The sequence below is a fragment of the Akebia trifoliata genome, chromosome 13, assembly GCF_017979445.1.
Source record: "Akebia trifoliata isolate Shusen 1 chromosome 13, ASM1797944v1, whole genome shotgun sequence".
NCBI classification, from domain to species: domain Eukaryota; kingdom Viridiplantae; phylum Streptophyta; class Magnoliopsida; order Ranunculales; family Lardizabalaceae; genus Akebia; species Akebia trifoliata.
This window is the reverse complement of record NC_141387.1, coordinates 32,426,920-32,540,712: the sequence shown is the minus strand read 5'-3', so window position 1 is coordinate 32,540,712 and position 113,793 is coordinate 32,426,920. Positions and strand designations below refer to the sequence as shown.

Here is a 113,793-nt window from a genome sequence, read left to right as displayed (position 1 = left end):
TTACGTACGGCCCACCAAAGAAAAAAAAACTATTGATTCCATATCCAAAAGTCTTTTTTTTTTTTAAAGGTCAACAGGGTTAAGGCAGACCCAAACCAGCTACAACCAAAAAAATAAGATACCACAGGCATCTTGATAAATAACAGATATAAGGTTGCTAGAGAGCAACTCACACTCTAATTCAGTACAAACTAGGCTATTCTGATAAGAAGCTAGCATATCGGCAACCTTGTTGGCCTCTCTAAAGATGTGGGAGAAGAAAACTTCGTTGAATCTGTGAAGCAAGTTCCTTATATCAAGGACCATGTGAAGAACACTCCACGGGGGGTTCCACCTACCCTTAAGGACTTGAATAGCTTGCAGGGAATCAGATTGGATCTGAATCTTTAAGCATCCTTTGGAGGTTGCTAACTTGATCCCATGGAGAATGCCCTGGAGCTCATAAGAAATTATAGAAATCGGGGCTTCACATCTTGCAATAGCCACCAAAACTTCTCCTTCACTGTTCCTAATGATTGTGCCAAACCCTCCTCTACTTGTGGAGAAGGAACCATCTGAGTTAATGGCCCATATAGCTCTATCTGGTTTAGGCAAAGCACAATACCTTCTCAGCTTGTGGATAAAGCTAACTTGAAGGCCCCAAGCATGAGTAAAGGCACGATTCAAATCAGAGTCTTCAATATCTTCTAGTAATCCCTCGAAGTTGATCATAATATCTTCAACAATCATGCGAATAATCGAATTCAGATCAAGGCATTTATTTTTATACATTCTATTGCAACGCTCCCTCCAAATGTGGTAAATAAAGGCACATACAGCCACTTGCTTCACCCTTTGAATAATCGACTTCCCTTTAAAATTTTCAACAACCCATTCAACCTCTTCAACCCAAGTACCAGAAGCTCTCTGCATGAGACATTTCATGAGAATACCGTTCCATATCCACCTTGAAAAATGGCAGCCCCCAAAGATATGGTTTGAATCGTCATCTTGCATTCTACACAAGTTGCACTTAGCTTCATTGATGAGACCCCACTCCTTAAGCTTGATCAAGGTCTTAAGTCTCCCTTTGAATGCTAACCACGCAATGAAGCTATGCCTAGGAATCTTGTTCTTGCTCCAAACTAGGTGAACCCAACTATGAGGAGTAGCAGGAGTAGGAGCAAGCATGGATCTAACCGCTGATAAAGAATGTGACACTAAAGTAGATGATAAAGAATGTTGCAAACTCGAGGCACGTATTGTCCATGCTGAACTAAAGGAAAATAATGTCTTGCTCCCGTGTTATTTGGTTGATTGTAATCCCTCCCCTCCCCCTCCCCCTCCCCCCTACCCCACGAAGATTCAATAAGTAATCTCTACTATTAGCACAATACTATAAATCTATAACTCTTAAAGCACTCCAAATATGTAAAGAAAATAGATATAAACACCCCATTTTTGCCTAAGCCGAGCCCAAGAGCACTAAGAACCTTCTGAAAAGAGGTTTGACCCAATGAATTTCATACAAGGGATTTCAGGCCCATCATTTGATTAAGCCAAGGTCCCCAAAGGTCATTTTACATTGGAATTTTAGTCTGGCCATGGGTGACCTAAGATCTAGGTCATTTTTGGCCCAATCCTTGCCTCATTCACGAATTTGTGCATATTTTTCTAGTATAGGGCTCACCCACGACATAGGGCATTTTTGTTCAGTCCACTGCTCAGCCAAGGACCATTTTGTTAGGAAGTTACAAGCCCATGTGTGCATGAGTTTTTCTTAGGAAAATGATCCTCTAAGCCCCTTCTAATTGATTTTTTTCCTCAAGAAAATCCTTCCCTTCTACTTTTATACCCTTGCATTAACCTTCTAATAATTCTTACACCAAGGTCTTATAGTAATTGATCGATGCTTTGGTGAGTAAAATTTATTCCACAGGGACAATCGTGATTCAATGTTTCCTTCGATTTGAAATTAAAACAGAATTTGAAAACAAATTTGAAAATTTGTAGTTAAGTGTAGAATATAACTGAAATAGAAATTAAAATTAAAATTAAAGCAATATAAAAGAGTAGAGAGATTAATTTAACATTTGCAAGCCAATTTGATAATCTAAATAATCCTAATTCAATCTCAATCCACTCAACAAATCATTATTCGTGGATCAGAATATAAATCGGTTAATATTCTTGAAAATAAATCTAATGGTAGAAGTGATTAGTAAATAAAGATGATATTCTCAGATTCATATCTCAAATGTCATTGAGCATGATCAAACTTGATCATATCTAAGCATGGATCATCAAAATGAGTACAATTGATATAAATCAAATAATTCGAACTTAATAACTTCTCACTAGCATAATTAAAATAATTAGAAGGAATTGTTTAAACAAATCAAGATAAACTCACTCTGGCATCATCGACCTCTCTATGGAGAGTCTATCCAATCAGCGTGAGAACAAAATTACAACAAAAGTAAAATGTAGAAAACATGGTGGAGAAGAGAATGAGGTAAGTCTTTGTTGCAATTCGATTCCTTCTTGATGATCCTCCAATGGAGTTACAAAGAAATTTAAAGAATAAAGAAAAAAGAAAAATACTCTTTAGAATTTACTTCTACAAGAATTTTTTCTCTCAAAGGAAAACTTGAAAATTACAAAGAAATTGGAAAAAGAAGAGGGACAAGAGAGACCATTTCTCTAAAGATTAAGGCTCTATTTATAGAGAAAAAAGTGTGTAGAAGAGTTTAAAAGTAGCCTCCACTTTTCTTTGCATAAGATGACAAAATGGGAGAACATGAGTTAAGGATTAGGGCATTCCAAAGTGGGCCAAAATGCTTTTGCCTTGAAATTTGGACTCCAAAATACTAATTTTAGCTCGAATCTTGTGGCATGATTCCTCGAGAAAGTCGAGGCGCGGTAGGGTGTTGCCGTGGTGTGGTGAGGTGGCAGATTTTGCTACTCAGCTTTGGCTAGTTACTCCTTTTTTACTCGCATGTTGTAACATAAATTGTTGTCTTTCAAATATACTCTTTTTACCTGCAAATAGTAAGGAATCTCTGTTAGTTTCATTAAGTCGGTAGTTTAATATAATTCACTATTATTTAAAAGGAACTAACACTTAAACGTTGATAATCTTTGTGGAATTATGGTCCCAAAATTGGTTTATTGGGACCTTATCAATAATTTACCATTTTCTTCTAATCTTGATTCCAAATCCTTTTTGACCCCATTTGAGTTGAATTATCTCCTTAACCTCACCTTGTTAGAACTACTTTAAGGTGATTTACTTTTTTGTCCATCAACCTTATCTTCAATGCAAGAGAGTTCCATGTAATTGGATCATATTCAAGAGGTCATAACCCTTTTACCCTACTAATGGTCTGTTTGGAAAAGCTGTATGTAAAGTTGCTGATGCTGAATTAAGTTGCTGAAGCTGAGAGAAAGTTGTTGTTGCTGTTGCTGAAACAACTTGCTGAATTGAGTATATTGTTTGGTAACATGCTATCTAATTGTACTGTGAAGATGTTGAACTGTTTGGTAACTTGCTGTTTAGAAATTGCTGAATGAAATTAAAAATAATATTTAAAAAAAAGATTATTTATCTGATATAAGTATTAATATATTAACAATAAGTATAAACTTAGGATTTAAAATTAAAATTCAATTTCATTTTTTCTGTACTAACGCTTAATGTCTATCAAATATTATAGCATTCATTCAAATAATTTCAATAATTTTTACAATCATAAAAAAAGTTCATATAAATTCTTAAACTTAAAACAAAAGAATCTAAGAAAAAATAAATGAGAGTTTCTATTGGCACCCCAACTTTTACTTATTCTCAAATACTTATTTTCTTTATTTATTACTAAAATTTGCATCTAATTACAATCTCAACATAGTAAAATATTATAGCACTCATTCAAATAATTTCAATAGTTTTTTACAATTAAAATAAGGTTCATATAAAATCTTAAACATAAAATAAAATAATCTAAGGAAAAAAAATGAGAGTTTCTATTGGCACCCCAACTTTTACTTATTTTTAACTATTCACTTATTTTCTTTATTTATTAGTAATGTTTGCCTCTAATTACAATCTCAGCAGAATAAAATATTATAGTACTCATTCAAACAATTCAGTAGTTTTTTTAAAATTAAAAATAAGATTAATATAAAAAATAAAAGAATCTAAGCAAAATAAAAGAAAAAGAAATGAGAGAGTTTCTATTGGCATCTCAACTTTTACTTATTCTCAACCATTCACCTATTTTTTTTTTTTATTACTAAGGTTTGCCTCTAATTACAATCTCAACAGAATAAAATATTATAGTTCTCATTCAAACAATTTCAATAGTTTTTTACAATTAAAAATAAAGTTCATATAAAAAACAAAAGAATCTAAGCAAAAGAAAAAAAATGAGAGAGTTTCTACTGGCACCTCAACTTTTACTTATTCTCACCATTCAATTGTCTTCTTTATTTTTATCTGGAGTGTTTCAATTTTAAGTTTAGGAGTTATTTGAAAGTTCGGTAGCCATCATTTTTTAAAACTTGAATCAAGCTAAAAAAAAATTTGTTTCTTGAATTTTATTCTTTTGATCTGAGCTTTCGACGAAACTTAGAGGGCTGTGGTAATATTGGACTGGTGATGTGGTTATCCATATGAGTAAAATGACCATTAGTAAGGATTAAAATCTTACTACATTAGTAAGACTAGTGTTTTGCTATTTCAATTGAAAATAGCAGTCCGCTCTTACAACCAACAAAGCTCAAAAGCCTAACAAATAAGAAGAAAAAAAAAACCAACAAAGGGAGAGATGGGCATGCAAGATAACTTTGAAATCTCTCCCATTTCAACAAAGCAAAGCTATTAGTTTTTCAATTGAGAAAAACCAGTAGAAGTTTGTCCATCTATGCAATTGTCTACTGGAAATTTAAAAAGGAACATTAAAAAAATAGAGGAACAATCCTCAAAAACAAAAAAATTATATGTATATTGCTACCAGCAATACACATCTTAGAATTTTTTATCTTTTTTATGTTGCTGCCACTACATACATTCCAAAAAAAAAAAAAAAATTTAAATATATATGTTGCTGTCATCTACTTACAACTCAAAAAAGTTTTCTTTATACACATTGCTGCCAACAATACAAAACGTACTACTTTCAACTCATCTTTCTCTTTTTTTTTTTTAATTTTTTTTACAAAAACACAAACCCATGTAACACCAGTAAAAATTGGTGTGGCCATAGCGACTCTCAAACAACACAGAAAATCATTCTTTCTGCAGTAGAGAGGGCTACCAAAACGTTTTCTCAACCTGTAAATCTTTCCTTGACTTTATGTGCTTCTCAAAAAAATGAATCAAAATGACTAAAAGATCAACCCAATGGTGAAACCCCCTTATCAAACTCTCAGATGAAACCTTTTAGAGGTTCTTCTATATTCTCAAGCGAAACAGCGACAATGCCATTGATAACATATCTGATTTTTGGAGGCACTTCCAAAACTCTCTTCTTCTTTAACTTCCTCTTGAATTAACAGATGAGAGCATTGCAAAATGGGAAACAAGAGTTGAGAGAGAGAGAGAGAGATGGCGCCAACTTTACTACCTTGTTTTTGCGAAACCTTTTTACTGAGCCTCGTTGAAGTGTTGGTAGTCGACGGATTCGGCTAATTTTTATGAATGAATCGGCAGCTAACAAGACTCGTTAACAATGCCAAACACTGAAATTACGACAAAGAGGCGTGTTTCGGATGAATTTGGCCGTCACACAGCGCTTCCAAACGCAGCATAAGAGAATGCTCTAGAATTTGTATGCAAATACACTCATCTCCTTAAGTTATTAGAAGCCTAGCTAGGTGAAATCGCCTCGACCCTCTTTCACTAAATAGTGGATAAGGGTCTGATTTATTAAATGGGGGACTTTTGAGAAATGGGAGTCGCCACCTAGTTTAGGTCTAGGAACCAAAATTAACTCCAAACGGATATGGATCGATCCACGGATCAAAGAGATGGGTAAGGGATCAGATTACGGGTTTTTGAAGGTGTTAGGCACCGAAACCACCCGATCAAGATAATCGATCTCTACTATAATTCAAAATCATCTTATGGTCAACATACAAAGACTACGGTCAGGGTCACAGTCCAATCATCATCATCAATTTATGTTGGGTTTGCCAAACAAATCATATGGCTAAAATTGTCCCAATTATTACATGATCATTCTTTGAATTCCATAAAATATGAAAGGGTTTGAAAAAGCCCTAATTAGCTCCATGATCTGAAATCAATTAAGAAATTCCATATGCAAGCATTTCCCAAACTGTCCCCAAATAGAAATTGCTAAATTGAAACTCTTGAAGTTTCCAAATTGAGAATCTGAAATTTTCCAAATTAGAAATTTAAAAATGTGCGCTGAACTCCCAAATTAGAAATTTCAAAAGATACATTTTCCAAAATAGAAAGTTTCAAAAACGTAAGTTTCTAAATTTGAAACTCTCAAATTTTCATGAACATGAACTTTAAAAATATACGAATGCAAAATCTTTTGAATTGGAAAATTAATGAAATATGAAATTTCTAAATTAGAAATCTATGAACGTACATTCTCCCAAAATAGAAAAAAATATGCAATCTCATATTAGAAAGTTTCCAAATATGAGTCTTCCAACGATTCATCAATAATTTTCTAAAAGAAGAATTATATGAAAGTGAAGTCCCAAATTAGAAGATTATGGATTCGTCGGGAATCAACAAATTGAAAATTAACGAATATCATTGCATAAAATTTTTAAATTAGAAAGAAAATCCACAAGAAAGATTTCATATTCATCAAATACTTATAATAACCAAACGAGCATGCACACATGATTTTCGATTTTGTCAAAATAGCTATCATTCAATAACATGCATATCTGTCAAGTCAAGGGTACATTGATCACATGGAAAAAATCTCTAAATAATCTGAAGAGCCTAAATATAATCACAAATCATGAAAATCCAATTCGAGCATAGTGATCATAATATATAAAAAAATTCTGATACTATTAACATGCAAAGATAAAAATGAACAAAAAAGAAGCATAAAACCTAAATATTCTCCTATTCCTATCAATGTGCAAAACTAAATATAAAGAAACCCCTAACCCTATCTATATACAAAAATGAATAAAGCCTAAAAAAAACATAAAAATATATATGTATTGTCCTCATCAATCTATCAAGACAAATAATAAAAAAATTATAAACAAGTATATAAAAAATATATTCTCTTAACCTTATTGAGATACAAAACAAATAAAAACATAGAGAAATATTATTAAAAAAAAAACTCTTCTAATCCTACCAAGATGCAAAAATAATAAATAAAAAATGCGTAAAACAAATATTCCCCTAACCCTATCGATTTAAAAACATAGAAAACAAACTACATAAACTAAAAAACATCCTCCAAATCCTATCAATAAGCAAAAAAAGATAAAAATAAATAACAAAATGCATAAAAAAACATTCTACTAATCCTATTGGTATAAAAATAAAAGTACAAATAGGAAAAAATTAAATAAATAAGCTTACCTATTAGGATTCGATTCCTTCAACTACTATCTCCAAAACTTGTGAGTATCTGCGTGTTGCGAAGGGAATTATGGCTGAAGGAGATGACTGCTAGGAGGGTGTTCGGTCTACGACGTGAGTGCAGTGGGGAGAGGTTGTGTTGTAGGGACGTGAAGTGATAGGGTGCAACAGAGAGAGGTTGTGAGTGCAGAGATAGGGTTGTAGGATAGAACGTAAGAGAGAAAGGAGGGCTGAGAGTGAGATAGGAGGTTAGTGCAGGTAGGGGCTGTGTTGAAGACGTGGAGAGGAGAGGAAGGCTGTGTTGAAGACGTGGAGAAGAGAGGAGGGCAGTAATGGGGCGCTAAGGTTCAGCCAAAACGTGATTGTATTGGGGTGTTGTGCTGTGCACAGAGAGGAACATAGATGTATGCAGCAAAGCTAGGATGTATTGAAAATGAAGGAAAAGAGCAGGGACGTGGTTATGCTGTTGGAGAAGTTGTTGAAGATGAACTGAAGACAGAGAGAAGGCTGGGGAGGTGTAGAGGGCGTGATAAGGGTTGTTACAGTAGCTATGTTGAGAGTTGTTGCAGTGGTGAAGAGTGTAGCCACGTTGGAGAAGAGAGCAGCCACCTTGGAGAAGAAGAAGAGACGAGGACAAAGCTTAGCCTCAATAAGAGAGAATTGAAGGAGAAGAGGAAGGAGGAGACGTCATGAGCCAGCCCCTGTTTGAGAAGAGGCATGGAGAGAAGATGAGCAGGGAAAGACGTTTGTTTTCCTTTCGTTCCAAAAAAGACCCTCTTATTGAAATAAAGTTTCAATATGAGAATAGTGATCCCATGCTCCTCACTTTGTTGATAATCTCTTATTAGCGAGTTGTGATTGGTCGATTCTAACTAAGTTTTGATTAATTATTTTCGTTTTGGATATTTATGGATTGATTAATTTTGTTTTGAATTTTGTTGGTTTAAATTTAATTTTAAATTTAATTTTAATTTTTAGCTTGAGCTTTAGTCGGTCATTTGATTTATATTTTATTTGGTTGATCGATTGAATTTGATTTTTAAATTTGTTGATTAGGTTTCGGAAGAATTTTAGTTTAATTTTACTGGTTGATTAATTAAAATTTTTTATTTTGGTTGATCAATTAAAATTTTTTTTTAATTGGATTTAATTTGTTGATCGCGTTTTAATTTTAATTTAATCGATTGTTTAATTGTTTAATTTTAATTGTTGCTTGATTTTAATTTTAATTATTTAATTGTTTGAATTTGAATTGTTTAATTTTTAATTTGAATTTTATTTTTAGTAAGATTGGATTTTTAACTAGATTTCGATTTTTATTACATTTTTCTAAGGATCGGGGTCTCTAAGTTGAATTTGAAGGTTGAGGGGCATTTCGGTCATTTTATGATTTTTCTAAATTTATCTGTTTTCGTCGATTTGGATCCCGTTAGACTCGAAATCATGTTCTGAGTGCATTGGAGGTATTTTCGAGGTCTTTCGGAGGTCTAAAATTTATGAAGGGTATTTTCGTCATTTTATCAATTTTTATAGATTTTTACGAATTTTAACGTGAGGTTTCTTTCAATTTCGACGTGATTATTTCTAAGTTTCAAGGTCATATTTTCCTAGTATAGCGAAGTTTCTAGGTTATCGAACTGTGTAGCGAACCTAAGCGTACGTGCTTGCTAAATCGAGTGTAAGGTGTAGCGATCCTAAGCGTGCGTAAATTTCTATGTCGAGTCGTAACGAGTAGAGAAAATGAAAATATTGGAAATGAAAGGAATCAGAGATAATACTCACAAGCCTTCGAGTTCTTTGCGATCATTATTAGGAATTCACGATAACCATGTGAACAAGTTGTTGAATTAGACAAATGCAAAAATGGGGTATCTACACTAGGTAGAATGTTTAGAAAGTCCAAAAATCAAGTACCAATTTACATGCCATTTGGCCAATTTCTCTAAAGCTTGATCGAAAGTTCTAATCCTTTCTAAGAAATCTTTAGAACCTTCTTGTCTTTTACAATCCAATCATCTGATCATCATGACTGTTAAGACTCATAGGAATGCAAAAGACAATCAAGGACAATGTGATGGAGGATAATTAATGTCATTCTTTCAGATTTTGTTAAGAACATTGGGAACTCTGAGCTCCAAGATCCTAAACTATATCCATTTTACTTCTCAAAGCTCTCTAGCATCTCAAAATTCTATCCAACCCTTGTGTCATCCATCTAAGAAGTCAAAATCAAGAGAAGAAAAAGAGTCGAAGATGGGGTGTAGGATTTCATTCCCCTCCAAATCCCCTTTCCTACACTCCCTATTCCTTTACTTTCAAGTACTTTTACCTTTAAGCAATGTAGAACTTTAGCTTCTCTACTTGAATGGCTTGGGTGGTAAAAAGTAAACCTTTTATGTGAAATAGTAAGTAAACCTTTTATCTGAGGTAGTCTCTTCCTATAAGTCTATAATAAGCTACATAGAGAGCATTTAATTTTCAAATAGTATTATTTTAGTTTATTTCATTTCTATGCACTTCGATTCTTAGTTGCTCTTTCATTTCCAAGGCTTAAGAGCTAGAAAATAATCCCTTTATGTGGTAATCTTCTCTTTATAGGTCCATTATAATAAGTTTCATTATGAACAATCATGCATACGTACTTGCACACACCAAATTCTTTATATTTTAAATAGTTATGAGCCAAGGTAGGGATCTTCCTAGATCTGCACCTAACTCTCTAAGCCCACAAAATAGTCTCTAAGTGGATAAAATTCTCGTGCATAAACTCCCTAGTTCTATTTTGGTAATGTCCAATCCATGGATGTTTCCTAAAGACTAAATCAACAAAAAGAGACTTTCAAGTGAGCACATAAGTCTCTAAAAAAATTTAGGGACCCAAGATAGTGAAATCCATGCGAATTTACACTTAAGTCCCAAGCTCACAAAAAAAAATCCAGCAAATACCCACTTCTAGTTTAGCTTGCCCACCATCTTTACTTTTCCATTTTTCAAAATAAAATTATTGTCGATTTTCCTTAATCTTTCTATAATCCCTTCTATCTTCAAAACCTCAAAAAACTTCTTTTCCACTTCATGTATGGCCAATTTATGGTAACCATCATTCAATGGCTGGGATAAGGTGTCTAACACTTTTTTTGTCCCTCAATCGAACCTCCATACCTAATTCTTTAGGTAGACTTTCCATTATCCTTTAGATATGTGAATTACCATAAGCTAAAAAATAGAATTTCAAAACTCTTTTGTGGTGTCCATTCACACTCAAACTCTTTGAATAATGGTGACTCCTAAACCCACATAGATGATGACTCAATCCAATTTTTGGAGAGACCCTCACGTATCTACAATATATAATTAAAAAGAATAGTAAGTTAAAGAGAGTAGAAGACATTGATGTGTTCTGTGTTCTTCGTTGAACTATAAGAACTTTATTTATAGAGGAGTCCCACTAGTAGATCACACTCAAAGGACTCTTTCAAGAGACGAGGAAAAGAGACACATGTAGAGCATGTTAGAAAAATCCCTAAAGACTTGCACTTAATTAGTTAGATAACAAATCGATAAACGTTCTCTTTAAACATATCAACAAGGGTAAAAAAGGAGAAGATCAATAAACTTTTATATAAAAGGAAATGTTGAAAACCCACAGTCCTAGACTCAAAGAGTCCAATTGGCCCTGTGCTTGTGCCCGACCTGACTTTGACTTAGCATGGTGTGCATGCGCGGGCATATGAAAATTTGGGGATACCTTTAAGTGCTTCTAACTAAGTTAGATCACATGAGTGTTTATTAGGAGGTTCCCAACTTTAGTTTTATCTGATGTGGGACTAAATATTTTTAATGCAAGGTCAAAAAGTGAAAAGACAAAATTGAGAAAAGACAAAAAGAAGGTTCAAGAATCAAATCTTCACAAAACTTTAAAATAAATTTCCACTCAGAAAATAAATTTCATTCACACACAATAACAATTCCCCACATGAGTGAAATAAAGAAATACTACATTTGGAGTAAAATGGAAATGTTGTGAAATGGCAACGGTGTTTTTTTAGACCATCCATCAGGTTTACTAGTTGTCCAGTAAAATTATGTCTTGGGTTGTTCAATTGTATACTATAAACTGAGATAATGAACTATACACACAACTATTTTAAGCATCATAGATTTCTTCGATTGTGCTCATTTTGATAGTGAGCAATCTCAGGTTTTCATAAATACTCTAAAGAATTAGCCAAAAATTCTCATAAAAAATAATCCCACATCCACACTTATATAGGTACTTCTATTTGGAGTGTCATGTATCTAACCACTCCATTGGACATCCAGTTATAGAAAGCAGTAAGAGTTTAAAACTCATCCTCTCATCGATACATGTGTATTATTGTATCATAGGGATGGGCATGTAATACCACCATAAATCACCCAACAACTTATTTTCCTCCATTGAACCTAGTTCTTGGGATTTCCAATCACTTAGGTTGGATTTCTGTTGTTGATGATTTAATTTTCAATAGACTTTAGTCCCATCCCTCTCGACATTTTGTAAACTAACTCTTTAGCTAGTCCTTTTGTTAAGGGATATGTTAAATTTTCTTTCGACCTAAATAGTTGTAATCCCACTCTAAACAATTGTCGCACAATATTATGTCAAAAATGAATGTGTCGTGATTTTCCATTGTAAGAGTTATTCTGTGCTCATAGTATAGTTGTTTGGCTATCACAATATATAAAAATTATAGTAACAGGCTTTGGCTACAATGATATATCCATTAGGAAATGTCTTAGTGAAAGCGCCCTTGATCCGCGGGGTGCGCGGATCCACTTTTGACCCTTGAGGTTTGGGAGTCGCCACCTAGTTATTACGGTCTAGGAACCAAATTGACCCTACAATAGATAAAAAGAACTAATCTACTATAGAAATCTGAATCCGGGAATCATGTTACGGGGTTGGAAGGTGTTAGGCACCAACCCCGCCCGGCCAATGCCGGTCTCTACTTATCCCAAATAAATCTACATTGCTAATGATAAACCTAGATTAAAAAAATAAAAAAAAATTTACCTTTGATCTGCAAAAGTCTTATTCCCTCAGATCTGGTTAGAATGGCTCCTTGTACCGTATTCCTTACTTCGTTCTATCTCCGGATCTGATTCCTAATCTCCGAGGTAAGGTATCTCCTTCTTGGATCTGAGTGCTTCAAATTTGTTGTGGATTTTTGGGATGTTTTTGAGAGGTTTTTGGGTGTTTTTTAGGCTAAAATCGGAGTATGGGTGTTAGGGAAGGAGTTGGGGCTCCAAAATTAGGGTTTTGGGGAGGCTATGGAGGCTTTTTTACCTACTTTTCTTAGGGTTTTTTCTTTGATACGAAAATAGGGTGTGGAGGCTCCTATTTATAAGTTTTTTAGGAGAATTAGGGTTTCTTTTAGGGTTTCAATTAGGGTTTCAATTAGGGTTTAGACTTTGGTCTCATGAGATGGACTTAATCTTTAGGGTTTTAATTTAGGGTTTTGACTTTTAGTCTTATGAAATTGACTTGGTTAGTTTAGATTAGGATTTTGATTTAGGGTTTTGACTTTTAGTCTTATGAGATTGACTTGATTAGTGTTTTGATTTAGGGTTTTGACTTTAGTCTTATGATATTGACTTTAATACTTTGACTTTAGTCTTTCTTGGTTGACTTTAATGTTTTGACTTTAGCCTTACTTGACTTTAGTCTTACTTGATTGACCTTAATGTTTCTTTTTACATTTTTTAATGATTTATTTATTAATTTCAAAAATTTTAATTATTCAAGTTGTAAAATTACCGTTTTGCCCTCGGAGAGGATTTTTTACGTTTTAAGTCGTTTTTCAATGTTTCAAGATGTTTTGGAATCGGTTTTTCGTAAGAAATTCAATGGGAATGTTGGTTTTTGTCATTTATGAAATTTTTTGTGTGAAATGATCGTGAATTTTATGAGGGGTATTTTCGTAATTTTGTCAAATTTTGTGAAAATTGGTGAAATGATTTATTTGATTTCGATTTGTTATTTTATGTGTTTGAATGGGTTTTCCTAAGCGTAATGTAGGCTCTAGGGTTGTTTTGATGTTAGGGGCATTTTGGTAATTTGGTCATTTTTAGTGATTTTTATCGTGAAGCTTCTTTTTGATCTACAAGATGATGATTTCTATGTTTCTGGGGTCGTATTTTCCTAGCGTAGCGTGGTTTCTAAGTTTTGTCAGTTCGAGATACCTCATCCGAATTTCTGAAACATATCTGGTAACAAAATAAAGCATTGGAATAGACATCCATCATTGGGAACTTTTGCGATCGGGTTGACGAGTTGATTAATCAGGCGGATGCAAAAATGGGGTGTCTACAGATGCCCCTCTTTGGCAGAGGGTTGAAGCAAACTAGATAGCAAATCTATTTTGGTAGAAAGTGCGATATCCAAATACCAAAGCTAGTGACAGTTCATTTTGCAGCCTGATTTAGCAATTCGTCGGGGTGTTCGGATCCTTGAGCGTAAAACTCTCCCCGAACTAAAAGGTTGTCAGGTCCTCGAGCGAGAGCTCTCACTGATGGCGTCAGATCCTTGAATTTTAAAGAATTCTCCTTGACTAAAAGAACAAGTGTGCAAGTGTGTGCACTGTGTGAAACTGAGTAAAATCTTAGCATAAACTAAGCATAACTGAGCATAAATTGAGCATAAAAAAATTGAATGTCTTACTTTACCTACCCTGGGTGAAAGAGTAATAAACAATTCTTTTTGGAAAGTTTTACTCTACCTACTCGGGGTGAAAGAGTAATGAACTATTTTTTCTAGGAGTCCTACTCTACCTACTAGGGGTAAAAGAGTAATGAATTCTTTTTCGGGAGTTCTACTCTACCTACTCGGGGTGAAAGAGTAATGAACTATTTTTTCTGGGAGTTTTACTCTACATACTCGGGGTGAAAGAGTAATGGACTTATTTTCTGGGAGTTCTATTCTACCTACTCAGGGTGAAAGAGTAATGAACTATTTTTTCTGGGAGTCCTACTCTACATACTCAAGGTGAAAGAGTAAAGGACTTATTTTCTGGGAGTTTTACTCTACCTACTCGGGGTGAAAGAGTAATGAACTATTTTCGGGAGTTCTACTCTACCTACTCGGGGTGAAAGAGTAATGAACTATTTTCGGGAGTTCTACTCTACCTACTCGGGGTGAAAGAGTAATGAACTATTTTCGGGAGTTCTACTCTACCTACTCAGGGTGAAAAAGTAATGAACTATTTTTTCTGGGTGTTCTATTCTACATACTCGGGGTGAAAGAGTAATGGACTTATTTTCTGAGAGTTCTACTCTACCTACTCAGGGTGAAAAAGTAATGAACTATTTTTTCTAGGAGTCCTACTCTACATTCTCGAGGTAAAAGAGTAATAGACTTATTTTCTGGGAGTTCTAGTCTACCTACTCAGGGTAAGTAATGAACTATTTTTTCTAGGAGTCCTACTCTACATACTTGGGGTGAAAGAGTAATGGACTTATTTTCTGGGAGTTCTACTCTACCTACTCGGGGTGAAAGAGTAATGAACTAATTTTCTGGAGTTGTACTCTACATACTCGGGGTGAAAGAGTAATGAACTATTTTTTTTTGGAGTTCTACTATAAATGCTCGAGGTGAAAGAGTAATGAACTATCTAAGTATAATCTGAGAAAACCCTCGATGACATCTGGCTGAGCATAGTTCGAGCAAACCCTCGGCGGCATCTGAACATAGTTCCGAGAAACCCCTCGGCGGCATCTGAGCATAATTCCGAGAAACCCCTCGGCGACATCTGAGCATAATTCCGAGAAAGCCCTCGGCGGCAACTGAGCATAATTCCAAGAAAACCCTTGGCGGCACTGAGCATAATTCCGAGAAAACCCTCGGCGGCATCTTAGCATAATTCCAAGAAAACCCTTGGCGGTATCTGAGCATAATTCCGAGAAAGCCCTTGGTGGCAACTGAGCATAATCCAAGATAACCCTTGGAGGCAACTGAGCAAAATCCAAGATAACCCTTGGCGGAGACTGAGCAAAATCCAAGATAACCCTTGATGGCAACTGAGCAAAATCCAAGATAACCCTTGGCGGAAACTGAGCAAAATCCAAGATAACCCTTGGCGGCAACTGAGCAAAATCCAAGATAACCCTTGGTGGCAACTGAGCAAAATCCAAGATAACCTTTGGCGGCAACTGAGCAAAATCGAAGATAACCCTTGGCGGAGACTGAGCAAAATCCAAGATAACCCTTGGCGGCAACTGAGCAAAATCGAAGATAACCCTTGGCGGAGACTGAGCAAAATCCAAGATAACCCTTGGCGGCAACTGAGCAAAATCCAAGATAACCCTTGGCAGCAACTGAGCAGAATCCAAGTTAACCCTTGGCGGCAACTAAGTAAAATTGGCGAAGGAATGAAGGACTTTTGGGAAAGAATGAATGAATTTGGAAAAGACTGATCAGAGTGAATTGGATAAATCTGGAAGATACTAAATCTGGAAGATAAATGATTGATTCCAAGAATGATTGATTCTGAAAAAGAATCTGGAGAACGAAAGAATGCCATATCTCCTATGTGAGATCCAAAATGCTTTTATTTGAACCTCAAGGATTTATCAAAAAGTTTTATGAATTTAAAACCTGAGTTTTTATTTCTTTTGAACCTCGGGAGTTTTTTGAAAAACTGTTATCAAGAGAGTAACCTTAAGTTTGGAGTTCTCTTCATCTTTTAGGATTAACATTTCTCAAAAATAAAATGCCCCTAGTTTAACAATGTACATAGCATTGAACACATCATTAAAAAAATGCCCCTAGTATAAGGGAGGAACTTACATATTTAGAGGAAAAAGAAAAATGCCCCTTGTATGAAGGTTTGAAATATTTGATTACCACAAGCGCAATAAAGATCCAACTTTTAATTTTGATTAACTTTATTGAAGATTTTGAGTCAGACTCAAGAAAACAAAATATTTTCTTTTGAGACTCATCATAGAATTCACCCTTCTCTATATTGGTTCACTTCGGGAAGTAAGAATTTTCAGATCGATCGTAGACAAGATACTTGTGACTTCTGAATCTATGTCTGGTTTAAGCTGAGTATTGAATTTGATTATTTAGACTTCTGATGTTTCAGCTCGAACCGCTCTCAGCTTGGGATTTTCTTCTGTTTTTCTTTGTTGCTCTAGCTTTTGCCTAGATCGCCTTTTCAGGTTTTCAATCTAGCGAGCTTGCTCTAATTTTTGCCTAGATCACCTTTTCAGGTTTTCGATCTAACGAGCTTTTTCTTTTTTTCTTGGCTCTGATTGTTGCCAAAGTTGTCCTTTCAGATTTTCAACCTTGCGAGCTTGCCTTAATTTTTGCCTAAGTCGCCCTTTTCGAGTTTTCAACTTAGCAGGCTTTATCAAATTTTTTTTTATCTCCTCTGAACTTCTAGAATTACTATCTGATCATGCTCTGCTACCCCTCCTTGACCTTTTCACACGGTACTTATGAGGACTTTTATAGGTAGGCTTGGGACTAGGCATAAAATGAAAGGGATTTTGAGGCTCAAAAATCCAAATGCCCCTTGTGTGGCATTTCATTTAAAAATTTTCTTGAATTTTCTTTCCCATTTTGGATGATATTTTTTTGTATTTTTTTTTTAGATTTTTTCTTCATTAGGGAATCTATTTTTTATTTTGATGTGGTCGGGCCTGAAGTAACTTCTCAGGTTGCCTACGTACCCCAAATTTTTGGGATCAGACCAAAACGTAGTTCAGATCTTCCCTCCCCTAGGTTAGGTGATCAGGCTAAGAAATAAAAGGCACAATTTTTTTTTTGAAAAGACTGCAAAGGGCTGAGAAAGGAGATAATGAACTGGGTAGCAGGAAAATTGATTCGGCTAAAGATGGCCTCCTTAAATGTAGTACCATTTGATCCGGTCAAGATTAGTTGACTCTGATAGTTCACTTCCATCATGATCTTGAAGTCTGACGACTTTTCCAGACAATATTTCCTTAATGAATGAATTTCTCCAATTGGGTTCAAACTTTCTCCTATAATCGATGAGGAGTGTTCAATTTTCTTTGAAATCTGATAGTTAAATCCTTGACCTGTAAATGATGAGCTTTGACCTTTTTGTCAAATGCACGGGTGACTCTTCTTAGATAAGCTTGCACATGGTACAGGGCTTTAACTCGTTTTCTTTGATCAAGTTTAATTCTTCATACTGCTAACGAACCCAATCTGTTTCTAGCAAATGATTTTCCAACAAGACCCTAAGAGACGAAATTTCCATTTCAACTGGCAAGATTACTTCCATGCCATACACTAAAGAGTAGGGAGTAGCTCTAGTAGAGGATGGAATTGAAGCTCGATATGTCCATAGCGTGAATGATAATTTTTCTGACCAATCTCGATGTGATTGACACAATTTTCCTGATGATAGTCTTGAGACTCTTACTAACTGCTTCAATCGTTCCATTGATCTGAGGACGGTAGGGGGATGATTTGTACTTCCGGATCTTCAACTTTAAACATAGAGTAATGATTTATGCTTTTGAAGTACGACCCATTATCAGAGATCAGTTCAAAAGGTACCCCTATATTGACTGATAATATGTGATTTGAAACTCAAGATGTAGTAAGGATAGTGCTGATACATTTTATAACATCTTCTTTGATTTCATCGATATAGACGAGTATCTATTCCGTGTTGAACAACACCCAAGCTTGTACCTAACATACCCTCATATGATCACACGAACAAGTCTTTTGAAATTTCTGAGTAAATTCATTATCTCCTCGTGTTCCTTTAGGGATAAGATGGTTTCTATTTGAATCTCTTTAGGAATTATTTTTTGTTTCGAGGTCAAAAACCTTTCCTTTCTCGATTAAAGATTGAGCCCGACTCTTATCTTCTTGTTCAGAAACGAAATCTATCAAATTATTAGTTAATTCGTTAATGCGCTCGAGGTATTCAAAAATTTCTTTTATCCGATCAATTTCAGATGGGGCAACAGACACCTCTATAGACTCGATGAACTAACTTGACTCAATAGGAAAGAGTAGCTCAATTTAAGGAAGACATGACCTTGTTGAAAAAAAGGACTCAAGCTAACCCAAATGACTCACAAAAACTCAAGACAAGTACCCACACGAGTTTGATTAGGACTGAGGACTGAGATATTGCTTACAACCGGTAGGATTGAAGCACTATAATCTTCAAAGAACAACTGGACGATGTTGAGAAATTTTGAGGTCATTTCTAACTGTTGACTTGATATTGACGTTTACTCTAACTGACTGGATTTACAACCCTAGCTAGACAATGGACGATTGAGCTTAGATACAATGATAACCCTTAAACCTCTTTGAAGGTGAATTTAACCAATTTCAGTGTCACCCCCTTGATAACATTTTAAATGAACCCTGAGATTTTATTGAATTTTGTGCACCAATCCATTAAAAAATTCATCCATTCAATGATTATTCAGAAGAAAAATAATTATGTTGCACTCTTGAAAAATATTTGAAAATAATGTTTTTATTTCACAAATCTGATTATTTTTTGCAACATTTTTTGGTAGTTTTCTAAGGTCCATAAAAACTTTTCATGCAAAAATAGATCTTTTGCAAATTATTTTTCATTCTTTTTCTTTTCTTTTGGAAAACATTTTCTTTTGGAAAATATTTTTTCTCTGAAAAATAGTTTTTTCTTTGGAAAGTATCTTCTCTTGGAAAATCTTGTTTTTATGAAAAATATTTTTTGGAAAACGTTTTTTCTTATAAAATATTTTTTTTAGAGAATAACACTTTTTTGGAAAACACTTCTTTTGGAAAATATTTTCTTCTAGAAAATACTTTCCCTTTGTAAACTATTTTTCTTCTTTGAAAATTTGATTTCTATTTCGATTTAAATGGCCTGGTCCATCAGGATTGTTGGATCGAGTTGGGCTGGGTCATTTGCAAGAGATGGATTTTTATTGGGTCGGTGCACCCATTTTGATTTTCAAAAACAACATTTTTTTATCCTTGAGAACAATCATATACTCTGATCTCATCATTCACATACATTAGGAAAATCCATTAGGAAAATCCGAATGACCCTGTAGACACCCCAATTTGCACGAATCCATTAGGAAAATCTGAATTTTCTCTAATTGATTCCGATTTAGAACTTAAGATTTTCGACGGGCCCGTATTGTCACTTGGCATCATTATTCATGCATACATGCATACTTATTGCATCTCATATTATTGCATACCCATACCTTGTCCCTAATCCACTTTAAATTCATATCCTAAGCCCAAACCTAAGTCCATATTCTAAGCCCAAACCCAAGTCCATATTCTAAGCCCAAACCCATTCTCTCACACCCCTTCACAAGATGACACATGTTGATCTCTCATAAGCCCCCAATACCCAATGCATCATCTAATTGGAGAGTCAACTCCCCTTTGTGAAAATTCAATAATGCCCTTCCTAAAAAGATTAGTCAAACTAAAAAGATACTTTGATCTTTGGTAATAATTTATAAAGGTGAGAGAACTTCCCATTATGCCATCAAAATGTGGGAATCTTCAAGTACATACATGGAGTCCATTTCAAAATTATACTTCCACCCTTGCTTTATTTGTTATTTACAAATGAACCAAGATCTACTTTTCACCTACCACTTTATCTTTACACATGTCATTCTCTTATTCACCCTCCCAAAAGTACTTTTATTCTCCCATTAGCCCATTTCAAAATTATACTTCCACCCTTGCTTTATTTGTTATTTACAAATAAACCAAGATTTACCTTTCACCTACCACTTCACCTTTACACATGTCATTCTCCTATTCACCCTCCCAAAAGTACTTTTGTTCTCCCATTGGCCCATTTCAAAATTATACTTCCACCCTTGTTTTATTTGTTATTTACAAATGAATCAAGATCTACTTTTTACCTACCACTCCACCTTTAAACATGTCACTCCTTTATTTACCTTCCCAAAAGTACTTTTGTTCTCTCACTTCTATTTACCAAAAAATCAAAGATCAAAGAATGCTTTTAGGGTTTCTTCACAAATGTCATCTTTACCCTCATATAAATGAAAAATCCAAAAAGAAACAACCTAAACCTCATGTCCATTTTCTTTATTTTTAGGGTTGGACCACTTTATCCCCAAAAGTCCTCCAAAAACTCTATAAATACCCTCATTTTTTAAGAACAACTCATGCTCTCAAGTCCCCATCTCTCAACCTAAAACTCTACCAAAATCTATACTCATTCTCTCATCTTCTAAACTTCAACTCAATCCTCAACCATCTCATTCAATTCTCAAGTCTACTCTTCAAGGTTTAAGTTCACTAAGGGACAAGGTGGGGTCAAGAATTAGTTTATTTATTTTAAAGCTTGCACTTCTTCTTCTAACCCTCTACTTTAATTTCTTTTTAGACATCCCTTAGGATGTAATGAATACGCTCTCCCATCCCCGGTAGATTGGACTAAGGTTCGATCGAAAGGATGGGAGTTGAAGCCCTTTTAACCTTAGTTTCATGTATCATATTGTACACAATGCACACACTCATTCATGCATGACAATGATGAAGAAATGTGTCACCCTCTTGATGGGGTGAAATACTAAGTTTCTAGCCATGCATACATGCATCAAGGTTGTAGCTTCAAGGGAATTTCATTATGGAGTCTCTCTAAAAGTTCAAACCAACATTCATTTCATAAATTTAATGTGACTACATGGGTCATTCTCTTCCATAGAATGCCCTTAATGTCACTTTGAAATCAAAACCTTTTAAAAAGGGGACATTTTACTCTAATGCACACACCACCCTCATCATGCATTCTCATACATTTTAATATTTGTTTTCCTAAGTTTTTATAAAATAAAATGGCCAAGCAAGGTAACCACCTTTGGTGGAGAGGAGGGGTGCCTAACACCTTCCCCATTCTCTAACCGGACCTCCTTACCTAGATCTTAGGTAGACCTTGCCCTTTCCAATACATGAGAGTCACTACAATGCCATGGAAAAATGGTTTTCAAAAAAATCAATTCGAGTGCCCATTCACACCCATTTCCAAAAAAGAATGGTGGCGACTCCAAACAATGTAGCATTGAGGTTCATTGTGAACATTTCATGTCTACAGACCCTTTAACCATTAGTTTGTTGGAAACCCTTCTCAAGAAAATTGATCAAATTATTCAAAAACTAACCACATAATTGTATGTCATTTGGTCTAAATCTTTTCAATTTGACTCAAAGTCAAGGTTTTAGGACCATTCTAGCCTCCCTCAAGAATTTTCTAGAATTTGTTGACTTTTACCATCTTTCCCATTGATAATCATGATTGGCAAGATCCAATAAGGTGTAAAAGACCATCAAAGCCAAGGAGAAGAGAAATAATTGAGGTCTTTCATTGAAGTTTTAATGAGAATATTGAAAATTTGGAGATTTAAGACAAAATTAACCCTAAGGGTCTCCCGAAATCTTATAAATAGGAGACCCATTCAAAGCAAAGAGGATGAGCTTAATTGGTGATCCAAAATTCTGTCTGAATCTCTTCCAAGTTTCTTTAGCCTTCTATTCTCCCAAAATCCATAAAAAAAAATTTCAAGAAGAAGAAGACTAAGGTGGGACAAAGAATTATCTCTTTTAACCACACCTCTTACTTTTAACTTTCCGCTTTTTTACTTTTCAAATAATTTCTTTATTTGGATAGCTTATTTTCTAGTTCAATAATGTAGTTTTATTAACTCTTAGATTCAAGGCTAGGAGAGATTTTAGCTCTTAGACTCAAGGCTAAGAGAGAGAGAGAGTAATGCTTTTATAAGGTAATCTCCCCTTATAAATCCTTAATAAACTCTCTAAGAGCCTTAGAATAGTTGTTTTACATTCTTACTTTATGCAAACTTTAATTTCCTAGTATAAATGTTCTTTACATTCTTTGTACTTTAAATACTTAGATTAGCTTTTCTTTCTTGTTTCTTTGATGGCAATAGAGCTAAAAAGTAAACCCTCATTGGAGGTAATTTTTTCTTGCTAAGTCTATCACATGCATACACTTTGCATGCACTCACGTCTAAATGACTACAAGCAAATGGGCCTATACTTAACCTTTAGAGCCAATAAAAAGATGATCTTCATATGGATAACAACTCACCCCTTCATAGTCTTGTTCAATTCATGAACATTTTTTAAGGGTCAAACCAATAAATAAAGCTTCCCAAGGGAACACATAAACTAGTTTTTAAGTTTTGAGACCCCAAATGATGAAGTCCATGTGGATTTTCATCAAAGTCTCAAGCTCACAAACAAAATCCAACAAGCACCTACTTATAGTAATGACTTGCTCATTATCTCATTTTTCTCATCTTCCAAAATAAAATTATAGACAATTTTCTCTTTAACTTCTATCATGTCCTCTACTATCAAAAATCCAAAAAATTAGTTTTAAAGATTTTGTTTATGGTCATATTGGTAAGCATCTGAAGATGGGAGGGACAAGGTGCTTAACACCTGTCTTATCCCTCAACTGAACTCTCTTACTTAGAATCTCTAAGTAGACTTAACCCCTTATCCATTTAGACATAAGAATCACTACAAGCTAAGAAAAATAAATTTTAAACACATTTTTATGGTGCCCATTCACACCTTAATTGAATGGTGGCGACTCCAAAATTCAAGTAGATGAGCTCAAACCTTCAAAGGTTTCGAAGCTCACGTATCTACAGTCTTAATTTGATTTTCCTTTATTTTATCCTTAAGAGGAAAAAAGTTTTCAAAAAAATTTGCATCTCTTGATCCAAATATTGTGTTTTTCTCAACTAGGGTATTTTCAGATTTAATTACCAATAATCTATAGGTACTACTATTTTGAACATAGTCTATGAGCACACAAGCTAATAATTTAGGGCTTAATTTAGTCTTTTTTTGTGCAAGTATTGATACCTTAGCTAAGCATTCCCACACTTTTAGGTATTTATAAGAGGGTATTCTCCTTTTCCATCATTCAGAAAGTGTTTTATTTAAATTTTTTAAAGGTATTTTGTTTAGGATATAACACGTTGAAAGCAATTAATACCTCCCCCCAGAAACTCATGGGAAGTTTGGAACTTATTAATAAGGAAGGCATTAATCATATTTTTTTAAGGTCTTATTGTTTTTACTTTCTTCTATACCATTAGATTGAGACGAATACGAAGCTATTTCTTGATGAATGATTCCATTTTCTGAGCAAAAATTTTCAAATGGTTCACAATCTTATTTTTCACTTCTATTAGATCTTAAATTCTTGATTTTCTTATTTAATTGGTTTTCTGATTCTTGTTTGTAAATTATGGATTTTCTAAGGCCTCGCCTTTGCTTTTTAAAAAATAAGCTGAGCAATACCAAGAAAAATCATCTATAAATGGCACAGAGTATTTGTTACCACTTCTAGTCTCAAATCCTTTTAAATTTCCTAAATCATCGTGGATTAGTCTTAGAAGTTTAAAACACCTATCCACTTTTTTGAACAGTTTTTTTAAATATTTCGATTCTGCACAAACCACACATTTTTCATTTGTTAGTTTGCTTGTTCTAGAAATTAATCCTAAGTTTATCAGTTTATTTATAAAATATTTTTAAATATAATCTAATATACCATGCCAAATATTAAAAGAATCAACAATATAAGCAGAAGAAGTAAAAGTTTTATTAAAATGTTCAACCATTACACTTAGCTTTAATATTAAAAGAAGAGTCATGCTGGGGTGACACAAAGCATTTACTGTAATTCTCACAATTCTGACATGGACATGCATACATAACCCTAAATGGTTTTTACTTGTATTGCGAAGAAACACATTTATGGTTATGTGCACATCCCACGTCAGACTTGTGAGAATCGCAATAAATGCTCTGTGTCATATCAGCATTTTGCTTAAAAGAATCAACAAAGGACCCATCATTGGACAACACAAACTTATTTGTCTCAAAAACCAATTTGAGCCCTTTCTTACTAAAGAAAGATCTTGAGACCGGGTTCTTTCGAATATTCAGAACGTGCATAATGTCCTTAAGCATGAGGTCTCATATATGAACTTCAATACCACATTTTTTTTTCCCGTCACTATAGAAGCTGACGAGTTGTCCATGAACAACTATGCACCTTCCCCTACAAGAATGTAAGAGGTAAATGTATTTTTGTTTTCATAACTATGATTGGTAGCTCTAGTATCTATCCACTAATCCTTCATGCCACTACAAAATTCACCTCAAAACAATAGAAAAATTGTCATCCTCAGCCACATTTTCTTGGGGTTGTTTACCCATTGTTTTGTCTTGCTCTTTCCTCTACGAAAAAATCGAACAAGATGCCCAACTTTCTCACAGACAAAACAATTTCCTTTTGATTTTTTGAAGGTTACCTTTAAATTTTTTTGTTTTTATCAATTAACTTCTTTTTGAGATTAGACTTAGGTTTCTAAAAAATTTTAGACTTTCCTTCAATAAGATTGGCCTTGGATCTATATTCAAAGATCTTTTATTTTAATTCATTGACTCTATTGTCTACTTCTGTGCAAAATCGAACAATCAGATCTTCTAAGGTCATTTCCTTTTTCCTATGTTTTCGGCTTGTTTTGAAGTTTTTCAATGCATGTGGTAGTTTCTCTATAATAAAATCAACTTGAAACCCTTCACAAATTTTGTACCATTCTACTTAGATCTCATGGATTATCAGTTGTTGCTCATCAACGTGGACCACAACTAATTTTTCATCCTTCATTTTAATTTAAAAAAATCTCCATATAACAAATTTCTTTGATCCAACATCTTCTATAATGTATTTGTTTTCTAGCATCTCCCATAATTCTTTAACAATTTTGCAATGAACATACACATCAATTCAAGATGTAATTTTGACAAAGATAATTGCAATGATTCCTCCTATTTTTTTACTTCTATGCTAGCAGGTTTATGCTTCAAATCATTATTGGGAACAAGTTCAAATAATAGAGAATTATTAGCACAGTTGCGAGATATTGAAATCTCAAACCATTGTAGATATGTAAAGAAAATGGAGAATTAAAAAGAAAAATAAGTTAAAGAGAGCAAAAAACATTGTGTTGTGTGTTTTTCGTTGAACCACAAGAACTCTATTTATAGAGGAGTCCCACTTGTAGATTCCATTCAACGACTCTTTCAAAAGGTGGGGAAAAGAGACGTTTAGAGTACAATAGAAAAATCATAAAGACTTACACTCAATTAGTTAGATAACAAGTCACTAAATGTTTTCTTTAAACGGATCAACAAAGATAAAAAAGGAAAAAAGATCAATAATTTTTGTATAAAAAGAAAACTTGAGAAGTCAAAAATCTTAGGCATGAAGAGCCCAATTGGGCCCACGGCCTGCGCCCTACCCGATATAGCGTGCATGTGGCAATTTGAGAATACCTTTGAGTGCTCCTAACTAAGCTAGAGCAAATGAATGTTTATTAAGACCTTACTTTTATTTGATGTATGTAGGACTAAATAAAGGAATGCACATTTACCTCATTCTTAAAGCAAGGTGAAAAAGTAAAAAGTAAAAAATAAAGAACAAACCTTCACAATAACACTTTAAAAGGAATTTCCACTCAAAAAAGGAATTTCATTCACACAAAATTGATCTTTATATCCCGTTAATCATTCACTACATTGAAAGATCATTTGGAGGGGGAGGGTGACTTTTTTTTTCCCCCTTTTTTTCTTTTCTTTGTTGTGGTTTGTGGAGCCTAATAGTATTGGTCAACAAATATGACATTGTAAATCAAGCCATGCCTTCATGCTGGGCAAGCCTGATAGTATTGGTCCCAAGGGTATTTTCATAATTTCACTAATATTATGTAAAACCCTAATTAAGTTTCTTGGGATATTTATATTTCTCATTTTGGTGAAAGGGTGTAATCTGTAACTACGAGTTTTTTCTCTTCATAGTGGAATCATTGTGATTCGTGAACGTACCTCTATTTAGAGGAAACCATGTGAAATCTCTGTGTTTCTTTGTGCGATTGCATCTTCTGTTTGTTTTTTCGATTTGTTTTCTTGTTTCGATTGCATCTATTTTTTTTAGCATTCTTTATTAGTTGAATGAAAATTTTCATTAGAGTTGAATGATATCTTTTGTTGGGTGAATCATTCCCCCTGACTTTTATAGTTGAGTGTTTCTCCAAATAGATCTTTGTATCCCATTTTGTAATTTGATGCTCTTAATTATCAACAAAGATCTTTAGTTTGGTTAAATTATGTTTCCTCATTTTTTTCTTCTTTCTTCTTCCTTCTTTTGATGAAATACACTCTAAAGGTTTTTTTTATGAGCGATTTATTTAGCAACATCAACTCAAGTTTTTTCTACTATAAAGAAATCAAATTTATTTTGGGATGTTCTTTTTTATTTTTATTATTGTTGTAGGATTAAGAAAGTTATTCGAGAAGATTCTAAAATGTCTTCGTAGGTAAGTGGTATTTGTCTTTTGAAGAAAAATATATTTGTTGGACCCATCAAAGTAAGAATAAATAACAAAAGCTGGTAGAGGTGGTTGTGAAAAGGGTTTTAAAAACTCCACGGTTTTTTTTCTTTTTTGCTAAACAAAGATGTATATTAAATAGAAATAAACGTGATTACAAATCTTTAAGGGAATAACCCTATAAAAACAAAAGGATTTCATAAACAAAATAATTTAAAACAAGCACTAGAATAAGAGGAGCATAGCAAAAGAGAAATTGGACTAGTGGAACTGCCCTTAAACCCCAAAAACTCTTCAATAGTAAGAAATTGATTAGACTCCCTCAATAGCAACCATATTATCTTCTTGGTCTAGATTTTCAATGGCTTCTACGACGGGCACAACCTCACCTTAAAGCCAACCTTAGTGAAGGGTATCCTACCAAAGGAGGTTTAATTCTATCTTTGGCACCCCTTGTTATTAGGGAATTTGTAGTACCTCTGTTAGCATTTGATCATATCTCATGCCACTCATTTAGCCGATATAAAACACTCATTGATCACTTGACGAATTCCCCGAAATCATTTGTATCATCCAAATTTTATTATTATTGCATGTGTTTACACTGAATTGTTGGAGATCTAGTACATCTAGATTCAATAGGTGTGATTATTGTTTTGAGATTTCTTAGAGAATATGATTACCTCGCCATAAGTTTGAATTGAAATTCTTTCATGAGTCTCGGTAGTTCTCTTAATTTGGGGGAGTTCCAAAAGTTGAGAGTCAAAATGGAAAGTGCCACAATGGAAGTAGTCAAGGTTGTCTCGTGGAAACAATGCATCACAACAACATGCAATGACAATGAGAAGTATGCAAAAGTTTTGCATCGTATAGAAAGAATTAATGAGAGCAGAAAAAATAGTTTTTGAGTGTAGGATTCGTCTAGTCACTTGTAACGTGTAGACTTTAAAATACAGTCGTGATTTTTTGACTAGAAAATTTTCACTTGATCTGTATGCAACTGACGTGGCAAAGACACAAAACTATAGATCTTTTTCTTTGGGATACACAAGGAAAACGATTGACGGTTTTGTGTTTTTGCCACGCTAGTCGAGTACAGATCGTGTGACAATTTTCGAGTAAGAAAATCATTAGTGCTTAAAATATTATATGTAAGGATGAAAATGATGGAGAATGATATTTTCCATAAATTATAGATTCATGATTAAAGTAGAGGTGTGCTTTATATGTATAATATAAGCCAATCAAATTGAAAAGAAAAATATATGGGTATGGTAAAATCATTAATACTTTTATAGAGTTAAATATTTAACACAAGCAACATATTAATATATTAAACACAAAAGAGATAAGGATGTGGAGATGGATGAACAAAAATGTAACAAACATAAAATTGAAATTGAAGAGAAATTTGAAAAATATAGTAATTTCATACAAAGTGATAAATATTTGCCCAATAAGCCTATAAGTTTTCAAAATTTTAGAAAATCTTGATTTTATCATTTAAAAAAAGTAAAAAAAGAAAATTGGCAAAAAATTCCCTGATTTTCTAAAGAGAGATGTTTTTGCCACATCAATTCTTTTTGAATTGCACACAATTGGTGTGGTATTAGTAAAAGTTGGTGTGGTAATAGTAATTATCTTTTCAAAATTTCCTCAAGGCTCTATAGCAAATAATGGTTAGAAAGATGATTGATGTGCCATTTCATATGAATTCGTCAAAATTCCCGGCGTTTTAAGTTGAGAATAATTGCATCTATCACACTTTATTTGTGTCAACGTGGCAATTCAATAACCCTATGAATACTTGGCTGTAAACCAATCAAAATTGTTGTCTTTCGAGCCAAATGGCCCCAACCAAACCTTATTAAGATTAAAAAGAAATAGTTAGTCTTTTTCTTTCTGTTTTTTTTTTTTTTTTTTTCTACCACCTTGAGAAGGAATTGTGACACAAATTTAAAAAAATAAATATAATAAAAAAAATGAGAGCTGCTACTGGCACCCCAACTTTTACTTGTTACATCTAAATTAAAATAAAAATAAAGAATTGTTATTGCCATCCCAACTTTTACTTATTACACTCCAAATTTATAAATTATTTATCACACTCCAATTAAATATTAAAACACACTGTTCAAACATTACAAAATTTTTGATCAAATTATTATCTCAACATTAAAAAAATATTATAACACTCATTCAAACAATTTCAGTAGTTGTTTACAACTATGATTTAGGGTCATATAAAATCTATACCAAAATCTAGAAATGTAGCCAAAAATAAAAAATAAAAAATAAAAAATCATCTTGTTGGTACCTCAACTTTTACTTGTTCTCAACTATTTACTCATTTTATCAATAAAAAATCATCTACTTATTTTCTTTATTTTTAATTGGGGTGTAATAAGTAAAATTTAGGGTGCCATTGTGCCAATAGAATCTCTTTCTCTCGTGTTTTTTTTTTTTTTGTTGTGCTTTTGTAATGTTGAGGTAATAACTTAAACCAATTTTTTTGTAATTTCGAATGGTGTGTTTTAATCTTTAATTAGGGGGTAATAAATAATTTAAGAAATTGCAGTGTAATAAGTTAAAATTAGGATGTCAACAGCAGTTCTCTAAAAAATTGAAGTGAAATTTCTTTCTTTACTTTAACTAAATAGACTATAATATCGTGATGAAAAGCATCTATAGTTATGACATACATCCACATCAGAAATGTCTCCCACAATGTTACTCCAGCACGGCTCATAAATTTAATATGCTTTATTTGACAAGTCCAAGTTGATTGGCGAGATCTTGACTTAACTTGATTAAATGGGCACTTCAATCGTATATTAAAACTATCATATATATATATATATATCTTATAGAGCTCTCCATTGCAACCATATCATTGAGCACAATCCAATCAAGAAGAGCACACGCTTTATCATTAATTCCATGCAAAAAGACTTTTTTTGGGGGGGGGGGGGGGGGGGGGGAATGTGAAAAAATAATTATTTATTCGCAAAGTTGGAAATATAGTGCAGTTATACGTAAGATATTAAGAAGGGCAAAGCTAGTAAGGACATAGTGGGGGCGATTGCCCCCACAAAACTTTGGGACACTAACTTTGAGATACCCGTGTATTTTCAACTAAGTACATGCGACTCCCTCACCTCGCTCCACTTTTTGCAAACCACCCCCCTGCCCTCTCTTAATTTTTGGAAGAGGACATTGCCCTTTGATTGGGCCTTTTCTCATAGATTAATTGAAAATTACCTAAATATCATTTTCTTCAATTTCCAATCAAAAACCTTTAATTTTCTTTCCAAAATCATTCATCTTCAAACTCTTTAACTGCAACATCAACTATAGTTTACCTCCACTACAAGAAAATCCCGACTCTTCCCATGGATATTAGTATGAGCGGCATCTTGACTACTAGTTTTCAATACCTTCTATAATGCGAACAACCTCACCTTGAAGCCAACCTTAGTCAAGAGATTCACCTGTGCATCTTTCCATCTAGCTAGTAAATGTTGTTTTAGAGGTTATAATACTAATCTATTCATATCTCTAAACAAATCGCGATAAATTGTTAGGGGTATCCTACCAAAGGAGGTTTAATTCTATCTTTCACGAGTTTATAGGACCACCCATGCCTCTCTTTCAGCCTATATAAAACACTTGATTGATAAACCTACTTTTATGGTAATAAGTTCTAGCCTAATTGATCACTTGACGAATTCCCCGAACTCATTTGTGTCAATCAGTTTTTATTATTATTGCATGTTTTTATATTGAATCATTCGAGATCTAGCACATCTAGCTAGATTCAATAGGCCTAATGTTTTGGAATTTCTTAGAGAATGTGATTACCCCGTCATTAATTTGAATTGAAAGTCTTTCATCAATCTCGGTACTTCTTTCTGGAGAATTCCAAAAGCCGAGAATCAAGATGGTAATAGTCAAGGTTATTTACGATGAGAAGTATGCAAAAGTTTTGTATCGTATTGAAATAATGAGAACAAAAAAGTTAGCTTATGAGTGTAGAATTCATTTGGCCACTTAGAATGTGTGGACTTTACAATATTATATGTAAGGATGAAAATGATGGAGCCAGGCTGATATTTTCTATAAATTATAGCTTTATGTTAAAGTATCGGTGTGTTTTCGGGGAGTTGATTGCCTAACACAAGAGCAACGTACTAATATATTCAACACAAAAGAGATAAGGATGTTGAGATGGACAAAAAAAATGTAAGAAATATAATCCTAGAAATGAACGTAAGAAGCTTGAAATATAATAATTTCTCAATAAGGGATGAATGTTACACCGCCCAAAAAGCCTCCACGTTTTCAAAGTTTTAGAAAGCTTTGATTTTATCATTAAAGGAAAGTCAATAGATTAAGGATTCACATACATTGGAAACTAACCAAAAGGATTTTGCATATTGTTTTAGTGGAAGTGGATCCTCTGTAGCACACTTTCAATTGATAAAAGAGAGTCATACTAAAAAAAATTAACACCTCAACCTGAAAAAAATCATTTTTTTTTCTCCAGATCCATGTTTTTAACAAATGAACAACTACTAAACTCCCAATATTTTAAGTTTGGGATTTAATTGTATCATTGATGTGGCATTCTTTCAATTGTTGAACGTAGAGGATCCGCTTCCTATTTTAGTAATAGACCTTGATTGTTAAGGAAACTTGCTATTGGAGATTATTTAGGTCTTCTCATCTCATCTATAATTGTTAGGGATGATTTTCCTGATTCATAACATTTTTTATTTTTTTAGATTATGAAAAGTACTCCATCGATTACAAAAATTCTTGGCCATTCTATTCATGGTAAATAGAGAGAAGGTAGTGAATCTAGAATACCGATTCCCTGGGGGGATTGTTTCTACTAGTCGTTTGATTTATTATTGCATCGTTAATGGAAAAAAGGTATCATTTACCATTATCACTATATATGATTGATTGATCTCTTGAGATGTAATTGGATTCAAAGATCTTTTGTGATTCATGAAAAATTCTGCATTATATTTTGTTTAGAATGACTCGAATGTTTAAGGACTTCTTAGAGTTTGAAAGGTTTAACAATAAATTGTGAGAAAGTCATTTAAGATGCTTAATTTGATCACGTGTAAACAAGTGAATATTTAGGAAAAATATGCAAGATGAAGGTTCTACGAAAAAAAAAAAAAGACTTTGGATAAAATTGAATGGAAGACTATATGTAATTTAATTGACCCCAATTTGTTGACATATGTGTTCGATGATGATGATGATAGTCGTGATGGTAACATGATCAAATGATCCTAAATAATAACATGAATGGGGTAGGCTTCAAGACCCAATAAATATTGTTAAAAAATAAAGATGGGAGGGAAATATTTCTCAAGAAAAGGGATACTCTCCATTTTTTTCCTTTGTTTGGTGGAACAGTTACGATTAAAAATCAAATGGGAAATGGATCTTCCCATTTTTAATGGAACAATGAAAACGACTTCCTTCCTTTAAAAAAAAAAAAGGGAAAATTACTTAAAAGAACTTGGCGGGGGGATTTTTTTTTCTAAATAGTCCTTAAATTTTGGGCAATCTTTTAGTAGTCCATGTAGTAAAATTTTCTTTTCTTAATAGTCTTTGGACCTCATTCCACGTATATAATGTCTTTAAAATACTCAAACTATCATTTTCTCATCTTCTTCACACAATTAGGTCTTTCAATGGCGATTGCAATCATTTTCGATGATTTGTGATCATTTTTGTCGATCTTTGATCACGAATGATGAATGGAGATGATATTCTCTTAATTTTGAATATCTAGACATATTTCGATGATTTATAAATAAAAAAATGAAGAACGAAGTTAAGATATTAAAATGTTTGATGATTATGTAGTAATTTTTTATTTGCAACTTTGATTTATGCATATTGGATATTTTGAGGAGATTTACCTAGCATTGAACTAAAAAAGAAAAAGAAACGAAAAAATCTGATTCACATTTATAGTGTCAAGTTCACCACTTTTTATTGTCTATTTCAATATTTGTATTGTTGAACTCACCACTTAGTTTTGAGTTCATCAGTTTTTGTTGTCTAATTCAACATTTAATTACTCTCGAGTTTGATAAAAAAAAATTAATGAAAATATTGTCGAACTTAACAGTAATTAAATGTTGAACTACACAATAAAAAGTGATAAATAATTAAATGTTGAATCAAATAAAAAGTGGTGACCTTAATATTGAGTGGTGAGTTCAACAATAAAGTTGTTAAACTAGACAATAAAAAGTGGTGAACTTGGCACTGTAATTTTTCATTTATTTATTTTTTTTCATTTTTTCGACTTCGATACCTGGTAAATCTCATTGAAATGTCCAAAATGCATATATCATAGTTGCAAATCGAAAGTTATGTAAGTATCAAAATTTAGAATCTCAACTTCATTTTTCATTATTTTAATTAAATATTGAAAATATTACATTTAAATATTTGAAATTAAGAGATTATCATTCGTCATTTAGGATTAAAGATCGTTGAAAATAATCACAATCACCATAGGAAAATCAAACTATGTGAAGCAGATAAGAAAATGATAATTCGGGTATTTTAAAGACATTATAAATGTGAGATGAAGTTTAGGGATTAAGAAATGAAAAATTTACTAAATGAATTATTAGGAGAGTTCAAAACATAGGGATTATTTAGTGAAATATCCTACCACAGGGTCCTTAATTAATTTTCTCTAAAAAAAAGACATGGAAGTCAACTTGCATTCGTTCCCCATGATTCCATTTCCATACATCTACCCACGTCATCAGTGACGTCATGTCATCATATCTTCAAGACTTTCACATTCATTATGACTCCAAAAATGTAGATGGAATATTATTTTCAGGCAATGTACCCCCATAATGACATCCTCTAAATTTCTTCTTTATATACAACAAATTCATCAAGAATGTTTCATCAAGACATCCCTAATCATTCCATTTCTATTTTTTAAAGATATTTCTCTTAAATTATTTTTCCATTTTATTTCAAATTAGAAAGAAAAAGAAAAAAAAAACATTTTCAATTCAAAATGGCGGAAAGGTCACGAAGAAATGCTCGGTTTAGTGTTTATATCATAACAAAATTAAAAATCTTTCTCAATTCAAAGTGGTTAAAATGAAAAAAAAAAAAAAAATACATATTTCTTAATTAAGTCGTATTGGAGTGACCTCAAAATTGTACCTCATATCACACATCCTGGTGTGAAAGTGTGTAAGAACCATAGATATTTTTGAGTTGTATCTCATTGAAAAGCATCTATGATACTTGCACACTTTCATGAGTCAAAAATATATATGATTTTTACACATTTTCACGTCAGGATGTGTTATATGAGGTACAATCTTGAACGAAAGCCTAATAATTCTTTATCAAATGATAAGAATAAGGTTGATTCTACTCCTTTCTAAAAGAAATGACTTATATCTTCATAAGACACTTATCTTTTTCAATTCATAAAAATTAAAATATTAATGTTGAAATATTAATGAAAATTAAAATTGAAAAATCTTAAGTATATTCTCAAGATAAGTGATTTTAGCATTTTTTTTTTTTTTTTGGACTTCTAATCTTCAAACAAATCATTGGAGCTCTCATTTACTATCAAATTGTTTCGTGTTTGATTATTAATGAATGTTTATTGTGGTACATATATTTTGTCTCTCTCCTAGAATCTTGTCTTAAAAATAAAACTTAAAATATTGTGTTATAAATTGGTCAATGGTTGAACCATCAAACTAGAACTTGTTTTATATGCCATTAACAAGTAATGCTTGTCCGCTAAATGGCATTGGGGATTGACTCTCTTTTTTTAATAAAAAAAATCCTTTTAATTGATTTTTATCTTTAACTGACGCATGTCCAATGGATTTTTAATTATAATTTTGTTTTTATATTTTTGAAGATTATTCAAAATTCTATGTGTATGCCTTTATATATCTTTTGTCACTTTCTAACCCTCTCACCCCCAATTATTGTTTTGGGCGGTGGAGTCCAAAAATAATATCTCTAACTCACAATCAATCTCTCACCATTATTTGGGTCTAGACATTTTCGATATAAAAAAAAGTACCCTCACTTGATTACCCATTCTTTTTGGAAGGAAAAATTCAGAAAATTATGTTGAAAAAAAGTTAATAGTGGAGTCCAAAAATAGTGTCTCCAACCCACGACCAATCCCTCACCATTTTTTGGGTCTAGACATTTTCGATATAAAAAAAAGGTACCCCACTCGATTACCCATCCTTTTTGAAAGGAAAAATTCATATAATTATGTTAAAAAAAAGTTAATTTCAAAAAATTATCAATCTGAATAACTTTAAAATATTATTAGATAATTTAAGGGTAGCATGGTTGGAGTGCATATCACATGGATACCCATAATTGCTACCCACAATACCTAACAAACTCATTTATCGATATGGATAGAGGATGTTGCATTAGAGATGATTTTATATAGTGAAGATATTGCACTAGAACACGGAACAATTGACACACGGATGCACGACATTACTAGAGTTCACATATGCCTACGGTAGGGGCATCATCTTTCGGGTTAAGGGGGCAAAAGCAAAACAAATGAAGTTGGAGTAGGTGGCGGCAATTTTAACACGACCCATGAACACAACTCAAATACGACATGAAATTGTAAATTATATCCCTGTGAAAGCGCCCTCGATCCACGGGGTGCGCGGATCCGCTTTTGACTCTTGAGGTTTGGGAGTCGCCACCTAATTATTGTGGTCTAGGAACCAAACTGACTCTAACATGGATAAAAAGAACTAATCTACCACAAAAAATCTGAATTCGGGGATCATGTTACGGGGTTGGAAGGTATTAGGCACCAACCCCTCCTGGCCAAAGCCGGTCTTTACTAACTTCCCAAATATATCACATGCTAAAAACCTAGATAAAAATAAAAAAATTACATACCTTTCCGATAGGAAGGATTTTGTTCCCTCAAATCTGACAAAAAGAGCTCCTTGTACTGTACTCCCTTGCTTCGTTCTGTTTCCGGATTTGACTTCGGATCTCCTAGATCAATGTATCTCCTTGTTTTTGGATCTGAACTCTTCAAGTTTGTTGCGGATTTGGGGGTATTTTTGGAGGGACTTTAGGTGTTTTCTAGACTAAAATTGAATGAGGGATATTAGGTAAGGAGTTGGGGCTCCAAAACTAGGCTTTATGGGGGGCTAGGGGAGCTTCTAGACCTACTTCTCTTAGGATTTTTGATTTGATACGAAAATAGGGTGTGAGCACCTCTATTTATAGAATTTTTTAAGGTTGATTTGGATAGAGTTAGTGTTTAATTAGAGATCTTTTAATTAGAGTTGTGTTTTAGTTAAAATTATTTTAGGTAGAATTGTGTTTTAATTAGAATTGTTTTAGGTAGAATTGTTTTTAAGTTAGAACTCTATTAGATAGAGTTATTATTTAATTAGAATTCTATTATGACTTTTGGTCTTATTTGATTGACTTTTAATGTTTTGACTTTAGTCTTAATTGATTGACTTTTAATATTTTGACTTCAATCTTGCTTAATTGACTTTAATTTTGACCTTAGTCTCACTTGATTGACTTTAATACTTTGTCTACAGTTTTGCTTGATTGACTTTAAATTTTGGAGAACCCCCTTCCATTATTTCTTTAATTCTTTGGACCTCCAAATGGAGGGGTCCTTAAAGAAATATCCCACGAACCCTCAACAATTTTACCCGAAAGTCCGATTGATCGATTTTTTAGGTTCAAAATTTTAAATTAATTTCATCAATGTTTCACTTTAATTATTTAATATTTTATTTATTAATTTCGAATTTTTTAATTATGAAAATTGTGAAATTACCGTTTTGCCCCTAGAGAGGATTTTTCACGTTTCAAGTCGGTTTTTAATGTTCTAGGATGTTTTAGAATCGGTTTTTTGTAAGGAATTCAATGAGAATGTTGGTTTGTGTCATTTATGAAAATTTTTATGTGAAATGATTATGAACTTTATGAGAGGCATTTTCGTAATTTTGTCAAACTCTGTTAAAATTGGTGAAATGATTTATTTGATTCCAATTTATTATTTTATGTGTTCGAGAGAGTTTTCCTAAGCGTAACGTAGGCTCTAGGGTTGTTTTGAGGTTAGGGGTATTTTGGTAATTTGATAATTTTTTAGTGATTTTTATCGTGAAGTTTCTTTTTGATCTGCAAGATGATGATTTTTCTATGTTTCTAGGGTCGTATTTTCCTAGCGTAGCGTGGTTTCTAAGGTTTTGTCAGTTCGAGATACCTCATCCGGATTTCTGAAACTTATCTGGTAACAAAATAAAGTAATGGAATACACATCCATCATTGGGAATCATTGCAATCGGATTAACGAGTTGATTAATCAGGCGAGTGCAAAAATGGGGTGTCTACACCCTGAAAGTCCTGAGGTTTTGTTTCTTCCTTCTTTATTGTTTCTCTTAATTGAAATAGGTATCCTTTTTTGTAGTTCTGGGTCTTGTATTTTATCTATATAGTCAAATAATACTCTTTGTTCTCTAGTCAAGGTGTTTATTGATTTACATTTGCAAGTTTTATTACAAAATTGAAGATAATCTTTTGCTTCTTCTGAGTCACTTGAATTTGATGTTTCTTCAATTATATTATCTTCTTGTTCACTACTGATGTAATCGGAATTTATCATTAAGTTTTCTAATTATTCTTTTAAATCTTTTTCTATTTCTAGTTCATTTATTTTTTGTTTGACTTTGCATTGGTTTTTATAATGTCCTATTTTTCCACACTTGAAGCATGTAGGTATTTTCCTTTTTTGATTTGTTTGTTTTAAATGTTCAAAAGGTTTTTTCTTCAGTTGCTTAGAAACTGTTTTGTTGTAGGATTGTTTTGGCCTAGACTATTAGGATCATTTTTGTCTGGAGTATGGGTAATGAGAGCGGAATCTGAGTCTACGAGAATGAACTCATAGAATTTTTGAGTATTGGTATGAACTGAGGAGATAAAATGATTTGGTTTGACAAAGATTGACTGAGCAATTGTTTTTTGATAGGACTTTTCAAATTTAGGTTCTATTGTCATGATTGGAGTAAGGTTAGACTTATAAATGTATTGTGGTCTTAAGGAAAAGGGAGATATGGATTCTTGTTCTTGACTTGAGGAGGATGTGGCAATTTGGGAATAAGATTTTATTAGACTTGTGGTGCCTAGAACTTGGAACTTGTTGGACAGGTTACTTGGAGAGCCAAATTGAAGAGGGTTGACTGGAGTTATTTTAGCTGGTGTGGCTGTTGCCATGGCATAAGAACTCTTGGATTTGGGTTTTATGGGGTTTTCACTCATCTTGTTTACCTTGTAAAAATTCTCTGGTAAGTTGTGTCTAACTCAGTTGTGTTTTATTATTATTCTTATTATTATTATTATTATTATTATTATATATAGGGAAATGTTCAACACCCTACACTTTTACCCTACGCTTTACCAAACGTGTTTTGTCTTACATGGGTTAGAAGTTTTGGAATGGACTGATTTTTGATGAGGATGATCTCTACGATTAGAAAATCATCCTCAAAAAAATTCAGCCCATTCCGAAATTTCTAACCCCATGTTTATAAGTTGAAAAATTGTGGACCGTCCATTTTTTGTAAACCATTTTTTATAGGGTTAGAAATTTTGGAATGGGCTGATTTTTGGTGAGGATGATCTCCTCACCATAGAGATCATCCTCACAAAAAAATCAGCCTATTCCAAAACTTCTAACCCATGTAGGACAAAACACGTTTGGTACAGCGTATGGTAAAGTATAGGGTGGCGAACGGAACCCATATATATATATGGGTGGTGTTCGGAGGCCCTAAAGAGAGCCAAACATTTTTTCAATGTATGGGTTAGATGTTTTGAAATGGGCTGATTTTTTATGAGGATGATCTCTATGACAAGGAGATCATCCTCACAAAAAATCAATCCATTTCGAAACTTCTAACTTCATCAAAAGTGATTTATAAAAAATGGACAGTCCATAATTTTTTAACTTGTAAACTATGGTTAAAAGTTTTAGAATGAGCTGATATTTGGTGAGGATGATCTCTTCACCATAGAGATCATACTCACAAAAAATCAGCCCACTTTGAAAAATGTTTAGCACAATGTTTGGCTGTCTTTAGGGCTTCAAAATGCTTCTGTGTGTGTGTGTGTGTGTGTGTGTGAAGTTATATGGATCACGTGTCAAAGTGGCACCCAAATACATCATCAAGTGTCTAATATATGTTGAGCATAAAATTTTATGAACTCTAAAAAAAAAAGATTTGAAAAAAAAGATTTTTTTACCATTGGATTTAAAATTTAAATCTAGGAGTTCAATAACTGTCCATTTTTAAACTCAAGATTATATATATATATATATATATAGATATATATATATATATATATATATATATATATATATATATATATATATATATATATATATATAACACAATTGAGTTGATATAGTTTTTTATTTTTTGAGGTGAAGATTAACTATAGCTTTGTGGTATGACAAATGTCCTATTGACCTACACCACATTTTTTTGTCTTTCATCTTCATTCCTTCTAACATTATTATATCTTTTCTTTAACCAACTTTTTTTTTTTTTTTCATTTTTTACCCTTTTAATTTCAAAAAAAATAAAATTAATAATATCCCTTCAACTTTATATTTACATTTTTATTTTTACCTCCCTTAACCCCCAAAGAAGATGTTAGTGCTTACAATACGGGTAAACTTTAATATATAATAAAACACAACTGAGGTGCTACAATTTTGCATTTTTTGAGTTAGAGATAAATGTCCCGTCAATTACAGTTTTATGGTTGGACAAATGTTCCATCAACCTACACCAGTCATATATTTTTTTTATATCTCCTCTTCACTTTAACTTTATTATATCTCTTTAACCCATTTTATTATTTTTTTACCTCTTAAATTCAAAAAATAAATAAATAATAACAATGGTAGAGCCCACTTTATATAGTATTTATTCTTCATCACCTCTAAATTTTCCTTTTTACACCTTTAATCTATTTTATTTTTTTTCATCTTTTGCACCTTTTTTATTTTAATTTTTTTTAATAATACCCCTCTAACTTTAGTTTTTTTTTTTTCTTCGCTTTTATCTCTTTAACCCGACTTTATGGCTCAATGCTACATTTTTATGCATATGTGTGAGGATAAACCTCCAATCAAATTATAATTTTACGGTGCCTACTTTATTTCATTTACTATTTACTCTTTCTATCTTTACTTTATTTTCGCTCTCACCATTTTTAACCCACTTTATTATTTTTCATCTTTTACCTCTTTAACCTCAAAATTCTTTAATAATATCATTCTAACTTGATTTTTTTTTTTACTTTTACACTTTAAACCCTCCCATCAATCTATAGTTTTGTGAGATTTACTTTATTTTCTTTACACTTCACTCCCTATAATTTTTTATATTTTCTCTTTTACCCTTTTAATTCACTTTAGTGTTTTCCGTTTTTTATCCTTTTAGCCTTAAATTTTTGTCATAATACCCCTCTAAATTTATTTTTTACGCTTTTACCCTTTAACCTGAGAGCGGATGTTCATGATGTAGGCATGGGCGAAGTCTATTATATATATATATATCCAGTTCAACAACCAAATTCTTAGCCAAAGTTTTATTTTATATGGGCTAAAAGTTTTGAAATGAACTGATTTTTTGTGAGGATAATCTCTATGGTGAGGAGATCACACTCATAAAAAAATCAACTTATTCCAAAACTTCTAACCCTATCAAAAGTAGTTTATAAATTAACGACAAAAATTGACGGTCCACAATTTTTCAACTTATAAACTGGGGTTAGACTTGGAAGTTTCAAATTTGGCTGATTTTTTGTGAGAATGATCTATATGATCTCCTCACAAAAAATCATCTAATTCCGAAACTTTTAGCCCATATAGGACAAAACACTTTGGCAATCGAACACTACAAGTTTTTATATATGCGGGGGTTAAAATCATGTGATTAGTACATTATTCAAGATATAAACCCATGAACAGAAGCAAATGACATAGTTGATCAGAAATGCTCCACCAAATGGCATGTCCATCTATTGTGGAGAAGGGCATAGGTTTGACTCACCAATTTATAAGTCTAAACTAATTTACAAATTGTGGGCACTTCCTTTGATTAGGCCTGTCAACGGATATGTATCCGATCGGATACTACTATATCCGAATTCGAATCCGAAAAAAAACAATACTATCCGAATTCGAATTTGAATCCAATCGGATATCCTTAACAAACATTCGAATTCGAATCCGAAAAATATATCGGATATCCGATAATATCCGATCCGAAAAAAAATCCTGCAAAATACCATCGTCTTCGATCTGTCGGAGTTCGCACAGTCGAAACCCCCGAAAAATCACTCCGATCGGATATCCCTAATAAACATTCGAATTTGAATCCGAAACATATATCGGATATCCGATAAAAAAATCCTACAAATCGAACAGTCGGAGTTCGCACAGTCGAAAGACTCGAAACCCACATATTTCCTCGGACTGGTTCGGAGAGAGAGAGAGAGAGAGAGAGAGAGAGAGAGATATATACCTGCATGCTCGCCGACCGGAGAATACGTATCGGAGTTCGTATAGTCGACATTCGAAACCCACACATTTCCTCCGAAAAATCACTCCAACTGATTCGAACTTCGAAGAGAGAGAGAGAATATATATTTGACGCTTGCCGACCGCAGAAGACGGTGGTTACGGGAGTTCGATCGAAATCAACCGTCGACTGGTTCTTCGTTTTAGCCATTGGTTATTCGTTTTAGCCATTAAAGTGGTTGAGAGACAGAGAAGGTAAGTTTAAAAAATAAAGTTTTGTTATATAACACGAATACACAATAACATATATAACATATATAAAAGTTTTGTTGTAAAACATAAATACATTATACATATATTATATTGGAGCGAATATTATCGAATCGGATATCACGATATCCGAATTCGTATCCGAAACTCATTCGAATTTTAAAATGACATCCGAATCCGAATCTGATATCCGAAAATTTCGGATAATATCCAATTTTTCGAATTCGGATTTCGACTATCCATTGACACCCCTACCTTTGATGCTATATAAACCAAAGTTTCAGAATGATGGTGGCTTGTGACTTTTTCATATTTGTAATCTTTTTTTTCATTCAAAATTTCTTTAGGCGTAGGAAGGTCTGTCTATGGGTTGAATGTCGTAAAATTCATAGTTTTATTCATATATTTTGTTGAACTCAAGATTTTTTGAGTGTTATTTATAAAGTGTAGAGATTTTCTTAATCGGTAGAATTTAAGTTAAAAGAGTTTTTTTCCCTTTGTATTTAAGTTGAAAGTCAAATATTTGAACTCAAGACTTCTTGAGTGTTATTTGTAAAATGTAGAGATTTCCTTAATTAGTGGAATATAAGTTAAAATAATTTTTTTCCTTTTGTATTTAAGTTAAAAGTAAAAAATTCTCTTAATTTTCTTGTTTGTGAGAGATGTAGAAAATTCTCTTAACTTTCTTATTTGTGAGAGATGTAGAAACAACTCTTCAAATCTTTAATCTGAATAAATAGAAGAATAGTTTCCACTAATAAAGGATCCCTCTCTGTCTCTTGCTTGGATGTGAGTAAAGAAGAGATTGGCCTTCACACACACATGAGAGCCCAAGACACCATGAGACTATAGTTTATTGTGTTTAGGGTCAATTCGTTAAAAAACTTTAGTGTGTGTACGAGGAGTGCAAGTATTAGATTTAAGTCTTACGTGGGTGTGCGTGAAAAGACCCGCTTTTACTAACAATTTGAATCTTCCAACATTTACAAACAAGTCAATTAAGATCCAAACATTGACCTGTTTTTAAATTGATAGTTTGTCCTTTGACTTTGGTCTTCTTTTATAAACTTTTTATAAACTAATAGGACAGTAAACTCAATGCCCTCATTACCACTAGCATCATTATTACCATCACCATCGCTTATTTAATCATTGTCCTCACTATTAGTATCACTATCATATTATCAAAAATTTGAAACTTATAAAGCATATGTTTCATTTATCAAAATTTTGATCGAATATTTGCAATCCAAACTCGAATTTTTGCCATATTCGGAATTATTGACCAGATTCAAACCACCATATCTTCCATTGTATTTTCCTTTAGGCTGTATGTAACGCATGACGTGAGAAAGGAAGCGCGTCATCGATGATGACTAATGGACACATGAACCAAATGCGTGTATATATTGGATACCATTAATTCTATTCTTGGCAGTATTTAATCAATTAATCCGACATTGGCTTTTCTTTAAGATGATCCAACAGCCAAGAATGCAAAAGCTCTAACGCTGCTCATGAAGAATCCAAAGTCGTCCAATCAATGACTCAGCAATGACGTGGCAGCTTCCTTACCGTTCTTTTCTCTTGACTTTCTCTTGTCTTTCCACCGACTTGGTTTCTTCCTTCCTCCTTCACTGGAAATACTCAAATCTTCTTTAAATAGCGGTTTTCATTCAGGCCGTAAGCGGTTGTTTTCCGCTTCCGAAACCGCTTTTGTGTTGTCTGAAGGTGGTATTATCTATCAAGAGAGGTTTTCATTCTGCCATAAGCGGTTTCTCCCCAATATATCTTCGGCGGTTTTATATCTACAAAATTTGAGCTGTTTTGAATTTGATTGCTTGAAGGCGGTTTCGGCCGGTTTTGTGTCGTCTGAAGGCGGTGTTTATGTTTTAAGTTTGGTTTTGAAAGCGGTTTTCTTTCCCGCACAAGCGGTTTCTCCAACAATCCTTCTCGTCTTTGGAAGTTATTATAAATCTGCAAAATTGGAGTTGTTTTGGATGCTTGAAGGCGGTTTCCGCGTCCAAAACCTGTTATTTTTGCTTTAAGAGCGGTTTTCTTTCCCGCACAAGCGGTTTCTCTACCAATCCTTCCCATTCTCATATTCGGCGGTGTTGTGTCTGCAAAATTTGACCTGTTTTGGTTACTTGAAAGCGGTTTCTGCCTTAAGAATTTTTTTTCTAAGTCCAAAACTGGTTTTGTGTAGTCTGAAGGCGGTATTTATCTTGTAAGAGTGGTTTTCAAAGCGGGTTTTTTTTTTTCCCGGCATAAGCGGTTTCTCTACTGATCCTTCTCATTTTCGGCGGTTTTATATCTGCCAAATTTGAGCTGTTTAGCAATTTTTTCTTGGTTTGGATTTGATAGATCTACTCTGTCATTATTCGAACTGGAGGGAGGAAATCAAGGATTCTTCTGTGGTGAATTCTGGTGTGATCTAATGGCCTCTACAACACAGTCGGAGAAGCGTATCCATTTTTCCCTCTTAATTTGGTTTTAATGTGTTTTAGTTGTCAAATCTTAGCTTGATTTACTTGATATTCGACCTGTCTTTATCATTTTAAGATAGATTTGTTCTAGAATCCATAAAAACTTGGTTTATCGATTTTTGTTTAAGGTTCGTTATGTCCTCTACTATGATCTGTGATTTCTGTTGCTCTTAAAATATCATGTTTCCATTAATTCCAATTGATTTTATTTTTGGTTTAATTGTTTATTTTGTTTCCCTTGAAGAGAGATTTTTAGTATTAGAAAGGATTACTGTCAAGGTTTAAGGGTTAGAGAAATTTCTTGTTTTGGAAGTCCTGGCTGATTAGTTTGCAATAATAAGTTGATGCATCTTTATTATATTTGTGGATATTGTAATTTTAGAATTTTACTGATATAAACTGATTTAAATGTATAAAGTAATTGGTTTAAACTGTTAAAAAAAAATTATTTTGTAAAAAAAATACCGACATTAATCTGCAAAAGGCCAACTTGGTGAAGTTTCCCAAAGATAGACAGCCCAGTTCAAATTGGATCTTGGGTGAGTCAGGCCGAGTCTAGTTTTATATTAGAGATTTGCTTGGACCCAATCTGGCTCGGCTAAATCTCAAGACCATGTTTCTGCTGCGGATTGAAGAAAGTTTCGACTAACATAGATTGGGTTATTTTTCATTTGGTCTTTTGAGTTGGAACCTTGACTTGTTTTATACAGCCATAGATGAAGGGATCAAGAATCTGAAAATTGATCCTTCTAAACTCGGCGACGCCAACCTGGTATGCTAATTTTGTTTGATCCTTTTTTTTAAATAAAAAAAATTACCTCTTTTCATTACAATATACTGGTCACCTTGTATGTTGTGTTGTGTGAAAAGAACTTTACTTGCGGTGTAACTGAAGTATGATCTTGGGTTTGTTGTGCTAGGCTCCTTCAAAGGATAGAAGCCTATCTGACACAACATCATGTATATCCTCAACTGGAGATGCATCAAGCAGTGTCAAGGATATTGATCTGGAGTCTCTGATGGCTGATCAAGGGATGTATTATCCAGCTAACAACTATTATGGTTACTATTATCCAGGTTTGTCATGATTAGGTGATTTGATCTAGTTCCCGTTGTAATTATTTTCATAATTTACCCTGACGGAAACATATGAACAGGTTATGATAGTCCTGTCGGAAAATTGAACAATCAGGGTTATTTTCTCAGCAGTGATGGGTTGGAGATTCAATATCCTGTAAGTTGATTGATCTTTATCTGTTAATAAATTAGTTCTTGAAGTCACTTTTTTTCAAGACCAATTTTAACACACTTTGCCTTTAATTATGTTTATTTTTTAGTTTTCACTGTTTGCGGCTTCCATATGGTTCAATTCAATTTTATCAGGATACGATTTAACTTACCTTGGGGCAGGTGTTACAAGAACCAATTCTTTGTGTGTCTTCTAATTGTAACTATAGGATTATAGAACCCATTAAATAGTGCAGAATTTGTTAGAAATAGATGTAATCAGCACTAATTAATTTGAATGAATCAATATTAGGCAAACACTAAATAACCAATAAAATAATGGAAAGAACTGACCCGGAAAGTAGATTATAATAAGCAACCAGAATTTATGTATGCTATAGAAATCCAACTGCAAAGTTCTCCCGTTGATACCAAATTTAATTTCAAAAGTCTGCGATAAAGAAGACGATGGTACAGATTGCTGCAACCCGAGGCACTTGCTAAGCACGCTGTACTAAAGGAAAATATCGCCCCTTCCACACCTGCTACCAGGTTTTATTGCGATCTTCTCCCCCAGTATTCAATGGGTAATCTCAGCTATTAACACAGTAGATGAGATTGAGAACTCTTAGGTTGTTCTCAAGATATGTAAATATGAATAAGATTGAATAGCAAAGTAGAAAGCAGTTAGAAGAAGAGAACATGAGAGATCATATGCTGAGTGTGGTGCCTTTCCAGATCTATTCGACCTCTCTATTTATAGAGGAGTCCCTCTGTATGAAGGCTTCATTAGACTCTCAATGTGGAGAGAAAAATGGACACGTGTAAGGCATGCTAGAGATTCATTAAACGTTCTCTTGTAACTGATCTCTAAAAGGCATAAAAAAGGAATTAAATAGCTAATAAAATTTGTATAAAAAGATAGGCTTGAGAAGCCCGAATAGCTCAATTGGGCCCACGGCCTGTGCCCGACCCAGTGACTTGGCTTGGCGTGGGGTGCGTGTGCGCCTGTGGCAATGGGGAGCTTCCTTTGGATGCTTGTAGCAAGGGATGGAACACAAGATAACTTATTAGGAGGTTCTCACTTCTCTATTTTACCAATGTGAGACTAAAACAAATAGACAAAGCTCTTTCAAAAAGGAGATAAGAGCAAATAAGGATAGAAAGAAGGGAATGAGCTCTTTGGATCAAACCTTCCCAGCACCAAACTGCAAAAAATAAATATGCCCCATTCAAGGCAATTGAACTACCCTATCGCCAGTTATCTTTGCTGTTTCTAAGAGCTTTTAGAATTTATATCTTTAGCTTGATGAACCTTGGGTTCATTTTATTCTTGTTCAACTGTTTTAGCCCCATGGCAAGTGTAGCATGCATGGATGGCCGATGGGTTAGTCTCGTCATAGATTATCTGCTGTGTCTTTGTAATTCTCTTTCCACTTTATTGTGTATGTCATTTTTATGGGTTGTGGTTAAGTACCAATAAAAGAAAAAAAAAAGGATATGGTTAAGTTTAATGATTAATAATTTTTTCACGTACTCTTTCTTTTTCCCAGGTCATTCAAGGGGATAATGGATCTCTGGCTTACTATTTGCCAAGTTTTCAACCTGATTGTGGTCCTTACAGCCCATACTTACCTGGTGCTGCAATTGGCATTGATGGACAATATTTGGGTCAACAGCCATATGTCCTAAGCCCCATGTCTCCACAACCCATTGCTACCTCTGGATATTTCCCAACTCTGCTCCCTTATGGATCAGAGTTAATGCCATCATACCTGTGGGACCCATCTCTCCTGGTTGGAGATGGGCCTCATGGAAATGGGTATGGTGCAATTCCAACAGACCCTGTCTCCAAACCTAGCTTCTCTGACCCAAGTCGTACCTTTTCTCCTTCAAAATCTATTCCATCCAAGTTTAATAACCCAGAAATGAAAGGATCTTTGCCGGCATTGGTCATCCCATCGGGTCTCGGCATTCATAACGAATTAAAGCCAATGAATAAGGTACAGTAGCACTTTATATTTCATTTCCTTTTGGTTTGCTGATTATTATTGTACTTTGATCGGTTTGATAACATGCTTACCCATATGTTGGTCTTGCTACGTGGTTCTGATGATCAGGCAGCTGGTATTCTTTCCAAGGGTTTTCTTTATCCAAATAGCCCTGCTAATTTCAGAGCAAATGGACGAGCATGGGGTGGCACTGAAAAGTTTAAGTCCAGAGGCAGGACCAGTGGAATTAACAATATTGACATGCTGAATGAGCAGAACCGTGGTCCTAGAACAAACAGTGCCAAGGGTGCGTTTGCACTGGGCCTTGATCCAGTTGACTCTCCAGCATCCGAGTTCAATGGAAACAATGACAGCTCAACCACTGTAATCAAGAGGGATCAGTACAATATCCCCGACTTTCCAACCAAATATGATGATGCGCTGTTCTTTGTTATTAAATCATATAGTGAAGACGATATTCATAAGAGTATCAAGTATAATGTTTGGTCAAGTACTCCAAATGGAAATAAGAGGCTTGACAATGCATATCAAGATTCACATGAGAAAATGGGGCAGAAAGGAAGCAAGTGTCCCGTGTTCCTTTTCTTCTCGGTATGAATTAGCTTTAGAAACCGTATCTGTTTCTGGTCTGGTTGTATAAGGTTTCTCATATACTTGAGTGATTATTTACAGTTCTTTCTGATCTCTCTTGGTTTAGGTAAATGCAAGTGGTCAGTTCTGTGGAGTTGCTGAAATGATTGGCAGAGTAGATTTCAACAAGAATATGGACTTTTGGCAACAGGACAAGTGGAATGGTTTCTTTCCTGTTAAGTGGCACATCATAAAAGATGTTCCCAATCCACATTTCCGGCATATTATACTTGATAACAATGATAACAAACCTGTAACCAACAGCAGAGATACACAGGAGGTGTGTAACTATAGCGGACTAAATCTATAACTCCAACTATACTTTTTCTTTTTTTATGCCTTACTCCAACTATGCTTTTCGTTAAACTAATGCACTTTATCCTCTTTCTCAGATTAAATTTCCTCAGGGCATTGAAATGTTGAATATTTTTAAAAACTACTCGTCGAAAACATCAATATTGGATGACTTTTCTTTTTATGAAAGCCGACAGAAGATAATGCAAGACAAGAGGATCAGGCCGTCCACACGATATCTGGGTCATCTACAGGTTTGCCCCCCTTCCCCTTCTCAATTTATTAAATTAACATATACACATCAATGTTATATGTATTTGTTTGGTAAGAATGGTATCCAACTGTGTAGGATTTTTCTTACTTCAAATGATGTTTGAGTCTCCATTAAACAAACGGTTGAGATTAGAGGAAAGATGGATTTTCTAGAGGTTAGTACTTATTTTTTTAGGGATCGGTATAGAATTTTCAGGGATACATTTTTCTTAGAAATCATTAGAAGTGTTCTCAAAGCCATTATTTCATGGAGAGTCTCAAACCTAGTTTGGGGCTTGAGTTTCCCAACTGTATTGCTAAGATAAGTAATTGTATTAGTCAAGAACAAAAGGGCATCTGCATATGTGGCTTGAGTTTCCCAACTATATTGCTAAAACAAGTAATTGTATCAGTAAAGAACAAAACGGCATCTGTTAGATATATGTGGATTGAGTTTCCCAACTATATTGCTAAAATAAGTAATTGTATTAGTGAAGAACAAAAGGGCATCTGTCAAGACATGTGCAGTATTGTACACAATTTAGTCATCAATCTTGGTTGTCGAAATGCTAGACCATCCTGGCTAATGGCATAGCTAAAACTTTTCTTGACATGACTGTAATCATCTATTGAGTTCATTTATTATCCTTGGGTTTTGAATGGATGCTTTTGATAGCTTGAATTCTAAATATCTTGAGTATTTTTTGTAACACTGTAAAACTGTTCCATGATCTGTTTGCCTAGCAGAAATTGGATGAAGTCATGCAAGTAGCACCAACTGGCCTCCAGTCGATTGACTTGGTTGCTGCCGAGAAGAAAAATGAACTGATGATGGGAGATGAAGCAGCAAACGAATAGAGAGCAGGCTACAAGCAGACAAAGCTTATTGCCTGATAGCAGCACTGGGAAGTTATAAGAACAGATTCAACTACACACTATACTGGTGTTGCCAGAATGGAATGAATGAAAAAAGGAAATAAATAAATGTGGACATAAAATTGTTAGGGTTGGCTGGCTGGCATGTTGGGAGGATGATTGATTCTACTTACAAGGTTAGTTGAGGGGATCGGCTCTCCTCCTCTATGAATGCAGCAGAGGTTATTGTGGTAGCAGCCGCCCTCAGTCTCTCAATTCCCATTTGATTGGGATGTTTTTTTTTTTTCCTTGTGTGCGTGTGTGAGGGAGGGGGGTTGGGGATTCTGATGTGATTTTTTAGGGTTGAGGTTGTAATGGGTGGCAGTGTGTGTTATGAGTTGTGTGGATGGATGGGTGGGGTTGCAGCACATAGGGGACTAAGTTTTGGTGGTTGTCTGGGTGTACATGGTGTGGCTCCATAGCTTATATCAATTTCTGAGGGCCAATATTTTTATTTTAGGCCCTGTATGTATGAGAGACCTTTTAAGTCTTTCTGAAGATGGGAAAATGCTGAAGTTGGGGCTTGGAGTAGAAGTATGGGAATGTAGAAAATATACAAAACATTCTTCTTAGAAGAGTTGAAAGAGATGTGCTGTCTTTTCGTTCCATCTTAGTTTTTTTGTGTGCTCTTACTCTATATATGCATATAACCCCTACGAATTGGCCACAGAAGCACTAGGAATTTTGCGATGGTACCGCCTTTGGGGTTAAAATCGATATGTTTTATATTTGAGGAATTACACATTCCAAAGATGAACAAATATATGCTATTCCCATAACCCTTAGATGGGAAATTTTCCCCCCTATTAACTTAAATATACCTTAATTGAACTAAAAAAAAAAATGAAAAGCGAATGGTCAAAAGATCATCCAAGGGTGAAGGTTCATCTCATCCGACAATGAAAAACGTGTCTTCGAATTTATTGTAGAGCTAAACTTGGAACGTTTGGTTGGATGACTCCATAAGTTATTACATGCACATTGGTACAACTTGATTTCAGAGGCAGGCAGGGGTTGATGATGATGTTGCCTCACCGATGAAGTCAGTTGTATTGTGTCCATCAAAATTCCAGTGCAGACAACGGACTGGCTGCAGTTGAGTTTAATAGCCACATTGGTGCTCGACGTTCCGAATGCCTTCCTATATGTCACATTGCTTATGTGAACTCCACTAACATGTTTTCCCTTAAAATAACCAAACAGAAAATTCAGTCCCTTAGGTCTTTGTGTGATAATTTATCATCATATATATATATATATATATATGGGGAGGCGTTCTGCGCAAAACATTTCGACAAATATTTTGGCAAATATTTTTAAACCATCGGATATAACGCAAATGAACGGATCAGATTCAATTTAACTGTCGATCGGTTTAAGTTATAAAATTATAACTTAATTATAGTGCCACCCTTCTTCTTTTCTGTAATTAGTGCGAAGTCCATCTCTCTTTAAAACCATTTTGAAGAGTTTAACTCTCTCTCAAACCCTCTCTCCAGGCTCTCCATCGTCTCTCTCGTATTCAAACCCCTCGCTCTCTCTCTCTCTCTCTCTCGGTCTCTCTCTTGTTCTTGCTCGGTCTTGCTCTCTCTCTCGTTCTCGCTCGGTCTCGCGCTCACTCTCTCATTCTCTCTCGCACGAACGGCGAAGATTCCATCTCCCTCGCAGACAGGTACTCTCTCTCTTTCTCTCTCTCACTGTATTAATTTGGGTTCCGATTTGATGAAGACAAAAAATCCGAAATTATTTAGGGCTTTTTTTTATCTTCACTTTGGTAAATTAACAATAGACTGTGAACCTGATTGAATAATAATTTAGGTATTAATTTGAGTTTCTGTTCTTTGATTTGTTTGCTTTATAGTCCTTTTATGTTTCAAAATCATATGGCCTAATGAGTTGTCAAATAGACTGTGAACCTGATTGAATAATTCCAACAATCACATTTCAAAGAAAACCTGAATCTCATAAAGAAGAAGGAAATCAATTTAGACTTAGAAAATCTCAAATGAAAACTTGGGGGCATTGAGAAAAAATTTGTTTTAGAATTTGATTCAGTGTTTGTTATTGTGGGTTTGTGTGTATTTTCAAATTTCTGGTTTATATCGTTCTTGTATTTTCTTTTTATTTCTTTAAGAAATTCAGATAACTTATATTTCGCTCAAAGTATGATTATAATCTTAACTTATTGCTTTCTTTTTAAGTTCTGAGTTGTTATTTTGATTCATGAATTTAGTTGTCTTGGCTATAATTGGTTGGTGTTTCTTTTCAAAATTTTGTTGATGCGAAGAGATGGTTTTTTATCCTTACACTAGTTCAGGGGTTGCTAAGAAACTTTATGTATTACCAGCATATGGCCAACTCAACAGTGATGTTATTAGTGACTACCCACTCAAAGAAATGATCGAATTCCATAAAGCTCATCGAGGTGAAGCTTTTACAATGGTAACCAAGGTAAGTTTCGATCTATTTATTATTATGTGATTATCCTATCAATGTTTCTTGGAGAGGAAATCATGTTTCATTAGTTATGAAACGTACAGATGAAGTTGGTGACTGAAATGTTCATTTTGGATAGGTGGATGAGCCATCGAAGTATGGTGTGGTAGTTATGGGTGGATGCAATGTCATGCTTGCATATCAGGCAGCATCATCGGGTGGCACTCTATTGTTGGACAATGAGCTCGTGTTGAGAACATGACCATTCTTAGAGAAGATGTGCACGTGTGTGATGAGATCTACAATAATAGAGTGTTGTCGAGATCAATTCAAGCATTTTGAAGCTGGAGATTGTCATTTGAGGGTCGACCAAGAAACTCATCTGAGTTCCTTAGTTCATATCTAAGGAGCATTTTTTTCTTTATTTCCTATTTATTTTTTTCATCTTATGCTCCTTGGTCTGAAGTGTTAAACTAGTAAGTTAACCTATCGAAAAAAAATAGAGTAAAACTAGTAAGTTTTTGTGGATTGAGGGATATGGTGATTGTTCAGTGTCTTATTAGGATACATTTGTGTATCTGTTTGTGATGTAATCTTTGATGTAAATTTATAAATTCAGTTAATGTGGTTCCTTTATGGCTCTCTATCATTTATGTATAGGGTCTGTGATTGTAGGGAATTTGTTTTGAATTGAATACAAATTGCTAGGAAAAATGATCAAAAGAAATTGAATTCTACCTTTTGATTGCACGTAGGAAATTATAAAAAACAATTGCTTCAGCCGAAGTGTTACTTTAGCTTTCAACACTTACCTCTAATGCTGTGGACTGATCCAATTACCAATTATCTTTTATAATTTAACACTTGTATTAAATGAATTTTGGATGGCATTCTGATTGAATTTTGGATGGTAAAAATGGTGAGTAATGCAAATAAGGTTCGAATGACATTCTGATTGAATTTTGACTTAAATGGTCATGCAACAATAAATCAAACAGAATGCTTCAAGTCAAGGGACAATAACAAAATTCCACCCCTAGGGAATAATGAGATATGTTGGCTAACTAAACAGAAGGTAAGTAAGTTGAGTTAGGGTAATCTTAAAAAGATTTGGTTATAATTTTTCAACAAGGATCAGTGGGTCCACTAGATATGAGTCGAGGGATTTTTTTTTTGTATGTGTGTGGGGTGGGGGGGAGTGATTTGAGGAGATCTTCCTCTCAAAAAATCAAACCACTTTGAAACTTCTAAACTGACAATGTTGCCTTGGAAGTGAATATTCAAACAACCTATAGATAGTAATTATTTTTTTCAATTAGTAAACAAATAGTATTTTTTTTTCAATTAGTAATTAATGTTGAAGTGTACAACCAATGAAGAAATTGCATGAGAAATGACGTGTTCTTTTAACATATTTCCCCTTGGAGTAACAGATGGGAATTGCTTCAAACAATTTTCAAATCATTGCCATCTTTGTCACATATTGTTGCAACAATAAAAACAGTAACATATGATCTCTGCAACAGTAAAAACATCGTAATACATGAAATCTAGTAACATACTTGGAAGGGACTTAGTGGCCATCCAACACAACTGTTTTCTATTTCTACCACCTACCTAATAAAGGCTATTTCAATTTACTGATTTTGTCAATGGTTTGGAGAACCAAATACAATTTTTTGTTTTGTTTTGTTTTGTTTTTTTTTTTTTGTTGAGAAAATTGACTGAGAAAGAAACATATCTAAAGTCTTTTTATGGGAGAACTCTAACAATTTTGTAACAAACCACTAAGAATTATCTATCACAACTGCTCAATTTGCAGCGCAATGATGTTCGCAATCCACACAACAGAAATACATACTAAGAGATTAGGTAGGGCAAAAGCGCATATACCAATAGCCACGTCTATCATTCCTGTAACCCTAGAAACTGAATTTTTGAAGCTCATGTCAAAGGGGCATATACATACATATAAGCTGTATTTATAGTGTTTATAAGATTATTCTTCGATGGCATAATGGAACAAATACATAAATGATAGAGAGCCATAAAGGAACCACATTAACTGAATTTATAAATTTACGTCAAAGATTACATTACAAACAGATACACAAATGTATCCTAATAAGACTAAACAATCACCATATCCCTCAATCCACAAAAACTTACAGTTTTACTCTCTCTTTTTTCGATAGGTTAACTTACTAGTTTAACACTTCAGACCAAGGAGCATAAGATGAAAAAAATAACTAGGAAATAAAGAAAAAAATGCTCCTTAGATATGAACTAAGGAACTCAGATGAGTTTCTTGGTCGACCCTCAAATGACAATCACCAGCTTCAAAATGCTTGAATTGATCTCGACAACACTCTGTTATTATAGATCTCATCACACACATGCACATCTTCTCTAAGAATGGTCATGTTCTCAACACGAGCTCATTGTCAAACAATAGAGTGCCACCTGATGACGATGCCTGATATGCAAGCATGACATTGCATCCACCCATAACTATCACACCATACTTTGATGGTTTATCCACCTATCCAAAATGAACATTTCAGTCACCAACTTCATTTGTACGTTTCATAACTAATGAAACATGATTTCCTCTCCAAGAAACATTGATAGGATAATCACATAATAATAAATAGATCGAAACTTACCTTGGTTACCATTGTAAAAGCTTCACCTCGATGAGCTTTATGGAATTCGATCATTTCTTTGAGTGGGTAGTCACTAATAACATCACTGTTGAGTTGGCCATATGCTGGTAATACATAAAGTTTCCTTAACAACCCCTGAACTAGTGTAGGGATAAAAAAAACCATCTCTTCGCATCAACAAAATTTTGAAAAGAAATACCAACCAATTATAGTCAAGACAACTAAATTCATGAATCAAAATAACAACTCAGAACTTAAAAAGAAAGCAATAAGTTAAGATTATAATCATACTTTGAGCGAAATATAAGTTATCTGAATTTCTTAAAGAAATAAAAAGAAAATACAAGAACGATATAAACCAGAAATTTGAAAATACACACAAACCCACAATAACAAACACTGAATCAAATTCTAAAACAAATTTTTTCTCAATGCCCCCAAGCTTTCATTTGAGATTTTCCAAGTCTAAATTGATTTCTTTCTTCTTTATGAGATTCAGGTTTTCTTTGAAATGTGATTGTTGGAATTATTCAATCAGGTTCATAGTCTATTTGACAACTCATTAGGCCATATGATTTTGAAACATAAAAGGACTATAAAGCAAACAAATCAAATAATAGAAACTCAAATTAATACCTAAATTGTTATTCAATCAGGTTCACAGTCTATTGTTAGTTTACCAAAGTGAAGATAAAAAAAAGCCCTAAATAATTTCGGATTTTTTGTCTTCGTCAAATCGGAACTCAAATTAATACAGTGAGAGAGAGAGAGAGAGAGAGTACCTGTTTGTGAGGGAGATGAAATCTTCGTCGTTCGTGCGAGAGAGAATGAGAGAGTGAGCGAGAGAGAGAGCAAGACCGAGCGAGAACGAGAGAGAATGAGGGAGTTCGCGAGAAAGAGAGAGAGAGAGAGAGAGAGAGGAGAGAGAGCCCGGAGAGAGAGTTAAACTCTCTGGTTTTTCAAAATGGTTTTAAAGAGAGAGGGACTTCGTACTAATTACAGAAAAGAAGAAGGGTGGCGCTGTAATTAAGTTATAATTTTATAACTTAAACCGATCGACAGTTAAATTGAATCTAATCCGTTCATTTGCGTTATATCCGACGGCTTAAAAATGTTTGTCAAAATGTTTTGCGCCGAACGCCTCCCATATATATATATATATATATATATATATATATATATATATATATATATAGGGTCGGGTTATTACGACCCCCTTTGCGACACACCATTTTGTCTTATATGGGCAAAAATGTTTGGAATGGGCTGATTTTTTGTGAGGATGATCTCTGTGATGAGGGGATCATCCTGGCAAAAAATCATCACATTCCAAAACTTCTAACCCCATCAAAATTGATTTACAAAAATTGGACGGTCTATAATTTTTTAACAAAAATCGAACGGTCTAGAAGTTTTGGAATGGGTGATTTTTTGCCAGGATGATCTCCTCACCATAGAGGTCATCCTCACAAAAAATCAGCCCATTCCAAACATTTTTGCCCATATAAGACAAAAAGGTGTGTCGCAAAAGGGGTCGTAATAACGCCATCCTCTATATATATATATATATATATATATATATATATATATATAGGGTGGCGTTCCGTTGACAAAATCCTGGACAACATCCTGTACAAAGGATCCCAACCATTGGATTCTAATAGATCGGATGGCTACAAGCTTTCTCTACGGTTGTAAAGCACGAGTCACATGTTGTGAATTAAATTTATCTTATATATAAATAAATTTATCGAAACTACAATGACCTCCCTCCCCAAATAGAATTTTACTTTCAAAATAAATAAAAGAGTCTCTCTCTTTCTTACTCTGCTCTATCTTCTTCCTTCTCCACCGAACCAGCACCCCTCCATTATCGAAACAGCAAGCCTCCACAGCCACGAATCAAAACACCCATGAAACTCTCTCCCTCTCTCTCTCATACTCCTCTCTTCAAATCAAACAAATCCTAACTCTTCTTCACCCTCTCTTTTCACGAACTCGTACTCTTCTTTGCGATTTCAATATCATAGGATGAGTTCTCCGATGAATCTCTCTCTCTTGGTCGATTATCTCTCTCATTATTAGGTCCTAATCATTTTCCCTCTCTCAGTCGACCACAGGTGAACCCTAACTCATCCCATCTGCAACGACAACCACAGAGATCTTCACCGAACCCTATTCAACATTGAAAGTTCCATCGAAAGGCTTCATTGAAGCTTGAAGCTTGAACGAACTAGCATTCCTTACTGGGTTTAGTATGTAGTTTCCAAACAAATTTTATCAAAGTAAAGTAAAACAATTACACATCACAGGAATTACACAGTAATAAGGGTGATTAATTATAAGAAGGGTGATTCTTCAACAATGGCCTATTTTGAAAAAAATAAAACAAAAAACAATCCATCATCCAAACCAATATTGGTTTTGAAACCATCAACCAAACCAATATTGATAGTAGAATTTAGTTTACTAGTTAAAGTACTCTTAAAGCAAATCTTTTGTCTTTGTTAGCAAGCACCACAGATGCTACTTAATAACCTAAAGATGCAAATGGCATGTAGTCTGTATCACTTAAGCCACACCATTTTAAAATATTTAAGTGGGTTATTAAATAGAAAAATCACAAATAAAAATCCAAAAAAGTAATCTTGGCGAGAAGTTGTTGGCAGAAGGAATTTTTTTTTTCTGAGTTTATGCTATGGGTTAGGGGAAAAATTGCTACCTTTAGAGGAGTATGAGAGAGAAGGAGAGAGTTTCATGGGTGCTTTGATTCGTGGCTGATTCATCAGTGGAGACTTCTTATTTTGGTAATGGAGGGTTGCTGGTTCGGTGGAGAAGGAAGAAGATAGAGCAGAGTAAGAGAGAGAGAAAGGGTCTCTTTTATTTATTTTGAAAGTAAAATTCTATTTGAGGAGGGAGGTTATTGTAATTTTGATAAACTTATTTATAAATAAGATAAATTTTATGCAAAACATGTGACTCATGCTTTACCACTATAGAGAAAGGTTGTAGCCGTCCGATCTACTAGAATCTAATGGTTGGGATCCTTTGTATAGGATGTTGTCCAGGATTTTGTCAACGGATCGCGACCCATATATATATATATATATATATATATATATATATATGGGTCAGGTTCAAGGGCCATATAAGAAAACATATGAGAAAACTTTCGTTTTTCAAAATAAGGGTTAGAGGTTTTGGATTGAGCTGATTTTTTGCAAGGATGGTCACTATGACGAGAAGATCATCCTCACAAAAAATCAGCTCAATCAGAAACTTCTAAATCCATCAAAAGTGATTTACAAATTAGTGATAAAAATTGGTAAAAAATCGACGGTCCACATTCTAAATCACTTTTAATGGGGTTAGAAGTTTCAGATTGGGCTGATTTTTTTTTTGGGATAATCTTCCCATCATAGAGATCATCCTCACAAAAAATCAGCTCAATCCAAAATTTCTAACCCATATTTTAAAATTTTATTTACCGTCGAAAGTTTTCTCATATGACCCTATATATATATGGAAATGTTCAGCAACAAACATTTTGGCAAACCATTTTTCAAAACATGGGTTAGAAGGTTTGGAATGGGCTGATTTTTGGTGAGGATGATCTCTACGGTGAGGAGATCATCATCACCAAAAATCAGCCCATTACAAAACTTCTAACCCCATCAAAAATGGTTTACAAAAAATAGACGGTCCACGATTTTTCAACTTGTAAATATGGGGTTAGAAATTTTGGAATGGGCTGATTTTGGTGAGGATGATCTCCTCACCGTAGAGATCATCCTCACCAAAAATCAGCCCATTCCAAAACCTCTAACTCATGTTTTGAAAAATGTTTTGCCAAAATGTTTGCTAAAAAGTTTGCCATTGAACACTACCCATAAAAGTAAGATGTATATATAAGCAGTTAAAGTCGCATTACCATATCCTCGCAGCTGCCATGAACATCTTTGCTGCAGTAATACTGATCAATGATTATCGGGTTTTGCATTGAATCGAAGTTGAGATTCTCAAACGTGATATTACGGGCATAACTCGTTGTGCTCTACATACAAAATAATAATAATAAATGAGAAAATAAATGAATGCTAACCTATTAGATATATATAGATGAGAATGCTGGGGTGGATGAGTTGATAGATGTAATAAAAAGAGAGATTCTATTGTCACGTTCAACGTGAAAGCTGAAGATTCTAAATGAGCAGTCGAGGATAGAGGTAGCGACATTGGGGCTTAGAACCATAGAAATTTCAATTAATAACAGCCGATAGACTTCAAGTATTTGGGATAAGGCTTCCATGATGATTCCATACCTGTCATGTCTTGATCCGTGCTCCATTTGTCGATCCATAAAAATTCACATTGCTCGCATAAATGTCCTCCACTTGCACATTAAATCCTCCCTTACCCAAGCTTCCAACACTGTTTTAACAGTAGAAAAATACATATTATCATCAAGTATATATAAATCATTTGTCGGGGTACATTCTCGCCATCTATTGTTAATCGAGATAAACAAATTCTATATAAATCTGCCCACCTTATGCCACGACCAGGTCCACATTTAATATTCTTGATTCAAATTCCTGAGATGTGAGCTCTGATGGAAATACAATCATCACCTGATCATCATAATACAATATAAGATCGATCAAAAACTGATTTTTCATTTCGAATGAGTAGTATGGAGAATTCAGAACGTTTAAAAAGGTAGAAAAATGTCAAAATTTACCGCTTTTCATGACGGAATTGTCAATGACCACATTTCTAGAATTGCCAAAATGAATCCCATCTGTATTAGGGCTCGGTTTAGGAGAATTTATTCTTAAATTAGTCACTTGAAACCCCTTACAATCCTCTAAGAGGGCATGAGTGTTGGCGCTGTTGATGACGCTCTCATTTTTGAAAGCACAATCGTTGCAGGAATAGAACTTGATCGACTATAACGATCATCAGTAAAAAAAATAAATAAATAAAATCAAAATCGTTAGAAGTTCGATTGATCCAATGCAATTATATAAATTCCTAGGCTTTAAGAAATATGTGAAAAAATTCTTAAAATTCAATAATTAGCTGTTCTTTATTTGAACAAGGGTTAAAATGGTAAATTAAGTACTTACAGTTGGTGCCAACATTAAACCAAAAAAGATTGTATTAGAATAACAATTAGGCCTTGTAAGGAAGTTTAGAAAATCTTTCCTAGGAAATCTGGTCCTTTAAAGTTTACAACATATTCTTTAAACAAATTCTAGCTTCAATGTTTTGATTGAGATGGGAAGATATTCCTAAAGATTCCCTTTACAAATGTCACTAATCCCTAGGAAACATGTGTACTTCCTAAGGTTGCAACTTGACTCGGTTTGGGTCAAATTAGAACCAAACCAACATAATTTAGTTCCACTAAATAAGAACTAGAATCAGACCAAATTGTCCATCGAACCGAATCAAACCAGATCAAAGTAACGATGGTTTGCATCCTATAAATCTCCTTGGAAGCTATATATATTTAATTGACAAAATAAATAATAATAAACATTAAATTTCATACAAAAGTCATTAATTTACCCATATAAAAGGTCATTAATCTATGACCTAACACCTAAAAAGTAGTAAGTCATTAAGGGTTCCATTATCAGTTCGATTCGGTTTTATACAGACTTTGAATCAAGAACGAATCAAATTGGTCGGTTGTTCTTAATCCAGAACTGAACCGTAACTTATTCCAAAATGAACCAAACCAGTCCAAAACTACGAGTTTGATTTGATTCTCAGTTTGAAGCAGACCCAATTAACGAATTTTAGAAATCAAAGTTCGATAGTCTAGGGCTGTCGAAATTCTTGATGTTCCCCAAATTCGATGACTTAGAGCCGTTGAATTTGTCCCATCCTCTATTAATTTGATGGTTTCGACCTGTTGACAAAAGAATTCCACATTGAATAATTTTAGAAAGGAAAATTCTAACTTCAAATTTAATGAAATTTGACAGTCTTGGACCATCGAATATGAGCTTTTTTCACGTTGTTATTGCACCCATAGTTTTCATGCCATCTGAGTCATACACTTGATATCTCTCTAGGTCAAAAAATAAAAAATACCTTTACAATTAAATGTGCTAGGTACATAAATTAAGTGATCAACATTTAAAAAAAAAAAAAAAATACTGATAAACAATTCATAATGTTCAGTAAAAAGGGTTGGAGTTTGCCACTTGTTTTGAGAATAGTTTTTGGTCTTTATAAGAATTTGAGTACCTTATCATGATTATGTCTGCATGATTGGGCCCACCAATTTCAACCTTGTCCATTGATGTTGCCAGTACCATCAACAGTGAGCCCAGTAACAATTTTGAATTTGAGCTATCTACTTGAACCGATCCCATTCCATGTCTTAGTAGTTTCAGGAGATATAACCGTCCCATATATCTAAAAATGGAGAACAAATTATGGAAACAAACTGCCAATTAGATATCACCATTTTTAACAACATCGTACGTCAACCATATCATACATCGTAAAATAGATAATAATAATAACAAGAAATCTTATTTTCATACAAAAACACTCATGTTCTTAGAAATTTCGAGTTTGTTGTTAAATAGATTTATATTGTAATTATGCAAGAAAATTGAGAGAAGGAATGGATGTTATGGAAATACAAATGCAATAATAATAATAATAATAAAACATATTACAAGTTTACAAAAAAAAAAAAAGATTCTTACCATGGTACTTAGGTCTCTAAATTTTGATGCAAACACCGGTCTAATTGAGCCCTTCAAATAAAAAAAATTTATGTTAAAATTTATATTATTTTGTGTATTAAAATGAATTTTCTTGAATGTGTTGTAAAAGAAAATAGAAATCTATATATCTAGGAATTGGTGAGTGAAACCTAGTGATCATTTCATCTATGAATTTATTAAATAACAAAAATGACTTTAATATGATTATATATATAATTGGGTAGATAAGTATTGGAAAATACTCTATCACAACGGGAAAAAAGCCCATATTCGAAATGGCCCGAAAGCCCAAGATACGGCTCGAACAAGTGCGCAATCAAAGGAAAATGAATTCTATTCAACAAAAACAATATCAGATATCGCAATCGCAACCCCTGCCCTCACAATGGGATCAATCCAATAATAAGGATATTAGGATCGACCGGGAAGCTATCCTATAAGAATATATATATTGGATCAGTTTTCTATGGGATCTCAATATTAGGATCCAAGCCCTATACGAAATATAAATAAATAAGCTACGTACTTATATAAAATTAACCCCTCCACTACATTATCTAATATTGATCTGACATTATATGAAATTATGCTTTAAAATTCAGAGATAATTCGATTTAGACATCCATCAGTTCAAATAGTAGTCGACTTGGTTGAGTTAAGTATACATAAATTAATATTGAAAAGTAAATATTAAAATTATTAAATCTCTCATAAAAAATACTATTTAAAATTAAATGTATCTTTTGTTTCCGACCATAGAAAGATATAACATATTATGTAACTTGTTAGATATATATATATGAGAGAGAGAGAGAGAGAGAGAGAGGAGAGAGAGAGAGAGAGAGAATTGTTGATTTTTGGCCCTAACTTGAGCTATATTTCAGTGTATCTTGAATCGAGGTTTCGGGTCGGGGGCGGTGGGAGTTCAAGGGTCAGGGTTAGAAAAATGCATGTTTCGTCCTAAGATGTCATATATATTACAAGTTCAGAAATCCTAAAATTTGTATTGTATTTTCGCAATTATTATCAATAAAGAATTATTATCATTGTCCATAGATGTTGGTAATCTTGTCGAATCACGTAAAATCTCTTGTATTTTATTTTTTCTATTTGAATCTTTGTTGTTTATCAATATAGCAAGTAGAACATAAAATCATGCAAATATAATATAATAATAATAAAGAAGATACCTAGAAAAATTTACCCACATTTAATTAGATGCCCAAGTCTAATTAGACTCTAACTTGTTTGCACTATGTGAAAACTGGAAAATTCTACAGAAAAGATTGACGGGCCAAGGTCCACACATTTTAGAAACTGAATTTCGACGGTGTAAGACCGTTGAAATTCAAGGTAATCCCAGATTTTATGGTTTAGGGTGGTTGAATTTCTCCAATCCTTCATTAATTTGACAATTTTGGCCCATCGAATAAAAAAATTTTGACAATACAAAATTTGATGCCAATTTGACCCCTTTGTCAGTCGAATTTTATGAAATTTGACAGCCTAAGGCTGTCAAATTTGGGCTTTTTTCACATTGTGTTGGTTCGTAAGAAAAAAAATAAAAATAAATTCTAAGAATAATTGCCCAACGCTCTTAGCCATGTTTTCTAGTTAGATGTCCCCCACCACATTATAGTGAATATTTGAGATACGACAATGTTTTTAAATGCCCCATTGACCTCGGTCATCTGTTTTAAACTAAAGAAAAATTACTTCATCCATGCGTCTTCAATTTTGGTGAAAGACGTCCTTGATTCTTCTTCACAAAACCACTCATCTTCAAGCTCTTTAAATTCCAAGATAAATTAATTATTTTAACCTATTAAACCTCACCTTTCAATCTTACCTTAACCTTGATAGAAAATTTTTCATTTTCAAATTTTTTTTAGACGGACCGAAACCATTAAATTAATGGAGGATATGAGAAATTTGATGACTCTAAGCTGTCAAATTAGGGATCATAAAAATTTTCAACGGCCATAAGCAATCAAAATTTGCTTTCAAAAATTTGTTGGCTTTGACCCATCGAATTTTCTTGTCAAAATTTTCAGTTTTCACATAGTGTTGTGATTTGAAGATTGAAGTAGACCAATTCTTAAAATTGAAAAGGATAGTAAAAAAGAACAAAGAAAAATTCAAGGTTAAAGTTGGTAGAATCTTAAATTTGAAAATAGAATTAAAATTTTACTCAAGAGGTTGAAGGTGATTGGTTTTGGGAAGAAAAATCAAAGGTTGGTTGTTTATTACATATTGAAGATAAGGGTATTTCAGTCATTTTTCACCAAACACATGGAGGGTTCCCTGTAAATATTTTGCAAATCAAATAATTGGTGATGGAATCAAATACATTTGGAAATATTATTTAAAAGTAAATCAACCCGACCTTGATTCGGGTTAGGTTTCCGGAGACCCAACTCAACCCAAACCCGAGGCTACATAGTAATAGACAAATATTTTAAAATTAATTAAGTAATTTAATTTATTTTATTTTAATTATTTATTGTTTAAGATATAAAATTTTAATTTATATTAATTGTATTTTTTTTTTTTTGTTTAAAATATAAAATTTCTTTGCTAATTAAAATAAAATTAGGCTTATTCAACCCACCCAACTCGCCCAAGACTATCTAACTAGGGCAGCCCGAGTTTAGAAGCTCGCGCTCAAGTTGATATTTGTTTAATGAGCTTGGGCTCAATGCTCGGGTTAAGGGATCTACCACTTGAGTTGAGTTTATTTGAATTAAAATTCTTATTGGTCCAATTCAAACAGTTTCTTAATTGGATTGATATGTTGTTCAAATAGAAATTTAATACAAATTGAAAACTGGACTTTTCAATCTAGTGAAAATTTTCAATCTTTAAGAGATGGAGTGATATCCTTCCTTGATTTCTTATTATTTTTATGATGGATTGAATTTAGGAGACCACTCTACACATTGAATCTCAAGTTTAATATCATTGCCATTGTCATGCTTAGAGCTTGGGGGCAGTGCACCACACTTTATATTTTCTTATTATCATGTTTTGAAGAACAAAAAGAGCATTATTATTCAGCTCATTGGATCACTATTTTGGATCAAGAACCGTAAATGATTTCTCTAATATTCTATAGCTTTATATTCAGGTTCTTCTTCTACAGGGATGTGCATCTAAACCTTTAGTTTAGAATGTGTTTAATGTTGATTTGATTAATGGTTAAAGGCTCTAGAACCTTGCATTTGGGTTTTTTGACCCAACACCACCCTCCAACCTGCCTAGGTTCCAGCCTTAACAATTGGTTGGGATCGACTAGTTGCACCCCAAACTTAAACCATATCATTTTGTTTTTGAGTCCAGATCATATGCACCCAGGGTGGAGGAGTGAAACCTCCTCCCACACCCACAACACATGCCACGTAAATCGCAATCAAAAGGATTGATGCCTGAAAATTTTCCTTTTTAAATTTCCTTGAATTGTAGCTTACATTGCATGTGTTGAGATGTGAGAGGAGGGTTTCAATCCTCCACCCTGGGTGCATACGATCTGGCTCTTTGTTTTATTTTATAATTTCTATCTTAACCTACTAGTTCAACTTCATAGGGAAGTTTAGACTTTGGATTTTTTCTTCTTTTACCTCCCTTTCTCTCATTTGTTCTTCCTCAGATGGATATTACTAGTGCTTTTCAATTTTATGCGTTTGTTTTTTAATCTTTCTTTAACCTTGGAGTTTATAAGAAAGTTATTAGGATTTCATATATGGATGACGAGTATGCAAAGTTTATCATCAGAGGGATGAACCCCCAAAAATATTTGTTTCCATTGTGCATCTTTTCTTTCTTTTGAATTCTTAATTGGAAACCTCTTTATTCTAAAATTATCAACCTGTTCATTTTGATTTTAAGTGAAGATTTTAGTTTTTAAATAATTTCAAAGTTACATATGCAATTTTCAGATTAATGTAGAGAATTTGTGGAAAGACAATCAATCAATCGAATATGGTATATCTAATAAAAAGCCTAATCGATGCAAATTTACATCTTTAACATATGTGACAAGATACATCGATCATAGCATTGATATAGTGTAACTCATACACATTATTATAATGCATACAATAATTTCTCTCCTTTAAAATCGAAGAATTCATGACGTACATGTTGGACTCAAAAGATAAAATAGTTGATTGAGGAAGAGAGAGAGAGAGAGAGAGAGAGAGAGGGGGGGGGGGGGGTGCACAACGTGAAAAAAGCTTATATTTGATGGTCGGCTGTTGAACTTCATAAAATTCAGCTGACCAAAGCGTCAAAATTTTCATTGTCAAATTTCTTTTTTTTCGAAGGACTAAAACCGTCAAATTAATAGAGGATGAGAGAAATTTGATGACTCTATGCCGTCGAAATGGGGAACATAAAAAATTTCAACGGCCATGGGCCGTTGAAATTCAATTTCGAAAATTTGTGGGGTTTGGCCCTCAAATTTTCTTGTCAAAATTTTCATTTTTCATGTAGCTGGGGTTCTTTGTCAACAAATAATGTCTCTTGCTCTTCCTTCTTTCTCTAATAATAATTTTGTCATGTGATATACAAAAAGAGTGTTTTCTCCATTGAGATTCGAAATTGCAAGGGAATATACTTGAGGAAACAATGACATCGTATTGTTCCTAGATGGTGTGCTCACTTCCACATCAGCAAAGTGTTGAACGCAATGTCGTAGGAAATCACTTTAACATATTTCAAGAACAAAATAAGAAAACTATTGACAAAGACAAGGAAAATTTCATCTTATTGATCATCATGTTCCTTCAATTAGAACATTTTAAGCTGAGTCAGTGTTACAATCTTGATCAAAGTTAACTTGTTATTTAACCACTTAAGGCCCCACCACTTGATTAGGAATCCCCATGTCACCAATCCTACACTTCCCCAACCACACCTTTACATCTTCTTCCACCAAATTTCCAACTCCAGTAATCATCTCTGCTCTCTTAACTTGTGCACCCCAATCTGTCCTTAGCAACACCAACCCAAGCATCATAGCACATGTTAACTGAGCCCCAAACAACCCAAACCACAAACCAACAAACCCCATCCCAAACCAGAACCCCAAAACCAAAGCTATAGGTAACCCCACCGCCATAAAACCCTCCTAAGTTAATGTGCGCGCCAAGATCTGCCCTTGCACATCCTCTCAACACCCCACACATAGCCGTTTGTGGACAATTCCCCAACTCACACATCCCAACTATAGGTAGTGCTGCTGCTGTTAACCTCAACACTCCCGGTGCATCAGTAAACATATGCCCCCACCACCTCCTCGCCCAAACCGTGAATGCCATAGCCACAACACCAGTGAGGGCACCACATGTGGTCCCCACCAGTGTTGTTGTTCTTGCACCATGTTGATTCCCCGCACCTAGTTTTTGAGCCACCCTTGTTGACACACCAAAACTCAACGACGAGGGAAAAACGTACACCAAGGATGTCATTTGAATCAAAATCCCTATAGCTGAGACAGTATCTTCGGGATTGTCCAACAACCCACATAAGATTATTAACAATTCGTACCACCACCATTCCAAGCATATAGAGATACAACTTGGTATTGCTAGTTTTAAGTAAGATCCCCATTCTTTAAAGCAATCTAGAGACACACTTGTCCATGTCTTCTTCAAGACCTTAGTACAATAAATGTAAATTATCAAAAATGTGAGAAGGTTGAAATTGGTTACAGAGGTAGCGATTGCTACACCTTTGATGCCTTTTCCTAGATTAATTACTAAGAAATAATTGATGGGTATGTGCAATAGAGATGCTATAGCTGAGCAAATCGCAATCGGTTGGGTGATGTTTTGTGATCGTAAGTAGATTCGAAGTGGGTGAATAATGGATTGAGCGATTAGGTCTGGAAGTAAGTACGTTAGGTATGTTTTGGTCATTTTAGTGATGGTCTGGTCTTGACCTAGATACAATAGTATTTGATCCACTTTCAACCAGGAAATTGCAATGGGAATGGATACAAAGTGGAGAATTATGACAGCTCGTTGAAATGCTAGGCTTAATAGTTTCCATTTTTGTGCACCGTAGGCTTGGCCACAAATGGGTTCTATACCCATAGCTAGGCCGAAGATGATGGAGTAACCAGTGATGTTAGCGAAGCCAATGGCAAGAGATCCTGCAGCAAGTTCAAATTGTCCAAGATGACCTAGAAAGATCATGGAGACAACATTGCGTATGTAAAAGAGGAGTGCTGTGATGGCTGTTGGCACAGAGATTCTTGATAGTGCCTTGAGTTCTTCTCCAATCTGACATAAGGAATTCAACATTCATAGGATCAGTAAAATGTTTGAAGGATATTTGTTATAGTTTACAAAAGTGGTTGGTGATCTCTAAGTGCTAATGTAGGGGCCTTTGGTATTGAAACTTGCTAAAGATTTAAATACATCTAATAAGCAAAACTGTGATCATAGGGGAAGGTGCCAACTTGCTTAGTTTGTTACAGTGTGTGAGAGTTGATACCACAACTTGGGTTCAAAACCTAATATTACTTAGTAACCACTAATTCCATTGTTTAGCAAAACAACAACAAAAAGACAAAAAGGTTCATTGGTGAGCTGAGTTTCCATAGAAGTCAAGATTTTGATTAAATGTGAAAATGGGTGTTAAAAGATCTTGCAAAGTGTAGGGTAGGGGATCTTACTAGTAGGCCGATTAATTAAGAAAATTTTGCCACAGCCATTATGCATACATACATATATATTTGACGTGTAGTAAAGTAAAAGTTGGTGTGGCAACATAAACTCTCTTTAAATGCAATCACCTCATGAAACAAAGGAGAACTCTGGCAAGAGTCCCATTTTGGAAGCTGTGGTGATGCTGAAACAAGCTTTTCTGTGTCAACCAAGTGATCAGTATCACCATGACAACTTTGATTATTACAAAGCAATGGCCTATTGTCGATGATATTCTCATCACACCCAACAACCAAATTTGACTTCCGAGGCGACAGCGAACACATGGATGATGAACACATGAGTCTATTTATAGATATATGAACTCAAAATGGTGTTATCTTGAGGATAGGAGTGAGGGTTTGGTAGCAATATTAGGGTTTATATATAGGAAACTGAAAAGCTTAGTACGGTTTATGCAAACTGATAATAAAAAAAAAGGTAGGGACGGAGGCAGAGATGAGAACTCATTTTTTCATCGACCCTTCTAAGTGAAGAACTATTCACTAAATCATAGATTTATACAGTTATAAATTAGTGAGAAAGTATGTGTTTGTGTTTATGTGACATAGAAAGAGAACAAAAGATACATCAAAGAGACAACAGAAGAGATAAAAGGAGAGTTGTGTCCAACGATGGGAAGAGAGAAGAACAAAAAGGCCGGTAGAAAGAGTTAATTTTAGAGATTCGAAAGTTTATCTAAGAACAAGAGTTGAGACAAAGAGAGTAAATTGGGAGTGTTAGGTTGGAAGAAGTTGGATGCTTGTTAGAGTTAAGAAGAGAGTGCGAATTTATCAAAGAAGACAGATGAGACTGAGGAGTGGCTGACTTTTTTATGATGCTGAAAGAAGTGTTTTTAGGTTTTATAAAAGACCCGACAATGTGTTTAACTTGGAACCCTATTTGGCTCAAGTATATAAAGAACAAATCTTTCATTTGCTGTTATATCATATTTTTATCTTAAAGGGGTAGTTTTATTTTACCCATAATTATAAGTTAATTTTTACGAATAACAACGGACCCTATTAATTGAAGGGAACTCCTTTGACCAAGCATCAATTAAACCTCTTTTATTTTTACCAAATACAAGAGACGGATTAATTTAATTGTTTGGACTCTATAATCCATCATGGGAATCCTTGCATCGAATCATCCAAATGGGAGCAGCTTGAACAGTGCAAATTTGTTGGGAACAAAAACAAATTCCAAGGCATTTTTTTATGAGATATTTACAAAAAACTATCACGAATTTATGATTCTGGCTCGCAGTTCATTTTAATTACCAAATGTAGGATATGATCTTCTTTCTCACACTTAACAACCTGATATTTTAATCAAACAAAATCTTAATGGGTTCAAATCACATACCTTTAATGAAACTTGAATAATAAGATCAGCACGAATGAGATCCAATAATAAGTCTATAGTGTTCTATAACTCGATGCAAAATAAATCCGAATCAATATGAATAAAGATTCTTTATCCCTTGCTCTTCTACCTCAATTGACGATCGATTTCCCTTCTTTAAGTTATAATCTGTCTTAAGCCAAAATAGTAGTGCTTTACCCTTTTATTCTGTGGACCAGAACGATGGGATTCTCTTACGATCGTACATAGTAGGGACGACTACCACTTCCCTCTTTAAAGAATTTTTCTTTCCAATTCCACCCCATCACTAAATTGGAAGGAACTCTAGGAAGGTAAGAAGTCTAACACATTCAGGAAATCACAAGAACTCATTCGATGAAAACTTCTTTGATTGCAAGAAAATATTTCGAACTTGGTCCCTAATGTCATTAGCCAATAATAATTCAATCCCTTTAAATGGGTAGTATTTAATTGGACCACAAAAGGATATTTCAATTTAAAGAAAATACAAAATAAATAAATAATTTTAATTAAAATTCCAACACCAAAATGTGAATGATAATGAATTCGGAGAGTTTTAAAGTGACAATTAAGCAAGTTTAAAGTGTCAATTTCATTTTAAACCTGCGAAATAGTCACTTTATTCTGAAATTTTTTTAACAAAAATGTGATTGTTTATGGTTTGGTAATTAAAATGAACAGTGAGCCATAATCGTAAATAACACATTTTCAGCTCATGAAATGGTAATTCACCCTTGTTTTATAGTTTGAATGGCAATGCAAAGGAAAATTCTTAGTAAAATTTTAGGAAAAGATGATATGATGATGATTTCTTGGATCTTACGCAGTCAAATAAAAGTTTCGGTCAAATTACAAAAGTATATATGGTTTTGAAATATTTATGTACATAGATAAATTTTATGATATGTCTAAAATTTTTTGGAGTGAATTTACCTTTGTATCCCTTTGATTTTAAAATATAAATTATAATTTTTAATGGGTTATAATTTCTAAAAGAGTCAAAAGGGTACAAAGGTAAATTCATTACACTTTTTTTATGCAGACAATGAAATTTATCTAGGTACTTGAATATTTCAAAATCATATCCGATCATGTAATTCTATCAAAAGTTTTGTAGACACCTCAAATCGTGCGAGCCTAATCAAGAAAAAGGTTTTAAGACCTTGGGTAAGACCCATTATCAAGGTGCACGACCCTAAGAAAAGAGTTGAGAAGTGTAGACTAAGACCCATGTTTTAAATGCAAAAATGCAAAGTCCAAAATCATAATCAAGTCAACTTGGGCTATAGTATATAAAAGAACCAAATGGACCAAGGACACATGACACCCTCTTATTCATTCTCTCAAGGACCATACAGCTTGGCAAAGTTTCATTAGTTTCAATCCTAAAGGAAGCTTATTATTGGTGGGTTATCACGCATGTTAAGCATATTGGTGGGTCAACCATAAAAAAGGCAGTTAATGTTAACTTCCCACAATGCCCTTAACTTATTTGGAAAATCTCAAGAAAAAACATACTTAAAATTTATGTAGATATGTTTGAAAGTATAAGAACGAATAATTTTTCCACTAAATGAAATATATATATATATATATATATATATATATATATATATATATATATATAATATAGGGTCCCGTTCGCCACCCTTAGTTTTACCACACACTTTAACAAACGCGTTTTGTCTTACATGGGTTAGAAGTTTCGGAATGAGCTGATTTTTGGTGAGGATGATCTCTATGGTGAGGAGATCATCCTCACCAAAAATCAGCTTATTCCAAACTTCTAACCCCATCAAAATTGATTTACAAAAAATGGACGGTCCACGATTTTTCAACGTGTAAACATGGGGCTAAACATTTCGGAATGGGCTGATTTTTGGGGAGGATGATCTTCTAATCATAGAGATCATCCTCACCAAAAATCAACTCATTCCAAAACTTCTAACCCATGTAGGACAAAAAACGTTTGTTAAAGTGTGTGGTAAAACTTAGGGTGCTGAACATTTCCCATATATATATATATATATATATATATATATATTATATATATATATATATATATATATATATATATATATATATATATAGGGTCCCGTTCAGCAACAAACATTTTGGCAAAACATTTTTCAAAACATGGGTTAGAGGTTTTGGAATGGGCTGATTTTTGGTGAGGATGATCTCTACAGTGAGGAGATCATCCTCACCAAAAATCAGCCCATTCCAAAACTTCTAGCCCCAGTTTATAAGTTGAAAAATCGTGGACCGTCCATTTCTTGTAAACCATTTTTGATGGGTTTAGAAGTTTTGGAATGGGCTGATTTTGGTGATGATGATCTCCTCACCATAGAGATTATCCTCACCAAAAATCAGCCCATTCCAAAACCTCTAACCCATGTTTTGAAAAATGTTTTGCCAAAATGTTTGTCAAAATGTTTGTTGCTGAACATTTCCCATATATATATATATATATAAGTACATGTACTTGATCATTTTTGCCAAATGGTACTTACTAAGGGGGCTTATTTTTGAAAATATACATTTACCCATATTGATTGAGAAGCAAGGGCTTCTTAGTGAGTGAGAGCTTATTGATTAAGAAATGATGGCTTCTTTTGAGAGAGATTTTTATATATATTATAATTGAGGTATTTGGCTCCATGTCGACTTTAGAGCGATGACTTTTTTATTTTTATAGTTGTGGTGACTAAGCGACATTTCGGCTTTAGATCTATGGCTCTTTGAGTTTATAGTCATGGTGACTTGGTGTCACGTCGACTTTAGAGCAATGGTTCTTCGACTTTATAGTCACGGTGAGTTGGTGTTACATCGACTTTGGAGCTATGATTCTAAAAGTTTATAGTTGCGATGACTTGAAATCACGTCAACTTTAGACCTATGGCTCTTCAAATTTATAGTTGCGGTTGTCATGTCGACTTTAGAGTTATGGCTCTTTAGGTTTATATTCGTGATGACTCTGCGTCACATTGATTTTAGAGCTCTGGTTCTTTGATTTTATAATCGTGGTGACTTAGTGCCACGTCGATTATTTGATTTGGGATAATTTCTACCGATTCAAAAATTTAAGTCATATGATTAATGGTCATGCTGACTCATCGGGTTGGGATAATTTCGAGCAGCCCAGGTTTTGAAGTTGTAGGTCTAATTGCCATTTCGACTTACTGACTTGGGATAATTCTGAGCAACTCAGGTTTGGAGCCGTAGACTTTTCGTCATGCCGATTGTTCGAGCTAGGTTGACCTTATTAAGTGACTCTTCAACCCTTTTGCAAGTCTTCTTTCCTTAATGTGGTTTGGGCCATATTTATTTTCTTAGTTTTTTGAAGCTTAAAAGATTAGAAAATTAAGATAAATATTCTATTTTTGTATGATTCAAGATTACCTTAATTGTAATTGATGTTGCTCATCTTAAGTGTGCTTAAGGATTCGATTTGCCTTTGACTCCATAGATCTCGTTGATATGCTTGACATCCAACTATGAGTCATTATAGATCACTAGTTGGGTAAATGGGTAGTCATTTCCAATCCCAAGATGATAACATTATATTTTGCTTCATTGTCGGAGGCTTTGGGTCTTAAGTGGACAATTTTTTCTAACTCGAGTTTTTCAAGGGGTAATTAGTACTATAATTTCCCCCAAGCCTTTGTTGTTGGAAGATCCATTCACTTGAAGACTTCATTTAGTCTTGAAAGATCATGGTTATGATGTTGCTTTTTCTACACCCTAAGATAGATTTGCTACTACTTCTTGAGACCATCCATATTTTGTGGACATCATAATAGTTTCTCTTTTATTTTGTTATCCCTCCCTCTTTGGCTTGGCGGTGGGGGTTGGAGTTATTGCGATCGATTAACTTGAGTTTGTCTTGTTCGTTGCAGAATACGTTACATGGAATCATCGAGATGAGAGAAGATATGAATTTCTCATGTCTTGTCATCTTTTGTTTATTGATGTCCTCTTTCATTTCTAAACTTGTGATCCTCTTCTGCCCTAATTTCTAGAGAGAATGGTGAATCTTCAGATCTTTGATTGCCAAGTGACCAAATTACTATGTTGACTTTCATTTTTCCCAATTGCATCAGTACAATTAGTTTTTCCTTTTTTTTTTTCTTTAGTATAAAGTTGAGTCCATCACGATCAATGAATTCATCATTTTCCCTTGCTTTTGTCTATTCTACTATTGGTCGATTTGTAGTTTTTTATTATAATTCTCCAATTCATTCTATATTTTTAGTTAGCTCGTTTAGTATCCTTTTTTTTTTTTGTTAACGTAAATTCTCTTGGAGAGGATTATTCTACACTTCTAGTTGTTTTGCTTCGGGATTGGGCACATTATTCATGCCTTGAGACATTTCTACCCTCGAACCATTGAGTCGAGTTTGCGGTTTAGCATTCTCTTAGCGCAAGGTCATCATTATTTCTTGTTGCTTTTTCATATGCATTTGCACCCATTGAAGTTGATCTTGTAGAGCTCAGAAAATCTCTACTTGATTTTGTGGTTGGTTGGAGATACTACCATAAAAGAAGATGATGAATGATTTTTTTAGTAGTATTGTATACGTGTGAGATCACCTAAAAAGAATGCTTTGCTAATTTGACTTCAACTAAATAGATATCTACCTCGTTAGGGACTAAGAGTCTTCTTAGTTGAGAGCGTTGTTTTGCAAAATAAGCATTTAGGTTGATCGTGTACCGTATGTACAATGTTTGTTGTAAATTTCCTTGAAAGAAAAAATAAAGGGGTTGATTAGTGAATATTTTTTATGGAGATGATGAATGATAATGACTTTTAGTGAAGGCTACTGTTGAAGGTAGACAAGGTTTTTAATTGGTGAGAGCTCTAGGTTTTTCTTTCTTTTCTCATAGATGACACCAAAAAGTGTGGAGAATTTTTGAATCTCATACTCCTCGAGATCTGTATTGAAATTAATGTTTCTCTTCAATTATCTTTTGAGCTTCTGTTCATTTTCTTTAATAAGACTTCTTTTTCTAGATAGTTTTTCCGTTGATCTTTATTTGAAAAGACATTAGTGTGGTACTAACTAAATAACCTCCAACGATCATGTTAGTACTTGATAAAAATTAGAAAACAAGGAGAATAAAATAAGAGTAAGAGAATTATGTATGGCTTGTGCTTTGGGTTTGATTAGGATAAGCCTCCCTATTTATAGAGTGGGCTCTTTAATGGGGGTAGAACACTTAGTTGTAACCACTCACTTGTGTTCTCTAGTATTTATGATAATAAAAGCCCCAATGGTGTTTTGATCATAATGAAGATCCAATCCTCATAGTTCATATAACTTACATGAGGGGCAAACTTAAATATGTAACAATTCCAACTCAATGACTGTTCAGTTCCTTGAGTTGACTCAGTTAAGTTATGTGTCTGCAGTTCTTTCGGGTACCATGTGTCTTTTACCTTGGCGGTAAAGTATATTATAACCTTTTCTACTTATGTAGCTTTAGTTATTGTACTTTGCTATGCTGCTACTTAGGTAGCTTTACATAGTTCCTTTAGTGTATAAATCTCCTTAAAGTAATTTTCAAAAGTATGAGGAATAATAGTAATAGTATCAATTATTAAATAAGAGTGGGAAAAGAAGTAGCATCAAATCTGAGCAAGAACAAGAGAATACGAAGAAATTAAAACATCAACTATTGAGCATGAACAAGAAAAAAAGAAGAAATAACATCAATTACTAAGTAGGAATAGGAGGAGAAGAAGAAGTAGCAGCTATTGTTACTGTTCACAGAACTTGATTAAATCACTTTATTATTTGAGAGAAGGGTCAGATGATGTACTAATAATCCAATTCCTTAGGGAGGTCGAACCTTCTTTGGATTAAATAACAAGGGGCCGGTTCCTTGAGTAGGTCAAACCTTATTTGGATGAAATAACAAAGGGTCGACTCATTAAGGAGGTTAAACTTCCTTTAGATGAAAATAATAAGGGATCGGATCCTTGAAAAGACCGAACCTCCTTTGGATGAATATATCAAGGCTCGACTCCTTGAGGATGTTGAACCTTCTATGGATGAAATATTAAGAGGATTGACTTCTTGAGGAGATCAAACCTTCTTTACATGAAAATAATAACGGGATGACTCCTTGAGGAGGCCAAACTTCCTTCGAATGGAAATAGTAAGGGGTTGGCTCCTTGAGGAGGCCGAACCTTTTTCAGATAGTATAACAACAATAGGCTCTTTGAGGAGGTCGAACCTCCTTTTGATGAGACAGAAAGGGGGGTTAGCCAATGAATCCAATCTCCCTACATTTTCGAATCTAATTTACGTGTTGAATTGGATTAGAATGGATCCGATTACTTCGATTTAGTGATTTTATTAATCCCTAGGTAAGGGATATTTTTGGTTCCTATACTTGTTATCTTAAGTGTTTGTTCTAACATGGTTGGGTGTGACTTACACAACAATTAAATACCATACATGGAGAAAGTGCAGTAGACATGGGAGATTGTTCAACACTTGGGGATGTAAGGTTAATTGTGTGAAGAAGCCTTATAAACACATCTATTAAAGTACTCAAGTCGATGAGAATGTGAAGATCAATAAAGACAACTCTTTCTATTATGATGGTTGGGGATTAATTTGATTTTATTAGAAGGGAATCTTTGAGTGGATATTTTTCTTTAGAGCTTGTGGTAGAAGCGATGGAAATGCGATTACTGTGATAAAGTTGCACACCTTATTGAAGCTTTCCGATTTACTATCAGGATAAGTATTTATACATTATTGTTAATTCGGATTCAATTTATGCAATTAAAGCCATCAATGGAGAAATAGTAGTCGTGTAGAAGTATGAGGTGTTACTATATCTGATTTATATGCTCAATAACATATTTTGATTATTTTGATAGGGTTGAGCAGAAGGAGAACTACTCAAGTTGTTTTTTTTTTTTGCTAGGGCACGCAGACGTTAGAGGTGAAGATTATTCAATTACGATTTATTATAATTTGATTTCAAATGAGCTAAGATAATATTACACCTACTTAAATTAAAAGTCGCTCTCTAGTTCAACTCATTAAAAACTTTAGTGCCTATCCAATTTATTTTAAGCATAAATTATTTATTTAGAGTGATAATCATGAATATAGTAGATACCCCAAATTGTGTAAATCTCAAGATAGAATAAGGATTAAGATCAATAGGCCATAAAAGGGCAGTTTGCAGGAAATATGTGTGATAGGATTTGTAGGGTTGATAGGGAGTCAAACATAGCTCTATCAAGGGTTAAGATAATTTGGGCTAATTTTTCTATATAATCTGACTTTGAAATTGGATAAAAAAAAGATTGAGATTTGATGGATTATATGGGATTTGAGCTTTGCCTTTGCCTTTGATATTGTTTTTTGTTTGAGTATTCATGTTTTTTTTTTTCAAGAATTTTTTAGTTAAAAAGTGGGTTAAACAATTCTATGAACCACTTATAAACTTTATATCAAATTCAAATATAGATAATAGTACTTACTATCGTGCAAAAATTTATTTTGAGGCAAGATTTTTGACATCCTTTTGAAGAATATCTTTGGCGAATTTGCAATTAACTTTGATATAAAAAAAATTGATTTGAAACATAACTTTGAAATTTTAAGATACACAGGATAATTGTAAGAATTTCTTTTTTGATTGTGGAATAATTTTGCTGGCAATTATTCCAAATTTCTGAAGTTAATTGAACTAATTGTTCTTCCTTATCTTTTTTTTATGAGATTTGGAGGAGGATTCTTTCATAACCTAATTCAAAAGTGTCACTTTAAATGATTTTTTGATAGGTATCATTTGGGATGTGCAAACATTTTAAGATTTTAACCCTTTGTTTTATTCTTTAAATGACTGTAGTGTGTTCTGTAGTCCAGGGTTGTTTTCCAAGATTAGTTGATTTTTTCAATCTTGAGAACAATAATTTATTTTTGGAACTAAGTATTTGATGAGATTTAGGATGTAGTTTAAGCATCCCAGAAATTGTTATAAATATTTTTTGTCAGTAATTTCGTCGGAAAATTTGTCAACAAAAGCTATAACTCTGTTAGTTGGAGTTTTCATTTGATTTTCTATATTAAAGTCTAAAAATTGAATCGAACTTTGAAAAAATTTAATCTTTCTTTGAAAAAGAACAAGGCCATTTTTTATGATTATATTTTTAAGTGTGTGTAAGTATTTTCAATGTTGGTCTATTGAATTTAAAAATATTAAAATATCATCTATGTAGACCAGAGATAAGTTTTTGTAAGGATTGAATATATCATTCATCATATTTTGAAATTCGCTAGGAGCATTTTTTAGGCCAAAGGGCATTACATTCCATTCGTAATGACCCAAAGGTACAGTAAATGCAATTTTGTATTTGTCGTTTTATTGAATTTGAATTTGCTAGAATCCATATTTGAGATTAAATTTTAAGAATACGTTGGCATTTGAGAGTCTATTTCTATTTATTACGTCTTATTTGTTTGGGACTAGAAATCGTATAACTTTTAAGACTTTGTTTAGTGGTTATAATTGATAATGAGGCGAGGCATTTCTCTTTCAAGTTCTGCAGCGTTTTCAATGTATAAGACTACATAGCTCTAGGGTGATTTTGATTTGCATATTAGATTTTTGGTTAGGAAATCATTTATCTCATTTTGTTGTAGTTCAAAATTTCTTGCATTCATTTGTATTGGTCTAACTTTCATGGGAATTTTTGCTTCATTGAAGTCTGGAATGTATGGAAGAGATACTTTGTGAGTTTTTTTGTACCAGAATGCACTAGGGAGCTCAGAACAACATTCTTTTATAAGATTTTGTTCAAACATTTTTTGTTGTTGAATGAAATATTTTGTAGATAATTTTTCTTTAATTGATTTTTGAATAGAATTTTGTTTTGCAAAAGCTAATTGAGATTCTTTGCTTTGAATTAGATTTAGAATCATTTGAAGTTTTCCTATTTTTGGAGGACTCACAAATTCAAATAGTAGAGTTTTATTTGTATCTTTTATCGTAATTTCTATTCCTTTATGAGAGATAGAAAAATATTGAAGATCTATTAAGAAAGGTGTTCCTAAAATCATGTTTTGTTGAAGGTCTGGAACTATAATAAATTTTGTAAGATAACATATCTTATATTTACATATAGAAGCATTAGTTAATTTATAGTTAATTAACAGGTTGGTGCCATTAGTTGCGGCTATGGAAGAGTTTGTTGGTTTAAGAAATTGAGTAGGAAGTATTCCTTCTCGAATATAGTCTATATCTGCTCCAAAATCTAGTAAAACTATGAACTTGTGATAATGATTCAAAAGGGTAAAGGTGATTTGAGTATATCATTTTTGATATAAATATTTTGTGATTAATCCTAAGAAGAGATCTATTTCATTTGTTTCTGTGTTAGAATTTTGGTGGTCAGCCTTTGCTTTTGGTAAAGTATTATCATTTTGTAAATTTTCTACTTGTAGTTTTAATTTTTTTTACTTCAAACTTAAGCTAGTTAATTTGTTTTTGAAGATTTTACAGAGACAGAGTTTGGGGTGTTTTGATTTTTAGTTTTAAAAAGACTTCTTTTAAGGTAAATGAAAGATTAATTTTTTTCATTATTAAATATTTGAGTTTGAGGTTTTAAAGGTGCGGTGGAAGTAGAGGGTTGGTTATAATTTTTTAGTATTTGTTTAATATAGGTATTTTTGGCTTGAGAGTCATCTATTTTATCGATTAATTCTAGCATCAGTTCTTCATTTGCAATCAAAACATTGATTTCAGGGTTTGAAGAACTTGAATTTTTATTTTGAAAATGTCAAGAACAAGCACAAAGTGAAGAATTTGAAAAAGTTTGGTCTGGTTCTTCATTTTCTGATTGGTCGGATAGTCGGATCTCAGTGACTTTCTTTTTGAATGTTTTGAAATGGCATTTATTTGCAAAGTGTCCTGGTTTATCACATTTATAACAATTTTTGGATTTTTCATTTGATTGTTGAGTTCTTTTCTTTTGGAACGTTCTTTGTGAAAAAGGTTTTCTATAGCGATTTTGTATATTGATTTTGATAATAGGGGGTATTATTAGTTGTTGTTTTTCTAAAGATTTTTCTTTTAGTATATGTTCTGTCAGACTTATGTCGTCTTCTAGAAGGAGCTACTATGGGATTTAATCTAAATTGGTAACAAAAATCTCCTAATTCCTTTCTAGATTTTAATTTTTGATGTTCGAGAATCTTTTGTAATTTCATATCGTTACATAGTTTCAATCCTGTCATATTTGCATGTTGGATTATTTCTCCTATGGTAAATCGATCATAATCCTACAAATAATTGGGGAAGTCTAGAAATAAATTTTTCTTTCCAACAGGTTTCATATGGATTATCTATTTTATATAGTTTTGAGAGAAAGACATTTTTATACCATTTAAAATCAGTTAAAGTATGACATTTTAGATTCATTAATTGTTCTTTATTTTTTCTATCAATAACTTCACTTTTCCTACAAAATGATGGACTATATTTCTTAGAATGGTAAGTAAAAAAGTCATGTTCTAGTTTGTGGTCTGTGTTTGTCATTACAGTGTCAAAGTCTTCTTTTACTGCATCTAGGATTTGATCTCTTTGTATTTGAAATAGATATTGATTCTGTAACACCCCAAATTTTTAATTCGTATCTCGAGGAAAAATAAATAGTGGAATTTTAAGAAAATCTTGAAAGTAGGACTTAGGGTAAAACTGTGGGACCTTGTTTTGATCATTTTTAATAGAATCTGACCTCACCATTAGATTCAAAATGATCGAAAAACATAGTTTAGCCTGTAAGCACGCTCAAATGCGAGTCCGAATATAAAAGTTGCAAAATCCTCGATTACCGGGTCGGACCAGGCTAAAACAGTGACTTTTTATTAGAGCAATAATTTGTAAAATTCGATTATACCATTGGGTTCATAATGAAAAATTATTCAACATGGACTATTTATTTGTCATTTTTGGAGATCAGGAAATTGAATTATCGTCAAAAATGAAAACGACATCAAGTTTAGGGGTCACCTCAGGTCAAAAATGTAATTTTTTAATAAAGACATAATTTGTAGAAATTGACTATACCATTAGATCCGGAATGAAAAATTAGGTAAAATAGAGTATTCATTTGTCAGTTTTGGAGTCCGGATGATCAAGTTATCATCGATCGAAACAATTGACAAAATACCGAATTCATCCCACATTTTATTTAAATAATATTTTTAATTTTTTTTTTTTTTAATCTCATCTTCCCCAACTCGTCATTTCAGCCGTGACATATACAACGAAAAATTCATTTTTTTTCTTCAAACTTTCACCTTAGATCTCGTGCAAACGGCTCGCCGTCGACGATCGCCGCAGAAGGAAAAAAGATCCGCAGCGTCGACATCTACAAAACCCACCCAAACTTTCTTCATTTCACTTTCTATTTAAACCGATATCATAAAAAAATCAGCCGTATTTGGATACGAAAATTTCGAAACTTTGACCTCGGATTTCGTCCGTTTCCGAGTCAAACCGTCTTCTGACGCAGAAGGGAGAAACGTCCGCAGCCTCATTTTCTATATAACCCAACCAAATTCCTTCCATTTTCTTGTCTTTTTCACCCCGTATAGTCAAAAATCAACCGTATTTTTATACGACGATTTCGTAACTTTGACATCGATTTTCATCGATTTCGGGGTCAAACCGTCTTTCGCCGTAGAAGGGAAAATAGACGAGCACATCGAGATCTTCAAAATCACCGGGCCGATTTCGAAAATCAACCGCTTCGAAGTTCGATCCGTCTTGATTTCCGCGCCGTTCGCCTCGATTTCCGAGCACGTGCTTCAATTCCGTCGTCTAGTGATTGTAAGGAACTCTCAATTTCTATTAGTAATCATAGATTGTGAAAATTGCATTTAGGATTTTATTGGAAAATTTTGGATGTATTTCCGAAATATAGAATTCTTTGTTTATTTCAAAATTCACGCCAGAAATTGCATGTTTGATATATTTAATTGTATTTTTAACAAATTATACGTAGGTAGAGTATTATAACGGGTTATTTCCATAAATTGGGTCTTGTGCACTGTTCGAACCCTGTTTTGATATAAAATTTGTATTCTTTTTTAATATTATTGATAGAAATAAATTCTATAGTTGGAAAATGTGATTTAATATTCAATGAACTCATTTTGAGTTGATGAATATCAGAAAATGGATGTTTTATTGAAGAGATTGAAAATTGTAAAAAAAATCGGAAAGAGGGAAAAAAATGTATGAAACGGTAAAATGTCAGAGTCACACCCGAGGGGTGATGTCTGTATTTTACGTTGTTGTGTTGTGTGTAGGTTGGTGAACAGATATCCAGGGATAATATTATTTGTTGCATGTTTATTTCCTTTCTGTTAGCGCGAGGCGCTGTTTACGTTTCCCTTATGTTATTTATTTTAGGCCGGGTGGCCACACTTGCATGGTAGGAAACTGGATATCTATTCTCAACCTTGTATTGTTAATTTCTCTTCTGTTTTCAAATGAAAATAATATATATATATATATATGTAGCTATTTTGTGAGCTGTTAAAGAATTTGTGAATGCCTGAAGGGATAGTGCGTCATATCATCCGGAGTGATGTACTATCCTGGGATGTACGGTAGGGACCACCAAACTCATACGTGGTATGGGACGCGTATGAGAGTGGAGTCACAACTGGAATCCTGGATATTCCTCTCTATCTTTACCAGTGAACTTGTAATGTAAAGGTGGTCGTATACGAATGGTTTGTATATTTGGGAATCATATGTACGCCTGATAGGCATAGACGAAGATGATTGGTCAGTGATCACTAACAATCTATAGTAGTCGAATGTTCTGACACATCGAAAAGAGACCCATTGCTTACGGTCACGTCAAACGGCCAGCCCGAGCCGGATAAATGGTCAACCAAACGTGGTAAGTGCAGTGACCGGCCACAAAATCAGGAACTAAAAGTCAGAGAGAAATTGTAACATCATGTCCCGACTGGGAGCGATCCAGTCGTGAATCCCAACACTCTAATTCCAATACTCCACCATTGTGTATTATGTATCTGTTGCTTATTTTGATATATAAAATGAAATGCATGTTTATTGTTTCCATTTGATCAATTAGATTTGTATAAAAAGATAATGTTATAGTGAGTACTGCTGATCGATGTAATGTGAGTTTTAAAATGTTTAGTTGCTCATCCCTGGCTATATGTACCAGTTAATCGTAGTTTTCTTCTGTAAAACTTTGTTTATTTTAAAATGATTCAGTATGCTTATTCGTTCATGTTAGGAGGCGTTATTGGCAGAAATTGTTTGTTTCCCTACTGGGTAACCATTGTTACTCACCCTTTCCTTCTCCATTTTTTTTTATTTCAGATTCAGAGCTTAGCGAGGCAAGTATAGAGTACGAATGAGGATCATCTGGTTGGTCAGATAGACAACCAGAATTCGTCACCTGGTAAGTACTAGGGCTATATCCCCTAGTGGTGTCAATTCCCCCAAATAGTTTTATAGATTCTGTCTTGAGTGTTAGGATTTCTGTTAGAGTGAGAAATTTTGTATAATCCTGTATTCTAGTTATTCTTCCGCACTCTGATCTTTCGTATGTTATTAGACGTATATAAGCTTCTGCTAGTATTATATTTTATATATGTATGCAGGATTGTATGTCGGTTATCAGGTGCAGGTTGAACGCCTTGGAATGCTAACATAAACAGAGGAGACCATGCCGAAATTTCGAGGTGTTACATAATACCTCAAGATCTGACATAGGGATTTGTGTTAGCGTTCGGCGGGGCGCCACAGATTCCACTAGCCAAATAGTTGGTCAGAAAAGCCAGCAGTTATGGCTAGATAGATATTTATTTGAGGGTGATTATGTATGTAGTAGGCATTTGCATAAGTTAGGAAGGAATTACAAACAGTGAAGATTTGATATTCTGATAGACCATTTATGTTCCATTCATAGATGGTATTTCCATCAAATTTTTTGGCTAGAATTAGAGGTTCTTCAAATTGAAGATCTGCAGGAGATGGTATTCTTTAATAGGTTTTATGTGATTTATATTGTTTGTAAAGTCGTGGTGTTATAAGTTTGTTTATTTCAAGTAGTTGGCAACATGTGATATTGATTGGTGAAGCTTCTATTTCAGATAGGGATAATTCTTCAGAGAGTTCAAGGGAAAATTCTGAACTAGATCCTTTGGTATTTGAAAAGACATTTACTGCTTTTGAAGTAGATGGATTTGAATTAGTAGACTTTGTTCTATTTATTATTTCGTCTATGAACTCTTTAGAGAGTTGAGGGGGAGGCATCAAAGTTTTATGTAAAGTCATATTAAGAAAATGGTTCATATTTATTTGAATAGTATCTCTAGCTGAAGGGTTAGTTTTGACATGAGTTGTCAGTTTTCAAAGGTTTTGTGATAGTTGACTTAGATTACAATTTTGTAATTGTTGTCCTAATGTGTGTAAGCATATGTTTGTATAATTATTTTGTTCTATGATGTAAGATAGATCCTTTTAAGTATTTGGGTATTTCTTTTTGAATAAGTTTTCTATTTTACTTGGGGATGCAATAACTTCTGAATACTTTAAATATATGAAAGGAGGTAATGTTGAAAGTATTTTTTCATTTTTTGTAGTTTCCCATATTTTCACATTATTTTTTAGCATGTAAATGGAGTCTAGATGGTTTATGTTTACTTCGGTTTTTAACTAGTCAAAGATGAATATATGTTTTGAGTTTTTTCTATTTCCATAAACCAATGTTCTTTGATAATTTTCTATCCTTTATCAGAAAAATTTGAAAACAACAAATTTCGCAAAGGATGAAATCAAGTTTTTGTTTCAAAAAAGATTTAGCTATTTGGAATTGGTCTGGCTTATGTTTTATGAGTGTTATTACATTGATTTGTTTTGGTGGACTTCCAAAATCAGATTCTGTAAGATTATATTCGGTTTCTCTATTCTTATCAGTTATATATACTGGATAGGAAATATGAGAATGGACAGTTCTATACGTTCGGTTGTCTATTGATTTGGGATTTGGATATGAAAATGTAGAATGTCTTGACACTAGATGAGAGTCATTGTCTTGCTTAGTGAAATTTATTTGTATTTACTCGTCAAGTTTTTCTATTATTGATTTTACTTGTTCATTTTCTTTTGATTCGGGTTCTTGGGTTGTTTTTATTTCCTAATTAAATTTTATGTTTATTTCATCCCAGGTGATTAACTTTGGTGTTAAGACTTTGTTTTTGAAATTTGTGAGGACAAAGTGGTTGTTCCTGATATTTATCCTTTGTAAGCTACATTAGGAACTATAGTGTTCATGAATTTGTAGTATACTCTATATACTAGGACTATGTTTTCAAAATTAGGCATGTCAACTTTTGTATTTATTCCTTTGGTCAAGGCTTTGGCTGCTGTTGGATCTATTAGGGATATGGTGAAATTTGGGAGGCAATTAAAGAAGGTTGGTCCATCATGGAGACTAACTTCAACCATGCCTATCATTTGATCTTTGAATTTTCTGTCTTTTATCGCAAACATAAACAAGGGAGGCAATATTGAGGCCAAACCTAGTTAGAGGTTTGAGGGCTACTTGAACACATCCGAAGTGAATGTATTTATGTTTTTTTTTTAGCCTATCCATTATTTGTTGAGAAAATATTTGAATGTTTTTTGTATCTTGAGTAATATTTTGTGTTTGTTCAATTATTTTGATCACATAATCACATGAGTATTTGGTTTAAAAATGATTGTTAATTTCATTTGATTTAATCTTTAGAATGTCCCAATTTTTTAGGGATTGGGTTATCTCTTCAAAAATGAATTCTTCTGTATTTTGAGAGATCTCGTTTGAATTGTGTTTTTTTTTTTGATCTTTTGATTTTTTCTTAATTTTTTGCAAACATTTGTTCATCATTTTTATCTTTCTTAGAAAACTCTGAATTAATTAGTGGCTGGTCAACAACTTACTGCTAGATTTACCTAACAAGTACTAGCCTTACTGTGTGACTAGGAAACCTCAGACCTAATCTCAAAAAGAGTTTAGAAAGAAATCTAAAATTTTGCAAATTCTTTCAAAATCGCAACAAGAATAAAAGAAATCGAATAGTACGAAAACAATTCAAATAATGAATAATAATTTTGACTTTTTAAGCAGTGTTTAATCAAAGAGAGAAATCAGGAGGACAGATGTCTCACTAACATATAGATAGTCAAAAAAAAAAAAAAATGCACAACTCTCAGTCCCACGGTGAGGGATCTCTGTGTTATCTATTTTTTATTGTACAAAGTATAGTAATAGATGTGTGTACAAGCGTGTGTAATTTGAGATATAAATGTTCTGAGATAACATGGGTTACATCAAGGCAACCTGAACTTGATCAAGGGTTTGATTTTTAAACAAAACACATTTTACTCCCTTTTAGTTAAGAACAAAGATAGTTCCTAACTACACATCTATTTCAAATTTTTTATGGAAACCAAACTCATAGCACCACATTTTAGATTTTCATTCTGGAACTAAGTCTTTGATGAAATTTAGGACGTAGTTTAAATATCCCAAAAATCGTTGCAATTATTTTTTGTTAGTAATTTCATCAGGAAATTTGTCAACAAAGGCTATAACTCTGTTAGTGGGAGTTATCATTTTATTTTTTATATTAAAGGCTAAAAATTGAATTGGAGTTTGGAAAATTTTAATCTTTCTTTGAGAAAGAACAAGGCCATTTTTTGTGATTTTATTTTCAAGTGTGTGTGTAAGTGTTTCCAATGTTGGTCTATTGAACTTGAAAATATTAAAATATCATTTATATAGACCAAAGAGAAGTTTTTGTAAGAATTGAATATATCATTCATCATTTTTTGAAATTCGCTAGGAGCACTTTTTAGGCCAAAGGGTATTTATAAAAAATTTGGAAAGTTTTGAGAAACTATGAGAAAGGGTACGTGTTGTGCTAAGTTTCGACCGACACAATTGATCACATGAAATGTACAAGTGGCATGATTACATTTGATCGACATGTTGAATAGTAAAAGTACACGCATCCTTATAACAATGGATCGACACTTTTTAATGGTAAAAGTACACGTGTCCTTATAACAACAGACTAACACTTTTAACAGTAAAATTACACTAATTGATCTTTGAAGAACATCTTTGACGGTTTTTAATGGCTTCTTTGATGGCTTTGCTTGACAGCAAACTTTGAGATGATGGTTGGCCTTTGATTATGGGGTCTTTGGTAGTGGAGGAAAATCCTGAGGAGTTTGGATTTTTTAGATGTCAAATTTATCCCCTCAGTTTACGTAGATGTACTTATATAAAATGGGAATGGAATCATAAATTTGTTTTGAATAATTCCATTTCATAATCTAAAGAAAACCAATTTGGAAGAAAAATATCATGTTTTCATAAACTGGATCATCAATGTTAAGTTTTGTGATTTTGACAAAATTTTGAAATTGTAGTAGGAAATCTTGAGGAAGGATAGTTGACTTGGAACCAAAGGTTAACCACCAATTGGTGAAAATGTCATAGCTGACCAAATTGTGATGGGTTGGTTGATACTTTGTGTTCGTAAGTAGATTCAAAGTAGGTGAACGATAGATTGGGCGATCAGGTCAGGAAAGTAAGTACATAAGGTATATTTTGGTCATTTTAGTGATGATTTAGTCTTAGCCTAGATCATGGTTTCAAAACTCGGTTTGATGTCTTGTATTGTTCATTAATAAGGCCGAGTTGTCTAAGAGGAGTCAACTCGTCTTGGACGATATAAGCTATTTAACTCAATTGTTTACAATTATTTATTCATATATATTTATATGAAAATAATTATAATTCTTTTTTATAAAATAAGGTAGATTAGAACATGTTTAATCATAAAATCATATTTTAGTTAGATAATAAATATTTAAATAAATAATAATAATCTTTTTTAATTAAAATATACAAAATTCTTGTTGACACACGAGTTTTACTGACTCATCCAAGATTTTCAAAATATTATCCGAGTCATCTCTTTTGTCGTGCAAGATTATGCATATGTGAGATGCCTTGTCTATCCATCTCAAGGACAATGCCAATATAACTCGGGCTCGAACCAGATTTAAAACCATGCCTTAGTCCACGTATGCAATGTAATAAAAACAAGGCATGGACGGAGACAAAGATGAGAACCCATTTTTTCATCGACCCTTCTAAGTGAAATGTTCATTATATAGTATAGAGTTTACAGTTGAAACCATTGTGAATGTTTATGTGAGAGAGTAAATGAGGTATCAAAGAGACAACACAAGAGATAAAAGAGAGAGAGAGAGACAAAAAGGCCGGAAGAAAAAGTTAGGATAGAGATTTAAAAGTTTATCTTACAACAAGGGTTGAGACAGAGAGAGTAAAGGGCAGTATTTGTTTGGAAGATGTTGGATCTTTGTTGAAGTTAGAAAAGTGTTCGAATTTCTCAAAGAAGACAGGTGGGACTGAGAATGAGTGCCTGACTTTTTGTTTGGTATTTTTATAAATATAAAGTAATCTATGTTCTTCATCTGACTTGGTCCTCTTATGCCTTGTCTCTTTAAAAGTGATAAAAAAAATTTTTATAGAAATGAAACTTGCTTTCTTAAATGGATAATTTTATTGACATGCCAAAAATTTTTAAGGGCCCTCATATTATTTATAGGGGCACCTTTAAAATTTTTTAAAAACTATTGGGCACTTTATGATAAAAATGAAATTAAAAAAAAAATTCATCAGAACCTTGGCCTGCCCTTACAGTTTGGTGGCTTGCCAATAAAACTTCCCTTTTTAAATGGATGCACCATTCTAGCATTTGGGTTTGTATTGCATGTTTTTAAATAGTAAATGGGGGAAGGCTGGCTCTAAATGGGTTTAAGGAAGAGGAGTCAAAAACGGGGAAGTAGATCTAAGGAATTTTCATGCAAAGATTTTCGTTTGTTGAAAATTTTATTTTATTTTATTTTTTAATTTTGTGGAGAAAGACATTGCAAAATTGGGTTAATTGATGATGACGAAGAGTTTGAACATGAATTCAAGGTCGAGAGATTAAACGGGGATGCTTGTTTTAATATGTAGCAAAGAAAGGTGAAAGATATTTTTGTTTAACAAAGCTTGGGAAAGAATACAATGATGGATGGTATTTTATTTATTCCTTTAAAAATAAAATATACTAGAGTAGTAAATGTCTATGAAAAGTTCATTTTGTAGATGTGACAGTTTTATTTCCATCAGTAGACAATCGTGAGGTGAATCTTATGGTTTGAAAGGACAAATCTAGGTCCTTTTGTGGAGTTGACTCAGGTAATCTACACATGTCGTGTGATCAAGCCGGGTGGATCAAGATGATTTAATGATGTATGTAGTTGGTGGTTCTAAAAGGCCAATAGTTATTTGCAATGTTAGCAGATAAGTAATTGAGTCAAATTGATTTAGTAAGTTCAAGGTGGAGGTGCATCACAAGAATATGTGAGGCAATTCTTTGTGTGAAACACACATTTATCTCCAAGATGAGCTTAGTATTTGTGCTAAAGTAGATTGGTGAGCACGTATGTTAGGTTACTGTCTCATGTGATCTTCTCTATAGTTGTAATATGTATCAGACAATTTTAGATAAATTAAGTATTTTCAAATCGGATTTGAGATAAACAAATAGAGAGAGGGGTATAGAAGGTTTCTAGGCTTGGGTTGATAATTAAATTTGAGTCTCTCTTATATTATTTTCCTTTGATTCTCAATGAACCATGTGGATGCAAGTTTCGAAGTCAAATCATGTAAATCTTGGTGGTTTGTAACATTACACTCAACATCACAACCATGGCTCAAAATGTCTAATGTGTCGTCACATATCGGTCGACATGTATTGGTATTGGCCGAGACCCATACAACACAATGAACCCAAAATATTGAATTTCGGGAATGTACCTCAAAGGTGTCTACTACAAATTACATATTATATTTCAAATTCAGGAACTACATAAGCTCCTTATGTGATTAGCACAAGAACATGAAAAACCTTCAAACCTACAAAGATGTTGCCTTTCGAGTTATACGGATGAACCTCTTAACTTAAAATGAGCACACCAAGGTCACTTATGAATCTCATAGATGGATGTAACAATGTCAGATATTTTAAACAAATACATGCACAACTAATTACATCCACCATTGTAGAAGAGAACCAAGTAGTAAGCAAAGTTATTGGGTTCTTTGCAAAATCCACTATTGATCTCGATTATGCTTGCAAATTCTTCAAATATCAAAAACACTGCCAAAAGACAAGTTATTTCTTCTACAATTCTTTGATTGCTGGCTATGCAAGTTGCAAGACACCACAAGCAGCAATTTTGATTTATAGAAGGATAGTAGGAGATGGGTTTGTGCCAGATAAGTACACTTTCCCAGTTATTCTCAAATCTTGTGCGAAGTTTTTGGGGATCGAAGAAGGTAGACAGTTTCATGGGATTGTTATGAAGATGGATTTATTGAATGATCTCTACGTGCAGAATTCTCTGGTTCATTTTTATGGTGTTTGTGGTGAATGTGTTGATGGAAGTAAACTGTTCGATGAAATGTCTCTTAGAGATGTGGTGTCTTGGACTGGTTTGATTTCGGGTTATGTAAAGGCTGGCCATTTTAGCCAAGCTATAGTTCTTTATTCGAAGATGGATGTGGAACCAAACCCAGCAACTCTTGTTAGTGTTCTTGTCGCTTGTGGGCGATTGGGGGATTTGAGTATGGGTAAGGAGATCCATGGATTGATTTTTAAGTGCGGGTTCGATATTGGTTTGGTGATGGGTAATGCTCTTATGGATATGTATGTCAAGTGTGCATCTTTGGATGAGGCGAAACATGTTTTTTACGATCTTTCTGAGAGAGATATCGTTTCTTGGACATGTATTATAAGTGGATTAGTACAATGCAAACATCCCAAAGAGGCATTAGAATTGTTCCATGCCATGCAAGTCTCCGGTGTGTTGCCTGATAAGGTGACTCTCTCTAGCGTTCTCTCTGCATGTGCCAGCTTAGGTGCATTAGAATATGGGAGATGGGTCCATGAGTTTGTTGATCGTAAAGGCATTGAGTGGGATGTTCATATTGGAACGGCGATGGTAGACATGTATGCTAAGTGTGGGTGTATAGAGATGGCATTGTACACATTTCGAGGATTGTGTCATAAAAACATCTTCACATGGAATGCATTAGTAGGAGGTCTAGCCATGCACGGGCACGGGAACGAGGGACTTAATCATTTTCAAGAAATGCTAAGGCTTGGTATAAGACCCAATGAGGTGACCTTTCTAGCAGTCCTAAGTGCTTGTTGTCATTCCGGCTTGGTTGATGAAGGCCGTCGATGGTTTCACGAGATGAGTCGAGTCTATAATCTTGCCCCGAGGATAGAACATTATGGATGCATGGTTGATTTGCTTTGTCGGGCTGGCCTCCATGACGAAGCTCGAGAGCTCATAGAGTCTATGCCCATGAGACCAGATGTACTCATTTGGGGAGCACTTCTTAGTGCCTACAAGGCTCATGGGGATGTTGAGATGTCCCAAGATATACTAGGCCACCTCCATGAGTTGGAATCTAATGATAGTGGGGTCTATGTGCTTCTCTCAAATATATATGCTAGCAATGATAGATGGGAAGATGTAGGAAGGATAAGAAGGTTGATGAAGAAGAAAGGTATAAGGAAGTCACCTGGGTCAAGTGTTATAGAGGTTGATGGTAAGCCTTATGAGTTTCTAGTAGGAGACACTAACCACCCTCAAAAAGAGGTTATTCATCTGATGTTGAACTTAATAGCAAAACAAGTATACCTTGAAGGACATACTTTAAACCCTTTGTTTATTATTGGAGACAAGTTTGATTTATATGGATTTTAAAGATGGGATATTTACTAAAATAACACATTTTCAAGCACCAAGGCTATATTCATAATGGCTATTATTTCATTTTATTTTTAAATATTGTGATGCAACTGTGCAACCTAACCCGTGCTCGGTTCCAAGTTGCTCAGCCGGGCTCAACCTAAGCCCTACTCGAGTTAGCTATGTATCATCCCATATTTTGTTATTATTATTCATAAAATTTGATTTTTTACTCTTATTAGTCCTCCAATCACTTCGCAAAATCTTAATCTTTTATATTTGCTGAACTGGTCATTTGAGAAATCACCATAAAATTAGAAAACTCAAGAAAGGCCCTAACCCAATATTTCATATTAAATCCAATTCAATATATATGCTCAGATGGACGTAAATTGAGCTTGAGCTTGATTGGGCACAATATTTTCCCCTAAAATTGAGCTCAACCCAAGCCCAACTCAGGTTTTAAAATAACATATAAGGTGTGTGCATCTCATGACCATGCATCTTCTTTTTGCCACATTTGGTTTTTACATATAAATGAAATTTTTTGGCTTGTGGAAAATTCTTTCTATAATCACAAATGATAAAGCTTTCAGTGAAGGAACCCAGAGGATAAGACCAACTGGTTCGTCCCATCATTAACAAAATCTGATCCTCGTACACCATTCAATTCTGCCTAATTTGTTCCGAGCTTTCCAAAAGTTCTATAAAAAATGGGGAACACTAGGTTTAAGATTCAGAAGGTTGTGAAGCAAAAAATGCCAAATGTTGCTCAATCAAGTTTTCAAGCCAAGTTGGATCAGGTCAGTATGCAAACAGTTTATATATCATTATGTTTGTGCCTTGTTTTTTGTTGGTATGATTATATTGGCATAATGTACCGTACAAAAGGAGCAACTCCACACCAAATATTTTGGGGGCACATTTTTACTCATTTTTTTAACCTTTTGCACTCGGGGAAGTTTCATCATTGAGCTTCATAACAAAATCGTTTTAGGGTTTCCATGAGGGATGTTAAGTTTTTTCTGAGAGGAAGTGTGATTGAGAATTGTGACGCTGGTTTTCAAGGAGATAGTGAAATGATTCATCATCACCCGTGGGCATAGGCAATTGTGCCAAACCACATAAATTCATCATCACCCGTGTTTTAATTTGCGTTTCATATTGATCATTATTGTTTCTTCTACACATATGTTCAAAGAAAGCAATCCAAATTTTCAGGGTCCAAACTACATAAGGATACTCAGATTAATAAAGTTGCGTCTCTAGAAAACAAAGGTCTCTACTCACAAACTATAGAGAAATGTGAAGTGAAGATAATCGAAGATAGGCTGAAGAACAATTTTCATTTGTATAAATTTATTGCCGATCTCCATAATATAATTATAATAAATTGGAATAAAATTAGTTCTCTTCCCTTTCTCAATGTCTAGGATTACATCTATAAACAGTAAGAAAATGAGCAGTAGAAATGGTGACAGTAAATCTAGTGATTACCAATCTTACAAAGTGCTTTACATGCTCAAACAGCTGCAGCTTTGAGAGAGAGAAAATCAGAAATCTTGTTGGTATAGAAATCTGGTTGTATTGAGTTGTTTGGACTCTGAAGCATGGACAGGCTTGTCACACCTATAGAAGATCAGACAACAATAACACTCCTAAATTACGTATCTCATGAACGTGAAGACATACACCATAAACCGAGTAATGGGCATTAAATTCAGATAAGTTACCTGAGAGAACAAGAAGGGTTTTGCATCCACCATTTTGTCCAAATAAAATATCAGTATCCAATCTGTCTCCGACCATGCATATTTGTGACTTAAGAATGCCGAACCTGAGTTGGGTGATCATGAGAAACTGATGCTAAAATAATGTTTATACACTGAAGTTTGAGGCGAGGCACTGGCTAGCATGGGCCGTAAGCCTCACGAACATAACATGTTAAATCCACATAATCAAAATTCCAAGTTTTAATCCCTAAATTAATAGTAATATTAAATTTCAGATTTCAGAAAGAAAGAAACAATTTATTTTTGAATAATTGAAGGGTTTCTGCAATAGATAACTATTTTATATTTAGTGTAAAAATATAACTAAATGCTGTTTTCAATAGACTTCTCTGCATAATACTAAATACTAGAAAATTGTATTTACGAATAGGAGAAATTCAGAAACTTTTTATGCATATATTCTATGGTAACTAAGTAAACCTTCCTGAAAAATTGGTGATATTAGAATTAACCCCTTGCAAAATGCAAGATTAGGTTTACCATTGACTAGAAGTTGACGCCCCTTTTTGATGATTAACAGCAAAAATTTGATGTTATATTTTTCAAAATACCCTTCAAAACTTAAATTATTAAATCAAAATTTGAATAAAATAAAATTTTCACAATTAATTGATCAGAAAAAATGGGTGTTTTGAATTTCCATAAGGGAGGTAAACCTAATCTTGCATTTTGCAGGTGGTAAACCTAATATAGCCAATTTCATAGGTTTTTTTTTATTAAATTACCCTAAAACCTATTACATTCGAATATTCTGTTTATAAATAACCTAATTATGTTGTAGGCCAGCAGTATGATTACTCCTTTAAAACAAAAAATTAAAAATAAGACCATACTTGTCTGCTAAATAGTCCATCATGAAAGTCGAGGGCTTCCCTACAACAAGTGGTTCACGTTGAGTTGATCCACTGATAGCACCAACCATAGAACCACCACCTGAAATTCAAAGACATGAGTCTGAGCTCTAAAGAACCAAATTTATAGAGGGAAGAAAGGTCAAGTGAAGTGAGAGAAAACCATCCGAAATGAAAATGTAAAAGCTCCTATAGCCCAAGTGGTAGCTAAGATTTCAGGGGATCATGTATACCAAACTGCAACCCAAAAAAAAAAATAGAAAGAAAGAAAGAAAAAGAAAATATAAATTAGGTAAACAAGTGGACCAATACATGCTTAGAGGACCCAATCTTCCAAAGGTCCATGGTTCCAATCAACAATGTTGGCATGCTCATCCATCTGTATATCCGATTTAATGGGCCACCTCAAACGATTTTCCAGTACAACATATTCTTATGCAATAAAAACACCACCATATTTTGACGTAATCTTAACAAAATGGTATGTTTATTCTTCATATGTTTAATCTGCGATTTTTGTGAAAATGTCACTAAATGGGAAATAGGTGATGATAATTGCAGTTTCTCTTATGAAACAATTAAATTTAATGGAATTAAGTGCAGTTCTTTTCCTTAAAAATGGCAAACTTAATATTCAAAATAATGAGTCTCTCTAAGAGGCATGTAACACACTTCTTGACTAGTGGACGTCTCCCACAAATTGCAAGGAAAACTAGCAACTCTATCCCTGGATTCAAACTAAGCCAGGACACATATCCAATCTCCCGATATACTTGCAACGTAAATAGAAACAGGGCACCTGATCTCCTTTTCCGAATGTCCAAATGAATTTAAAATCCAGGAATTAGTAGGTGAAGGCGGGTTTTGAACCCAGGTTGTCGTATCAAAACTCACAGACTTCAACCAACTTAGCAAGTTGGCACCTTCAAATTTATTGAAATACTTCAGAAAACCCTTCGAGGTTTGTAAAACAGTCTTAAAATCCACCCTTGCAACTGAAGCAGCCTCACTGAAGGAGTCCAAAATGGACCCAAAGATCAAGGCAAGTAAAGAAGACTAATAAGACGAGTAATCAATTAAACTGGACAAGGTTTCTAGATGTGGGATTTTCTGAACAAAAAAGATAAATACGGACTCAAAGCTGATCCTTAACGTGAATCAATTGAATACAAGAATTAATTTGTCTTCTCTCCATTTCCACTCACACACTAATTACAGCCCTCTCACATGTCCTTCATTATGTCAATACATCCATTTGGGGCTCCTTTCCTTTCCAATACCCACTAAAATAGCCCATGCACTTCTATTTTTTTTCCTAACTCAATTAAAATCAACTATCATTAAGAAAAACAAAATGAAAAGGGAAAGAAAAATAACTAATAACCAAAAGAGAAACTGCAGTTAAGAGAGGAGAAGTGAACCTGCCCATTCTTGAGCATCTGTGAGATGAGTAACAGCATCACGATTTGTAGCAATGAAAAGACATCCTGGGTTTTCTCGTATACAGAGGGTTCCATACCTTCCATTAAAAGAAAATTATGTAAGACCAAAATGAAAATTTTAATTAGCATACCTAAATAAACTTCGTGGTTTCAAAATTAATTTAGTGTTCTATAAGGTGCAAGTTATAACGAACTATTGAAGTAGACCTAATTGGCCACACATCTATAATTTTATTTTAGACTCCACATTAGGTTTTTTGTTTTGTTTATTTCATCTTCCTATAGAAAATTAGGTTAGTGGGTATTGATGGTAAATGTATAAATTCCGCTTGAAATTTTAATATCAATGATAGAATTTCACATATGCCTTTGGGCTACAACAGTTTTAAGTAACTACAATGTGCAATTTGTTTCTTTTGATAATGCATTTGAAGGTCCTGATGTTATCATGATCCTAACTTAATAGTGACATTACTGGAGCAAGCAAGCTCATCATGATAAGATGTAAAAGGCATAAATAGTATGCAATGATCCTGAAAGCAGTTTTTGATAGTGTATAGAGCTCACAATAAAGTGATTTTTCATGCTTGTTTAACATCTAAAAGGATCAATGTTTTTGGAAGCATTGGAGGTTTACGCCTTTGAGGTTCGTGTTATCAGTTTAAGGATAGGCCCTTTTCCTTCAATGGTTTACACCTTATTCATGAAGCACAGGAAAAGTTCTTTGCTTCCTTGGCAACGTTTGACTAGAGCATACATCTTATGGGGATGTGTTATATTTATTTTTGCTCCCTGTTTTTGAAGTAGCATTGAATAATAGTCATTACACTTGTAAGGTCGTCCATGTTATCATTTAATTTACATCGAGGTCTCTGCTGTATATATTTCATCTTTTCTTTTGATCCCAATTTCTACAAGGCCTAGTCGATTTGAAACTCCAGCAATATGTGGCTCTTTTCCTTTCATTATTATTTTCTTTTGTTTTTCCTTTTTTCTATTTCTCTCTCTATGCTGAACATAATCCGTTGCTCTGTCTATACTTAGAATAGTGTTGTGTTGGAGTGGTTGTTAACTCCAACTTCTTCATAGTGAACGCGATCCAATTTTCATTTGATTCTAAATAGTTTGGAAATGGAATTTGGATATGTAAAATTGTGATGGTCATAATTTTTTCAGGGAGATTTTCACAGCATTTCTCTTTTATCGGATTTTTGTTATTTGTATATTTAATTATTTATCTATTTAAAAAACACATGCTTGTGAGGCCTATGGCTCGCCTTATGCCTTGCGGTTTAAAAATACTCAAAAGGATAATAATCTGCTAAAAAAGGCTAAAACCAATGATAATAAAATAATTGAGGAACCTATTAGTGAAAAACAAGGAAGGATGCATTTTGGCAAGAAATGCAATATCAATAGGACTGGGTAAAAATTTAACTTACTGAATTTTATAGTAGTTGACATAACGATCAAATCCCACTACAACAGCGCCAACCTAAATCATGATTCACAACTTTCTTGTATATAAGATAGACTCGTAGCCAACAGAAACTGTTGTTTGTGTCTTCATTAAGGTTCCAGAGGAGGACACAAACAAAGTAGAAAGTAAGTTCAGGAGCAAGACAGAATAGAATCATACGCTCTCATCATGCTCCATCAGAAAACCGGGTTTCAGCTCTATCTTCTTTCCACCGTCTTCCTGGTAAAAAAAAAAGAATAAAATTCATAGGTATTGTAACAGTTATATATGATATTCCTGAGGTTAATTAACTTAACCATCCTTATTTGTGACTAGGAAACATCAGATACAGACAGTTATTATATTTCATTATGTCTCTATGTCTTGTAGCTAGGTCTGTTGCACATGTTACTAGGCCAAATAACTAGTGTTTCGAGGCTTCCATTCCATTGGGCCCACTAAAGATGATGCCCGATGCTTAAAAAAGAAAAAAAAATGTATTTCTTTCCTCTTCAAATTAGATAAAACTAAATGGAGGGGCTAGAAAGAAAGTTCATTAAGTTCATTATTCTTTTTCAAAAAAAAAAAAAAGAAAGTTCATTATGTACCTATGTACTTTATTTGCAGACAAATCATAGAAGCCTCTCACTCATTTTTTTATTATTACCAACAAACTTGGTATAGTAGATTAACATTGGGGTATTCATAACAGCTTGTTCATTCTGTAGTAGTGTGTGGATTTGTGCAAGTTGAAAGATTGAAGTGGGAAAAGAAGGCTAAATAGTAAATTAACAATTCAGTAGACATTCTTTCATTTCTTTGTATCTGAAATTACAGATTTTGGTATACTTATATGCAATAGAATCTATGCTATCAGAGTACAAATTTACCGGCCCACCAAGGTATTGAAATCCAGCAAGTTCTAACTCTTTCAATATGCCGTCCTCACCAATTACATAAACCTGAAATTCCAGCAAAAAGAGTTTAAACAATCATGTTGTTTTTCCTTTCCTGTCTGGGAGTTTTCTCAGTTTTAAAATTATATAAATGACACACACACACACACACAAAAAAATTAAAAACCAAGGGATATGAAAAATTTTAAGTCTGAAACACCAGAATGATGCTGGAGCACCAGAACAATCCAGATCAGTGACATGACCAAGGAAAGATGGTCAATGATAAACATTGTAGAATGGTAAGATATGGATCATTGGAGTTCTGTGAATCGTAGACAAAGCCAAATCACAATAATATGCCACTAGAAACTAAGACACACATATATAAATAATTCAAAAGAAAATCAAGTGCAATATCCTATGCCTAAGTATACAAAATGTGTAAGCTACTGAAAATATAAAATGCATACTCTAACTGGCTCCATGGATCTTGAAAAGTTCTCATTGTAGCTTCTGAATATCTAAACCATTTTGACTCTAATAGAAAACTTCTTTATCTCACCATCATCAAAGCCCTTATCCCAAAATTTTGGGGTTGGCTGAACGAATCTTGTACCTCCGTTCAATTCTAACTGAACCATGTATCTGAATTTAATGAATGATCAAGATTTAGGTTAGATGGTGGCAAAGTTTCTACACCTGCTACAATATGACATAGCCTTACTCCTATCTGGGATTGGGACCAGCAATGTAGTGTAAAAAAAAAAAAAAACTATGCAGGCGGATCATGTGCTCCTATAGTCGACGGGTGGAGAGCGCATTCACTGACCCACCTCATTTAGATTAAAAAAATGTGAGGTTGAAACATCTGAATTTCACAGAACTTTAGGAATGAGCTGAAAGATCTTAAAGATGAGCTTGAGTCCTTGAATAAAAAGGCATTGGAAGGGTGGATATTACACAAACAATACATGTGTGTTTGCACATACCACCTCTTAGTTTTCTTAATCTTAAACACATCTCTCAAATATTTGAGACACTCCTTACATTCTAAAATTGATTAAATACCCTTTAGAACACAATTTATACAAAAATATTGCATAAAAGCATTATTTTAACCCTACTTTTTGAAATGCCGCTTAAACGGGGTAAGGCCTAGGCGCTTGGATGGTCTAGGCAGCCAAACCAGTGCCAAGGCGCAGCTTTTGAAAACAGAGGCTATTGCATGCAGTACTGCTGCTAAACATTCAATACAATTAGAGTCATACATAAAATGAGCTCAATGATTTATTCCACACTAGCTCCTCAAAAAATAACTAGGGCAAAATGCAACTTTCGCTTGGGACGAACAGACTTTCAGGGCGAGAAGCAACTTTCACTTGTATGAACTTACTATCGAAGCTAGACGCAATTTTCGTTTTGTACAAACTGACTTTCAAAGCAAGATGCTAATTTCCCTTGGCACGAACTGACTTTTGAGGTAAAACTCAACTTTCACTTGGGCCAAATTGATGGTTGACTTGAGACTATATAACATAGGAAACTGAACAACTAATGCATGGGATGATCAACTTGAACTGAAAATGATTTCAAATGGTTTCTCACTAGCACTGAAGCGCACTGATACAAAAAATTGAAGATTGAATTTTCCGTTTTTCTTTCTTCTCCTCTTATAAAAAGCACAAAAAAGTTGATAGCCAAGTTCCTAATGGATGAGTTCACAAAAAGTGTTCTCATTTAGTCAAATTTTGAAACACTGGTTACCCAAATATTGACAAAAAACAAGAAAAGTATGCCTTTAAGAGGCAAGTGCAAATTAATTCAACTACAAACTAGCTACAAATTACAAAATATTGCGTTAACTACCTATCATAATGCAGAAGGATTAGGACTTATAATTCAGTAGCACTGTACTAATCTTTTGCAATTAGTGAGCTTGTAGGTTCGTTCTTTCTTTGTGGCTTACTTATTGGATAAGGTACAAATAATGCATACCTTTTTATCCTTGGGAAAATTGATGGACTTCAGATAGGCAGCAGCAGCAAAAGATGATGCAAAAATTTCTTCCTGAAATAATTCAATCAAAATAAGATGTATAGATTAATGAAGATTATGTGAATCATGGAAATAATGGTTTTGTGAACTAACCTCACTGACACTAAGACCAAGCGTTTCGAACTTCTTCCCATATTGTTTCCGGGACTTGGTTGAGTTGTTTGTAACGAAAACTAATCTCTTGCCCTGAGGAGAAAAAAAAAAAAGAAAAAGAAAAGAAAACATGTAACTAATTTACTATGACCAAGAAGTGCATATTTGTAACTCTAGATGCTACATTTTATTGCAGTAAAATCTATCATTAAGGAAGAGAATAAAACTACATTATTAGTATTCATAATCAATCAAAAAATAATATTAACACGTGCATATGCTTACATGCATCATCATCATCATTGTGTAGAAAGGCACGCTCAAGCTGTATATGGATTTTTCATAAGGAATCGAATTTTAGGTTGGACGATGCAATAGAGTACGTTTTTGGGGAGACAAATTGTGTAGAGAACCTCCCCTTAAATAAAAATTTCCCTCTCTACAAAGAACATCAGCCATTACTTGGGAAGGGGGGGGGGGGGGGGGGGTTATCAATCTTGGAATACTGGATTTAGAAGAAATCTAAATGAATTGAAAATAAACTCAATTTCTAACCTCCACGTTAACATCACTAGATCTCTGGGATCTTATCATCAAATGATAAAAGAAGATTAGGTTTAGAGTCTAGATGGTACTTTTTCAGTAAGATCTTTCTAGCAGGCTTTGAGAAAGTGTCAAATACCTCTCTATCTCACTTCCTAGTCAAGGGTTTTGGAATCCCATCTAAGATCGCCTTGTTTGTTTAGATGGAATTTTTAGGGAAAAGCTTTGCAACTACTTGGTCAAGAAACAAAAGAAAATTATTTTTGACCTATGTGCAAAGTGAGTTGCAAAGCCGTGAACTATTTGCTTTTGCATTGCCCCTTAGCTTACTCAGTGTTTGTTTAGATGGAATTTTTAGGGAAAACCTTTGCAACTACTTAGTCAAGAAATAAAAGAAAATTAATTTTGACCTATGTGCAAAGTGAGTGGCAAATCCGTAAACGATTTGCTTTTGCATCGCCCCTTAGCTTACTCTATTTGGAGTTTTTTTTTTTTTTTTTCCTCTGAGAGGGAGAATTCTTTGGAGGATGTTTTTGTGTGTGTGTATTTTGTTGGGGACTATGGAAAGAAAGAAATCAAAGAGTTTTTTAAAGGAAGAAAAAAGATCTTCAAAGAATAACTATCTCCATCAAAATTCATTATATTTTTGTAGTGTTCTTTATTTAGAGATTTAGTTGGATTCTGTATGTGTATGCATCATCGATATAGTGAATTAATTAGAATAAGAAAACAAAGTTACAATAGCAAAAAAAAGAGGTTGCGAAGATCTATCTAAAGAGGAAGAGAAGATTTTGGGGTTTATATTTTGAAGATATGGTTTTTAGACGGATCTAGTAAAAATGGAAAGAATTAGTTGTTGCTAGGGGTTTTATCGTATGTCCCATGTAAGTCAGCTCAATTTCTTAGACCCTCTTTCCCTTTGTTTTTTGCTTTAATTTTGATTGATTGGATAAATTTTTATGCTTACCAAAAAAGAAGTTTAATTTTCTCTTTTGTAGTCTTGCCATATATGCTTACCACAAGTGCACTTAGTATTTTCATATAGGCTACACTCATTCTATGTACATGTTGATTTTGTATTGCACACAATGTTTCTCCATAAAGCATCATAGATTGATAGCCATGTTATGCAATTTTCCTTTTAGCCTAAAATGGAGTTTGTTGGAAAATAACTAATTATCTTCAAAAGAAATGGCTAGAAGTCAACATTTTTATTAATAGAATCAATCTTAGAAGAGAAATTTAACTTTTTGAAGATAGTCAAAGCATCTCAACATGTAAGGAATATTATTTTTTTGATAAGTTTAAATTTTATTGAAAAGGGGACGAGATGGCCCCGAAGAACAAACTTAACAAAAGGACGAGGCCCACTTAGGGATCCTCTAAATTACAAACCATATCCCACCTAAAACGAGATCCTCAAAGAAGATCCCTTTAAAAACTTTATACAATTTTCCCCAAAGGAACAAAATACCCAAAATAGACAAAATTAGATCATGAATCGAAAACTCTTTTCCTTAAAAAATATGATAACTTCTCTCCTTCCAAATACCCCAATAAATAGCAAACAGAGTGAGACTCCAAAGGATCCGTTTCGCGCCTCTGAAGGGGTTACCCCACGATCCTCATGTCACCAAAAACTCCTTAATTGACCTTGGAAAACAACCCTTCACACCGAATAGACCAAGGAAATGAGCCCAAACCTCATGAGCAAGATCACAAGGAATGAGCAAGTGGTTCGCCAATTCATCATCTCTTAAACAATGTAAGCAACCATTCGGTGTTTGCAGGTCTCTCTTAATCAATTGATCCAACGTGATGACTTTCTCCAATGATGCTTGCCACACAAACACAGAAACATTAGAGGGTACTTGATACCCCAAACAAAAGAAGCTGGGAAGGTGGAATTGGAAGAGGGAAGCTCCATAGCGTACATAGAACTTACCGAGTAGGCCCCCTCTCTTGTGCCAGCCCAAAAATTATTATCATCCCTATCCTCACAAATGGTACATCCCTACATGTATTTCATTACGTAGTGAAAACATGATACTTTATCCCTTTAATTGAATGCCCAAATTTAAGTTGATAACTTAGGAACATATTCTTAATAATTATATTGTACAAGGTTCTCCTTATACTTAACAAAAAAAATAAGGGTTTCCCTTATGGAGAAAATTTGCAATTAATCCCAATGGGAGTTTCCCTTTTACCTTTGGCTGACTCGCTTTCTAGTCTAGGTTGGAGGATTGTTGGACATGGGCGGGTATACTCCCAATGGGCATTTTTCTGTCAGATCTTTCTATTCCCTTCTTGAGACTGTGGAGGAGTTTCCTTTCCCCGTTGCTTCAATTTAGCCATCGGTTCTCCCTTCGAAAATTTCCCCTTTTTCTTTGACTTGTGGCTTTGTATAAGCTGTTCGTTATTGATCATCTTAGAACGAGGGGTTTGGTCCTTGCGGAGTTCAACTCCCTCTGTAAGTCGAATGGAGAGTCTGTTGATCATCTCCTCCTCCATTGTGGATTGGCTTCATCAATTAAGGTCTTCTTTCTTGTCCATACTCAATCTTGTCAGGTCCCTACTTTGTTGTCTAACGTCCACCAATTTTTTCAGAAGGGAGAGGATTCATTGGAACTTTATCCCTCTAGCCATCTGTTGGGGTTTGTGGAAAGAAAGAAATGGGCATATTTTCGAAAGGAAAGAGAACTCTTTTCAAGAGATCTTTTTCAACATCGTGGAGCTATTTTTTTACTTGTGTAAGCAGTTTCACGGGTTCAGGGGGTACCGGTTTGACGAATTCTTGCTTACATGGGAGCTTGTGCGTAAAGGGTGACCTTGTCTTGGGTCGGCGGTGGAGTTTGGCTGTCTTGTATTTGTTTGTTTGTTTTTTTGGTGGTTGTTGCTCTTTGCGTTTTATTCGTGTGCTTTCTTGCTCTTGTTGTTCTTTGTTTCCCTTGAGGACTTCTTGTCCTCTTTTAATAAATTGTTGGTAATAAAAAATAAAATAAAAAAAATTGCCAATTAGATCAGAAAAAAATCGTGGAGTTTTGAAAAAGAAATCTTTGATTTTTCAAAAAATCACAATTAATCATGGTTTAATCAACAAATTTTTCTATAAAAAAATAAATAAATAAATCACTGATTATTTTTATTTTTAGTGTTATTGAAGACTTATTTTATTATTTAATATATGAAATACATTTTTTATACTTTAAAAAGATATTTTATTTTTTAATTTATTCCATGTTTTCCTAACTTATTAGATTTTTGCTGACTTTTTCCGAAGCTTTCTATATTCAAATTATTCCCAAACCCTTGTCAATATGCTTATGGCCTGTATACATTAACAACAATTAGTTCTTAAAGAGCCCAAAGAATATGACTAGTCGAGCCTACTTAATTGATCTTGTATTATTTCTTAGAGGGATTGAGTTACTAAAGCTTGCTAGTACTTACTTGCTTATGGAGCCTTAGAGCAATTGAGCTTATGTAGAGTACCTGCAACGATATGTGAAAACACCATAGATCTACACTTATACGACTTCTCGGAAGTTAGTGTAGTTGGGTTTTAGTAGGAGAGCTTCACACTTGATTCAAAGGGTTGTTTGGGCTTGTTCTCCAACTCTTAATCTCCTTCCCTTTGTATAGATGAGGCGTATCGAGTTTTGGGCTTGCATTAGTTTGTGAAATCAGTCCTATGCCCTTTTTGGAGTATTCCAAGTTCTTTAGAATTTTCCTTACATCTTCTAAGGTGTTCAAACGTATTTTGGATTCTTTTGGATCATATCATAACTTCCTTAAAGATTTCTTTACGCCCAAGGAAATAGATTATTCACACTAATAATTTCTTAACATATTATAATTTAAGACTCGTTTTTTCTTCAGCCATGCCTATTTGATTCACATCACAAGAAGGAGGCATATGAATAGGCCAACACTAGTATCATACCACAACCCTAAAAAACTCATTTGTTTCACTATGCAACATAATGTCTCTCTGGAAACTCTATTTCATCTAAGTCCCAACATATACTGTGTATCTAGTGATTCTCTCCAAAGTTTTCTCCAATTTGCATAAACACAGAGGCATACATTCATTAGTGCGTGTGTGTGTGTGTGTGTGAGTGTGTGTATGTACACATAATGCATTTTACATCAAAACAAACCTTCGATCTTAGCATATCCAAAGTTTCTGGAACTCCATCGATCAAACTATCACCTTTCCATATCACTCCTGCAAAACATTAATGTTCAAAAAATTAGATTAAAAAAATATGTAATAATATAAACTACTAATTAATAAATTGATCACAAACACCTATGGAATTGCAATTTTTTATTTTTTTTTAAATATATAATTCAACAAACATCATCTCCCCAATTTCAAACCAAATAACACTAATTAAAAGCATAGTAAAATTTGAAACATTTATACATAAAGAAATTTAAATATTTCAATTTCAAAAACCATTAGATCAAAAATTGAGACAAACTGACCATCACAATCGAAGATAAACGTCTCGACAGAATCGATGAGCTCATCTGCATTTTTGAGAGGCTGAGCTGAGGCTCTGGTCGTGAATCTCGAAGATTGGGAGACTTCCATTTTAAAGTTCCATTTGGTTAAACTAGGGTTCGAAAACAATTTTGAAATCTTCTTCTGCCCTTTTAACCCAAAATTGGTGATTTTGGGAGATGTGAGAACCGAAGCAGCAGCAGTAGCGAATGAAAGAGAGACTCTGCAACTGCCACTAAGCATCTCTCTCTCTCTCTCTCTCTCTCTCTCTCAAAGACCGTTAGTTTAAAGTGGTCAGTTATTGGTTATGAGGTTTTTGAGTGGATGTACCCGTTTTATCCATTGGTACTCAGATAATGTACTACAGGGAGTTAGTTAACTATCCATATCAAATCTCCTTTTTTTTTTGGTGATCACTTTCTTCACCCTTTTGTAGACCTGAAAACTTAAAATCAGATTGATTGATGAATTATTGAAATTGGTTTCAAGTATTTAACATCATAGGCTTAAAGAAGGGGTTTGTCGGAAGGTTACGAGTAGGTTGTCGATGGATCAAACCATATCCAAAATTGACACATTCCAATCCAATAACTTTAGGTCTACATAAAGGATTTGGGTTTCAATATAGAGTTGATTTTGATAACTTATTGGATCAGTGTTGGATTAAAGATGTCCTCACTTATGTGTTGGAGCACAATCACCCAACGCGCTTCTGTCCTAGGAGCAAAGCATGATGGATAAAGTCTTCGACCCTTGGCTATTTGTTTTTTAAGCAAAATGATGGATATTTAGGTAGAAAAATCTAAAGTTTCTATAAGAAACTGAAGACGATGAATTAAAAATGAGGTTGGATAGGTAACATATGGTTTTACCCTAGAGTTTACAACTTGAAGATGGTGGATTTCTAGGGTAAAATCTTCTTCAGTCTTAAGATTCTATACCTTTCAACATGCAAATATCAATAGCAAGATAGAGATTTTGGAGTAGAATGAATATAAAATATAATTAAATGAAGACAAGATTATATTTATAGATTAAAAATAATTTTTCATAGAAGTTAATAGCTTGAAGATGAAAGATTTTTTTAAAGAAAAAACATGAGGATTGTGGCTAGAGAATGAAGACAAAGGCATTTAGATCATTTTAACTTAGTCCCTCGAGCAAAACCTAGGTCAAGAGGGACATGTCATCAATTTGAAAATATAGGGGTATCTCTAAAATTATAGAGAGTATGTTTAAATCAACCAATATTTTATACATATAAACCCCAAGGGTTTGGCCTAGTGGCAAACCAAATCATCTTAAGCTCCTCAGGAAGGGTAAGTTAAGAGTTCGAAACCCCATGAAACAATGAATTCCTTGGGATCACCCTTTAGGTTTCATTTGACCCTCAACTCAATCAGTTGCATGTAGGACTTTCTGAGGGGTGGTGGGTGTGATCGTGGGATTAGTCTCACCCGAAGGGGGGGAATACCAACGATAAGAAAATATATATTGTATTTAGGTATATAATGAATATTATATATAGTTAGAATAAATGATGTGTATGCCCTAACTAGGGGTGCAACTTGGTCCGGTTCAAACCGAGAATTGAACCAAACCGATAGCTTTGGGGTGGTTTGGAGCAAATCGCGGTACAATTCCAGGTTACAAAAATGGAGAACCAATCAATTTGATCCGGTTCTTGGATCAAGCTTGTATAGAACTGAACCAAACCGAGAACCGAACCCTTATATATAAATGAATTATTATGAATTATTTTATGGATAAATTAATGAATTTTATAATAGATTAATGATTCATTGTATGAAATTTTATGTTTTATTATATATTTATTTTTTCATTAAAAATGTTACTTACAATTTATAGGATATTGGCAACCCATAGAATTGAACCAAACCAAACCGCTTTAGTTTGGTTTGGGTTGGGTTGGTTCTAATGGAATTTGGTTCGTTTCTGATTCTTATTTAGTGGAACCAACCTATGTCAATTCTGTTCCAATTTGACCTCAAATCGAACCAAGTGGCACCCCTAGCATAACTGTAGGATAGATTCCATCTTATGATTTTGACTTTGGATGCAGTGAAATGGAATATTTGATGCAAGTTGAGACCTCTAAAATGGCAAAAACTTAAAAATGAGCACATGGATGGAGTTACTTATGGCTGTCAATGGGTTGGGTCTGAATCTGGGATCAATCCCTTAAGTATTGAATTGGATCAAATTCTATTTGATATATAAGTAAAATAAATATTATATATTTAACCAAAATATAAGGTAATTTGTATACTTTTTCACATTTCCATATTGGATAAGAAATTGGTTAATTAACAATAAATGCAATAGATTATTCAATTGGATCCCTATTCAATTGGATCCTTATCCGAACCCAACTCCCTTATCCATATCGAAAGCTATTGGATATATATATATATATATCTAGAAATGTTCGGCAACCTACTATTTGCCCTACTTGGTGAAGAGATCATCCTCACCAAAAATCATTTCATTCCAAAACCTTTAGCCCCATGTTTACAAGTTGAAGAATCGTGGATCATCCATTTTTTGTAAATCACTTTTGATGGGATTAAAAATTTGGAAATGGGCTAAGATGATCTTCTCACCATAGAGATCATCCTTACCAAATATTAACTCAAAACTTATAACCCGTGTAGGACAAAACACATAGGGAAAATACTAGGATGCTGAACATGACTCATATCATGCCGTGTATATATATATAGGGTGGCGTTCAGAGGCCATAAAGAGAGCCAAACATTTTTTCAATGTATGGGTTAGAAATTTCAGAATGAATAGACTTTTTGTGATAAGGAGATCACCTTCACAAAAAATCAGTCTATTCTGAAACTTCGAACCCCATCAAAAGTGATTTACAAAATTTGGAAGGTCCATGATACTTCAACTTGTAGACTAGTGTTAGAAGTTTCAGAATTAGCTAATTTTTGGTATCACAAAAAATCATCCAATTACGAAGATTCTAACCTTTATTTTAAAAAATGTTTGACTCTCTTTAGGGCCTTCAAATGCTTCCCATATATATCGTGTCAGTTTAGCGTGTCATTTTGTCATTAGTCTTTGGAAATAAAACTAAGGCTGCAACTTGGGAGGGTTAACCCGAACTCAATACAGGCTCAACCTGATTGATGGGCGAGTCTAGGCTAGGATACATGGAAAATGAGTTGAGCATGGGCTAGGAAATCTCAACCCAAATTCAATTCGAGTTGAGGCTCTAGACAAACCCAACTCAATCCAAACATGATGCTACATATTTACATATAGCTATGTTTATTTATTTTTATTTTTTTAAATTTAGTTTTCTCTCCCTAAATATATTTGTAAAACTGAGGAAAAAAATCTTTTTTATTGATCTTCCTTTTCTACATTTAAATTTGTTGCTATATATGTTTAAGTATAGTATTTTGCATTTGTCTAAATATTATTTAAATGATAGATTTGGAGGTTGTGTGCAAAATTATTTACTAGTGATTTTTATTTTATTTTATATTGTATTACTTTTTTTAAGATATAAAATAAAATTATGTGTTGTTAATCAATATAAAATTAGGCTTGTTCAAGCCGTCCAAAATTACCTAACTTGGGCTAGCTAGAGCTGAATCCAATTTTATAAGCTTAATCTCGGTTTGAGCTTGGTTAATGAGCTCCAACCCTATAGTCGGGTTGAATTGACCTCTAGTTGAGGGTTCTATAACTTGGGTTGACCCTCCAACCCATCCAGATTACAGCCCTAAATAAAGCACTCTTTTTTATGCCATTAGAAGTAAATGCCCACGTATCCAATAAAAAATAATTATTCTTTCATACAATAGTATTGAGAAATAATTCCTTAAGACTTACTAGGGGTCATCTTACCCAAATGGATTATCACTTTAGCAATCCAAGGGCCCTGTAGATTTCATTAAAAAAACAAAAAAGAAAAAACTTAACTTCAATATATTTTTTTGAAAAACAATTCTTTTAAGGCTCAATCCAAGCTCCAAGATTTTGAAAATGGACGACTAAACTTCCACCTAACTCCAAAGCGTAAAATTAAAATTCAATGGTTAAAAATTAACTTTTTTTTTCTAAGTTCATAGAATTTTGTCCTCTACAGCCCTAAAGCAACGGATCATGTTTATGGATGTCGGATCATGTTTATGGATGTCACAAGGTGGACCCAAGGACCCTTAGTAAGGGTGAAATCCTTACTAGTTTAGTAAGACTAGTCGGACTCTATTCAATTTCGAGGTCAGTTGGTTTGACCAAACGCAAAACAACTTCAAGGTCGTGGCCCAATAACAAATAAAATATTCAAGAATTGTCATAAAATAATTCCCATCAGAGGTTCTTTCCTATTGTACCTAAAGAAAATACATGGAAATCACTTTTCAAAAGAATCATGGTGCCCACGTTTCTTCCTTATTATCAAAGTCTCCTCTCCTCTTCCTTTAAATACTCAAACCACGTTTACAGCTTCCACACCCTTCACCACAATGTCTCTCCATCTTTTCCTGCCTTTAAACATGCTCAAGAAAGAGTAGATGTGATCCACAAATCAGAGGATCAACATCTTTTGTTTCAACATTGGTAGCTTACATGATTCCAAGTGCTCAAACAACAAAGTACCCGATCCCAATCGATATAATGGAAAGCCCGCAATATATGATGGACAAGGAGAAACAGATATCGGTGGATCCAATATCATTGATGAAACCATCAGCTAATTCAGAAGATGATCATCGATCATCGATGCCACCCATCTCCAATTCCTCGAACGATACTAATATATTTCAATCGATTCCTCTACCACCTCCGAAATCCAAGTTCTTAAGCTCTAGCCTTCCTTGTTCGGCAACCTCATCACCTCGGTCGGGATCCACTCTAATAAAGAACCTCAAGAAATGGAAAAACCAAACACAAGCATCTCCTCGTGCACTCAATTCTCTAGCACGCCAACACTCGGCAACAGTTTCTCCTTTTGCACGGCAAGAAAGTCACTTGATTCGAAGCAAGTCGTGTGATGAGGGAAAAGCTTGGAATCCCATTGATGAATTCGATCTTTGGTCAAGAAAAGTTAACGGTCTTAGCCATGAAACCGGAGATAATGAGAGCTATTACGAGTATGAAATTAGTCATGAGCACGATAAGGAATTAGACCATAATGACGAGAACTTTAAATGTGGAGCATTATGTTTGTTCTTACCAGGATTTGGTAAGGGAAAGCCAGTGAGAACAAGAAAGGAGGAAGGAGAAGAGGTGGGGAATGTGGTGGTGTCTAGAACTGTTTCATTGGAGAAATTCGAATGTGGGTCATGGGCCTCATCGGCATTAGTAAACGACGATGAAGAAGGTCGGGATTCCATGCAACTATATTTTGATCTTCCCTTGGAAATGATTCAGAATGGCACCAACGATGCACATTCACCTGTATCTACTGCTTTTGTCTTTGAGAGGTATCGAAAGGTGTCCTAAAGAAAAGCTCGTCAAGAGGATCGGCTGGGAAGCCACAGCCACATGAATCAAGTCGCCATGTTCGATTTTCTGCATCAATGAACTCACCATCTCCTTGCATTTCACCCCGCCTTAGGAAAGCGAGGGACGACTTCAATGCTTATTTAGAAGCACATGGTGCTTAATACTAGTGAATATGGTTTAATTTCCTTGGGCATCACTGGTCTTCTTTGCAGTGTGTGTTCAATTCCATCCCTCAATTAAATTGATCCTCCAATTTGATACTTTTACTTGTGCTTATCGGTGATGATTTTACCTAAATGTTTGTCTTTAGATGCTTGAGATGCTTTGTCTTCTTAAGATCTCTTATAATCTTATCAAATACACTTGGGTTTCTTATTTTCTTATCAAAAAAGTCAGCAGATTAGTGGTTAGTAATTAGTAGGTGAATGTGGCTTTTGAATCTAGGTCATGCTACCAACACTTATCGACTTTAACCAACTTAGCAAGTTGGCACTTTCCACTTAGGTACTTTGGGAATGTGTGAACATAGTAGATTGTAAGTCAATTTTTGTGCATTTGTACGTGTCACTAACTCGTTTCGTGGTTTTATTTTTAAAGATACCACACTTGACACAATCATGTAGTTACTATGAGTGATATTTGGCATTTAGGCCTTTACTGCAAGGGATCGGAAATTTGTCTAAATTGTCGCTTTGATTAGACCAGTCTCACTTATGACATGTACATCTTATGATATGATACACATTATCCTATAGATGGTGTAGAAATCTAGGTTAATGGAGAAGAAAAAGAAAAATAGAGGAGAAATTCAAATGTGGGTCACGGGCGTCATCGGCATTAATAAACGATGATGAAGAAGGTCAAGATTCCATGCAACTATATTTTGATCATCCTTTGGAATTGATTCGGAGTGGCACTTATGATGCACATTCGCCCATGTCTGCCACTTTTGACTTTGAGAGGGATTGAAAGGGTGTCCTAAAGAAAAAGCTCGTCAAGAGGATCAACAGGGAAGCCACTGTTGAGATTTACTCTCTTGTAATTTGGGATCCACAAATCGTATACTAGTAGGATATTGATTTAGAGCTAATTTGTAGAAAATTAGTTTCCCTATTCTTTTATGATTAGTTATCTAAGTTACGATTCTTTTCTATAAATTGAAACAATCTCGATCTGTAAACAAAGATTTTTATAATAAAATTTGAATTCCTTTTCTATTTCTCTAAATTGAAACATGGTATCTATAAAACCCCGAGTTTTTTATTTGTATCTCGAGAAAAATAAATAGTGGAATTTTGATAAAATCCTGAAAGTGGACTTAGGGTAAAATTGTAGGATTTTGTTCTGATCATTTTTATAAAATTTGACCTTACCATTGGATTCAAAATGATCAAAAAATATATTTTAGCCTGTAAGTACGCTCAAATGCGAGTACGAATAAAAAAATTGTAAAATCCTCGACTACTAAGTCGGACCATGCTAAAATAATGACTTATTACTAGAGCAATAATTGTTAAGATTCAATCATACCATTGGATTCATAATAAAAAAATTATAAAAAATGGACTATTTACTTATCATTTTTGGAGCCCAAAAAATCAAATTACTATCAAAAATGAAAACGACATCAATTTTAGGGTCCCATTGGGCCAAAAAAGTAAATTTTTACTAGAGATAAAATTTGTAAAATTTAACCACACCATTAGATCCGGAATGAAAAATTCAAAAATCAATTGCCTCAAAATTCGATCCATCTCGATTTTTGAGCCAATCGTCTCGATTTTCGCACACGTGCTTTATTTCTTTCGCACAGAGATTGTAAGGACTCTCAATTTCTATTGATAACAGTACATTGTAAAAATTACATTTAGGATTTTTATCAAAAATTTATATTAAATTTAAAAACTGTAAAATTCTTTTTGTTATTTTAAATTCACGTCAAACTTGCATATTTGATATGTTTAATTGTATTTTATAACAAATTATACGTGGATAAGATATTTCATCGGGTTATTTCAGCCAGTTGGATTTTGTGCACTGCTCGGACCCTATTTTGATATAAGTTGTGTAAAGTTTCAATTTAAATGATAAAAATGAATTTCAAAGTGTGAAAAAGAATTTGATATCGAAAAATAAATATTTGACTGAATGAATCCGAAAAATGAATAATGTGTTTGAAAACGTAAAAAGTGAAAGAATCGAAAAAAAAGAAAAAAATGGGAGGAAACGGTAAAATATAAAAATTATACCTAAGAGGTGATGTCTGTATTTTACATTGTAATGTTGTGTGTAGGTTGGTGAAGGGGTATCTAAGTATAATGATTGTTTGCATGTTTATTTAAATTCTGTTGATACAGAGGCTTCGAGTTTCGTTATTTATTTTAGGTCGGGTGGCCACAGTTGCACGGTAAAAACTGGATATCCATTCTCAACTCTGTAATCTTAATTTCTTATTTGTTTTCAAAAAAAAATTTATTTGTTTTCAAAGAAAGGAAATGATGTATATGTAGTTATTTTGTGAACTATTAAAGAACTTGTGAATACCTGAAGGGATAGTCTGTCATATCATCAGAGTGATATACTATTCTGAGATGTACATTAGGGAAAACTAAATTCATGTGTGGCATGGGACGCGTATGAAAGTAGAGTTATAATTGGAATCCGGGTTTATTCATCTCTATCTTTACCAGTGAACTTGTAATGTAAAGGTGGTCGTATACAAATGGATTGTATATTTGGGAATCACATACACGCCTGATAGGCATAGATTAAGATGATTAGTTAGTGATCACTAACAATTTATAGTAGTCAAACGTTCTGACACATCAAAAAGATCAATTGCTTACGGTCAAGTCAAACGGCCAGCCTAAACCGAATAAATGGTCTTGCAAGTGTGGTAAATAGCGATCAATCACAAAATCAGGAACTAATACTTTATTAAGAAACATCATATCCCGATTGGGAGCGATCTAGTCGTAAATCCCAACTCTCTAATTCCACTACTCCACCATTGTGTA

At 33.8% G+C, this 113,793-nt stretch overlaps 4 protein-coding genes, 1 long non-coding RNA gene and 1 pseudogene across 6 annotated transcripts; 4 read left to right on the top strand and 2 right to left on the bottom strand.

The window, feature by feature from the left end:
* Nucleotides 1-43,455: 43,455 nt before the first annotated feature.
* LOC147388361 (YTH domain-containing protein ECT4-like) lies at nt 43,456-50,373 on the top strand. 2 transcript variants are annotated; one of them, XR_015171202.1, is made up of 10 exons: nt 43,456-44,416; nt 45,148-45,209; nt 45,358-45,514; nt 45,595-45,671; nt 47,218-47,667; nt 47,785-48,267; nt 48,374-48,586; nt 48,699-48,854; nt 48,950-49,028; nt 49,600-50,373. XR_015171202.1 is itself a non-coding variant. In XM_086420449.1 (9 exons), exons 1-9 carry the CDS (start codon nt 44,389-44,391, stop codon nt 49,708-49,710), a joined length of 1,737 nt encoding a protein of 578 aa, XP_086276575.1. In that variant the 5' UTR covers nt 43,462-44,388; the 3' UTR covers nt 49,711-50,373. The 2 variants fall into 2 exon arrangements, 1 of the variants encoding a protein (XP_086276575.1); XM_086420449.1 differs by lacking the exon at nt 48,950-49,028 and having other exon boundaries at nt 43,462-44,416.
* A 658-nt stretch (nt 50,374-51,031) lies between these two features.
* Nucleotides 51,032-52,856, top strand: LOC147388360 (uncharacterized). Its single transcript, XM_086421484.1, has 4 exons — nt 51,032-51,102; nt 51,267-51,439; nt 52,115-52,218; nt 52,343-52,856. The coding sequence occupies exons 1-4, from the start codon at nt 51,032-51,034 to the stop codon at nt 52,463-52,465; spliced, it is 471 nt and encodes a 156-aa protein (XP_086277610.1). The 3' UTR covers nt 52,466-52,856.
* A 1,400-nt stretch (nt 52,857-54,256) lies between these two features.
* On the bottom strand, nt 54,257-56,037 carry LOC147388359 (uncharacterized). Its single transcript, XR_015171203.1, has 2 exons — nt 55,652-56,037; nt 54,257-54,973 (listed from the first exon to the last, which is right to left on the bottom strand). It is a non-coding gene; the product is annotated as an uncharacterized LOC147388359 (long non-coding RNA).
* Nucleotides 56,038-89,567: 33,530 nt separating this feature from the next.
* LOC147388358 (Pentatricopeptide repeat (PPR-like) superfamily protein) lies at nt 89,568-91,885 on the top strand. The gene has a single exon (XM_086420605.1). The coding sequence runs from the start codon at nt 89,839-89,841 to the stop codon at nt 91,648-91,650; it is 1,812 nt and encodes a 603-aa protein (XP_086276731.1). The 5' UTR covers nt 89,568-89,838; the 3' UTR covers nt 91,651-91,885.
* A 1,079-nt stretch (nt 91,886-92,964) lies between these two features.
* Nucleotides 92,965-105,585, bottom strand: LOC147388357 (phosphoglycolate phosphatase 1A, chloroplastic-like). The gene is made up of 11 exons (XM_086420606.1): nt 105,265-105,585; nt 104,934-105,001; nt 100,228-100,320; nt 100,075-100,146; nt 98,071-98,142; nt 97,361-97,420; nt 97,164-97,216; nt 95,701-95,798; nt 94,262-94,361; nt 93,369-93,472; nt 92,965-93,264 (listed from the first exon to the last, which is right to left on the bottom strand). The coding sequence occupies exons 1-11, from the start codon at nt 105,524-105,526 to the stop codon at nt 93,158-93,160; spliced, it is 1,089 nt and encodes a 362-aa protein (XP_086276732.1). The 5' UTR covers nt 105,527-105,585; the 3' UTR covers nt 92,965-93,157.
* Nucleotides 105,586-109,865: 4,280 nt separating this feature from the next.
* LOC147388356 (uncharacterized) lies at nt 109,866-111,160 on the top strand (annotated as a pseudogene).
* Nucleotides 111,161-113,793: the final 2,633 nt, after the last annotated feature.

What these genes read in the sequence shown, in the direction of transcription:
- LOC147388360 (XM_086421484.1), top strand. Translation starts at nt 51,032, where the DNA reads ATGGGGAGGCGTTCTGCGCAAAACATTTCGACAAATATTTTGGCAAAT. An exon ending in TTTAAACCATCGGATATAAC is followed by an intron (nt 51,103 to 51,266) that starts GCAAATGAACGG and finishes CCCTCTCTCCAG; the next exon opens with GCTCTCCATCGTCTCTCTCG. An exon ending in CTTTTACAATGGTAACCAAG is followed by an intron (nt 52,219 to 52,342) that starts GTAAGTTTCGAT and finishes CATTTTGGATAG; the next exon opens with GTGGATGAGCCATCGAAGTA.
- LOC147388358 (XM_086420605.1), top strand. Translation starts at nt 89,839, where the DNA reads ATGAGCACACCAAGGTCACTTATGAATCTCATAGATGGATGTAACAAT.
- LOC147388357 (XM_086420606.1), bottom strand. Translation starts at nt 105,526, where the DNA reads ATGCTTAGTGGCAGTTGCAGAGTCTCTCTTTCATTCGCTACTGCTGCT. An exon ending in TGATGGAGCATGATGAGAGC is followed by an intron (nt 97,217 to 97,360) that starts GTATGATTCTAT and finishes ATCATGATTTAG; the next exon opens with GTTGGCGCTGTTGTAGTGGG. An exon ending in AACCCTTCTTGTTCTCTCAG is followed by an intron (nt 93,265 to 93,368) that starts GTAACTTATCTG and finishes GATCTTCTATAG; the next exon opens with GTGTGACAAGCCTGTCCATG.
- LOC147388361 (XM_086420449.1), top strand. Translation starts at nt 44,389, where the DNA reads ATGGCCTCTACAACACAGTCGGAGAAGC. An exon ending in TTATGGTTACTATTATCCAG is followed by an intron (nt 45,515 to 45,594) that starts GTTTGTCATGAT and finishes ACATATGAACAG; the next exon opens with GTTATGATAGTCCTGTCGGA. An exon ending in CCGTGTTCCTTTTCTTCTCG is followed by an intron (nt 48,268 to 48,373) that starts GTATGAATTAGC and finishes CTCTTGGTTTAG; the next exon opens with GTAAATGCAAGTGGTCAGTT.